Source organism: Bos grunniens, chromosome 5 (genome assembly GCF_055505025.1).
Source record: "Bos grunniens cultivar Pamir isolate PY7600 chromosome 5, Bosgru_T2T1.0, whole genome shotgun sequence".
NCBI lineage: Eukaryota > Metazoa > Chordata > Mammalia > Artiodactyla > Bovidae > Bos > Bos grunniens.
In genome coordinates, this window is record NC_141169.1 from 28650672 (window position 1) to 28772567 (window position 121896).

Genomic DNA, 121896 nt, shown 5'->3' on the forward strand with positions numbered 1-121896 from the left:
GTTTGAGTGTGTTGGTTCTCTTAGCCTAGGAGCCCTGGCTAGAACACCAGCTCAAGGAATTCTACCCATCCTTCAGACAGAGCTCAAAGCCCTCCTCCTCCAGGAAGCCTTTCCCCTTCCTGGGTGTGCTGTTCCTGCTTCCCCAGACAGACCATAAACCCCGCCTCTTCCACTGCCCTCCTCATGTTCAGAATGTACTAACTTTGGGACACCCAGCTCTGATTTTGCCATCTGAAGCTGGATTATCTTTATTCCTATCATTTTATATTCTGGCAAATCCATGGGTCCAGCCATCATTTATTCATCCTGGAACATATTTTGAATGTGTTTGTGCCAGGCACCAGGCTAGACTTTGGGAATGGTTCAGATGCAGTTCTTAGTTCTTTGCCCAACCGGAGTTCAAAGGCCAGGAGGGAAGTCCATGTTCTCCTTGCCAAACTAGTCACACCAACACTGCCTCCGGTTTCATGATTCCAGACACGCACACACACACACACATTCCCCAAACAAGACTATGAGACTGTCAGGTTGTCACACACAAACCCAGACCTGGGCTCTGTCTTGTCTTCTCCCCCTGGTTCATCCATTCCCTTCCTCAGGCCGAGTGCCCACCCTTCCAGGGCCTGAGCTCACACTTGCCATGCTCTCTGCTCAGGAAGATGCCCTGGAGTTTCCACTCCTCTCTCCCCCAATTTTGATCACTCTGTGGTATGGGAATTGACACTATAGTCTGAGTGTGTGTGTGCCTTCCTGCTATTTTAAGACCCCAGCACTTTTCAAAAACCTGGTGGAGATTATAGCCAAAGCTAGAGGTGGGGGAGGGGAGGATAAGCAACCTGAGCCCCAGGCGGCTGGGTGTCTGTGAGCCCGGTTAGCCTGGAGCCAGCTGCAGAGGCTCCGCTGTGGACTGCTGGCTGCCTGGCCCGATCTGGCCCAGCCCGACCCGTCCTCTACCTTCTCTTTGTTATGTCGAGGCCTCATCCATCCCCAGGAGTTGCTTTGGAGTTTGCACACCAGGCAGCATGTAAAATTGTTTGTGCTTCTGGAAACACACTCACACACACACACACACACACACAGGCACGCACGCGCAGAGAAGCCTTGAAATTCTTCTTGGAACAATTCCAGGGATTTATTTATGAAATTCCCAGGGGGTGGGAGAGACAGAAGTCTGGACTTTGCAGACTGAGTGCTGTGCCTGTCATCTCATCAACATAACCAGCGGCTCTGGTGTGCTCTTACTAAGAGCCCGCTGCGAGCCTGGGCCAGGTTGGGTGGGGGCAGGGAGCATGCACAGGTGCCCTGTTCTCAAGGCAGCAGGGATGCCCTGCCCACCATTCCCTCAAGAGGGAAAAACAAGCATGATATTGACATATTTTGGCCGTGGTCCCTGCCTCTGCTCTCTCTTCCACCACCCCGTTTCCTCACTTTCTGGCTCTCTTTCTTCCTGAGCCTGCAGCTTCTCTCCCACTTGTGCACTTCCCTATGGAGTCCGTCTGCCCTGTGGTTGGACATCTGAGTCCTCTAAAGACAGGCTTCGTAGCTGGTTTCTCCACAGGTGAGAAGCTGGGAGCTGCCTGTCGAGTGTTCCCATCCCCACATCATTCTTCTCTGATCCCTGGCAGTTTGGCAGGGTCTAGGCACAGGCATGGCAGGGTCTGCCAGCTTCTGGAGAAAACTGGGGTGTCCAGGCCTCCTAGGATGGCTTCCAAGTTGTTCCCCCTGGACATGCCATGGGAGTTTCAGAGAGAAACTGGATGGAGGCAGATGGTCAGGCTGATAAGAGTTGGGGAGAGAGCCTTAATTCTGCTTCTAGTAGAAAAGGCTGCAGAAGCTTCCTGCTCCAGACAGGCTTCAGTAGGTCTTCCAGCCCCAGTCAAACCTTCTGATGACTGAAGCCCCAGTCAGTATTATAGCTGCAATCTCATGAAAAACCCTGGGCTGGAACCACCAGTAAGCCACTCCCAAATTCTAGAGCCACAGACATTATGTGAGATACGTGTTTATTACTGTTGAAAGCTGCTACAGTGTGGGGTAAACAGCAATTGATAACTAGTATATGACTTACAAGTTTGCATGATATATACCCCTCCTTTGACCCTTAGACCACATCTGCTACAACTCTCTCCCTTGTTCATTCAGCGCCAGCCACAATTTTTACCTAGTTGGTTTTACCAAGTGATCTCTAAAATCACTTATAAGCCTGAGGGTTTAGAATACAGATGATAGAGAATAAACTAAGAAAAGAAATCATCTGTGTTTAAGAAATAGACTCACAGACAAAGAAAACAAACTTAAGGTATAGTTTGTTTGTATCATATATATTAAAACACTGTACAGTGCAGGGAGCTATATTTAATATCCTGTAATAAGTCATGAAATTAAAAGACGCTTACTCCTTGGAAGGAAAGCTATGAACAACCTAGATAGCATAGTCAAAAGCAGAGACATTACTTTGCCAACAAAGGTCCGTCTAGTCAAGGCTATGGTTTTTCCAGTGGTCATGTATGGATGTGAGAGTTGGACTATGAAGAAAGCTGAGCGCCGAAGAATTGATGCTTTTGAACTGTGGTGTTGGAGAAGACTCTTGAGAGTCCCTTGGACTGCAAGGAGATTCAACCAGTCCATTCTGAAGAAGATCAGCCCTGGGATTTCTTTGGAAGGAATGATGCTAAAGCTGAAACTCCAATACTTTGGCCACCTCATGCGAAGAGTTGACTCATTGGAAAAGACTGATGCTGGGAGGGATTGGGGGCAGGAGGAGAAGGGGATGACAGAGGATGAGATGGCTGGATGGCATCACTGACTCGATGGACGTGAGTCTGTGTGAACTCCGGGAGTTGGTGATGGACAGGGAGGCCTGGCGTGCTGCGATTCATGGGGTTGCAAAGAGTCAGACATGACTGAGCGACTGAACTGAACTGACCTGAATAACTTTTAATGGAAAAGAACCTGAAAAGGAAAATGTATAATTGAATCACTTTGCCATACACCTGAAACATAAATCAATGATACTTCAATTTTAAATGTTTTTCTAATAATAAAAAAAGATAGGTTTGAAGTCTCTGCCATTCGGCTGGCCCACCACCTGAGAGGAACCTGACAGAGTGTGAGGTTCTCTTGCCACCCACCCTTAACTCTGTAGAGGTGGGAACAGGTGGGTCTAAATGTGTCTTTAGTTTTTGGTGCAAACTCTGCCTTTCGGGGGAAAGTTATAGGATCAATATCTGTGCAATGACTGATCTAATGCAAATGTTGTGGTTTTACTTCAAGACCTTAAAGGTAATCTCCCAGGTAAAACTATGGGATGGTCTGACAGAGATGAGACAGAAGGACACACAGAAGGCCACCACACTTACTGCAGGGATTGCAGGACTTTTAAAAATCAAAGACCACTACCCAGAAAATAATTAAATGAGGGGAGAAATAATTAAATATATTAAGTAAAAAAGGGACACCGGAAGAACAACAGGAATGATGTCCTTTAGGAATAACAGAACCTCCCCTTCTTTAAGGAGCCCAGACTCCGAGCTCTGAAGTTTAGGCTCCCCACTCTCTTTAAGAGAAAAAAAAAAATTCCCAAAAGTCCCAGCAGCCTCACAGACTTCCGGAAGTTTCTCCCTCCATTGGGAAGTCCCAGCCTGGTTATGCAGCATGAGCTGGGGTGGAGAGACGTGCCTTCCAGCAGCCTCTCCCAGCTGAGGCAAGCAGGTGTGGGCAGGCTCACTCCTGGGAAGACTCTTGTGAGTGGGCGGGCCCACTCCTGGCTGGGAGGAGGGCAGCGTCATCAGCCTGCCAGGGCCTGTGTGCCTGTGTGTATATGTGTGTATGCGTGTGTGTGTTGACACAGTGCTAAAGGCACAGAAACACACCCCCCACGCATGCCAACCACACACACCCCTAAAGCTATAGTAAGCAACCATAACCTGTCTCTCCAGGCTTATGGACAAATGGACCCAGGTGAAGATGTGAAGGTCCAGATTGATTTCCTTAAAAGTAAAAAGGGCCATGGGCTCTGGGTTCAGACAGATCTGAGTTCAAATCCCAGCTCTGCTATTTACTAGATGTGTGATTTGGGGCCCATCATTTAACCTCTCTGACCTTTGGGTTCCTCATCTGTATTATGGGAATAATGAGTTTTATCTTAAAAATTTTGGTGAGGATAGAATGAAGCCATCCTTTATCACCTGCCAAAGGCTGAAGACAGGAGAGTTATGACTTCCAAGAGGTCTTTGATGCAGACACTGAAGTCAGACTGCCAGTTTTTAAACCTCACCATGCTAGTCTCTTAAAAGACGGGCTTGTTCCTTGGAAGAAAAGCTACGACAAACCTAGACAGCATATTAAAAAGCAGAGACATTACTTTGCCATTTGCCAACAAAGGTCTGTCTACTCAAAGCTATGGTCTTTCTAGTAATGTACGAATTTGAGAGTTGGACCAGAAAGGAGGCTGAGTACCGAAGAACTGATGCTTTTGAAATGTGGTGTTGGAGAAGACTCTTGAGAGCCCCTTGGACTGCAAGGAGATCAAACCAGTCAATCCTAAAGGAAATCAACCCTGAATATTCATTGGAAGGACTGATGCTGAAGCTGAAGCTCCAATACTTTGGCCACCTGATGTGAAGAACCAACTCATTAGAAAAGACCCTGATATTGGGAAAGATTGAAGGCAGGAGGAGAAGGGGACAACAGAGGATGAGATGGTTGGATAGCATCACCAACTCAATGGACATGAGTTTGAGCAAGCTCTGGGAGATAATGGAGGGCAGGGAAGCCTGGCGTGCTGCAGTTCATGAGGTTGCAAAGAGTCAGACACGACTGAGTGACTGAACAACAACAATGCTGGTCTCCTCACCTGTAACACAGGTAAAAGAAGGGCCCTACCCTGCAGGTTTGTCCTGAGGATCAGACAGGTCAATACATATACAGCAGCACATTTAATGGTGTCCAGCCACGAGAAGTCCTCCATACATGTCAGATATTGTTCCATAGATTGCCTAGCACTGAGCCTGTGCTCACACCTCACCACAGAGCCCCTGTCCCAGCTTGCCTTGCCTGTGGCTTCTGATCAGTTTTTCTTACAGTAAAATCTGGTTTTTCCTCAAACTGGTCCTTCCCAGGCGTGCCGTTGTCATGGGAACCTACAGGGGCCGCCTGGGTTTGGGGGAGGAAAGGGTTGTGGATGAAAGCCAAAGAATCCCACCGCTGCTGTTGCAGCCACTACAGCAGTAGGCTGGCCACCATTCTAGCCCCCCAAAAAAGATCCTGACAGTGCCAGAGGGTAAGGTTTATAGGGGCTTACTCCCGCCCTGACTTGCCACAGGTCACATGGGTGAAATCCCATGATTCAACATGCTCCACCGTCACATCTCCATCCCATTGTCCGGAGTGGATTCTGATACTAAACACAAGTGTTTCTTTCTGAGGCTGAACAAAGGCACAGCTTAGAATAGGGATTTATAATTGATATATTATTACTCCGCCTTCAAGACAAACTACAGGACTCCAGAGTAGGTATAATTAACATCTGTAGATCTGTAGATCTTGGAGCTTCTGTAGATCTGTAATTACTTTACAGATGGGATAACTGGTGAGTCCTCAGAACACCTAAGTAATTTGCCTGAATCATTTAGCCAGTAAAAATTTGGAACTCGCACCTGGAACCCAAGTCTTTTGAGCTTTGCTATTGCCCAGAAGTGACTGGGACTGGAGGGGAGTTTGCCCCAGAGAGCAGGGGAGGAGGGAGGAGGACCAAGAGCTGGTCCCACAGCCCAGTGCTTGCCGCCTGCCTCTCCTCTGGGAGGTGATTCAGAGAGGACAAAAACCCTCTCTCCTATCCCACTAAAATTCCACTCAACAATTAAGACAGCCTTTTTTTTTTTTTTTTGTCCTAAGAATTTCTATGTTTGGACCTCATAATTCCACTCCTGGGAATTATCCCAAGCATATCCGTATACTTCTTGACCCTACAATTCCATTTGTAGGAATTTATCCTAAAGAAATATTGTATTCAGATACCTGCATAATGATTTGAAAATTAGGAATGTCATCACAGCTTCAGCTGAAATAGTAAAATATTGGTAACAAATGAAAGCTATGACAAACCCAGATAGCTCATCAATAAGCATGGCTTTGCCAACAAAGGACCCTATAGTCAGAGCTATGGTTTTTCCAGCAGTCATGTACAGATGTAAGAGTTGGGCCATAAAGAAGGCTGAGTGCTGAAAAATTAATGCTTTCAAACTGTAGTGCTGGAGAAGATGCTTGAGAGTCCCTTGGACTGCAAGAAGATCAAACCAGTCAATCCTAAAGGAAATCAACCCTGAATATTCATTGGAAGGACTGTTTTTGAAGCTGAAGCTCCAATACTTTGGCCACCTGATGTAAAGAGCTGACTCATTGGAAAAGACCCTGAGGCTGGGAAAGACTGAGGGCAAAAGGAGAAGACGGGAGTGGAAGATGAGATAGTTAGATAGCATCACCTACTCAATGGACATGAATTTGAGCAAACTTCAGGAGATAGTGGATGACAAAGGAGCCTGGCGTGCTACAATCTATGAGGTTGCAAAGAGTCAGACATGACTTAGTGACTGAACAGCAACAATAATAAATGTTCAAAAAGAATTGTTTGTGTAAGGTACATCTGTATAAAGGATTGCAGAAAATTTAAAGATGTTTATGATCTACAGTTAAAATGGGGAAAAGAAGGTTATAAAATATGCAGTATAGTATAATCTAATATTACTTTTTAATTATTATAAAAAAGATCTGGAACGATATTTAGCAAAATGTTTACAAGAGTTATCTCTGGGTGGTTAAAATACAAATATTTTCCTCTTGACTATACTATCAACACGTTCAAAGATGACTATATATTATTTTTATAACTAAAACAATCATTTTATAACTTTAAATGGAATAAAACCTATAAAAATATCAAATCACTATGTTGTACACCTAAAATTAGTATAACATGGTAAATCAATTATGCTTCAACTAAAAAAAATCAATGTAAGCTGATTTGAAGTAGCAGTTCCACAAAGATACATATTGCAGCATGATTTGCGACAGAAAAAAACAGGAAATATATATATTTTTGGAATGCCTTAATAACTACATTATTTTGGCATGGCTTAATAAATTAATGGCTTAATAAATTACTTAAGACCACCACTGTTCTTATAGAAATAACTTACTTAATAAAGTAGCATTTCCACAAAGATACATATTGCAGCATGATTTACGACAGACAAAAACAGAAAATATATATATTTTTGGAATTAAAATGATTATGAATTCTATATAGAATTATTTAAATGTTTACGATAAAAGTAAATAATACTGGCCACAAAATAGAATATGCCTCACGATTATAATCATTTAAAGTATGTATGCAAATATTTGCTTCAGTTTGGTAGGATGAGATAAAGTGTAATTTTTTCCCTTTCTTTCAGGAATACAAAAATACGATACTTTGCCTTTTCAATTAAAAAGAAAATACCCATGGGATGATATGGTGCTAAGCACTAGGCCCTATTTCTGAGACTGTTCTAGAGAAATGGTTGCAGAGAGTTCTGACATCCCTTCCTCAGTCATTCATCCTTTGAATGTAAAAATAATATTATCATCATTATTTCTTGATTACCTACCATATGTGTACATACCTCATTTCTAACTTTCACAATAACTCTGTAAGATAGATATATTACTTCGGACTTCGTTGATTCTAAATAATAGAAATTCAAGCTATTTAAGAAAAAAGAATTTTTTTCTTTAGTTTCTCCCAGATTCAGTGCAGCTGGCCTCAAGCTGTGCCTGGAAGCAGGAGTCAAATGGACAAGACTCTCCATTTCCACCCTCTTCCCCTCCCGCTTTTGCTTCATCTGTGCCTGTGGTTCCATCTTCCTTGATGTAGACCACCGTTCTTTGTGTCCCATCCACAAGGAACATATGACTTCAAGAGAAGTCATCAGGTCTATATTCTCAGGGGAGATTCTGGTATGACGCTGTATGGGTCCCAACGCCTCATTCAGGAGGTAGGGACTGATGATCCAGGTTGGGTCAGGTGTCAACCTCTGGTCCAAAAATCTGTGGGGAGGGGATTTGGTCATGTTGTACAAACCTGGCTGCAAGGGACCACCACTGTTCTTATAGAAATGGGGAAGAAAGTGTGGTACCCGAAAAAGTGGGTGAGGAGAGGTGGAGTGAGCCAGGTAGTTGAAAAGAAAAATCTGTATATGCTAGGTATCCTTCTTCTTTATACAGATGAGGACACATAGGCTCAGAGAGGTTAGTTGACATGCTCAAGGTCATACATAAAGATTGAAAACAACAGAGCTGGAATTTGAAACCCAGGTCTGCCTCTCTCTGCAGTCCACTTCATCACACCACCATACCCATTTGCTGACAAATGCAAGTAGTCAGACCAAGAGTGTCTTAGACGGAGGGGAGAGCATGTGCAAAGGCCCACAGACAAAGGAAACTATGGGTCTAAGGAGTTGAAGTCCAGTGTTACTGGAAGGTGAAGTTGGAGGAAAGCTATGGAAAGAGACATGGCCAGAATTGTGTGCTGGGTCAGATCGAGCAATAGGGGCCTGTTAATAAGGAGCTTAGACTTTAACCTGAAGGCAGCGACATTCAGCAGAGAGCATTATGGAGTGTCCATTTGTATTTTAGAGAAAGTTCTCCAGTTTCGGTGTAAAGTATGAGCTGGAGGGGCTAGATGGATGCAGGAGAGCAGGTGGATGACCCACTAAACTAGAGGAGAAAAGGGGACAGAAAGAGGTGGATGGAATTGGTAAGATAATTGGGAGGTAGGATGGACAAGAATTTGTGTTTCATTGATGGGAAGGGTGGTAGGGAGATGATGGTGGTGATGGGAGAAGGTGGTCATGAGTGAATCTGTTTGCTTGGATTGTAATACCATTTTCTGAACATTAGGGGCAGAGCAGGTTTGGGGTGACAGATAAGGAGTTATGTTTTGAACATGATGAATTTGAGACGTCTGGGAGACATCCAAGGAGCTGTTCGAAAACAGCTGGATCTTGAGGTCTAGAGCACAGGGTGGAGGTGGGGGCTGGAGACACAGATTTGAAAGTCATCACTGGAGAGCCTTAGAGGTGTCATGAGCTCATACAGGGGGCATGTGTTCACGAAGAAGAGGATCTCAGACAGAATGCCGGGAACACCAGCATTTCCAAGAGAGATAAAGAGACGTCTTCAAAGACATCTGAAAAGGAGCCACCAGAGAAGCTGGAGAGAGATCAGCAACTTGTGGCAGGAAAAGCCAAGAGGCGGGAGCAGTCAGTGGTCAAATGTTGCTGAGAGGTCGAGTTAAAAAAGGAAAGACTGATAAGGGTGCACTGGATTTTGCAACAAGGAGGCCAGTGGTGACCTCCAGGAGCAGAGCCAGAAGGTGGTGGGCTGAGGAATGAGTGGGAGCTGTGGAAGCAGAGACTTCACCAACAAATGTGACCATGAAGGGAAGGGAGAGAAATTGGGGTGGTTGGAAGGGAGGTAAAGGTGAGAGTACTTTGTTTGCAGCAAGTTCACACCCCGGTGGGAAGGACTCCATAGAGAAGGGCAAGTCAAGGATTCATTTTGAAAAGTAAGGGTGAGGACCTGAGAGGGGACCTAAGGAGGGAGATATTCGGATGCAGCAAGTTTATGGGTTTGGTGTCTGCAGTTGAGAGCATCCTGGTGCTTCCATTTTCTATGAAAGAAAAGGCAAAATCGATGGAGATCTGAGAGTTGCAACCCTCTCATTTACACAACTGTGATATGTCCATTTTTGTGTTTTCACCTCAATACCATGGAATCAAATTCTCAAATTAAAAAAAAAATCAAACTTTTATTGAAATGGGAGGAAAGTGCAAATCCAGTAGAATTGTGGAAAGGCCAGTTTGAATGAGTGAATATTGGCTTAAAAAAAAAGAAAGAATTTTATTCATTTCAGGTACATACAGTAACACAAAATATTGCCTAGTAGTTGGGAAAGAATCATTTGCAATTAGCATAGAAATTGTTTGGAATGTAAATTAGTTTTTCTGAAGTACTTGACTGTGCTTAAAAACAGTACTTTAGTATTTTAAGAATTCCCCTTGTGGGGTGAAACCACTTTATATCTATTTTAAAACCTTGTTAAGTCTGCTTAAATGTAGTTAATTTTTTTTTTCTGGAAAAGATACCAGCTACATCAGAAAACAGTTTCTGGCAAAGGTAAGATTGTGCAACTGTGCACCGCACAGCACTTTCCAAAGGCCATTTCCACCAGAGAGCAGATCTGATTGCCGGAGATTGTTACTAAGGGAACGGTGGGCGTGAATATAAATTTCATTTCACAAAAGACCTAACCAAAGTATTGATCCAAAAGGAGCAGCCAGTAAGTACAGGATGAAGAATCTTTTTCTCATTGAAATAAGTACACATAAATATCCATTCACATGTACCTATATATGTATATGGCTTATACATGTATACACATATATCTGCAATCACATTTCAAATCTCCCTGGAAATCTCTCCTCTTAAGCTGTTTCCCACATGAGGAGGCTGGGGAGATTTGAGAGCCCGCCAGGGCCTGGGGAGAGGGACTGCCTTTGATCTTAGTTCTCTGACTAGGGATTGATCCCATGCCCCCTGCAATGGAAGCAAGGGGTCCTAACCACTGGACCACCAGGGAAGTCCCAGCAAGAGGTATTGACCCCAAGCTAGCCTGTAGCTCTGCAGAGCCAAAGCTGTGAACACTACTGGCAAGGGCAGAGCACTCTCAATGCTATTATTATTAATTATTGAACAGCAGTTTTGGCCAGGCCCCTTATCCAACATGATCACGATTCCTCAAGAGTATTTCCATTTCAAGATGAGGAAACCTAGTATTATGTGCTGTTTCATGTCCAAGTCACGAACTCCTGAACTGCTGAGTCAAGACTCAGACTCTGTGGTTTTGTCTTCTCCCCGTGTATGTGTGGGCCTCAGGTTAATCACACAGTAGCTTGTTATTATCACTGGCCTGTGCAAGGCAGCAAGTCTTCTCTCAGATTGTATCTTCCACCTCTTTTTCCAATCCCCTTTTCAATCTCCGTCCACCTTGCTCCCTCTCCGCACAAGCATTCTAGTGAGCTTGTGTCCTTAAGTACATGCATATCCTTGTTAAGAACGCAGTACTGTTTTGAATATGTATGAATTCTATTATTATTGTGTGTGTGTGTTAAGAACACTTGACATAAGCTCTCCCCTCTTAGTGTATTTTTAAGATTACAATACTGTATTGTTAACCAGAGGCTCTCTGCTGTACAGTAGATCTCTAGGTCTTGTTCTTTTTGCGTAAATGAAACGTTGTACCCTTCTAATGACTGCCACCCCATTTCTACCTCAGCCATTCTACATGCCTATTTTGTTTTCATTTTGCTGCGCTGGGTCTTAGTTGCGGCATGTGGGATCTTTAGTTGTGACATGTGGGATCTAGTTCCCTAACCAGGAATTGAACCCTGGCCCCCTGCATAGGGAGCCCGGAGTCTTAGCCACTGGACAACCAGGGAAGTCCTGAGTCTAACTATTTTAGGGCCCTCATATAAGCGGTGTTCTGTAGTATTTGTCCTTCTGTGTCTGGCTTATTTCACTTAGCATGCGGTCCTCTGTGTTCACCTACATTGTTGCACATGGCAGGATTTCCTTCTTTTTAAATATTAATATTAAAATGAATTAATGGCTGGATAATATTCCTTTGTATGTATATACTACGTTTTCTTTGTTCATTTATCTGTCAACGGACATTTAGTTTGCTTCATGCCTTGGCTATTGTGAGTAATGCTGCAATGAACACGGAAGTGCAGAGGTCTCTTTGGAATTCTGATTTCAATTCCTTTGGATACATACCTAGAAGTGAGATTGCAGGATCACAGGATAGTTCTATTATGCATTCTAAATTTATATAAAAGGCACTGTGATTTGGCCCTCATTGTCTTCCGCCAATCAGTTCTATATTTTAAAGATCTATCCATATTGCTGTATGTTATGTATATCTGGTTCCATCTGATGAATGACATAATACCCTGAACTATTTGATCCCTGCATCAGGAAGATCCCCTGGAGGAGTGCATGACAACCCACTCCAGTATTCTTGCCTGGAGAATCCCATGGACAGAGGAGCCTGGCGGGCTACAGTCCATAGGGTTGCACAGAGTTGGACACGACTGAAGCGACTTAGCACGTACGCATTCATCCACAACATTTTACTTATCTGTTCCTCCAAGAATGGACACCGAGGTTGGCTCCAGCTCCCCGCTATCATAAGCACCACAGTGTTAAACATCCTTGTGCATGTCCCCTGTGGGCTTGTATGAGAATTTCTCTGAGATATGGACCCAAAGATGGTATCTCGAGATCAAATCAAATGGACACACCCACTTTCATTAAGCAATGCTGAAAAGGCTACACCAGTTTAGACTTCTCCAAGAAGTGAATAAGAATTCTTATTTCCCCATCTCCTTGCTAATACTTGACATTACTCACTTTTCTAATTTTGCCATTTTGGTAGATATTAATTTTATGTCATTTGAATATGCATTTCTCTGACCACTAGTGAGTTTTAGCATTTTTTTTTTTAAATTTTGGGTTTCCTTTTCTGTGAATAAACTCTCCAAGTATTTTGCCCATTTTTTAAATTGACTTTTGTTGATTTGCAGGAGTTTCTCATATACTGTAGATATCATTCTCATATCTTGTAGAGTTTTTCAAGGATTGTAAATATCTCTTTTGGTCTGCCATTTATTTATTAGTTCTATTAATTCACTGATGTTAAATTGATGGTGTATCTCTGAAAATGTACTGATGTCATCGTATCTGTATAGTTCTTCATTTTGTAGTTTGTCTTTTAAGAGTCTTGTTTAAATCTTTCCCCATACCTGGGTCACAGGGATGTCCTCTTACATTTTCTTTTATTAGCCTCATGGTTTTGCCTTTCACATTTTGGCCCTTAATCCATTTGGAGTCCATCTTTGTCTTCACTAATATTTCAACAGCTTTATTGAGATATAACTCATATACCATACAATTCACCCATTTAAAGTGGCTTTTAGTATATTCACAGAATTGCGTAACAGTTATCATAATTAATTTAGAAGATTTTCATCACTCCCCCTGGGAAAAAACCCAGTATACCCTTTAGTTATCATCTTCACCAAATTTTGATGACATCTTTATCACATATCAGTTCTCAAGTGTATATGGATCTTTTCTGAGCCCTTAATTATGTTCCACTTGTCCATTTGTCTGTGTCTGTCCATCGTCTGGTACTATACTATTTCTATTACTATGGCTTGTCATGTTTTATTTTCTGCTACGGCAAGTCTCCACTCTTCACACTATTTTAAAACTGGCTTGGCCAAATTCATATATTGTTTGACCTAGGCACTTCACTTTTTAGAATTTATCCTATGGGTATGTTTGAATGAAGCAAAATGATACACAAACAAATTTAGTCATTGCGGCTTTGTTTGCTGTAGCCCTAAACTGGAAACAACCAAAACTTCCAATATGGGGGACTGGTTTAATTATGGCACATTCAAACAGCAGAATACTATGCTGTTTTTAAAAACCAGAAGATGAAGGAGAAGAGGAAAAAGAAGGAGAAGAAGGAGAAAAATGAAGAAAGAATCTTAAAGCTCTCTGCTGGATATGGAAAGATCTCCAAGGCATATTATTAAGTGAAAAAAAAACAAGGCGTTGCATAGTGTATATAATGTTACTTTTGTATAAAGATGGGAAAGGACAAGGATCCATATTCAAATTCACTTAAATCCATATAAAGAAACTTTGGAGAGACAGAAGCATAAGAAACTAAAACCAGTCATTTCTTTGGGGTTCAAGGAACTTGGGCAGATGGGCAACAAGGATGAGAAGGAGACACTTCACTGTCTGCCTTTTGACACTTTTGTTTCCTAACAATGTGAATATATAACCTATGCAAAAAGTAACCTAAAATAAGGGAATACTGACTTAGCTCTTCATGAGTTTATATTCTTCCATATACAATTTAGAATACATTTATTGAATTACTAAAAAAAAAATTCCAACTAGAATCTGGACTTGGATAAAACCCTTGGCACCACACTGCTCCTCCCCTCACGGGTCAGAATTACACTGACAGCTTTCAGGGCCTGAAGCCAAGAGAAAGCCCTGGTCAGGTGTAAGCAGGAGTGGAAACAATTCCGAATTCAGGAGAAAGACCTCAAGTTGTAGATGGCTGTTGGTTTTCTTTTAAACACTGGCCATTTAGAGATATATTTCACCCCTTTACTTTGGCCTAACTGTTGTATCAATAAATGCTCTCTCTAGGGGAAAAGGAAGAAGTATGGAGTACAAATCTTTAAAACACCCTTGTCTGTGATCCATGACTACTTGCGTTAGTGAGGACAAAGCCTCATCAACCGCCTGGTGGCAGGTCATCTTAACTGCAGGCTGAGCACTTGAGAAAAGGGCCTTTGTTGAGCTGAGCTTACAAAGCCAAGCCCAGGAAGGGCAGTCGGACCCACTTTGCAAACTTGTTTGTTTTTTTTTCTAAACATCAGTCCAGCTTCTTGTCCCGAAGGATCATAGATTCCAAATTAGTAGAGTCAAAATTAATGAGATTTTCCAGTAATGAGCCCGAGACTAAAATGATGGAAAATCCACTAATTATCGACTAAGCGGCCACCTAAGCACGACTTGGATCCAGGCCTCTGGGGGGAGGAGGAGAAGGGAAGAGTGAAGGTCGTAGATGCAACCTGATCCTGACAGTCCTTCCTTCCTGCTGCCACTGCCCTTTCCCCTGGACTTGGGGGCCTTGCAGCACCCAGAGCTTCCTGCCTCTGAGCTCCTACCGCCTCCCCGCAATCCACGCCCCCCAGGTCAAACGAGGCCCTGCTTCTAAGGGCTCTGTGAGGCGAAATTCCTGGAAACTGCAGATCAGGGCCCACAGTGGAGGTGGGGGGCCTGTTTTCGCCCCAGTTCTGGGAAGCAGTGGGGGAGGAGTACTGGAAGAAGGAGGAAGGGTAGAAAAGGCAGACGGAAATGCCCAGTATACCCAGGCCCCGTCAATTTCCTTTTCTCATCTCTTTATCAGTGTTTGTTGACTGAGCTTCTTATCAACAGGAAACGCCTGCCTAAGGGGACGAGGCAGGTCCAGGGGGACTGGGCGCCAGGGGTCAGGAACTCTGGGTGGTATGGTGTTGCTGTCCAACCTGCCTGACGGAGCGACCTCATGACTCCCAGGACCCAGCAAGTCTCCCAGGCTCCTTGCCTTGGCATCTGGTGAATCCTTAGGTGTCCACAGTAAGACAGTACAGCAGACAGGCCCTGATCACAGCCTAGGTGGGGCTTCAGCCCTAGCCCTCTGTGACATGAGAATTGCCCTCGTACTTAAAACCCACCAACCCCCCTCTTTCCTAGCTGAGAGGCCAAGGGACCTGCCAAGGTCAATAGTCAAGGTCTTAGTAAGTCACCCCAACTGGCCCTTCTATTCTGTTTGCCTTGTGCCTGTTCTGGGCATCTAGGCCCGGGACAATTAGGTGCTTGGCAGAGACTTCTAGAGGAAGGAGAGGAAGGGGACTCTGGCACTGAGTGACCTCCTACTACGTGCCAGATGTTTTATAAACACTGATCATCAGACTAGCTTACTGGTCTCCCAGATGGGGTTCCCAGGAGAGGGACAGAAAGAGGGTCAGATTTCACAGGAGGCTAAGATCAAACCTTACTGCTGAAAATAAATGCCCAAGAGGGATAGCTGGGCCAAGCCAAGCTTTATGGTGGCTGAGAGGAACAGGTTTATCTAGATGTCTTCCTTCAAACTGGCATAAGACTAAATCGAGGGTATGGGAACTGGCTGTTCTGGTAGAAGAGGCGGGAGCAGTTTGTGCAGAACAGAGCATGAGCCAGCCACCTTGCTTCCCGTTCCTTGCCTCTGCCTATCGGCTGCCCTTGAACAGCTCCACATTGCTTTGGGTGGTGGTGGTAACAAAGGAAATGCCAGTGTGCCTTTTGCCCTGCCCCCGTGTCTCCCCGGACAACCCCAGTCTGCCCCCCACCCTGCCGCTGGCTCCTGCAGTTGGGGATCTAGGTCAGTAAGAGTGGGTGGGTGAGAAAGAACAGAGAAGAGACTCATCCAGACGTGACACCCCGCAGGGCAGCAGTGACAACACTTTAACCTGAAAGCTGCCTGAAAATAGACTGTGTGTCTATGACATTATGCAAATCGTATGCAAAGTCAAGAAGCCCTCTGTCTCTATTTCTAGCAAACTGAATGTGGTCCTGGTGGAAGCAGCTCGTTCCAAGAGTCGCCCACCCACAGTGACGACTGCATAGTCAGCATCCGTCCCCTCTCTGGACCTGCACCCCTCCACGCCACCCCCAGGGCTGAATAGACATGGAGATTTGCTACCTCTTGGTCTGTTAATCTTGATGTGAGTGAAGCTCTGGAGGAAGACGATCCAGCCTCTGTGAGGGCAGATGTAGGCAGGGCTGAGGGAGAATGGGGACTTCGAGAGTAGGGAGAACTGCGTACCACAAGGGCTTGGCAAAGGAAGTCGTGGTCATCAAAGCACATGCTCCAGGAAACAAGCAAGCTTCACTCTCATTTGGGCATGTGATAGACACTCATCACCCCTGAGGGAGCATCCTTACCACTTAGATGATCCCGTCTCTCTTTATATAGGTAAGGAAATTAGAGCCTGGGGTTCCCCCAGGAAAGCAGGACAAAACAGAAAAAGTTGATGGATTTTCTTCTTTCAAAGGCAGGCAGATTCCCTGAGGCTCTACATGGAGGCAGTGGCTTGGATGCCATGACCTTCTAACCCTGGAGGGCAATGGGCCAGTTCTTCTTTCCCAGATCGCAGCCTGTCTTGTGATTTCTTTTCCGCAGTGTACTCACTGCATTTCTGCCCATAGTCAACGTTATGCGGACATCACGTGGGATGTAAGGATCAGGGTCTGGCAGAGACAGGAGGGGAAAAGAACACTCATTTTCTCCTTTTCCCAAAGCTGGTTTAAAAGGTCCTCTGGGAAAGAGGGCATTGTCTTTTGTGGGGGAGTCCATGGACAAAGGCTTCTGGAGTCAGTAGCAGGCTCCAGGCACGAGCCACCTTGCAGGCTGCTAGGAGGAGGGGAAGTCCTCCGTGGTAAAAGGGAGGTCATCCTTGGTAAGGGTACCCCAGTTCTGTGATTCCCTAAGGGAGCCTCTACTGCAAAGGCACAGATTTCCTAGGATGGGCAGTCAAATATAAGAGTCACCTCTTGGCTTCTTCCAGTACCTGCCTCCCCTATGGCATGTCCCCACCCTCAATTTCGGGGGTGGGGGGAGGTGCTTTCTGAAGCCTCCCTGGACGCCAAGGTAGGTCCGAAGGATGGCGGTCACTTTCCCATCCTGGGGATGAGGAGTGACTCCTGGCAAGGTAGGGGTGGGCATTTAAAGAGGGAATTGAGAACAACGGATTCAGGCGGGCGTGTCCAAGCTGCCTCTGAGTGAGGACGCAGCTCCTTTCTAGATGTGGTTTTCGGGGGACAGTCCCTACAGAACAGAAGCATGGGTAAGCGCACGCACTCTGCCGCCTGGGAGCGGCCTAAGAAGATCCCAGGCAGGGAAGGGCTCGCGGCGCTAAGCGCGGGGTGGGGCGGGAGGCGGCTGCTGGGTCGCCCTTTGGCCAGCAGAGGGCGTGCGGAGGCGCCGCGAGAGGGCTTCTCCCAGCCGGCGGTGGGAATTGAGATTTGGGCGGCAGCTTGACGTCCAAGCAGCCTCCTCCACCAACTGTGACTTCTCTCTGAAGGGCAGAGCCCAGGCAGGATACTCTGGGACCATCTCCTTCTGCATCCCCTGTTGTTCCCTCGGCGAACCAGAGGGAACCAGAGGCACCGACCTGGGAAGACTTAGCCAGAGCTCTGGACTCAACCATGCTTTATTGAGGACCTACTATGTGCTAAGCGGCTTCCCTGATAGCTCACTTGGTAAAGAATCTGCCTCCAATGCAGGAGACCCCAGTTCGGTTCCTGGGTCGGGAAGATCTGCTGGAGAAGGGACAGGCTACCCACTCCAGTATTCTTGGGCTTCTTGGTCTGGTAAAGAATCCGCCTGCAATGCGGGAGACCTGGTTCCTTTCCTGGGATGGTAAAATCTTCCTGGAGAAGGGAATGGCTACCCACTCCAGTATTCTGGCCTGGAGAATTCCATGGACTGCAGAGTCCATGGGGTCACAAACAGTAGGACATGACTGAGCGACTTTCACTCACTCATGTGCTAAGCAGGAGTTAAGCACTCCCACAAACAGTACCTCCAGGCTAAGAGACCAATATTGGGCCTGGAACACCATCCTGAACTCAGCAGCATTATGCAGACTTCTTTCACCAATGTCTCCTACTCTGGCCATAGCTGTTCTCCCAACTCTGGCCCCTTCTCTCAACCCTCCCCCATCACTTGGCCTCCTGCCTCAGACTTTATCTTCTTAGGGATTTTCCACCCTTTGGGGAGCTGCTGCCTTCAGTCTCTGGCTTGGAGCCTAAGGAGACTTTTTGCCCCCCAAATCCAGTAGAGATAAAATCCTTCAGGGGGATTCCTGGTCTAGGTGGGTTCCAGTGACCCAGAAGACATGACTCTGCCAGGAAGCAAAGTGCCCTGCGATGTTGTGGGAACCTGGCAGGTTCATGCAGCTTTCTGTTTCACCCAGTTTCACTTCCTGCTTCTCCTCTGGGCCTTGCACAATGCTGGGAGGCAGCCTGGGAAAGTGCTGCTCTGATGGTGGAAGGAACGCTCGAGAAGCTGACCAGGGAGGCTGTGCTGGGGCATTTCCAGTAGGAGGGGAGGAGGCTGTCTCCTTCACCTCCTGTAGAGAACTGAGGGTCCTTCTCCATGCCATCCCAGGGCCGAGGGATGCAAGACCAGGTCTTTCCAAGTTTGGGGCTGTCGTGTTCCCTAACCTGAGCCCCGCGCCTCACCTCCCAACCCTTAGGCCCTACCTCCAACCCAACTGCCCTCCAGGCCATCCACCCACTGAGGGCTCGGGTAACCTCCTCAGCGCATGGACATACGCCCTGGAACATCAAAAATTTGATATTTCCAAATGGTGAACTTTCCATGTGTTTCTCTACAGCCATCAGGTTCTTCCTAGACACATATACTCTGGGGTCTGGCCAAACATGTGGGACTAGGAAGGCCACACAGGGGCCCGTGGGGGAAGAATCTGGGTGCTGGAGGCTTGTTGGTTAGAGCCAGATTTCTTCTGAGCCTTGGATGCCCCGCAGGAAGCTCCCTCGGACCCTCTCAGCCCTGGGGAGAGAAGGTGAAGCCACAGAGCAGGTGAGTGGCTGATTCGCCTGCCAGACGACCCAGGGTTGTCTGAGCCCAAGGATGGCCAGAGGCATCGGTTAAGACAGGAACTGGAGCTTGCAGAATTAGACTAGGAAACATTTCAGATACTCTTGGCCTCAAATAAAGTTATTTTCAAATTTCCATCTTGCAAATTGCCAGGGGCTGGGGCATAAGGAGTACAAGACACTGATGAACAGAGTTCTGACACAGGCTGAAATTTCAAAGAACTTTAGAGCTGAAAAAACTTCTAAGGACATCAGGACAAAACCTTTCGATATAGAGATGAAGAAACAAAGGTCCTGGTTCAGGGAGGGCCTCCTTTTTGTCGCATAGAGCAAGCACCCAGACCAGACTCTGGGACTTCTGACTCCCAGATGGGCCTTTCCCCAGCCATGCTTGGCCCCAACATCCTCTAGTTTATTCTGGAAGTCCTGGGCCTTGCCCATCTGCCCTGCCACTTCTCCACTGGCCACACCCACAGCAAGACTCCTTGGGTTTCATGTCACAATAAGTCAGCTAGGAAGGGGTGGGGGAGGGGCTGAGGATCAGGCTCCACCTCTGCGGGGCGGAGGCTGCGGGGGCTGGGGGGGTGGGTCATGTCTAGAAGACAGGGGCCCAAGGTGGCCTAGAGCTGAAATACAAACCCACAAAGAAAAGCTGATGGGCCCTGGGTGTCTGGGGCTTGGGCCAGAGGCTGAAGCCTGGCAGGGCAGGGTGTCTGCTGAAGGCTGGACAGGGCTCTGAGCCACGCTGGCAGCTCCAGTGGGGCAGTGGGGTTGATGGAGGGCAGGGGGTAAAGTGCAGGTCCAGGCTCTGGGCCCAGGAGGGTTCCCTGGATTGACCACTGTGGCTCTGGGATCTCTTGCATCCTGTCCTGAGGGTGGTAGGGGGTGCGTCCAGGGCATGTCAGGTAGGGAGGGAGCCAGGCGGCAGAGAGCCTGCTGCCTGGAGCAGGCCAGACGGTGGGGGATCGGGTTTCAGCCCAGCTGTATTTTTGGCTGGATGGGCTGGGGGCCGAGTCGGACAGGCACAGCTGCCCATAGAGGGGCACCCCCCTCCTCAGCATACACACTCACAGAATGGCTACCCAGGCAGGCTGCCATCCACCAGCCACCCCACAAACACTGCAGGCAGAGGGGAGTCAGGCTTCAGCCCCATGGCTAGGGAATAACTTTGGGCTTCTGGAGACCATTGCTGAGTTTCTGTAGTGTCTTCTTGATCCGCAGCGCAGTGAGGCGGGCAGAGGGGTTGGGGTACCAGCACTCCCGCATCATCTGAGCCAGGCCTGAGAGGACCTGGGTGGGGGGAGAGTGAAGGAGAGGAGAGGAAGCAGAGACATGGGTCAGGGACCGTGGAAAGGAAGAGACAAGGAGGATGCCCAAGTGAACAGAAAAGTCGAGAAGAGGGAAACGAGAGTGTCGAAAAGGAGAGGAGAGACAGCAGTGGTGAAAGGGAGATAGTGGGAACAGGGCAAGGATGAGAAAAGAAAGACAAAAATGGGAGAGAAAGGGAGTGGAGTGAGAAGGGGATAGAGAAAGGTAGGCAGGACGGAAAGAGAGATGTAACTCAGGCCGTCACGGACACCCTCCGGTGAGTACCCCCACCCTCGCTCCACCAAGACCCAAGAGAGGGGAGAGCTCAGGCCTTGGGACTCTCACATCCCCGCTCTGAGGCCAGACCTCACTGCAGAAGGCAGTGGCTCCCACCACCTCCACCAACCCTGGCCTGCTCCAGTGGACACTGGGAGATTGGGTGGTGGGTGCTGCCCTCAAAATGCCTGTGTCCAGGAAGCTCAGTGGTCGCAGAGTGAGCCAGCCTCACCTCTGCCTTGGAACTCAAGCCAGTTCCTGGCAGGGACTGTATGTGTGTGTGCATAGGAGTGGCTTTTTGTGGCTCTGTAATGTTGTGCAGAAATGTACATGGGTCTGTGTATATATACATGTATACACATATCAGTGTTCAGTCATTCATTCCATAAACATTGCTTGAGTACCTAGTGCGTGCCAGGCACTGTGACAGGGAACAAGGAGAAAAGTGCCAAGAGAGACAAAAGGTCTTTTTCTCTGTCATCATGGGGCCAACATGCATGTGTGTGTACTTGTGAGTGTGTGCATGTGTGTGTACTTGTGAGTGTGTGCATGTGTGTGTACCTGTGTGTGCATGTGCGTGTACCTATGAGCGTGTGCGTGTGCGTGTACCTATGAGCGTGTGCGTGCGTGTGCATGTGCGTGTCCCTGTATGTACATGTGTGTGTTTGTACAGAAGTGTGTATATGCCTATATTTGCCTATATATACGTATGTGTGCATTCTATATAAAGTATGTGGAGTGCTTTGAGAAAAAAGAACAACAACAGTAACTTCACAGCAAAAAATAGCAGAGAACCTCTGTCTTTGCAGGCAAGGTGAAATGTTCTAAAAAAATCCCAGAATAACCAGAGGGTCTCTGGAGGTCCACAGGCAGGAATGTGGGAGGGAGTACCCAGAGAGGTCCCCTGGGATCTGTCCCCTAGAGCCTACCCAGGGGAAGCAGAGGCCAGACACGAGTTCCTCAGCCCAGAAACCCCAGTGCTGAGCCACCACCGCACACCATCCCAGCACCCCCAGGGGCCTCACCGGATCTGCAGCCAGCCGGTTGGGGATGGTAGGGGTCTGCTGGTCAACACACACCACCTTCTTCATGTCCTCAAAGCTGGGGTCATTGGGCACCACATCATAGAAGGGTGGCCGGTAGTCCTCCACAATGCCTGGGGATGAAGGACAACGGGACAGTCACTTGGGACCGCAAACAGGTCCCATACCACCCAGAAGTGAGCTTTGCCCACACTCAGTCCCAGGGTCCAGGAAGCCAGCTGCCTGCCCATGCTACCTCTGAGAGGGACACCATAATATAATAAATATATTTATAAACAATAATTACTGCCATTTATCTTACACTTACCAAATATGCCAGGCATTGTGCTATAAACACTTTACATGCATTATCCTGTTAGTCTTCACAGCAACCTGACCACCCATTTTACAGATGAAGAAACTGATGCTCAGAGAAGTTAAGCCCAAGGTTACACAGCTTGTAATGGCAGAGTTGAGAATTAAACACATTGCATTCGTAGGACAGACCTTGTTCCAGTCTTTCCACAGCTGCCTCTAACCCAGGGTCTGGGTACTGCTTCCAGGCCCCAACTATCAGAGATGCCCCAAAATATCTAATGTTTACCAAGCAATTACTATGTGGCAGGCACTGTCCTAACAGCATGGCATTAGATCCTCACAAAACAACCCTATCAGATGAGGAAGACTATTAGCTCCACTTTATAAGCAATGAAGGGGCTCCCAAGTCACACTAGTGGTAAAGAACACATCTGCCAATGCAGGAGACATTAAGAGACTTGGGTTCGATCCCTGGGTCAGGATGATCTCCTGGAGAAGGGCACGGCAACCCACTCCAGTATTCTTGCCTGGAGAATCCCATGGACAGAGGAGCCTGGCGGGCTACAGTCCATGGAGTTGCAAAGAGTCGGACAGGACTGAAGCGACTTAGCACACACACACACAATGAAATTCAGGCCAGATTCAGGCCCGAGAGGTTAAGAAGCTTGTCTAAAATCACACAGATACTAAGTGACAGAGCTAGGAGTTAAGCCTAGGAAGTCTTACCAAAGCCCATGCTCTTGATCTCCAAGCTACACTTAAGGGAGGGAGGCAGACTGCTGGGTGAGGATGTAGAATGAGGAGAAGGGGAAGAAAACACATCTTCTAAGGGAAGGAGATTTACCCAGGTCCAGATCATATCCACCCAGTCTCAGGGGTGGCACAGGCCTCTGCTGACCCTCCCAGCCAGCAGCACCCCTCCCCTCATCATCCCAAGTGTGCCATCCTGAGCAGGATCTTTCTGAAAATGATGCTGGTGAAGCGGCAGTCACTGGGCCAGAAGAGGCCAGACCCCAGAAAAGCACCTTAGGCCCCACCCTTCTTCCAGCCCGAGGCTGGGGGCTGCAGCCGCACAGAACAGCCACAGCCTCGGGAGAGCCCGAGCCAGCTGTGCTCCCCGTGGCGGGCGTCCAGGCCGGCCCCTGTGCTGCTTGAGCCCTAATCAGTGCTGCGCAGAGGCCTGAGCGTGTCTAATGGGCCTTTAATCAGCGCCGGGGCTGACACCAGATTACAGTGTTTATAATGCGCCGCGAATCTGTGTGGAGCTGACAGAGCTTCCCTCCTCCCCAGGAGTCTGCAATCAGCCTCCTCTTCAGCCCAGGCTGCTCCAGCCTTCCTTTCCTGCCTGTGGCTGGCTCCAAGGGGCCTCAGTTGCTTCCAGGTGCCCCCTTTACCAGCCCAACCTCTGGAGTTTGTGTCTGAAGCTGAGCCCAGGAAGAGGGTGGTCCCCAACCTGTCAAGACTCCTGGCAGCCCCTCTCCGTGGACAGCCTCCACAAAGACTGACCAGCCTCCCTACCTGGTCCCATCCACCCCAGGACTGGGAGGGCACCAGCCACAGGGCAGGCCCTCTATATGGGACCATGAAGAATGAGGTCCCTGTGCCTGCTCCCCTCCAAATTTCAGTTCTCTGTAGCACCCATGGTAATAATGAGGCAATAGGGACTTCCTTGGTGGTCCAATGGTTAAGACTCCACTCCCAGGGCAGGGGGCACTGGTTTGATCTCTGGTCAGGGAACTAAGATACTGCATGCCGCACAGTACAGCCATTAATAATAATAGTAGTAAGGCATCAATAAGCAGGAAGTGCAGGCACTATCACATCCCGAATTTCTGTGGAAACAAGGACCAAGGGGTGGAAGTAGCACAGTAATAAAGAGCACTGGTCCTGAGAGTCAAATTGCCTGGTTTCAGACCTCCGTGCTGCCTCTAGCCAGTTGTAATTCTGTGCCTCAGTCCCCTCATCTGTAAAATGGGGGTGTTGCTGTGTCAAGTATTTGTCATTACAACAACAATTGCCACCAATATTTACTGAACTCCACAACAGTTCCAGATACTGCCTGATTACCTTATTTGGATTATCTCAACAACTGGAAATTATTTTTCTTCTCATTTTACAAATGAGGAAACTGAGGCACAGAAAAGTAAAGTACTTTGCACATGGCAAAAATCAGGAACTGAGTCTGATTTCCCACCCTTGCTCTTAACCACTAAAGCATACCACCTCCCTGCCAACACAGGACAATTCAATAAGATAATACATGTATACAGCATGGCATCTGGCACGTACTGAAACTCAATAAACATTAGCTGCTATTAATACTTCTGTTATTATCAATTACCCAAGATTTCACAGCCAGAATCAGACTCAGAGGAACCTGAAAAGGTCACTCAGCTGAACCAGCTGGTGAGTGACAGTAAAGGGAATTTGGAAGGTCTGACCACAAGCCCCTCAGGCCATGGGCACCAGCTGGTGGCAGGAAGCCCCGTCTCCCACCTGTCTGCCTGGGTATCCACCTGCCCTGTTCCCCTGCTCCACCCTGTGCAGTGGGGTGCCGGAGGCTCACCATTGACAATGGTCCGGCGGGTGATCTCCCACAGCACCAGGCCAAAGGCCCAGATGTCCGTCCACTTGTAGGATTCGAAGCAGTCGGTTCGGATCTGCTCTTCCAGCACCTCAGGGGCCATGTACCGCTTGGTGCCCACTCGCGGGTTGTTGCCAATGTCCAGGTAATCGCTACCCTGAGAGTGCATCACAGCCAGGCCTGTGGGCACCAGGCCTGTCACTGCTGCTGCTCACCCAGGCCCACAGATAGGGCGGCCCTGGGGAGGCTGGAATCCCAGCGTGAGGTGAGAGGGCGACAGACGGCAGGACACAGAGGGGCTGGCAACTGGAGCCCGCCCTGAGCTGGGCTGGGAGCCAGCAGCCACGGGAGAATAACTGTCCCTGTCATACTTGGCCTGCGTGGTGCTCTCTAGGCGTAGGAATCCGGTGAGATGCGAGTAGGCAAGGCAGGCATATATTTCAGAACTGAACCCCAACGCACGGTGACAGCGAGCGCTGTGGTCAGCAAAGCCGGGATGAGAACCCAGGTTGCTGGCTCCCTGCCCCTTTCTCCCCACACCTGGAGCCTGGCTGAAGTGGTGGAAGGAGTCTGGGCTTGAAAATAGTGTTCAAGCCGCTGGTGGGGTGTGGGGTTCTTGTGGAGGTGAGACGAGAACACACACACACACGTCTGCAAGTTTTAAAATGCCAATCAGTGTACACACACACACACACACACACACACACACACAGGAGGTGAGATGAGAACATACATACGTCTGTAAGTTTTAAAGCGCCAGTGTGTAGACACCCCCCCCCACACCTCCACACACACCCACCCACACCCCTGTGAGTTTTAACGCGCCAATCAGGCCACTGAAGCCAGGCATCCAAACAGGCGAAGGCAGAACCGCGTGGAGAGGAAGGGCGCACGGACTCCACCCCCTGCCAAGGGCCCGCCCCTCCGCGCTCACCCAGGTCGGCGATGCAGCACTGCAGGTTGCTCTTGACCAGCACGTTGCGGCTCTTGAGGTCGCGGTGGGCGATGGCCGGTTTGCCCTGCGTGCCGAAGATCTCCACGTGCAGGTGCGCCAGGCCGCAGGCCGCGGACACGGCTAGCTTCAGGGCCAGCTGAGGCTCCAGCGTCTGCCTCTGCAGAAAGTCGTAGAGCGAGCCGTGCTCGTGGTAGTGCGTGATGAGCCACAGCTGCGTGCTCGAGTTGCGGGAAGTCATGTCCGAGGCGATAAAGCCTGTGGGCAGAGGATCAGGTGGCTCACCGCCGGGCTAGGGATGAAGGAGGCTGGACCAGTCAGGGTCGGGGCTGGGGAGACAGGCTGGAGAGGTCAGGGCAAAGCTGGGAATGGGGTGGAGGCTGGTCTGGCTTAGGGCAGAGAGGAAGCTGGAGTCAGAAGCTGGGGCCGAGCCCCGCTGGGAGCCCTTCAAGGTTAGGTCAGTGTTCAGAGGCGGGGTCGTGGGGCAAGGCGATGAGAACCCCGGGTCTGGCCCAGCGCTCCCCGCCCCATCCCCGCTTGCCTAGGATGTTGTCGTGTCTGAGCAGCACTGTGTTGTAGATCTCAGTCTCCCGGAACCAGGACTGTTCGTCTCTGGAGGAGAAGATCTTGACTGCTACGCTCTCACCATGCCACAGGCCCCGCCACACCTCACCATAGCGGCCCTTTCCTGATCCAGCAACCAGGGAGGAGGGAGGGGGGATCACATACTGGACACACAGAGCCCTTGGCCACAGTCACCCTCAGAAGAGGCCCCCCTCACATTGCTGCCCTGGCTCCGACTGCAGAACCTCGGAAGATTCTGTTTAACTGAATTCAGACCCACACACCTCTGGCAGGCTACCTCCATTTGCCTCTTGCTCCACCCCAGCTCCTGGCCAAGGATCAGGCACTGCCTCATCTCCAACCCCCTCCCTGACTGGCAGAATTCCTGTTCTGACCCGGGCCTGGCCCCACCTGTGACTCCCTCACCCCTCTAAGCTCACTGGGAGCGCTTGGTCCCCATCCCCTGAGCTCACCCACTGCTCACCCACACACTCCACCAGGGCGACCTGTCGAGCCACTGTCCTCTGCACCAGGAACGGGAGCCCTGAGCCACTGCCCGTGGTACAGTCACTGTCCAGGAGGTCCTGGGAGTACCGAGAGGCCGCTGAGGGGCAGCCCCCACCCACCAAACCCGTTTCTCCCTCCTCAACCTGGGCCCCACTGCCTCATCTCACCACACTTCTCACTCACAAACCCCTCCCGCCCAGTGCCCAGCCAAATCTCTGAGTGCCCGCCACGTGCCTTTCTCAGCCACCTGCCACTCTGTGCCCCCTCTGACTCTGTGGCTCCTGTCTACCCCCCACCACCCGGTGTCCCAGGTCCCCCAGGCCCACACCCCCAACATGCTGTCCCCCTGCTCAGATGGCTTCAGGATGAGGCTGGACTCGCCCAGCTCACTGTTCGCGCCCCGCTGCTTCTCCTTCCTCCGCCGGACATGCCACAGGCCCAGGGCACCCAGGGCCACAAGCACTAGAAAGGCCAGCACGGGGCCCAGGATCAAAGGCAGCTGGCCATCTCCTTGAGGCTGCTCCGGAGGAGTCTGGGTGGCTGGCGGAAGAGGGATACTGAGGCCCAGCTTCCACCAGGCCGGATGCCCCCCACCTTGCCTCTGCCAGTCAGACCCCGGGGGCCCTGCCTCCCCCACCCTCCAGACCAGAGCATGAGAGGCAAGCAGGGCAGGGAGGGCAGAGTCAGAGAAGCCGGGGAGGGGTTTCCGGGGCAGCCAGACATACCTTCTAGCGTCAGGGACACGTTGTGGTTGCATAGGGGGCTGTAGCAGCAGTAGTGGTTGACGAACTCCGTGGGGCGTGCCCTACAGACCTCTGGGTGCATGTTCCCGCAGCCCCGGTATTCCCGGAGGTGTCCATCCTCCCACACCAGCACAACTGTACACCAGGACCCCTGGCAGGTAGGCCCCTTGCAGTGTGGGTTCTCACACGTGCAGGTCACCAGCGGGCCCCGAGAGGGTTTCAAGGGGTCACCTGAGGGACACACTGGAAGCTCAGCCACTCTGGGCCCAGCTCTCCAAGAGGAGCCTAACCCCAAAGTCTGCCCAACCGCCCCCTCCCTTCTGAGCTCTCAAACCAGCCCTTTGAGGTCCCAGTCCTTTAGTTCCATCCTCAGCCTTCCCTCCAGTGACTTATCTCCACCAGGGGCAGCTGCCACCTTGAGAACCAGGCTTCTCTCCCCTCCCTGATCCTTGGACCTCCCCTCCCAGTTCCAGGCCCAGCAGGCCCCCCAGCCCCAGTGCTAAGAGCTCTCCCAGGCCTCCTCTGCCAACAGCCCCACTGTCTGAATCCCCATACACATGTTCCCACCCTGGAGTCTGAAAGAGCTCCAGCCTCTTGGTTTGGATCAAGAGGCTAGTACAAGAGGGTTGGCGTAGCTGAGAGCTCAGTCTCACTGAGCCCTGTCTCCCCAGTGCCTCTCCTCCCAGCTCCTCAGACTCAGCCCAACAAGAGCTGAGCCCAGACAACCCTTTCTTTATCCCCTCAGGCCTCTGTTTCCTACCTGCTTCCCCAGTACTCACCCTGGGTCAGGCCCAAGGCTATCAGTAGCATCAGAAGCCTTCTCCTGGGAAGGTTCAAGGTCATGATCCCTGGAGAGGAGAAGGGGTGCAATAACATCTATGAAATGTGATTCCCCTCAGTGTTTTCAGCCACTGACTGTGGGTCCCTCCCACCCAGAGGAAATTGCTGGGAGTTTTTTTTTTTTTGTAGGGGGGGAGGCAGGGAGGCCTCCTCCCTGCGTCTGGCTTTGGGGCGGGGCCTGCAGGGGAAGTCCTGGTTCACTTCCCCATGGAAACCATCCTGTTAGGGGTAAAGGGTGGGGAGCCATGTTTAAGTGACCGAGAGCTTGGGGGACTCCCAGCTGTCCTGCCACTGAGTACAGACTGGAGGGCGCAGAGGGCATGGGGCTGGGGTAGAAGGAGCATCTCTTCAGCAGTCCCCCACCCCTGTCTGTCCCTGTCCCTTGCCCACCCCTTCCCAGCCTCCACCCCTGTCCACCCCTTTCCCAGTGCCCCCCCGACTCAGGCCTGGCTGCCTCAAACATAAACAGGCTCCTGTCTTCACTTCCTGCCATTCAGGGTCCCGCCAAGCTGGGAACAGGAATCAAGATTGTTTAGATTGGGGTCTGGATAGAACAGGCAGGAGTCACGCACATCAGGGAGCTCAGGACATGGTCTCAGGGCAGGCTGGAGTCGCTACAGGGTCTGCAGGAGCCACCTGGGGCTGGGACACCCCCGTGACGGAATCCTCGTACACCCTGTGAATCACAGAGCCCAGTTCCTTATTTCAGAGAAGATGGGGATCAAGGCTCAGCCAGGAGAGCAGGCTTGTCCAAGGTCAATTGGGGTTCAGTGGCAGTGCTAGGAGTACAACCCAGGTGTCCAGACTCCCAGTCCAGTGCTGCTTCTACTCCATATCCCAATCTGGGGTGACAGCCCATGTCTGAGCTTGTGGGGTTCTATCAGCCATACCAAGCCTGGACAGTGCCAGGCCGCACTGTCTCTAAGGAACCTCCCTGCACCCTCATTAGACTATAAGATGTCCTCTCTGAGCCACTCCCCTGCTTCTCTCTGTCCTTGAGGTCCTGGGAAAGAGTGGGGGTAGGGCCAGTGATGTGGAAGGGAAGTGAAACATACTTAGACATTGAATGTTTGACCTTCTGTGGTTGGTTAAGATTGAATTTTTTCAAAAGTTTGGTGGGGATTATTAGGGGAGTAATTCTGGTCTATGATAGTCCCATCTCAAGTCCCAGACCAGCTAGTGCTTCAGAAGTGACCCCCATCTTCATCTCTCAAAGGCTTAGAATGAAAAGATTAGGGCTGAGGCTGCAAAAAAAGGACTGAGGTCAGACAGCAAGAAGAACTTTCTGAATGGTGGCAAGTAGCAGGTGTGTGCCTGGGGAATGTCCAGGTAGGGGCAGCAGACATGAGGGAAGAGAACTGTCTTCTGGCGTAACATGGTAAGGCTGGAGGGCTGGGCATAGGGCCATATAGGCTGCAGAAGGCCCCTAGTCTAAGAATGATGCCAAATGAAGATCCATGATGCTGAGACTCTGAGGGCAGGATGACTGGGGGGTGGGGGGTGCTTCATGGGCCTCACTGGCTGGTGGCAGCTCTGGTCTTCCTGCCTGGGCTTCCTCTGCCCCAGAGGCCCAGGGCTGGGGGAGGAAACGGAGCCCTGGTCTGCTGCAGCTGTGTCCCCAGCCTCTGCCTGACCTTCTGTCTCATGCCCCTCCCGCAATACAGTGGGGACTCTGGCAAGCACTCTGCAGTGGGACTGGTGGCTGGAGAAGGAACCCCAGACAAGCTGGCTTTGCCCACTGGGGTAAGGGTGGGAATCCATCCTTGGCAGTCTTTGCTCAGAAAGCAGCTAAAGGAGAGGGGATGAAGCAAGAAGGAAAACGTGGGTAACAATAAGGATGATAGCCAGCATCCTTCTAGAATCCTCTCCCCATGCTTTCCCTTCTCTGTGCTCCGGTGCACCCTCTCACTACACTATTAAGCAGCAGAATCATCTCAAGTGCTTCATTAGAAATGCACTCTCTTTGGTCTCACTCCTGCTCCAGATTCTGGTTCAGTCCATTGGGACCAGTAAGAAATATGCATTTAAAAAAATTTCCCCAGGGAATTCAGATCAGTTTGTGTGGGTACCACACTTTGAACTGGGTCCTATTCAACTCCATGCTGGAGTGGAGTACAGAGGGCAGGGATTCTAATTCCCATTCAGGGACCTCTCCCCCACCTGCTTCTACTGGGGAAGGGACAGAAAAGGCTAAACACTGGAGCCGAGGACTTGGAGATGCTGCAGAGAGAGGGTGAGGTATAGGCTTTGTTCAGGCCATCTCCAGCCTCTGGGGCCCAAGAACAGTGCAGGGAAGGCTTGGCAGCATTTGCAGAATCTGCCTCTGGTCTAAAACTGGGAATGCAGTGAAGGAAAGCTGTGACTGTCCAATTTTTTACTGGGCTCAGAGTAAGATTCAGTACAGGAGGATGCTGATCATCAGTCCCAACTCAGAGCTGACCCGGCATAATGCGCCCTGACACCTGACTCCAGAACAGACAGACTCCTGGGGGCTGGTAGACTCCTTTCCCACCTAACAAAACTTCTTGAATGATCTCCTGCTGACAGAAGCATCACAGTCTTTAGCCAGAAATCACAAATGCTAGACTAATTTAAAACATTAACTTAACCACTGTGAAATTCTTAGTAATGAGTTAGCCTTCTCTGAGTACTGCTTATGTGCTAAGTACTGAACTTTGATGGATGATCTCATTTAATCCTCACGACAATCTAATAGGGAAACGGAAGCTGGGGGATGTTAGGTTTCTTGCCCAGAATCACCATGTGCGTCTTGATCAACTTAAATTGCTGGTAATACATCCTCACTTGGTCATTTAATTTCTGCAGTTGTTTGGTGTTAGATAGGTCCCTCAAGGAGGAAAAAGAGCAAGTGGGGGTTGCATTAACCGACTGCAGTTGTCATCACCTGGCACCCAATATGCGTTTGTCTAGAAATAATCTATGTGCTATAGCCTTAGTCTTAGGTGGGGAGAACCAGAGTAGGGGTGTGCTCAGAAAGTGGAGGTCAGTTTCCTTCTCCCCAGCACACCTGGGGGATTGATTTAATGAGCTCCCATGAGTAGCAGTTTCTCAGCACAGCAGTACTGTCCTGGGGCTGCAAGTGCCTTGCTCTGTGTACATCAACAGGTCTTATCCACACAGCAGAGACCAGACTGAACTGCTCATTCTGGGTGGCCCCTTACCATCACAAAGCACTTTCCTCTGCATCACTTCATTAACCCTTCACAGTACTGGACTGGGATGTAGCATCAAGTAGGGAGTTTAGGATCTCAGACAGAATGCAAAGGCAGCACAGTGTAGCACAGGGGTCAGGTTGTCGTCTCTGGATCATATAGACCCAGGTTCAAATCCTGCTTCTACCACTTAGGGCTATGAGAGTGAGGGCAAGTTCCTTAACCTTTCCGAAGCTTCAGATCCCCTATAAAATATGAGAAAAATAACAGTGCTCATTTCAAGACTTTCCTGGTGGTCCAGCGGTTAAGGATCTGCCTTGCAATGGAGGGGACACAGATTCAATCCCTGGTCCGGGAACTAAGATCCCACACGCCTCTGAACAACTAAGTCCACTCACCACAACTACTGGGCCCATGGGCTCTAGAGCCCACCACAACGAGTTCACATGCCTCAACGAAAAGATCCCATGTGCCACAATTAAGACCCAACATAGGCAAATAAATAATAAAAAAATTATAATAGTGCTCATTTCATAGGTATAAGTGTACTACGTGGTACACCATGAGCACTTAACAAAAGTTACTAAAAACCCAACCATCCATGGAGCTTTGGACAAATGACTCACATCTGATTCTCTTTCCTCTTCTATAGGATGGACATAATAACACCTCTTGTCCTAGGTTGCGGCCAGGATTACTTGACAAAAATGTATTATACCTAAGTGTCCACATAGTAAGTACTCAATAAATAGAGGCTGTTTTTTAACTACCTGATGGGATGAAAAGACAAATAAACAGTCAGGGGTCAGGGATGTCAGACAGACGCTGACTTAGCCAGAAGCTGCCCATATAGAGAGGGTGAGAGCTATTGTCCACTATCTCCCTGTCCTTAGAAAAGAAAAGAGAGGGTGGGTGACCAGTTCAGAGATGGTCATAACAGCACTGGCCTCCAGGGCAGACTGAGAATCTGGGGTCCCAGACTGGAGGAAGAGTGGGATCACCTTTGACCTGGATCCTGAAAGAAGTCCATGGCATGGGGGCTATGCGACCATACAGGGTTGGAGGTGAGGTTTGGGGGAAGGGGCCAGAGTGTCAGATTCCTGTAGCAAGACCTGCAAGGGCTGCTCTGGGAAAGATGGGCTTCAAGGAGAGGCTCAACAGCGCTGGAAGTGGACACCCACCCCCAGGTCAAGCCAGGAGCCTGGAAGGACATGTGACCCCCTTCTCCCTAAGTGAAGCAGGGTGGGTATCTTTCTGCCCATTTTATGGATGAGGATAGGAAAACAGCGAAGCTAAGTGGCCCCAGGAACAAAGTTTTCTGAATCCCAGTTCAGGTTCGATCCAATCCGCTGCAGTCTTAGGTGGGGTGATGGGCAGATGTTCGCGGAGGGCGAGGGGCAGCTAGCCCTACGAGGAGCTGGGACTGACCCTACGGCCACCTCTCTGAGGGTCTCTCTGGGATCTGCCGTGGCAAAGGGCCCATTGGGGTAGGGGTCAGCTGCCCCCCTCACTGGACTTCGACTCACCTCTGGGCCTGCCTTGCGGTCGGCGGGGCGCGGACGTGCAGCGGGCGGCCTCCTCCCCTCCCCGGCGGCGGCCGCGGTCACACGACGGGCGCTGGACAGCGGGCCGGGGTCCGAGGTCCGGGCGCGGCCCCAGGCGGGGCTGGGGCCGGGGAGGGGCTCGCTCCGCGCGGCTGGCGCTGCGGCCTCCGGGGACTGGGAAAGGGGCCGGAGCAAAAATGTTTCTTATTCCAGCGTCTTCCTGCCTGGCCCGGCTCCACCACTCCCTCCTAATAAACCGTTTCCTATTGCCCAGCTAGCCGACGGCCGCCGGCTCGCCCCTATCCAGGGCTCAGGGCCGGACCCTCCCTTGCGCGCAGCAGCAGACCCCCTAGGGCGGCCTCCCCCTCGGCTGCCCCTGCCCCAGGATCAAGGCCGCGCCCCCGCCTCCAGCCTCCCACATCCGCCTCCCCGAGGGGGCGGGCCTTGGCCTTGGGCTGCAGGGGGTCTCGTGGGGTCCAGGCCCAGAGCCATCGGGGCCACAGCCGGGACGCGAGGCACCCTCCGTCGACCGGCCGGGGGAGGGGTGGAGGTGGAGGCTCCTCTCCCACCTGGAGCCGCTGAGGGATGCCGGGGAACCCCTGACGAGAAGCGGGCACCGAGGGAAGGACATGCGGGGTGGGCAGATGGAGAGAAGTTACCTGTCTTCCCACCCACAACTCCGGATCCTCCGCCTGCCTACGAGGCTCAGCGGCAAGGGCAGACGTTGGGGCTAGCAGCCTGAAATATTTTGGCTCCGCCCTCTGCCCCCCTCCCTCTGAGATTCCCTACATCGTCCAACTCCTTCAGCCTCCTCCCGGGGGCCCCTTCACCCCGTCTTGTTCCCTCCCCTCTTCCGCAGCCTCTATCTGCGCAGCGCTCAGTGCAGGGCAAACAGGCCCAGAAGCAGCAGCTGTGGGTCAGTGGTGACGGGTCTGAGTCCTTCTGGCAGCGCAGCTCAGTGACAGGGCCGCTTCTTCCCACCATGGGCGGCCGGAATGGAGTGAGAGGCCTTGGACTGCCCCCTTCGAGGCTGGCCCTTCACCCCACCAAATGGACCTCTAGATGTGGGGAGCCCCAGCTCCCTGGGGACATTGCTGGGACAAGGTGGAAAAGATGCGTTGGGGAGGGGAGTAGAATGGTTTCTCCCAGAGAGAGAAGCAAACCCTTCCTCCTAATGGCCTTCCCAGGGATCAGAGCAGTGACACTGTTGTCTTGCTTTGCTCCAACCACTGTGAGCACCTTGAAGGCAGCACTCCGCTTTAGCCCTGTGCTATGCTTAGTTGCTCAGTCATGTCTGATTCTTTGCCACCCCCTAGACTGCAGCCCACCAGCCTCCTCTGTCCATGGGGATTCTCCAGGCAAAAAATAATGGAGTGGGCTGCATGCCCTCCTCCAGGGAATCTTCCCAACCCAGGGATGGAACCCAGGTCTCCAGTATTGCCGGCAGATTTTTTAGTGTCTGAGCTACCAGGGAAGCCCACTTTATCCCTAGCCTCTAGATTATCCACAAAGACTCTGAAATCTGAATCCGGACTAGTTGTGTAACCCTAGACAAGTGACACATCTCCTAATTCTAACCCTCAGTCTCCCATCTGCTAAATGGGCATAATAAACAGTTCTGGTCTCATAGGGTGGCTGGGAGAATGAAGGGACATGATGCTTATCTTGGCTCACAGCAAGGACACTAGCTGACTCAGACTGACACAGGCTGGCTAAGCCCTCCATCAGAGAGTATAATTAAGATAATGAATGAAAGGCTGGGGAGAAGATGGCCTCAGAGCTAGGTGGAAAGACATGGGTGTTAGAAGCAGAACAGACTTCTAAGGTGTCTTGCTCTAATATGGGGATTCTGTAAGATGGGCCAGGACATCTCCTCCAGCCACCCCCTCCACACACACACCCTTTGACAGGAATAGAGGCTGGGGGAGACAATGACTAAAGGCTCAGACAGGCATCAATTGTTGACTGACCTCACTTCCTCCGCTGAAACCCTCCCCAGCCCCCACCCACAGCAGCTTCACAGCTTGTGAGCATTGTGAATTCCAGAACCAAGGCACACCCAGACTTCAGTGTCAGGGCAGAACTGTGTCCTGCAGCCAATAGGAAGTACTATGGGATTACAGTATCTACTCTTTCAGATTATAGTAGCTGCTTCGGCACTCTATTAGCTAGAGAACTGGGAGTGTGGCTGGTGTCCATCCTTCATACCCACTCTCACCCATGCCTTGCTATGGCTTCTGGTAAACCCTTTTCAATCCCAACCCAGCGATATCTGTCCTGGGAGATAGAAGTGGGGGCTCCCCCAAGGAAAACATTCAGTCTGAAACACACACTGAGAACAGAAACATGGAGATGAACAAGAACTGAGCACTGCTGGGGAGAGTCGGGGGGGTGGGGCGCTTTATCTAGGAAGAGCTCATGAGACAGATAAAAGGAGAGTAGGGTTTGGAGGAGGAAGTCAGGGTCCGATGGGGGGTGGGGGGAATGGCTGTTCCTCAGTGCTGGAGTCTCCCTGCCTCTTCAGAGCATGGAGCCTTCTGGACTTTGTGTTCTTTGGGGCTTCTGGGGGACTCTGTGCTTCCCCTCCCTGGGGAATACATCAGAGGAGGGATGCAGAGTTGGAAAAAGCGCTGGAGACTCAACCCAATGAGGAAAGGGAAAAGGAATTACAGACTGTGTCCAAGTCTACAAGAATTAATTACTCAAAAGGACCAGCTGTTCCTTATATTCAGTGAGGACAGAACAAAAGGAAACAGGCCTGAAGGGCTAAGACTTATATTTAGACATTTAGAAGGATTTCCCAGCAGTGTGTAAAGCTGAGGCCCAGAGATCCTAGGAAGGGTAGGTGGGGGTGACCTCTCAAGGAGATTCTCACCTATGGAAGGCAGGAGATGTGGGCCTGGCATGAAGGCAGGGGATTGAACAGCCTGAACTTTCAGGATCAGCTGAGTACTGAGTTCAAGCATTGCTTCTGACACTAGGGCAGGGCCAACTTTGTGGGTGTCTAACCTTTGCATCTTTCATGCAAAGATGGGCTCAATAAAGGACAGAAATGGTAGGGACCTAACAGAAGCAGAAGATATTAAGAAGAGGTGGCAAGAATACACAGAAGAACTATACAAAAAAGATCTTCACAACCCAGATAATCACAATGGTGTGATCACTCACCTAGAGCCAGACATCCTGGAATGTGAAGTCAAGTGGGCCTTAGAAAGCATCACTATGAACAAAGCTAGTGGAGGTGATGGAATTCCAGCTGAGCTATTTCAAATCCTGAAAGATGATGCTGTGAAAGTGCTGCACTCAATATGCCAGCAAATCTGGAAAACTCAGCAGTGGCCACAGGACTGGAAAAGGTCAGTTTTCATTCCAATCCCAAAGAAAGGCAATGCCAAAGAAGGCTCAAACTACCGCACAATTGCACTCCATCTCCCATGCTAGTAAAGTAATACTCAAAATTCTCCAAGCCAGGCTTCAGCAATATGTGAACCGTGAACTTCCAGATGTTCAAGCTGGTTTTAGGAAAGGCAGAGGAACCAGAGACCAAATTGCCAACATCCGCTGGATCATCAAAAAAGCAAGAGAGTTCCAGAAAAACATCTATTTCTGCTTTATTGACTATGCCAAAGCCTTTGACTGTGGATCACAATAAACTGTGGAAAATTCTGAAAGAGATGGGAATACCAGACCACCTGACCTTCCTCTTGAGAAATCTGTATGCAGGTCAGGAAGCAACAGTTAGAACTGGACATGGAACAACAGACTGGTTCCAAATAGGAAAAGGAGTATGTCAAGGCTGTATATTGTCACCCTATTTATTTAACTTATATGCAGAGTACATCATGAGAAACGCTGGGCTGGAAGAAGCACAAGCTGGAAACAAGGTTGCCGGGAGAAATATCAATAACCTCAGATATGCAGATGACACCACCCTTATGGCAGAAAGTGAAGAGGAACTAAAAAGCCTCTTGATGAAAGTGAAAGTGAAGAGTGAAAAAGTTGGCTTAAAGCTCAACATTCAGAAAACGAAGATCATGGCATCTGGTCCCATCACTTCATGGGAAATAGATGGGGAAACAGTGGAAAGAGTGTCAGACTTTATTTTTTTGGGCTCCAAAATCACTGCAGATGGTGACTGCAGCCATGAAATGAAAAGATGCTTACTCCTTGGAAGAAAAGTTATGACCAACCTAGATAGCATATTCAAAAGCAGAGACATTACTTTGCCAACTAAGGTCCGTCTAGTCAAGGCTATGGTTTTTCCTGTGATCATGTATGGATGTGAGAGTTGGACTGTGATGAAGGCTGAGGGCTGAAGAATTGATGCTTTTGAACTGTGGTGTTGGAGAAGACTCCTGAGAGTCCCTTGGACTGCAAGGAGATTCAACCAGTCTATTCTGAAGATCAGCCCTGGGATTTCTTTGGAAGGAATGATGCTAAAGCTGAAACTCCAGTACTTTGGCCACCTCATGCGAAGAGTTGACTCATTGGAAGACACTCTGATGCTGGGAGGGATTGGGAGCAGGAGGAGAAGGGGATGACAGAGGATGAGATGGCTGGATGGCATCACTGACTCAATGGACGTGAGTCTATGTGAACTCCGGGAGTTGGTGATGGACAGGGAGGCCTGGCATGCTGCAATTCAGAGTCGCAAAGAGTCGGACACGACTGAGCGACTGAACTGAACTGAACCTGTGCAGACCCACAGCGCCCTACACTGGGTTTAATGCGCTGCTGTTGCCATCTTAGAATTCTTACTCATGTTTGAACAGAAAGCCTAGAATTTTCATTTTGTACTGGGCCCTACAAAGTATGTAGCCAGTTCTGCACCAGGATGAGTAGGAAAGAAAAGCCAGGCGTAGGAGGTAGGGGTGGGTGGGTGAGTGGGGGTTAGCAAAGGGTAAGGTGGGTTTGGTTTCATTTTAATTGTAGAGTGGGAAATTAAAGTCAGACAACCTAAGGATTTTTCAAATGTGAGAGACATGGAAACATTAGAACAGGGTACCAGAGAAGGAAGAACTGTGGGTCTCTTCACAGAAGTGGGGTGATCCCTGTGGATTCCATTTATCCACCTGCTCAGCACATAGGAGAGAGTCTCAGCTCTGTGGGCTTCAGGGAGAGGATGTTCCTCTTTGGGTCTCCTCCGCTGAGGCCAGAGGCACCATGGAGTCCTGGCAAGAGCGGTAACCCTGGGGGAGTGGGGCCTCAGTGCCAGCCTGACTTGGACTGGATACCCCCAAAGGCTTTTCCCAGCTGTGTGCTGTTTTCTTTGATTCTAAGTTTCAGAAAACCGCCCGCTCCCGGGATCTGACACCACAGCTCAGGTGAAAAGGCAGTTTGGCCAGTGCTAAGTTTGATGAGGGTGGGGCGGCCAGAGCTCTGCCCAGCACCTCAGGAAGAGGCTGGCAGACAGGGACCACAGTTTGTCACTGAGTCACCTTCCTCTTCCTCTCCAGCTCCTCCAGGATGTCCTCAGGATGGCTTTGCCCACCCAGAGCCAGAACCCCAAAGATGACTCATCTCAGGAGAGAATCTCTTAAGAAACGAGAGCACATCAGGGCAGGAGTTTGTGACAAGATGGTGCCCGCACAATGCTAGAGGGACTGGGCTCTGTTAAGAGGCTGCCCCTGCACCATCTCTTGACAGTCCAGCCACCTGTGGATTGCCCCTTCCCATGAGCCTCCTTGAGGATGACTCTCCTCCACCCAACTGCCCATGTTGGAGGACAGCATCCAGCCTCAGAGTTGGAGGCCCTGTGTGTGAGCCTCAGGTTCCATATCTGTATGAAGGGGATGCAAACTTTGTCTCTACCACATTCTCCAAATAAAAACAAAAGACCCAGGACTTCCCTGGTGGTCCAGTGGCTAAGACTCCATTCTCCCAATGAAAGAGGCCTAGGTTCAATCCTTGGTCAGGGAACTAGATCCCACGTGGTGCAACTAAGATCCAGGGCAGGCAAATTAATTAATTAAAAAAAAAAAAAAAGGCCTGTAAGCTTCATTTTCCAGATGTAAAACCCTCACAGACACCTAGTTTTGAGAGAGAGGAGCTGAGCTGTGGGGCAAGATAAACAGCATGAACAGAGAATCAGGAGGTTGGAGGCTTGGCTGTGTGGCAGGGAGGTGAATTTCCTTACCTGTTCAAATACCAGGGCTAAAAGTTGCCTCTTGTATGAATAGCACTCTGAGGAGTTGTTGTATAGATGAGTGTAGAGCCACTGCACAGGACTTTGAGGGATGAGGCAGCCATTCTGAAAATAACTCAGGAAATCCCAAATAAGCACCAAGTAAATATGTTTTCTTTTTTAATTCTGCAGAAGAGTTTACCATGAGAAGCGACTCTCATCCCCAGGCTCTCCTGCTGGGGCCAAACCCTTCCCAAAGCTGTGTAGTTCTCTGACATTTACTTCGATCACTCTAAATAATATGCATACGCTTTGTATCTCTAGATTTTTTTTCAAGTTTATTGAGGTATAACTGACAAATACAGTTGTAAGATATTTAAAGTATAAACATTGTAAATCAACTATACTTCAATGTTTTAAAAGATGCAAGATTTTTTAAAAGATATTTAAAGTGTACATCATGATGATGTGATATACATACTCATTGTGAAAGGATTCTTCCCATCTAGTTAATCAACACATCCATCACCTCACATATTTATCTTTTATTTATTTCTTTTTTTGGTGAGAAGTTTTTTAGGTAAGTAAAATTTAAGTTCTATTCTCTCGGCTAATTTCAATTATCCAACACAGTATTAGGAACTACAGTTGTCACTGAGGGAAGGGTTCCTGTGCCCACTGTGCAGAAAACCCAACTCTGACAGTGGGAGTTTGCAGAAAAGTAAGGAATTATTGCAAGGCACCAAGCGAGGGACTGGAAGACAAGCCTCCCACTTGGTCTTTGAGTTAGGGGTTTTTTAAGGGGAAGAACAAAGAGGCTGGGATTAATCATCGTCTTGTGCCAGTTCTGTGACATTTCTTAATCGTAGTATTGAGATTCAGCATATCTCTGGTTTATGATTCTCTGGCCAGGTGGTTCATGGCTTTGGGGTTTGTTAGTTCATCTTGCCCTGTAGAAACAACCTGAGTTTGTACATTAATGATGGTATTTATATTAGCAGTTTTAGTCATGAACGATGTTATCAGCAACAGCAATTTTAGTCATCTGACTGGTTGATTGGTGTTCAGTTATCACAGGATTGTGGTCAGAGGGGACAAGAAAGGGAGCATTTTGGATAAAGAGATTGATCATAAACTTGGTAAGGGAACTCTGTTTTAGGGGGCCTCGGTGTCACAGTTGCCATGTTATACATTAGATCCTCAGACCTTATTCACCTTAGAGCTGAAAGTATGTATCCTTTATCAACCTCTCTCCATTTCTCCGCCCCTCCACTCTCAGTTTTTATGAGTTTGACTTGCTTTTAGATTCCACGTGTAAGGCATCCCATGCAGTATTTGTCTCTCTGCTATCTCTAGATTTTAAAGCTTCAGAATTAGGTCACTTAGGTTCTCTTCCTTCTAATTATTGGTAATATGTTATTCTTTTTGTAAATTTAACAATATACCTTTGTCCTTGGTCGCTCAGTCCTGTCTGACTCTTTGCAACCCCATGGACTGCAGCTCACCAGGCTCCTCTGTCCATGGAGATTCTCCAGGCAAGAATACTGAGAGGTTGCCATGCCCTCCTCCAGGGATCAAACCTAAGTCTCCCACATTAGAGGTGGATTTTTTACCATCTGAGCCACAAGGGAAGCCCAATATACCTTTAGTTCCTGTTCTATTTGTATCACACAGTGTCTCTTGACTCTTCAATACGTCAGGAGAGTGAAGCTCCAATTTTGCCACAGTAAAGGAAGATGTGGGGACTTCTCTGGTGGTCCAATGGTTAAGACTCCGTGCTTCCATCGCAGAGGATGTGGTATCGATCCCTAGTCGGTGATCTCACATGCTCCATGGCGTGGCAAAGAAAAAAAGGGGAAGATGGGTCCACTGATTTTGGTTTGGGAGGATGTTCCATCGAGACTCAGGACATGAAGATACCCCGCAGGTCTGGTTGAGCGTTTTGTATGCCACAGGAGTTCCCAGATCATCGAGGCTTTTGCCCACTCTAAACAGAAGCAGGGCCTGAGTTTGCTGGAGTGAGGGTGGGCAGAGTTGCCCAGCAAGGGGAAATGGGCCTGCCAGGCTCTTGAGTGGTATTAAGGGGATCCTTGCTGCCAGAAGAGAGAGTCTGAGGGGCTAAGGGAACCATTCCCAATGGGGAGGGCTTGGTATTTGTACAAGGAGGGGGGTCTCTAGGAGAAGGGGGAGTCCTCTTTGTACAAGGAGGCTGGGAGAGAGATTGTTTGAAAGAGACGCCGAGTGGCTGGGTGAGGCCAGAGGCCAGCGGGACTTCCTTCAGCTCCCGCCACTCGGGTGGGTGGGACCGGATTGTTGGAGCGGGACACAGGAATCTGCCTTTGTTTCCAGCTGGAGGGGAAATGCCACAAATCCTGCCCCTTTCCTACCCCTTCCAGCATCCGTGCCCAGACGCTGCCCTTCCCAGCGCCAGGGAGCCTGGCACTGAGGGTTCCCAGCGACCTCTTGTCTCCAGGACTCCCTCATCTGCAGGTTCTGCCCCTTGTTCCCCAGGGCAGATCCCAGATGTAGGACGAACGGGAGGGGCGTAGCCAAGACTGGTGTGGAGGAAATAACCATACAGCTGGATTTAGGCTTCATCTGCCCACCTCTTTCCTTCCCCTGAGAGGACCATGGATTTCACAGTTGAGGAAGGTACCCAGGTCTGTGGGGAGGACTTGAGGGTCAGGCTGGGACCTCCCTCGACCCCCCAACTCCCGCTCCCCACAGTTAGACAGACTCTGCAGCCTCCACCACAGTCACACAGGCCAAGTGTGGAGCCAGGTGGCTGGGGGACCACAAAGCGTTGGGGAGCAGTGGGGATCAGAAGGGGAGGGGTGGGCCAGGAACCTCAGGGAGTAGGGGGACCCTGCCTTTATTTTTTCCTTTGCCAGTGAGCAGATGTGTTTGTGCAGCTGTGTGATGGGGTGTTTATGTGTGCTTGTGTGGGTGGCTTCTCGGGTGTGACTAGGAGGTTGTGGACCAATGGGCCTGTGTATATTTCCATGCCTGTGTGCCCACAGGCCCCCGTGGGCCCCGGGTGACTGTGTGTCCACATGCGACATTGCCTGTGTGACTTCGAGTGATGCAGAGTCTATCCAGCCCCATGCCTTGCATGCAAATATTCCCTTCAGGTGTGGTGTCTTCCTTAAACTTGGGAAGCCATGGGCCCTCTGAGGCAGAGAGAGCATGACTGGCTGGTGACTGGTGGGGTGGATGATACATAGAAGATGTTTTCAACCATTTGGAAAATAGGACAGCTGGAGAGGAGGGAATCCTGTCCAGGTGCCCCAGGTGGGGAAAAGCGGGACAGAAACCAATGAGCCCCAACTGGTCTCTCTGTCCTCCCCACATATATGCACTCCCTTGCCTTCTCTTGACCTAAAAGGGGTCTCCTAGGCCGTTTTCTGAAATAACCAGGGACACTGCCACTCCTGGAACCAGGGCAGCCCCTGAAAAAAAGAGGGAGATGATAACAGCCCCTCTGAGCATCCCAGAGAAGGGTCAGATACAACTTAGCAACAGAATAACCATCCCAGGCCTTGGTGGAACCTATACACATTCATTGAACCTGTATGGGTCAGGCCCAGAGCCAGGGGTGAGGAAGACAGATTGGTTTCTGCCTTTGCAGGACTGAGGGGAGAGTTTCCCAGGAGTCCCCACAAGCCTGGCTGACATCCCAGTGAGGACAGTCAACCTGCAGTCCTCTCTGGAGGAGCCAGTCTGCCATGCTGGTGGGCCATGCCTGCTGCAGTGTTGGGAATGGGCTTAGGCTGCAGAGCTGCCTGTGGGAGAGCAGGTCTGAGAAGGTCATCTAGGAGAAGTGTGTATTCTCATTCAAGGGCCACCAGAATAGTATCCAAGACTCGCAGGGGAGGCCATGGGGTTCCAAGGACACATCCACTGGCCCCCTCCACAGAACTGCCCCCTTGGCCACTTCCTTACCCATTGCCGCCCAGCGCAGTAACAAAAGCTGCTGTTTACCAGGTGCTGACTGTGAGCCAGGCCATGCTCTAAGCCTGGCATGCCTCCCGCTGTTTAGGCTGCACAGCAACCCTGGGAAGTAGCGATTGGATATTATCACCACTGGATGTTACAAAGGAGGAGACCAAGGCTGGAGAGGACCTGGTCACAGAGATAAGAGGCCGGGCCAGGAGTCAAACCCAGGTCTGCGGGTTGCAGCAGGGCAGCTCTGATGTGGCCTGTGTTCTTTATCGCCAGGGGCCTTGTCCTGGGCTCCTTGGCCTCTGCTGGCGGGGACTCAGTTGGGAAGCGTCAGGAGCCCGGCTAAGGTGTGGAGAAGCTGGGATGCTAGTGGAGGGGTTGACTCAGGGCGGCAGAGGTAGAGTGGCCCACTAGGCTTCTTTTCTCGCTGGTGACCTGAAGGGCTGTCAGGAGCTGCTAGAGGATTAGAGAGAAATGGCTTGACCTGGGACTCTGGCTTTCTAAGGCCCACTGGACTTCACATTCCAGGATGTCTGGCTCTAGGTCAGTGATCACACCATCGTGATTATCTGCGTCGTGAAGATCTTTTTTGTACAGTTCTTCTGTGTATTCTTGCCACCTCTTCTTAATATCTTTTGCTTCTGTTAGGTCCATACCATTTCTGTCCTTTATCGAGCCCATCTTTGCATGAAATGTTCCCTTGGTATCTCTAATTTTCTTGAAGAGATCTCTAGTCTTTCCCATTCTGTTGTTTTCCTCTATTTCTTTGCATTGATCGCTGAGGAAGGCTTTCTTATCTCTTCTTACTATTCTTTGGAACTCTGCATTCAGATGCTTATATCTTTCCTTTTCTCCTTTGCTTTTCGCTTCTCTTCTTTTCACAGCTATTTGTAAGGTGGAGATAGTGGAGGTGATGGAATTCCAGCTGAGCTATTTCAAATCCTGAAAGATGATGCTGTGAAAGTGCTGCACTCAATATGCCAGCAAATTTGGAAAACTCAGCAGTGGCCACAGGACTGGAAAAGGTCAGTTTTCATTCCAATCCCAAAGAAAGGCAATGCCAAAGAAGGCTCAAACTACCACACAATTGCACTCATTTCACACACTAGTAAAGTAATGCTCAAAATTCTCCAAGCCAGGCTTCAGCAATACGTGAACCGTGAACTTCCAGATGTTCAAGCTGGTTTTAGAAAAGGCAGAGGAACCAGAGATCAAATTGCCAACATCCACTGGATCATGGAAAAAGCAAGAGAGTTCCAGAAAAACATCTATTTCTGCTTTATTGATATGCCAAAGCCTTTGACTGTGTGGATCACAATAAACTGTGGAAAATTCTGAAAAAGATGAGAATACCAGACCACCCGACCTGCCTCTTGAGAAATCTGTATGCAGGTCAGGAAGCAACAGTTAGAACTGGACATGGAACAACAGACTGGTTCCAAATAGGAAAAGGAATATGTCAAGGCTGTATATTGTCCCCTGCTTATTTAACTTCTACGTAGAGTACATCATGAGAAACGCTGGGCTGGAAGAAACACAAGCTGGAATCAAGATTGCCGGGAGAAATATCAATAACCTCAGATATGCAGATGACACCACCCTTATGGCAGAAAGTGAAGAGGAACTAAAAAGCCTCTTGATGAAAGTGAAAGAAGAGAGTGAAAAAGTTGGTCTAAAGCTCAACATTCAGAAAATGAAGATCATGGCATCTGGTCCCATCACTTCATGGGAAATAGATGGGGAAACAGTGGAAAGAGTGTCAGACTTTATTTTTGGGGGCTCCAAAATCACAGCAGATGGTGACTGCAGCCATGAAATTAAAAGACACTTACTCCTTGGAAGGAAAGTTATGACCAAACTAGATAGCATATTCAAAAGCAGAGACATTACTTTGCCAACTAAGGTCCGTCTAGTCAAGGCTATGGTTTTTCCTGTGGTCATGTATGGATGTGAGAGTTGGTCTGTGAAGAAGGCTGAACACCGAAGAACTGATGCTTTTGAACTGTGGTGTTGGAGAAGACTCTTGAGAGTCCCTTGGACTGCAAGGAGATCCAACCAATCCATTCTGAAGGAGATCAGCCCTGGGATTTCTTTGGAAGGAATGATGCTAAAGCTGAAACTCCAGTACTTTGGCCACCTCATGCGAAGAGTTGACTCACTGCAAAAGACTCTGATGCTGGGAGGGATTGGGGGCAGGAGGAGAAGGGGATGACAGAGGATGAGATGGCTGGATGGCATCACTGACTCGATGGACATGAGTCTGAGTGAACTCCGGGAGTTGGTAATGGACAGGGGGGCTTGGCATGCTGCAATTCATGGGGTCGCAAAGAGTCGGACACGACTGAACGACTGAACTGAACTGAACTGGGACTCTGGCTGCCCTGGAGATGGCCAGGGATGGACAGGTGGGTATTCTTCAAGGTGGAAAGGCTCCCTCTGCTGGAAAATGTTATATGACCTGTGGCCCAGGTATGACTGCCTGCCCATGGAACCTCCCAGCCCAGATCTACCCCAGGCCAGCCAGCTGGGAGCAAGAGCCACGGTGGGTAGTTCTCTGGCCCCGAGGATGCCACGGTCACCCCTGCACATTCGTAAAACTCAAGCCAGTTAGAAGTGGGAGGGAGAGTCTCAAGAGAGCCAGGGAGCCTGGGCTGTGGGTGGGGGTGTGTGCTGCAGTGGAAGGGACATGGGATCCAGAGCCCACAGACTTGAACTCCAAGTACCACTTAGCCACTTACCAGCTGGTGACCTTGGGCAGGAGCTTAACCTTCACATTGCCTCCATTTTCTCAGCTGTGAAAGAGGAAGGTTGCAAGAATTAGGCCAGGCACAGGCTTTCCAGGTTGCACTAGTGGTAAAGAACCTACCTGCCAATGCAGGTGCCATAAGAGACTCCTGGGTGAGGAAGATCCCCAGAAGAGAAAATTTTGCAACCTACTCCAGTGTTCTTGCCTTGAGAATCCTGTGGACAGAGGAGCCTGGTGGGCTGCAGTTCATGGGGTTGCAAAGCATCAGACACGACTAAAGCAACTTGGCACATGGTACAGACAGCTGCGTTTGCTCATCGAATTCTCACAACAGCCCCACATGCTAATGTTACCTCCACTCTACATATGAGAGTCTTGAGGCCTAGAAAGCTCCTATAACTTAGCAGAGCCCAAAGGCGAGCTCCTAGGCTGAAGCATGTAACCCCCATGCTGTCCCAAGCCTGTCATGTGGTTCTTTCCCTGGCTGCAATGTCCAGTGCCAGGGACGGCTTCTTGGGCTTTGATTTCAGCAGTGGCTGAGGAGGAAAGAACTCTAGCTCCATTCTGGAGGTTTGGAAGCAACTCAATCAAACTCGGTTCTCCAAGACCCTTCCATAGCACTTCAGCTCTTGGCAGCACTTTACAGTATACAGATCCTCTTTACCTTTATTAGCTAATGCATCTTTCTAATAATCCTGTTTGCCCCCAATTAACAGATGAGAAAAAGAGGGGTAAGAGAAACTTAAGTATCTTATTCAGGATCACACAGGTAGGAAATGGCAAAATTAGCCTCAAATCCACTCTGGTCCACCACAGTTTCTAGGAGAAATCACAATCTAACCCTAATAGTTGCTGTCACCTCAGCATGGGTGTGTGTTTTCCTCTGTTTAAAGAACAAATTTGTTTTATTTGTTTTAAATTGAGGTATTCACATGTACACCCATGGCTGATTTATGTCAATGTATGGCAAAAACCACTACAATATTTATAAAGTAATTAGCCTCCAATTAAAATTAATTAAAAAAATAAATTGAGGTATAACTGACTACAATATTATATAAATTTCAGTTGTATAAATAGTGATTTACGATTTTAAAGGTTATATTCCATTTATAGTTATTATAAAGTATTGGCTATATTCCCTGTGCTATACAGTGTTTCCTTGTAGTTTTATTTGATACATGGTAGTTTGTACCTCGGAGAAGGCAATGGAACCCTACTCCAGTGTTCTTGCCTGGAGAATCCCAGGGATGGGAAGCCTGATGGGCTGCCGTCTATGGGGTCGCACAGAGTCGGACACGACTGAAGCGACTTAGCAGCAGCAGCAGTTTGTACCTCTTAATTGCCTAACCTCATCTTTCCCCTCGCACTTGCCTCTTCCCTTGGGTTACCACCAGTTTATCCTCTTTATCTGTGAGTCTATTTCTTATTTGTTATGCTCACTAATTTATGTTTTATTTTTTTATTTTTCACGCAGCATTTGTCTTTCTCTGACTTATTTCACTTAGCATAATGCCCTCCAAGTCCATTCATGTTGTTGCAAATGCCAAAATTTTATTCTTTTTTATAGTGGTGCTCCCTTGTGTGCGTATGTATATATGCATAACATAGTTTTATTCATTCATCTTTTGATGGACACAAGAGCAGATTCATTTTTAAGTCTTGCAAAATTTGGTAATACATGACTAAAAAGTCAAAACATTTTGTGCAGAAGAATTGCAAATAATTTATGTAGATATTCCACCCCCAAGAGAAGGGAGTATAATTCTCCACTCCTTAAGTGTGGGCTTCCGATAATGACAGTATAATATAGAAAGGCGGGCAGAGTAACAGCACAGTGGAGAAACCTGAAACAGCGCCTCAGCCAGGTGGTCAAGTCATGTTTATAATAGGATATGTACCCTGGACGTATGTAAAGAGAATGGCACATAACCTCTGTGGTCTTCTTCCCAAAAACCCACAACCCGGTCTATTCAGAAAAACATCAGACAAATCCCAGTTAAGGGACCACCTACAAAATACTGACCTCAAAACTGTCGTTATCGGAAACAAGGAAAATCTGAGAAACTGTCACAGTCTTTGGCTAAATGGAAGGAATCCTAGACAGACAAAGGATGTTAGGAAAAAACTAAGGAAACCTGAATTAAGAATTCAATTTAGTTCAGTTCAGTAGCTCAGTCGTGTCTGACTCTTTGTGACCCCATGAATCGCAGCACACCAGGCCTCCCTGTCCATCACCAACTCCCGGAGTTCACATAGACGCACGTCCATCGAGTCAGTGATGCCATCCAGCCATCTCATCCTCTGTCGTCCCCTTCTCCTCCTGCCCCCAATCCTTTCCAGCATCAGAGTGTCTTCCAATGAGTCAACTCTTCGCATGAGGTGGCCAAAGTACTGGAGTTTCAGCTTTAGCATCATTCCTTCCAAAGAAATCCCAGGGCTGATCTCCTTCAGAATGGACTGGTTGGATCTCCTTGCAGTCCAAGGGACTCTCAAGAGTCTTCTCCAACACCACAGTTCAAAAGCATCAATTCTTCGGTGCTCAGCCTTCTTCACAGTCCAACTCTCACATCCATACATGACCACAGGAAAAACCATAGCCTTGACTAGAAGGACCTTTGTTGGCAAAGTAATGTCTCTGCTTTTGAATATGCTATCTAGTTTGGTCATAACTTTCCTTCTAAGGAGTAAGTGTCTTTTAATTTCATGGCTGCAGTCACCATCTGCAGTGATTTTGGAGCCCCCCAAAATAAAGTCTGACACTCTTTTCACTGTTTCCCCATCTATTTCCCATGAAGTGATGGGACCAGATGCCATAATCTTAGTTTTCTGAATGTTGAGCTTTAAAACAACTTTTTCACTCTCCTCTTTCAAGAGGCTTTTTAGTTCCTCTTCACTTTCTGCCATAAGGGTGGTGTTATCTGCATAATGGACTTTACTAATAGTAATGTATTAATATTCACCCATTAATTAACAAATATACTATACTTGTGTCAATAAAAAAAGATACTGGGTGTGAGGTATATGGAAACCTTCTGGACAATCTTCATAATTTTTCTGTAAATCTAAAACTGCTAGAAAAAAATTAACTTTACTTTTTAAAGAAGCTTGAAGTTTCAAAAAAAAAAATACTCAGTGAAAAGTCTCCCTTCTACCCTTGATCATCTGCTCAGTTTTCTTCCCCTCCAAACCACCATGCCTCCTTCCAGGAGGGTTCCAGTGAGGCAGCATGGTTTGGTGTTAAGAGTCTGGCCCCCACAACTGGAATAACTGGCCCTCAGTCTTGATCTATGTTGGTTTCTAGCTGTGTGACCCTGGCAGTTCCTTACCCTCTCTGTGCCTTGTGCCCTCAAAGCTAAAATCCTCATAAAATTATTGGGAGTGTTAAATGTATTAATGTATATAATAAGCATGTTATAAGTGTTTGCTTTTATTATTGCATATAAGTAAGCAAATATATTTATGCAACAAATATGCTAATAAAAATATCCAAAACTTGCAAATAAGGCACATCAAAAAGAACTAAGTGCCCTTTCAGAGTTATTTGAGATCACTGGCTAATAACCCCACCTATGGGTCAGCCGGGGAAAGTAACTGCTATATGATTTGCTATTGATTGATTAGTGTTCAGACTCTATAAAGAGGTTAACTTGTAGAAGATTGATGAATAGCAATTTTTTTTGCCTGGTAGGAAAAGAAAAAGTTATGGTTTTATTGCCAAGTAGGAATTAATTTCTTTGTATCTAACTTTGCAATCTTATTCAAGTTCTTTTTCCTCCTGAATGTCAATAATAATTTTTCATTTCTTCCTTTTTTCTAAATTTATTTTTGTAGTATTATTTGTTTGGCTGTCCCAGCACATGGAATCTTGTTCCCTGACCAGGGATCAAACCTGGGCCTCTTGTGTTGGGAATGTAGATTCTTAACCACTCGACCACAAGGGAAGTCCTCATTTCTTCCTTTGATCCATCCTGCTGGTTTACTCATTAAGTAGTTAAATAAATCTTGGTTCTCACTACATATCTGCATTAGCCAAGTTTACCCTGGTGCAAATTTTGCTTTGACAAATAGTACCATGCCATATACACGGTCCTACCCTTTGGTTTTTTTCACTTAATACATCTTGAAGGTAGTTTCACATCAGAATATAAAGAGCTTCCTTCTCCTGTTTTGCCACTGTATAGAATACATCATATGGTTATGCAGCATTTATACTCAGAATCAATTTAGCCAGCCTCCTATTGATGAACATTTAGGTTTTTTCCACTCTTTTATTGTTGCAAACAATGCTGTATGAATAACCCTGTACACAGCCAGAGATAGTCAGAAGTGGATGGGAAGGCTGAAGGGCCTCTAGAGGGCAAAGGAGCCTAAGGGAGGGGCCTGGTTACCTGCTCCCAGCCCAGCCTAGCCGGTCTTCCCCTGGCTCTGTGTCAATCCGGCCTCCTCCTGTCTCTTCCTCTCCATCCTGAGCTCCTGGTATCTCCAGACAGGAAGGGACAGCCTTCGGTTCCCTGAAGACCTGAGCTCTGGCTTCCACTGAAAGCCAGCGGAGGGTGCCTTGGAGAGGAGGATCTTGGGGGCTCGGGGCCTGGGGCTGGTACTATCCCTGGGCTGGAGCCACTGAGGGCACATGCTCAACACACCCTGAGGGCTCTGGTAGGGGATGAAGACCCGGGGGCCGGGAACTTCCTGAGGGGGCTGGGGAGCTGGGGGAGGGGGCGGGGCAGTGCCTAGCAGCTCTGGAACAGACTTCCTTCGGGTTCCCAGTGCAGGGGGGTGGTCAGGGCACAGGGTATGGCAGGCGGTGGTGAGGAAAGGACTGGCCAGGCTGGTCGTGATGGTCACAAGTTGGTCCAGGACACCCCCTTCCTGAGGAGACTGGACAAAGGGGAGGGTCAAGGTGGCCTGCAGTCGCTCTAGGAGAGACGGGGCGGCCTGAGCCTGGGCCACGAGCCCGGGCAAGGCTGGCCACTCAGGCTGATAATGCTGGCTGAGCTGCTCCACTTGGGGCCGCCGCAGCAGCTGCCGGATCCTCTGCACCGTGTCGAAGCTGTCTGTCAGAAATGCCCACTCCAGGGCGGTCTTTCCCCTGACGGGATCCACTGCTGTCAGGTCAGCACCTGGGGGGTGGGGGGCACAGGAGTGTCATGCGGTGGGACAGGGAATTGCTGACTTGCAGAAGGACAGATTCTTCAGTGGTAGGACTGATTTGGGTTAGATGCAAAACCATAGTGTCTCATCCTGTTGCAGCTGGAAGCTGAGGATCCTCAGTGGCTACAGCCCAGGGTCAGTACCAGCCCCAGATTCAACCTCTGGTTTAGGACTGATGAAGAAATTGGAGTCCAGCGAGGGGAAAAGATTTCAGAGAGACCTACTGGGGGGATCTCCAAACCTGGTGTAGAACAGAGACCCCCTGAGCTAAGGCACTGACCAGAGGGATGGTGTACAGGTTGCCCAGAATGGGGGGGTCAAGCTGCACCCCCTGGAGCAGGTAGGGGGGATCCTGCTAGTTCCCACTCCTGGTTCCTCCCTTCACCACCACACGCCCCTAATCCTGGGAAGCAGGGAGTGGCTGTCACTTTGAAACAAAGGAGGGGGTGCAGACCTTCTCAGCCCAAACCCAGTCTGATGCAATGGGGAAGGGAAAAGCTGGAGGCTGGGGATCCCCAGAGTGAACAACAGAGGGTAGACCCACCTCATGGAGTAATGAGGGTCTGAGACTCCACAGACCATGTGGACTTCACCCCAGAACAACTCTACACTGCCCCTACGTCTCAACTGCCCATCACTGCATCCCTGGAACCCTGGCTCCTCAGAGCTGGAAACCCAAAGAAGGCCATCGTTCTCGTTACACTGGGTAGGCTCACAGAGGAAAGCTGTTTGCCCACAGTCACTCAGCTGGTGGCAGAGCTGGGATGAGAACTCGAGAATCTGGTTCCAGACTCCAGCTTTTTTTTTTGGTATTAGGTTATCTAGCTGGTCCAGTTATCCTCCCAAGCTTTCTTTTCTGGGACCATCATTCACAGTGTAAACAGAGCTCTCAATAGCTAGACGCTTTGTCAGAAGCCCCAGCACACTCCCCCCAACTCCAGGAGGTCAGCCTGGATTGACCTTCCTTCTCCATCTCTCTCATTGCAACTATGACAGCACGCAGTGCTGGTGGGGAGGGATGGGGGAGGGACTCGAGGCCACTGATCCTGATCCAGACCCCATGCACCTGCCATGAGGAGGGCAGCAACACATTCCGAGCGATCCCGCATGGCGGCCTTCATCAGCGCGGTCAGTCCCCGCTGGTCCCGGCGCTCCAGGTCAAGGCCTGCATAGTAGTTGATCAGGTGACTCACCAGAGACACGTGGCCTACAAGGCACCAAGGGCTGAGCTTAGCTACTCAAGAAAGAGATGACAAAGCCCCAAACCCACCCTCCACCCAACAAGGCAGAGTCTGTGGTGGGAGTACGTCATTGCAGACAGTGTGGGGCTATGGTCGGGTCTGGAGCAGGGGTACTGATTAAGGATGTGGTTAGCAGCCTCTCACCTGCTTGGGCAGCCAGCATGAGGGCTGTGTCCCCTTCTTTGTCCTGCTGGTTCACATCCAGGAAAGGACAGCGGCTGAGCAGGGCCACCACACTTTGGAAACCATGGTAGCAGGCGACCATGAGACCTGTCTGGAGGAGGGGCAGCTCAGCCCCTGTGGTTTCCTCCAGGAGCTCCTTGGGGGCCCTGTGTCCTCTAACCCACAACTGTCTCAGAGATGTCCTAGGCCCTGGGGAGACCCACTCTTACCCACTCCCTCCTGAGGACCCAGGCGATGGGTGCTGACCCTGAAGCTCACAGCACCCTCACTGCCCTGCAAAGCCCTCTGGGGTGGCTCACCCTCCCGTTGCCATCCACCTGGGTGGCTTCCTCTGGGGAGACCCCATCATCCAGCATGGCTTGCAGCTGGGCAGGGTCATTGCGGACACAGGCCCAGTACAGGGCCCCCAGTGTGCAGCTTGGGGTAGAGGCCTCACTGTCCAGGCAGGATGGGGCCTCAGACGCGTCCAGCCCTCCCTTCTGCCAGGTCGGCTCCTGGTCTTCCATCTTGGAGCCAAGAAGGTGATTGGCTCCTTCTCACACAGTTTGCATCTGTAACACAGGATGAGGGGAACAGTGTCTCCCTGGACCCCAGGAGGGATCCCAGCAGTTGTGACTGCCCAACTGGCCCTGGGGAGAGCTTTTCCTTGCTGGAGTCTTCCATCCCATCCATCTAGGAGAGAGGACAACCCCCTGGCAGAGAGTTGCAAGAGTCTTAAGAGGACAGAAGTCCTTCACTATTAAATGAGGATCCTAGTGAGATTCAAGGAGAGGGGTGGTCTTCTCTTTCCCATGGGACCTTACCTGGGTTCTCAGGGTCCCTAGCAGGCAGTCACTGCTGGGGCCCAGCCTGGCGCCCACAGCATCCCCCAGACTCCTAGGAGCACACTCACCGAGTCTCTGGAGTGTCTCGAGGTGGACTATCCGCCCCAGGAAGCAACGCTGGTAACAGATGGCTCGACTTAACCGGAAAAGCTGCCTTAAACACCTCGGAGCTGAGCTGGATCAAGCCGGGTTAGTTGAGGGGAGGCGGGGCGGGGGGGGGGGGGGGGCCCGGCGCTCTCCTGTCCACGATGACAGAGACCCGCCCTCAAAGCCTGCCCAGAGTGGGCGGGGCCCGAGTCAGGGCAGCTCCGCCCCCGCGGAGGCGATTCTGGGAGTAAGCACCCCATCTCCTCCGACGCACTCAACTTGCGCCTTCAGGGGAGACTGGCTGTCTCAGAAACCGATCCTTCGATGGTGGAAGGGCTACGACGTCCCCAAACTCACTCTCAAAAGCTGAAGTCCCTTTTTCCTTGGTGGAGCGGGGTCTTGGTGAGGGGGTGGTGTTGGAAGAGGGTGATAGTGATGACATCTCACTAAACAGGAGCTGGAGCAGAGATGGGGGTTCCAGGGGTCACTCGGATCTATTTTTTGAGGTTCTGGAGAAATTAAAGTATAAAGAACTGCTAATTAAGGGTACAAAAATTATGATATAGAAAGTTTACTGGATTAGTTTGTTATGGTAAATTAAATATGAAATGTTTAAATTGTGTTGATATCTAAATGAATTCATTTGATTATGTAGGCTGTTTATTTTATAGTTATTTATTAAATTAATAATGAAGTATTGTTAAACCATTCTTTAAGTTAAATTACTATTAAATATCAAGTTTAATGAATTGGTTTTGGGCCTCGGGTGTAGAAAATGGAGCAAGTCATATTCCTCTGCTTATATCAGTCCAATTATAAGACTGTGTAAGATCTCTCTCTTGTTTTACTTTACTTTATTTGGTTTATGTCTTTCATCCCTGATCCCCAGAGCCCATTCTCCTTTCCTTCACCAATTGACACAAATACCCTTGAAAATGTACATTTCATTGAAAGGTAGTGTTGATTTGTGTACGTTTTAACTAACACCTTGCTTCCCTTGTGGCTCAGCTGGTAAAGAATCTGCCTGCAATGCAGGAGACCTGGGTTCGAGCCCTGGGTTGGGAAGATCCCCTGGAGAAGGGACAGGCTACCCACTCCAATATTCTGGCCTGGAGAATTCCATGGACTGTATAGTCCGTGGGGTCGCAAAGTGTCGGTCCGACAGGGCTGAGCGACTTTCACTTTCACTTTAACTGACACTTTGGATTGTGCTAAGCTCATTGTGTTTCTTCTCTTCACTCAGCGCTCTGTTTTCAGATTCTGTCCTTGTTGCAGTCCTTGCAGTGTATCGGTCAGGAGTGCCTTTGGTTGTAAGTAATCAAAAACTAACCTCAGCAGTGTGGTGGCTGCCACAGACTGATTGTTCAACATCCATCCAAAACTACAGATGCTGGAAAGCTAAAATGACACCCCCCAGATTCTTGTGAGCTAGGAATCTATGATTTATGTTCTGCTCTTGTGTGAGACATAAATTTGGAATACAGCTAAGTAGCATGGGACATCCGTTTTGCTGTCACAGATCATGATAGATGCTGGGGGATTCTGGTGAGTAGCTTCCTGATTCATCAGCTTCCTGTAGTAATGACTGTTGTTTTCCCCATCACAGGCAGAGGTCATGTGCCTCTCGAAGCTGGGAGTTGTTCCTGGACCTAAAGCCTGCTTCTCCATTTAAACTAGCCAGATTTATTTCTATTGTCTGTAATTGAACAGACACTCTGACACATGTGGCTTAAACAAATAGAGATTTATTCTTCATACGAGATAAAAAGTTCAGGGATAAGAAACTGTTGGTGTTGATTTAGTAACTTAAGATGTCAAGGTCTGGGATTCCCTGGTAGCTCAGTGGTAAAGAATACACCTACCAATGCAGGAGACACAGGTTCGATCCCTGATCCAGGAGGATCCCACATGCTGAGGTGTGCCGAAACTATTGAGCCTATGCTTTACAACCTTGGAACTCCAACTACTGAACCCATGTACCTAGAGCCTGTGCTCTGCAACAAGAGATTGTACCGCAATGAGAAGCCTGCAAACCACGACTAGAGAGTAGCCTCTGCTTGCCGCAACTAGAGACAAAGTCTGTGTAGTAACAAAGACCCAGCACAGCCAATAGATAAAGAAAGAAAATTATATATATTTATATAAAGATGTCAAGGTCTTCTCTAGGAGTCTCTTGACTTTCCCTCATGGTCACAAGATGGCTGCTGTACCTATAGCCATCACAGAAAAATGTGGTGAATGCACAATATGGATTTTGTGGAGCAGCTGCAAGAAATCTAGTAGATTATTTGTTAGACATCACTGATAGATAATACAGTTCCTATCCATAACCCCCCATTCTCTCTAGTCACCTTTTAGTTAGGTAAGGCAAAGTAACACCATTTTGGCTAATGAAATGCAAGCAGCACTCTGATGGGTGAGGATCCTGGAAAAATCTTCGTGCTCTTGATAAAATATGTGCGGTGTACCTTTTAACCTTTCTCTCTTCCCTCATGTCCCTGCTGCATAGAATTCTGTAGCGTGCCTCCATCACATTTTACGTATCTGCTCTTCCAGTGTTGAATACATATGTTGCCCCCGACTTCACGCCACTGCAGATAATGCTGCCGCGAGCATCCTTGTACATCTCTAGCTGTAGACCTGAAAAAGAGCTTCTCTGAGACTGCTAGATCATAGGACATACACGTACTTATTGACCAGGTCCTGTCAGATTGCCCCCTATTTTGCAGTGTACCCACCAACAGTGCATTGAAGTATCCCAAATCTTTACCGACCCTTGTACTTATTTGGCCTTCTAATTTAAATATATATATATATATTTATTAATTTGGCTGCACCGGGTCTTAGTTGTGGCACACGGGATCTTTAGTTGCGGCATGCAGACTCTTAGTTGCCAAATGTTGCCCGCCCAGGGATCAAACCCAGACCCCTTTTATTGGGAGCACAGAGTCTTAGCCATTGGACCACCAGGGAAGTCCCCTTCGACTTCTAATTTTTGTCAATCTGGTAGTACAGAACTATAAAGGGATATGGCTATTTTACGTTGGATTTTTCTGATTATTAACAAGTTGAGCATCTCTCTATATACCTGGTGGTCATTCTTGTTTCCCCTCCTGGGAATCACCTGTTGATAGTGTTGGTCCGGTGTTCCATTGGATTTTCCTGTCTTTTTCTTATTGAATTTTTAAGAATTCCTTTTAATATTCCAGATAATAAACCCATTGTTAGATGGGTTTTGGGTGTGGCAACTGTATATAAAGCTTTCTGTTAGCTTTATCTGTTGTGAACTTTATTGATAGAAATCCTAAATTTTGATGTGGTTAAATTCATAAAAATTTCTCCTTATGCTTGGTGCTTTCGAGTCTTGCTTGAGAAGAATTTCCCATTCCAAGATCACAAGGATCTTCATTTCTTTGATTAATCTTTCAGTTTTTTTATTATTTAGTCTTTAATCCATCTGGGATTTACTTTTGTATATGGTATGAGGAAGACTGTTATGAACTGAATTGGGTCCCCCTAAAATTCATATGTTGAAGCCTTGACCCCTTACTGTGACTATATTTGGAGATAGGGACATAATGGAGGTAATTAAGATTAAATGAGGTCATAGGGTAAGGCCCCCATCCAATAGGGGCCTGCCGTCCTTTTATTTTTTTAATTAAAAAAAATGTTTGGCTGCGCTGGGTCTTCGTTGTGGTGCACGGGGTTTCTCTAGTTCCGGCGCCTGTGGCCTCTGTTGCAGCACAGGGGTTTCTCCTCGCTGTGCGCAGGGCTAGTTGCCCTGTGGCACGTGCAATCTTAGCTCCCTGACCAAGGATCAAATCCACGTCCCCTGCATTGTAAGGCGGGTTCTCAACCACTGGCCCACCAGGGAAGCCCTGGGACTGCTATCCTTTTAAGAAAAGGAAGAAAAAAGAAAAGGAGGAAAGGAAGAGACATCAGAGCACATCCCCTCTTTCTTTGTCTCCTTCTTCCTCCCCCTGCCATGCCAGCCCCTGTGTAAGGACAGTGGAAAGGCCATGAGAAGATCCAGTGAGAAGACAGCCATCTACAAGCTGTCTACAAGAGAGACCTCTTACAGGAGACCAACCCTGCTGACATCTTGATCTTGGACTTCCAGCCTCCAGAACTGTGAGAAAATTCATTTCTATGGTTTAAGCCTCCTATTCTGTGGTCCTTTGTCATGGCAGCTCAAACAGACTAATATAAAATCCGGCCTTTTCTCCAACTAGTGAATAACCCCATCTCTTAAGCAATTCTCTTCCCCTGATTTGTAGCATCATCTTTACCATCTATAAACTTTGAGTTCTCTTTAATGTTTCATGTTGTGTTTAAGTTCTCTTTTATCATTTTATTAGAGCCTTCCTCTGCTCATGCAACACTGATTTTCCTACATCAGTTTTGCAGTGTGTTTGACTACCTAACGGGGTGAGCTCTCCATCTTTCATTTCTTTTTCAAAATTGATTTTTATCTTTTCATATAAAATTACAGATCAGTTTGCTGAATTCTTTAGAAAAGAATTTGCCAGCATTTTGATAGGAATTGCGTTGAATTTATAGATTAATTTGAAGACAGTTGACTGCTTCACAATGTTAAATTTTCTCCTCCACAGAACATAGTATATTTATTCATTTTCCAGGTTTTCCTTTATGTCCTCCAATAGTATTAATTTTTTTTTTCTCCAGCACAGTCTTATACATTCACTGTTAGGTGGATTCCTAGATTCTTTCTAGTTTTTCTTGCTATCATAATTAAAGTCTCATGTTTTTGTTTTGCTTATTGTTGATGTAGATGCAACTTTTTCTTAGGCCTCAAGTATGCTGAATCAGATTAAGCACAACCCCCAGTTAGTGACATATTCTCCCTATTGATGCCTGTATAGTCTGCTTTTATTTTATTCAGTTCAGTTCAGTTCAGTCTCTCAGTCATGTCCGACTCTTTGCAATCCCTTGAATCGCAGCACGCCAGGCCTCCCTGTCCATCACCAACTCCCAGAGTTCACTCAAACTCATGTCCATCGAGTCGGTGATGCCATCCAGCCATCTCATCCTCTGTTGTCCCCTTCTCCTCCTGCCGCCAGTCCCTCCCAGCATCAGGGTCTTTTCCAATGAGTCAACTCTTCGCATGAGGTGGCCAAAGTATTGGAGCTTCAGCTTTAGCATCATTCCTTCCAAAGAACACCCAGAACTGATCTCCTTTAGAATGGACTGGTTGGATCTCCTTGCAGTCCAAGGGACTCTCAAGAGTCTTCTCCAACACCACAGTTAGTTAATTATTTTTAATAAAGCAATAAGCACACAGAATAACATCTCCAAGCAAAAGCTAGAACTTGACATCACACAACATGATTTCCTCAATTACCCTCTGCCTCTCCCCACTCAAGGCAGCTATAATCCTGAATTTCATATCAATTATTTTGTTGCTTTCCTTGATATATTGTTTTATTGCATCTTTAGATATTCCTTCAGAGTATATACATTGCGTATATTACACATGTATAATTCTAGTATTTTAGTTTACAGGATGTAAATGCTGTGGTAGTCATTTGCTGTCTGCTTTTATCATTGAATAACATCTGCTAAGACTCACTCATACTGTTGCGTGGTGCTACAGTCCATTCATCTTGGTTGCTATGTAATACTCTACTGTCTGAATATACCACAGCTAGCTATCCTACTGCCTTATCAATGGATATTGGGGGTGTTTCCAAGTTTCTGCTACTAAAAATTGTGCTTGAGTTTGCCTAACTTAACAACTGTCCTCAGACTAAAGTACATTCCTTGCTCTGTTTCCCTAAGTTTCTACCTTCTCTTAGATTTCAACCTAATAAATTCTTGCTCTCTGGCCAATTCTTCTGGCTTTTAAATAATTTGCACTTGTATTTTAACTAGCATTTTTACTGTTTTACTCAGAAAGATTAGCCCCGAGTCCAGCCAGTCATATTATTGGAAATAGAATTTCCTCTAATCCTAATTAAAAAATCAGTCTAATAGGAAAATCGGAAAAAGACATGGTAATTAATTCATAGAAGAAATACAAATGGCCAAAATAAATATATGAAAAGATGCTTCATTTCACAAGTAAGCAGGAAAAGGCAAATTAAAACAATAATGAAATATTACTTTGGACCATCATTTCAGCAAAAATTAAACGTTAATAATATTAAATGCTTACACTGCTGGAAGAATGTAAATTCGTGTAGTATTTTTGGAAAGTATTATGACAGTGTCTGTCAAAATAACAAATGTACGTACACATTAACCCAGCACTTTGGGAAAGTGCCTTCCCAAAACAGCACTTGCATATGTGAACAAAGATATATGGGATATACTTTGCAGCATTATTTCTATTGAAAATGTCACTCAGTCATGTCCAACTCTTTGTGACCCCATGAACTGAAGCTTGCCAGGTTCTTCTGTCCATGGGGTTTCCCAGGAAAGAAAACTGGAGTGGGTAGCCATTCCCTTCTCCAGATCTTCCTGACCCAGGGATTGAACCAGGTCTCTTGCATTGCAGGCAGATTATTCATATTAATTTTTAAAAATTTAGAAACAACTTTTAAATGTTCATCAGTAGAAGAAGGGCTTGAAAAAATATGCACATGCAAATTTTGCCTTCATTAAAAAATAATAGGATACATCCATATGGACTGCTGTGAAAATATCTCTTAGATGTGTTAATTAAGAAGAAAAAGCCAAGGTAATATGTATGTGGTATGTGTGTGCATGCACATCACAGTTGGCTGCTTACATGTATGTAAAGGCCTGAAACAGTAGTTCTCAACATTGGCTGCACAGTGTAATTACTTGGGGACTTTTAAAAATAGTGATACCTGGAACCACCCCAGAGATTCTGAAGTAATTGGTCTGGGGCACAGCTTGGACAATGGGATTTAAAAAATCTCCCCATGTGATCCTAGTGTGCAGCCAAAGTTGAGAACTGCTGTAAAGAATGGAGCTCATTAAAATGTTGGTGGTAAGGAACATCCCTGGTGGTCCAGTGGTTAAGACTCCACGCTTCCAGTGCAGGGAGGGTGGGTTTGATCCCTGGTCAAGGAACATGCCACACAATCAAAAAAAAAAAAAAATGCTGGCAATAATTAAGGAGGGGGATAGAAATGAAGTGAAAGGGGACCTTCATATTTTGTTTTTTAATGTTTGAATCTTCCACCAGGATAATTATTTCTTGATAACAAAAAGGGGAAAGAAAAGAAGCAGAAGTATTTCCTCCTCTTCTTCCCCAGCCTCTCCTGTATAGAGTTCATCATTCCTCAGTGCTCTGTTCTTCATGCACTCATGCATTCATTCATTCGGTAACTATTCACTGGAGCCTGCTTTGTGTCAGGCACACACTAGTTATCACACTAGTTATCGTTAATCTTGTACTTGGCTGTTTCCTGCACCTGGGTCCCCTCTGTCTCCTGCATGTGGCACAGTGTCTACCACTCCGAAAATTCATTCACCACATTCATGTGAATTTCCTGAGTCTCTCCTTTGATCTGAAGCCCTCAGCACCCCTCAGGAGTGACTGTAGAGGGCTAGGAGCCTTTAACCTGTTTTGAGAGTCCCATAGCTAAAACATCTAGCTAGGTGAAAGGGGCTTTCACATTTTGCTTTTTCAATTCTCTTCCTTCCTAGAGAAAGTCTTAGCAGTCCAGTACACTCCACCCCTAGCCTCTTCAAAGGTCCTGTTTCTGCAAGGCCACTCTCAGCCAACAGGTGGCAGCCCTGTGCAGGAATTGGGAGAGCACACCCACCCCAAAAGAATGGAGGCTATAGCAGAGGGTTCTGGGGTCAGGCACAGGGGCAGGTCTTGGCAGGACAGGTGCACAGAGGGAGAGGGGTGGGGTTCCATTTTTGGCACAAAGTTCAAAGGACAAGAGAATTATTTTTGTAGGTCAACATTAACCAACTGTTCTGGGTACCCAAGTTTGTGAGGTTTCTTTCCCCTTCCATCTGCAGCAGTGCCCCGTTTGGAGGTGTCCTCTCCAGGCTTTGTCCTCAGGAGGACTCTCTGTCCCTCCCCAACCCCTGCTCAGCACCCCAGCCTGGGTCTTGACTCTTCCTGCCTGTATATGTCTTTGCTGATAGAGATGATTATGGCGGTTGGAGAATGGAGGTTGCTGGTTAATGTGTAAAATAAGGGTAAACACCCTGGGTGATACAGGGACCCTCTGTCAGGTACATTTCCTTCTGGAGTCTTCATGTGGCAGACTTAAGGATTAACAGTGAAGGAACTGTCCAGGTTATCCTGCTATTATCTCTGAGCTGCTGAGGTCTGACAAGAGTTTGCCAGAATGCTCTTTTCTTGCCACTCCGGTTTCTCTTTAGCCTGGCTCTCTTCACTGCCTTCTGCATGTCTGTCTTCTGTCTGGCTTCACTTTTTATCCATCCTTTCAGCTTTTGATCTTTCTCATCTTATTGTCTGAGTCCTTCTTTTTATCTTTCTAACTCTCTCTCTTAAGTCCTGATAATATACATTGTTTAGAACACAAGCTTGATTCTCTATCTCGCTCTCTGACTGTCATGCCATATCTCCAGCCATCTAATCCTCTGAGCTGGGGTTTTCAGGAGTCTTGACTTGTGGAATTCAATCAGGAAAAAAAAAAAAATGGGGGAGGTTTAGGGAGAGTGCAGTCGCAAATTTGCAGAGAAAGAGCTCAGCAAACTCTTGGGTCCGGTCTGGAACACAGATCAGTCACCTGTTGGGAGTCAAATGTCTTGTCAGCTCCTCCTCTTCCTTTTTTCCAGAATCTTTCTCCAGCACGAGCCCCTCTACTCCCACCCTACATGCCTAGTGGCAGGTACAGCTAGGGCCAGAGGTCAGTAGGGAAATGGGCCAACCCCGCTTAAGGACTAGACATGGAATGGGACTCAGCAGGCTGGGGCGGAGAATGGAGGAGGTGGCCTCTGACCCCAGCTCTGGCCCCTTCTGGGGGTCCTGTGTGACCTGCCATAGGTCATGGCCCCTCCTCCCCAACCACAATCTACATCACAAAACCCACAGCTCATAACTCACTGCCAACCAGGGAAGTCTGGGATTGATTTAGGGCCCCCCTCTGATCAGTTCACCCTCACTAGACTGTGGCCCCTGGGGTGGGGGTGGGGATGAGGGTCATGGGTGAAGTTCAGGCAGGGGTATCCTGGCCCAGGACTACATCATACCTGTTGCACTGTTAGTGGATTTGTTGGGGGAGGGATCCAGGCACAGGAATTCAAGTTTCTCACCCACCAGCCCATCCTCGCTGGCTCAGCCCAGGGCGATACTGAGGGAGCAGTGTCCATGGCTTATTAGGTTTGCAGGGTTGGCATCCTCAGGATTCAGGTCCCTGGCATCTTACAAAGCAAAGAGAGCATCCTCACCCACCAAGGGATTAGTTAGCTGAGTCCTAAATAAGCCCCTCCACCCATCACCACAAAGTTCATGTATACTGCTGGGCTCAGGGCAAATCTTCCCAGCCTAGGGTTCCACAGTCCACCATCAATTACATGTATGTTTCACCTGGCGGGGCATTTCATGTTGTTAATTTCCACCCATCCACAATACATTTCTGGAGATAATCACTAAAGAATCTCCTCCACTTGGAATGTTGCCAACTTTTTTGACCATCATCCACAGTAAACATGGGCTTCCCTGGTGACTCAGATGGTAAAAAATCTGCCTGCCAATGCAGGAGACCTGGATCAGGAAGATCCCCTGGAGAAGGAAATGGCAACCCACTCCAGTATTCTTGCTTGGAGAATCCCATGGACAAGAGCTTGGTGAGCTACAGTCTATGGGGTTGCAAAGAGACACGACTGAGCAAACAACACACAGCAAATACATCTACCTCTGGCCCTAGGACACATGAATATGCATACAGCTAAAAGCAAAGTGTGGGACTTCCCTGGTGGTCCAGTGGTTAGGTCCAGGCAGCTGCCAAAGCAGTGGACCCGAGTTCAATCCCTGGTCTGGAAAGATCCCCCATGCTGTGGAGCAACTAAGTCTGTGAGCCACAGCTCCTGAAGTCTGTGTGCTCTAGAGCCCATGTGCTGCGATGACTGAAGCCCATGCACCTACAGCCCACGTTCCGCAACAAGAGAAACCACCGAGATGAGAAGCCTGTTCACTGCGACGAAGAGGAGCCCCCCACTCTTTGAAAACTAAAGCAAGCCTGTGCGCAGCAATGATGACCCAGTGCACCCATCAATACATAAACAATTAAATAAATAAAAGCAAAGTGTAATAAACCGTGTGCTGCACTGTGATGTTTTCTACTCCATTTTATTTTGCTGTAAGAAACATTTAAAAAAATACTTTTATGAACCACTAAAGGGCTGACAGTTTACAAGTAACTTCTTACATTTTTTACACCTTCGCAAGCTGTAACGCCCATTTTACAAACAGGAAGATCTGAATCATCTTCATAAAAGCCGGTGAGGTCGTCAGGCAGGGTTCTCTCATTGACCCACTTTATAGGTGAAGAAACACAGACTCTGAGAGGTTCATGGACCTGCTTGAGATCACCCAGCTGGTGAGTGACAGAGATGGCCTTCCAAGACAGGTCTTCCCTGGGCAGGGTGGGTTTGTGGTCCCCCACACACTGTGGCATCCCTCTGCAACCCTCCCCGTTGATATCTTTGTCTCTTTCCAGTTTGAAGGCCATCTCTTCCAAGGGGAAGGTGGAGGGACAGAACAGCTGAGTAATTCTGTTTTCCATGTCATCTGTTAACCCTGCACCATCTGCCAAATCTACTCTCAGCCCCGACCCGCTCTCTCTGAGTGGCTGGAGTGGGGGAGGAGGCGTTTTCCTGGGGTCTGGACTGAGAATACCCACAGAAAACTCATTTTTCTGCTCAGAACCAACAGCAGTGGCCTAGAATTACAGGGCGTGTCAGGGAGTGGAGCGAGAGGGGAGAAAGGATTTTCTGACATCAGAGGGATACAATAGCAGTCCCCTGCCCCCTACTCTCAGGGGCTTGTCTTCACGCCCCTCACACCTTCACCTTGGTGAGGCTCTGGAACTGTGGGGAGGGTGAGTTGACCACAGCAACCAGAGCCCTGCCAGACGCTCTCGGGGTGAAGGCAAAGTAAGTCCATCTTACAGGGAGCTGAGGCAGATTTATGAGGCCTCGGGTGTGGCCGGCTGTTACTCAGCCTCTGACTTTTTAATTCCCCAGCCTCCTCACCCACCCCGCCTCCTCCCCAAGAAGGCCTTTGTGCAGGACAATGAGGAATCTATAAATTCCGGGGGACAGGGACGTGGGGGAGGGGAGCACCGGTCACTTCGGCTCAGTGTAGACAGCAAAGGGGGGGCCTTCACGGACCTGCCGCGTCTCAACTGTTCCACACAGGCCCAGAGAGAACGGTGGGGCCAAGCCTTACCACTGCCTTTGACAGACAACAAGCTGAGCCTCCCAGGCGGAGGATGTCTCTAGTCCCTGCTTCGTTCACTCCGTCTTTGGGTTTGGGTGTCAATACATCACTGAATTTATTTATTCTCCCTCTCTTCCTCATCCCCTAGTCATTCCCTCACCCAGGCATTATTCACTCAACACTCGCTGAATACTCAGTGTCCAGGTCAAGGATGGGGGGCACAACGGGCAGACCCTGGCTGGCCTGGAGGAGCACACAGCAGAGAGCTGTGGCTCAGAGGCCAAAGTGGAGCTCTAACCTTTTCAGGCTGGCAACCTTCACCCTCCTCTCTTTCCTCGGCAGGTCCTCTGCAGTGATGTACTTCCATCGGCATTTTTTTTTTTTTTAATAGAAGCATAGTTGATTTACAATGTTGTGTTAGTTTCAGGTATACAGCAAAGCAATTCAGTTACATATGTATCTTTATTTTTTTTCAGATTCTTTTCCCTTATAGGTTAGAGCATTTTTAATGTAATCCTGCCAAGGGCTCTGGGAGTTAGGGATTATGTAAGTGTCCCAGGATACTTTGCTAATGTGGCCCTGAGAAGGTAAGTGGTTGCCCTCTGGCAGGGAACAGCACACCAGGACCCAGGCCCTTACATCCACATCACAGCTGCACCTCTGGGTGCTGTCAGGACCCAGAGCAAGGGCATGGGCTGTGGCCTAAATGTCCTCTTCTACTCGCCCAAACTAGCCCTGGGCCACCATACTGCCCCTTCTTCGGTTTTCTGTTCTGTTCTGTTCTGTTCCACCTTTATGCAGTAGTTACTAAATGCCCCAGGCTCAACCGTGTATTTACTCACCTCACCCATCCATTGTATGATAATAATTAATGAATCCAATGCTTATGACGCATGTGTATGTTTGTTGAACAATCACACATCCTGTGTGTCCTGTTGTGTGTCTACTTGTAAACTGGGGCTATTTGTATGTACTTCGTTATACAAGTTAATCAAGCTGTGTGAAGCACTTAATGCCTAGCACATAGTAAGTGTTCAGTAAATGTGGTTGCTAAGATTTCTGTTACTGGAAACCACAGGCTGGCCCACATGAATGAGGCATTTGGGTGAACACAGGGGTTTGCAGCAGGTCCCTCTCAAAGAGTAGCACCTGAGAGGTGAGCAGATGGCCCAGAGTCCAGTTCATTTCCCAGGGACTCCCGCATTCCTGAAATGAATGGAGATGTTGCCCACTTTCTAGGTTTGTGCTGGGTGTCAGGCTAGCAGACAAGAAGAAACATCCCCAAATTCATGGAGCTGGCCTTCTGGTAGATGAAACAGACCACAAACCAAGTGAATGAAGAAGACAGTCACAGAAAGTGCTAAGTCCTGTGGAAGATACAGATAAGGTCAAGTGACACAGTACATCGGCAGATGGCGCGTGGGGCTGCTTCAGGATTGAGGTCAGGGCTGATGCGGAAGTGACATCCCTGTGAAGAACCTGGGCAGAGCGTTCGGGGCAAAGGGATCCTCATGGCCAAGGCCAGAGATGGGGGAAAAGCTTGTCAAGTTCAAGGAGCAGAAAGGCAGCCAGTGGGAGCAAAGCCCAGGCAATACAGGGAATGATGGAGGAGAGGTCAGCACAGGCAGGGGCCAGGGTGAGAAGTTGGGGCTCTCTTCCAAGGGAAGCCATGGAGGTTGTTTAGCAGGAGTGACATGCTCTAATTTGTTGTCTGATTTGTATTTTTAATGGGCCCCTGGCAGCTGGGTGAGCTGACTGTTGAGGAGCCAAGAGAGCAGACAGGAGCTTGCTTCTGCAGTTGTGCAAGGAAGTAGGAGTAATAGGGGCTTGCACTCTGGAGAGAGTGGCAAGCAGGGGCTGATCCAAGATACATCTTAGAGAGAATTCCCTGCTGGTCCAGTGGTTGGGGCTCTGTGCTCTCACTGCCAACGGCCAGGTTCAGTTCCTGCTTGGAGAACTAAAACCCCACAAACCCAGCAGTGTGGCAAGATACTATCTTGGAGGTAGAAAAAAAATTGCTAGTGGACTGGACAAGGGACGGACGGGAGAAAAATTCGGGGAGGAGACAAAGAGCTAGAGAAGCCGGGTTTGCAAACCTGTCGGCCCTGGATCTTGAGAGCCCTTCTGCTCTCTCTGGCTCTGCCCCACAGAGGTCGTTTGCACTCCTTCACACAGTCGTCTGCCCTAAAGCAGGGGCAGTCCACACTCGCTAGCTCTTTCCATCTCTCGGTGAGAAAAATGCCCCATACCTTCCTCCAGAGTCAACACCTGCCAAAGTGAAGCTTGGATTTCAGACCATTCACTCCTGGCCATTGTTGAGACCACAACCCACACAAGCGCACAGCTCCCCTCTCCCCAGCCTGGACCACTGGCCCGGCCTGAAACATCCTCTGATCTCAGACCTACAGGCGACGGGCTTGTAAGGACACCGGCCTTAGACGACTCAGGGCAGGAGAGGGAAGGGAGGTCTTGGTCTTTCCTAAGGGAATCTCCCGGCCCCGCTCCCGGGGGAAGGAAGTCCCCTCCTGGACCTGCGCCCCCGACTCCGCTCCCCGCCGCGGAGGCCGCTGCCCCTCCCGCCTGCGAAAGCTCGAGAAGCCGATCTTCCGGCCTCGGGCTACGGGCGGGGGAGGGCCGAGCGGTAATTGCTGCCATCTGCTCCCTCCTCCCCTCCCCTGCCCCCAGCCTGGGGGAGGGGCTGAGGCGTGCCAAACACCCCCTCTTACGCGCACACCCAGCAGCCGGGAGTTCAGGGGTGACCCGCGAACGCGCCTTCGGGCGAATGCAGGGGGGCCACGAGAGCGCCCCCACCCTCCTTTCTGGCAGCGGACGAGGGATGCGCTCCTGGAATCATCCACTGTTCAGGTTCTGTTCCTCTGGGATAGGGACTTAGGAAGCATCCTGGGAGCTGTCCTACCTCAACTCACTATCGCAGGCTCTGGTCCGTGGTTGAGGCTTGTTTTGGATACTGACGCGTCCATCTCTCAACTGCAGGGCTGTGACTGGTGTTGGGGGGAGGGGAGGGTGTGGAACTCTAGGCTGGTTCTGGAAGCAAGGCGGCTGGAGACCGAACTTGGCTCTCAGACTCCTCCTTCCGGCTGGGCTCAAATTCTCGAAGGGGTGCTCCTCAAGGGTGGCTCATCCTGAATAGGTTCCTCCTCTGTGAAATGAGGATACCCCAGTATCTACTTGGGTGATTCCACCCAGGGCAACTTGCTAGACCAGGAGCGTCAGGCCTGCCCCTGGGCATGGAGAGGCCCTTGGCAGGGGAGTGATGACAGGGGAAGCTGTGTGACCCTGTGGAAGGTGCTGTGACCCTGAGGAGGGGACCCTGGGGAGGTGCTGGGGACCCTGAGGAGGTAGGGACTCTGCTGGGGAAGAGGGAGGGTGGGCTAGGGACTGGAGGCTGGGGAACAGCTTATGGGAGCAGCCTTACTGGTTTCACACCCATCTCCTGGGGTCTCTGCAACTTCAGGTCATTTAGCTATTGTTCACCTGACCTCTATCCCTGTACTGATGACAGCTCTGAGCACTGGGGATGCTCACAGGGCACAGTACCTCCATTGCCCTGGCACAGGGAGCCACTGCCCAAATGCTTATACATCTTCACACCCACCCTCAGGGTCTAAACAACCACACAGGTGCAGAAGCACATGTAATGGTCCTGAGTGAGATTTGTTCAGTCAATAAGTCATGTCTGATGCTTTGAGACCCCATGGACTGCAGCACACCAGGTTTCCCTGTTCTTCATTATCTCCTGGAGTTTGCTCAATCTCATGTCTGTTAAGTCAGTGATGCCATCCAGTCATCTCATCCTCTGTCGTCCCCTTCGCCTCCTGCCTTCAGTCTTTCCCAGCATCAGGGCCTTTTCAAATGAGTCAGTTCTTCACGTCAGGTGGCCAAAGTGTTGGAGTTTCAGCTTCAGCATCAGTGCTTCCAATGAATATTCAGGGTTGATTTCCTTTAGGATTGACTGGGTTGATTTCCTTTAGGATTGACTGGGTTGATTTCCTTGCTGACCAAGTTACTGTCAAGAGTCTTCTCCAGTTCAGTTCAGTTCAGTTGCTCAATCGTGTCCAACTCTTTGCAACCCCATTAATTGCAGCACGCCAGGCCTCCCTGTCCATCACCAACTCCCGGAGTTCACCCAAACTCATGTCCATCCAGTTGGTGATGCCATCCAGCCATCTCATCCTCTGTTGTCCCCTTCTCCTCCTGCCCCCAATCCCTCCCAGCATCAGGGTCTTTTCCAATGAGTCAACTCTTCGCATGAGGTGGCCAAAGTACTGGAGTTTCAGCTTTAGCATCATTCCTTCCAAAGAACACCCAGGACTGATCTCCTTTAGAATGGACTGGTTGGATCTCCTTGCAGTCCAAGGGACTCTCAAGAGTCTTCTCCAACACCACAGTTCAAAAGCATCAATTCTTCGGCGCTCAGCTTTCTTCACAACCATACATGACTACTGGAAAAACCATAGCCTTGACTAGATGGACCTTTGTTGGCAAAGTAATGTCTCTGCTTTTCAATGCTATCTAGTTTGGTCATAACTTTCCTTCCAAGGAATAAGCGTCTTTTAATTTCATGGCTGCAATCACCATCTGCAGTGATTTTGGAGCCCCAAAAAATAAAGTCTGACACTGTTTCCACTGTTTCCCCATCTATTTCCCATGAAGTGATGGGACCAGATGCCATGATCTTAGTTTTCTGTATATTGAGCTTTAAGCCAACTTTTTCACTCTCCTCTTTCACTTTCATCAAGAGGCTTTTTATAGTTCCTCTTCACTTTCTGCCATAAGGGTGGTGTCATCTGTATATCTGAAGTTATTGATATTTCTCCTGACAATCTTGATTCCAGTTTGTGCTTCTTCCAGCCCAGCGTTTCTCATGATGTACTCTGCATATAAGTTAAATAAGCAGGGTGACAATATACAGCCTTGACGTACTCCTTTTCCTATTTGGAACCAGTCTGTTGTTCCATGTCCAGTTCTAACTGTTGCTTCCTGACCTGCATATAGGTTTCTCAAGAGGCAGGTCAGGTGGTCTGGTATTCCCATCTCTTTCAGAATTTTCCACAGTTTATTGTGATCCACACAGTCAAAGGCTTTGGCATAATCAATAAAGCAGAAATATATGTTTTTCTGGGACTCTCTTGCTTTTTCATGATCCAGTGGATGTTGGCAATTTGATCTCTGGTTCCTCTGCATTTTTTAAAACCAGCTTGAACATCTGGAAGTTCACGGTTCACATATTGCTGAAGCCTGGCTTGGAGAATTTTGAGCATTACTTTACTAGTGTGTGAGATGAGTGCAATTGTGCGGTAGTTTGAGCCTTCTTTGGCATTGCCTTTCTTTGGGATTGGAATGAAAACTGACCTTTTCCAGTCCTGTGGCCACTGCTGAGTTTTCCAGATTTGCTGGCGTATTGAGTGCAGCACTTTCACAGCATCATCTTTCAGGATTTGAAATAGCTCCACTGGAATTCCATCACCTCCACTAGCTTTGTTCGTAGTGATGCTTCCTAAGGCCCACTTGACTTCACGTTCCAGGATGTCTGGCTCTAGGTCAGTGATCACACCATTGTGTGATCGTCTTCTCCAGCACCACAGTTCAAAGCATCAGTTCTTCAGTGCTCAGCCTTTTTTACAGTCCAACTCTCACATCTGTACATGACCACTGGAAAAACCGTAGCTTTGACTAGACGGACCTTTGTTGGTAAAGTAATGTCTCTGCTTTTTAATACACTAAGTTTGTCATAGCTTTTCTTCTAAGGAGCAAAAGTCTTTTAATTTCATGGCTGCGGTCACCGTCCACAGTGATTTTGGAGCCCAAGAAAAAAAATCTGTCACTGTTTCCATTTTTTCCCTGTTTGCCCTAAAATGATGAGACCAGATGACATGATCTTAGTTTTTTGAATGTTGAGTTTTAAGCTAGCTTTTTCACTCTCCTCTTTCGCCCTCATCAAGAAACTCTTTAGTCCCTCTTCATTTTCTACCATTAGAGTGGTATTATCTGCATATCTGAGGTTGTTGATATTTCTCCCAGCAATCTTGATTCCAGTTTGTGATTCAGCCTGGCATTTCATATGATGTACTGTGCATATAAGTTGAATAAGCGGGGTGACCATATACAGCCTTGACATACTCCTTTCCCAATTTTGAACCAGTATGTTATTTCATGTCCAGTTCTAACTGTTGCTTCTTGACGTGCATATAGGTTTCTCAGGAGGCAGGTAAGGTGATCTGGTATTTCCATTTCTTTAAGAATTTTCCACAGTTTGTTGTGATCCACACAGTCAAAGCCTTTCGTGTAGTCAATGAAGCAGAGGTAGCTGTTTTTCTGACATTCTCTTGCTTTTTCTATGGACCCAACAGATGTTGGCAATTTGATCTTTGGTTCTTCTGCCTTCTAAACCCAGCGTGTACATCTGGAAGTTCTCGGTTCATATACCGATGAAGCCTAGCTTGAAGGATTTTGAGCATTACCTAGCTAGTATGTGAAATGAGCACAACTGTAGGGTAGTTTAAACATTCTTTGGTATTGCCTTTCTTTGGGAATGGGATGAAAACCGACTGTTTCCAGTCCTGTGGCCACTGCTGAGTTTTCCGAATTTGCTGGTGTATTGAATGGAGCACTTTAACAGCATCATCTTTTAGAATTTGAAATAGCTCAGTTGGAATTCCATCCCTTCCACTAGCTCTGTTCGTAGTAAGGCCCACTTGACTTGGCACTCCAGGATGTCTGGCTCTAGGTGAGTGACCACACCATCGTGGTTATCCAGGTCATTGAGACATTTTTTGTGTAGTTTTTCTGTGTATTCTTGCCACCTCTTCTTAATCTTTTCTGCTTCTGTTGGGTCCATACCGTTTCTGTCCTTTATGTGCCCATCTTTGCACGAAATGTTCCCTTGGTATCTCTGATTTTCTTGAAGAGATCTCTAGTCTTTCCCATTCTATTGTTTCCCTCTATTTATTTGCATTGTTCACTTAGGAAGGCTTTCTTATCTCTCCTTACTATTCTCTGGAACTCTGCATTCAGTTGGGTATATCTTTCCATTTCCCCTTTGCCTTTCGCTTCTCTTCTTTTCTCAACTATTTGTAAGACTTCCTTAGACAACCATTTTGCCTTCTTGCATTTCTTTTTCTTTGGGATGGTTTTGGTGAGATTAGGCTCCTAGCTACACCAAGCCCATACCCACCTACTCTTGTCAAGGTCCCCAGGTGGCACAGGTATCCTTCCTGCTGAGAACCCAGGACCTCACTGTGGAGTCCTATCCTTGTACCAAGGCCACAGACATGGAGCCCAGGACCAAGGTCACCTCCAGAATTGACTGAGCCCCTTTGTAACCATTACCAAAAGCCCCCCAATCATCACCAGCAAGCTTCCTGACTCCATATTAGACAAAAATGGTCACCTTGGTATCCACCCTATAGCACCCTAAGTGAAGTCACTCAGTCATGCCCAACTCTTTGTGACCCCATGGATAGTAGCCTGCACCAAGCTCCTCCGGCCATGGGATTTTCAAGGCAAGAGTATTGGAGTGGGTTGCCATTTCCTTCTCCAGGGAATCTTCCCAACCCAGGAATCGAACCCAGGTCTCTCATATTGTAGACAGACGCTTTACCGTCTGAGCCACCAGGAAAGTAGATTAGGATAGCACCCTAATCACCCTCCTAATGCCACCCTTCCAGCAGGAATTTTTTTGTCTTGAGGCTAAACAAATTGGCTACTAACTCATGAGAAGTGTTGCCTCTCCCTTGAGCTGGCCCACTGTTCTAGGAGTGTCCAGTCGGCTTTCTCTCTTCTGTCGGGAGATCAGCCTGCTGTGCTTTCCATGCCCACATCATCTCTACTCTTTGTTCTTAATAAACTCACTCCTTTCTGAAATGCTCTGTGTTTGGAAATTGTTTTTCATCCCGTGCTCAGACTGCATGACACACAAATTCAGCACAGAATCCCTGCCACCTCCCCTCCTGCAACCTTGCCATGTCCAACAAACTTGTGTTTGCCACTGAGGCCAGCTCTACAGGGGTGGAGTTGCAACTTCCTCCTCCCAACCATCTCTACCTCTGGCCTGATGGCCTGATTCCTCAACACAGGTGAGTCCTGGGGATGCCCAGCAGGCCTGCTTCTAGCCCTCAAGAGGCTCTCACCGCAGAGTGGGGATGCAATGTGAGTTGTTCCAGCATCCTCAGGAGCATTGGACAACCCGACGGTCCTGCCTGCTAGAGGCGTTAGGAGGATGACTTCTGGGTTGGGGCTGGAAGGAAAAAGAAAATTTCTTGGGGCAGGAAGAACAGCACGTGCTAAGACTCGGGAGTATGGAGGTAGTGATGTAGCAGGAGTGTTGGAGGGGAGGAACTGACAGGGATAAGGAGCAGAGAGGTATGTGAAAGGAGGCTGAAGAGGTATATACCTTAGACTTGGGTTTGTTGTAGCAATTTCACGTGTCAGCACAGGGAGGGACAGACAGGAACATAAGATGCTAGAAGAAGTGAAACTGACAGTAAGATTAAAAGGTGGGCTTGCTGGTGGCTCATACGGTAAAGAATCTGCCTGCAATGCAGGAGACCTGGGTTTGATCCCTGGGTCAGGAAGATCCTCTGGAGAAGGGAATGTCTACCAACTCCAGTATTCTTGCCTGAAGAATTCCATGGACAGAGGAGCCTGGAGGTCTACAGTCCACGGGGTCACAAAGAGTCAGACAGGACTGAGTGACTAACACTTTCACTTTTTTTCAAGATTAAAAGGTGGGTACTAACCCAGTGATTAAAAAGGCCATTCATTCATCTGGGCCTCAGACCTAGAAGACAATAGGGACTGGTGGGACTGTGGCTCTCATGTGAGCCCCAGGGATTCCCTTCTGAAGACCATAGTTGCTACTCACCTCTGGCCAGTTGTTGCCATGCCGGCTTCTGAGCTTAGTGTTGTCAGCTATTTTCAAGAAAAATTAGAAATGTAGAGTTTTACAGGTTATTTCCTGGTTTATAAATATTGACAACTCTTTTAAAACTTTAAAATGGTGTGTGTGTCTAAAACACATGTAGCACAGATATATCTGAGGATGCAAACAGTGACAGCTACGGAGATGCTGGAGAGCTGTTGGAAGTTTTATAAAAGGGAAATGATCTTTATAACAGGCCTGAGTTTTAGGCCCACTCAGGGGCATTATGGAGGAAAGTCCTAGCCAGTGGGGCAGTTGCAAGTGTTAGAACCAGAAGACCTGAGGCCTGAACACAAGCAGCTGACCTGGAAAGGAGGGAAGGCGCTGGGAACACCATATGGGTCTTCAGGAATTAGCCTCCCCTTTAAGACATTGCAAAAACATCATATAGTGGGTGGGGAGGCCTCTCTGGAGTGGGATGCCCCAGAAAATCCCCAAGGTTGCACTTGGGTAGGCAGGCCACTTGGAAGAACTGGGTAAGACATTCCAAACAGCCCCATGAGGAAGGGGCTGTGTTGGGGGAGGGGCTCAGGAATCCGCCTGGCCTTCAGGAAGACCCCAGCCACTCCTAATGGGAACCACACGTGGGGTGAGCTGAAATCCTGGATTGCCTGTGACGTCTGGCTTTGGAATCGGACACTTGGCTCAGGTCACTCCTGACCCGCTCAAGTCTGAGGCCTCCCTGGCTCCCTTCCTAATCGCTGCCAGACACATTCTGCCCTGCACCCAGCTCTGGGGCCTGCCTGGGTCCTGGAGAGGAGGTGCTTCCCAGTACCGCCTCCTTCCCCAACTTCCTGCTGGGAGAGAACCTAAGCTCTGGAGAAGTATGGATTCTCAGATCAGAATCCTAGGTTTCCTGCTGGGCCAAGGGTTGATGCTCTTAGAATATCAGAATCAGAAGTCCTTTCCATTGTCCCCCAAAACAATGTGTCCCGAACTTCACACCCCTCCTGGAGCCCTGAGCTGCTACTGGCCTTGTAGAAACTGGTGCCCTCGACCTTCATCTTGCCCCTGTAGCATCTATGAGGCTCTCTGGCTCCCACAGGGATAATTTCCTGCAGGACCTCACACACCCGGGGCAGGGAGCAGTCCAAAGGGCAGGGCAAGAGCCTTGTGAGCAAGTGGTTTGCTCCTGAGGATTCCCTGTAAAAGCAGGTTAGGGGAACAGGTGTCTCCTAGCATACTTCCTTATGCTCTCTCGTCCCCCTAACTCAAACACCTCCTGGCCCAGGGACTGGAACTGTGTCACAAGATGTCTTAACACAACATAACAGGTGTAGGAAAACTCCAAGTCCTTATTCGAGTGGGTCGCTCCAGCCTTTTGGCCATGGCTGTCATCATACCTGCTAAACCCTCTTCATAACTCTCTACCAATGGTGTGTATGTGTGTGGGGGTGGGGGTGAGGGGTTCACTTCCTGCTCAACTGCAGGACCCTCTCAGTGGTCCCCTACAGGCCCAGCCCCCTTCCTCCTGGGTCTCCTCCTTGAGAAGTTCCAGGCAGCCTGCTCAGGATCAGGCCAGGGGCCCAGGAGCTTGGACAGGCTGCATTCCTGGGGGAAGGGGAGAGGAGAGCAGGATTGCACAGAACCCCCTCCTCCCTTCCAACACAGACCCCAGGCTGCCCAGCCTGGAGCTCTCTTCTCCAGCCTGCTGAAGATGGCCAGAGCAGTGCCAGAAAAGCTCCTGGCAAAGGCAGCAATGCCAGGAACCTAGGAGCTTCTCCTGGGCTCTGCTGAGGAGGAAGCCATCTGTACTTGCAGCTATTCCACCCCTGAGGGAACCTAAGGTTTTCCAGCATTATAATGACCCACAGCGGGCACTGGTAAGAGGCCCATGGGGCCAGACGGAGGGAATGCAGGGCAGAGGGATACGGCAACTCTTTGGCATAACTTAGCACCACACTCCTGCAAGGCAGTTCCATCTCCAGGGCGCAAGAACTTAGGGACTTGCAGAGAGAAATCAGGCCCAGCAGAATGGGAATCAGACAGCAGTTGTAGGAGATGATAAAGAGTGCTGGGGAGGAACAAGGAACCTCCTCCGGAACTGTATAGGTTCGGGTAGTCCCTCCAACCCAATCCACCCCCATCCCCCAGCCAGGTTTCGGGAAGCTCTCCCAATGAATATTTAATAGCTCAGCGCTGGGCCTGATTGAATTTTAATGCTGGCGACCCCGAGAGCTCCAGCCGAGTTCAGGCAATTAGTCAGGAGCCATTAACTGCTGACGGAGCTGATTTATGGGCGGGACTGGTGGTGGGTGGTGGGGGAGCCCAAGCTGCGAGGAGGTCCTGGATTGGGCGGACAAAATCTCTGGGGTCAGCCAATCCTTACGGCTGTCTTGGCTTGGTTTGCATCTCATTTGCATAGCACTCCCACTAGGCAAACCTGTGAGGAAACCCAAGGGTAGGGGCCTCTGTCTGAGAGCTGGACCCAGGCTTGGCCCTTTTCCTGAGGCCTCACTGGCATTTATGTCAAGGAAAACCACGTTGTGTTTTGCACGTGGAATTTCATTATTCAAAGGATCTCTCCCCCACACACCCATATCTTGGTAAGGCCCAGTTCTGGGGGAAAATTCCAAAGGAGGAGCAGAGGGGTAGAGAGCAGGGCTGACCTGGGCACTCTGGGCAAAGCTGAGGGGCCTGGGGACCTAACAAAGAACTCTGGGTTAAAACAGACAGGAGTCCTGTGACTCTATGCGTTCCATGGCTCTCCCACCTCCCTGAGCCACCGCCCCTGCCAGTTCCGGGTACCCGCTTTGCTTCTCAGAAGGAGGTTCTGCACTGATGCAGATGAGAGTTGTGGGTTTTCATAGGACTGAATTATGCCTCCGAGGCCTGGGAATGAATTCAAGGGGCTCTTGGAGGAGATGACCCTCCTCCCCTCGCTACTCCTCATCCCCCTGACCTGTGTGAATGAGCTGGGACTCAGCCTGGAGTGCTCTATTGAACTATGCCCGACCCCTTAAATCGCAGGTCAAGGATTTAGCTGGCCTGTCGGCTGCCACTCTGGCAGGTGGCCTCCTCCTCACCAGCCCCCACCCCTGTCTGAGCCTTCAACCACTGAGGATGTGGTGGAGAGTGGAATCCTTCTCCTGGGGTCCAGGCCTTATCTGAGCTGGAGTGATCTATACTGAGGGACGGGCAATGGAAGGGAATGGAAAGAGCTCTGGGCTGAGAAGCCAGTCCCTACAGGGAGGCTTGTAGAGAAGCTGGCAGGGAGATGGGGGGTCATTAGTCAAGGATGGCTTCCTGGAAGAGGGAGGGCAGAGTAGTGCCTGGGAGGAAGGGAGGGACGGGTCAAAGAAAGAGAAAAGGAGAGGAAATCTACTGCAGGGGAACACCCTGTTGGAATCCGGAGAAGGTGAAATGTAAGCTCAAAACTGTCCATCCCCGTCAGCAGTAGCTCAGTAGGAGCCTGCCTGCCTAGGCAGGTGAGGCTGAGTGTGAAGAGAAAATGAAAATTCCTATCACTACAGTGTGCCAGGCACTATGCTGAGCACTTTAAATATATTGTTTCATCCAATCTTTATAGCATTCTCAGTAGGAGGGTGAAAAAACTGGCTTGAAACTCAACCTTTAAAAAAAAACTAAGATTATGGCATCCAATCCCATCACTTTAGGGCAAATAGAAGGGGGGAAAGTGGAAGCAGTGACAGACTTTATTTTCTTGGGCTCCAAAATTACTGTGGACAGCCATGAAATTAAAAGACACTCCTTGGAAGGAAAGCTATGACAAACCTAGACAGCGTGTTAAAAAGCAGACATCATGTTGCTGACAAAGGTCTGTCTAGTCAAAGCTATGTTTTTTCCAGGAGTTGTGTGCAGATATGAGAGTTGGACCATAAAGAAGGCTGAGTGCCCAAGAACTGATGCTTTCCAATTGTGGGGAGTGGTGCTGCAGAAGATCCTTGAGAGTCCCTTGGACTGCAAGATCAAACCAGTAAGGCCTAAAGGAAATCAATCCTGAATACTCATTGGAAGGACTGATGCTGAAGCTGAAGTTCCAATACTTTGGTCACCTGATGTGAAGAGCCAACGCACTGGAAAAGACCCTGATGCTGGGAAAGATTGAAGGCAAAAGGAGAAAGGGGTGGCAGAGGATGAGATGGTTAGATAGCGTCACCGATTCAATGGACATGAATTTGAGCAAACTCCAGGAGATAGTGGAGGACAGAGGAGCCTGTCTCACTGCAGTCATTGGTGTCCGAAAGAGTCAGACACGACTTAACGACTGAACAAGTTTTCTTAGAACTCCCAATTTACACATGAGGACTCTGAAGCTCCAAGAGAAGGGGTAACTTGCCCATGATCACATAGCTACTTGTTGGCAGAGTCTTTGCTCTTGTCCACCACTGCATTCTGCTTAGAGGCATCTCAAAGTCAACTTATAACTCTTTTTTATACTCTCCAAATCTACTTCTTATCCCATTTTTTTTTTTGCTGTGCTGCACAAGATCCTAGTTCCCTGACAGTGGATAGAACCCGGGCCCCCTGCAGTGGAAGCACAGACTGTTAAACATTGGACTGCCAGGGAAGTCCCCTCCCATGTTCCTTAACTTCCCTCTACCAGCTTCCCTCTAACTGGTGAACAGATACTGCAGGTAATCTTTGCCAAAATCCTGAGAAAGAATCCCATCTACACTGTCACCCAAGCCTGAGTCCTTGGTGTAATCAATGATTTACAATTCTGGGAACTACTTCCTAAAGATTTCTGAATTCCGTTCCCTTGGTTCAGGCCCAGGTAATTCTCAGGCCAGGTGAGGTAAGACAGGAGCCCTTATTGAGCCCTTACTATGTGCCAGGCCCCGTGCTAAGAGCATTCCTGCATTTTCTCTTAATTAATCCTCACCAGAAGTCTGAGAGTGGGTCCTTTGATTGCTAGATCACCATGTTACAACGAGGTGAAGAAAGTCAGGAAATGGTCCAAAGAAACCCCCAGTTGTACTGGGCTCACTAGGATGTTGGGGTGGGGAGGAGACCCCACCAGATGACACAGAGCTCCAAAATCTCTTGCCCTTTTCAGCTGTTCATAGAAGTTCACAGTTTCCTAGACTGGCTCTGTGTCCTGACCTCAGGGTGCTTCTCCCTGCTTTGACAGAGGAGTTGGGCTTCAAGTGACAGAAGACCCAACTTAAATATGCCCTAACCAGTAGGATGCTTGTTTATTTTGTTGCAAAGCAAGACTTAATATATGGGGCTGTTGGCTAATTCAGTGACACAGCAATGTTGTCAAGGAGCTACGTTTCCTTCCTTCCTTGTTTGTTTCTTTTTTCATTCTTTACTTCTTTTATTAACTCTACTGAAATTACATGCAGTAGAATGCACATGGCAACCCACTCCAGTGTTCTTGCCTGGAGAATCCCAGGGACGCTGGAGCCTGGTGGGCTGCCGTCTATGGGGTCACACAGAGTCATACACGACTGAAGCGACTTAGCAGCAGCAGCAGCAGAATGCACATTGTAAAAATACAGTTTGATGAGTTTTGACAAATATATACCTGGTAGCCACCATTCCAATCAAGATATAGAACACTGATATCATGCCAGAAAGTTCTCTTGTGTCTACCTGTAGTCCCTTCCTCCCTTATCCTCATAGGTAACCCTTGATCTGATTTCTACCTTCATAGATCAGTCTGATATGTTCTAGACCTTCCTATGAAGGGAATCATATTATATATACTCTTCTGTGTCTGACCCTTTTGCTTCCGACAGTGTTTTGGAGATTCATCCATTGGGTTGTATGTGTCACAGTTTATTTTTATTGCTGAGCAGGATTCCATTCTCTGAATACTGTATTGCATTCTTTTTTCTCTGCCATTTTCATCATGTTGGTTTATGTCCTTGTACCCTAACTTTTCTTAAAATCACAAGATGGCTCTGCAATACTAGATACCACGTACAGACAACAATATTCAGAGTACAAGAAAAGCTGTTTCTCCTTTGGCTTCTGAGAAGTCTTTCCAGAATTCTCCCAAAGAACATCATTCTCTCATGCATCATAGGCCAAAATCATGTAAGTCATAGTACATGTCCAGCCTTGTTAAAAATTAATTAATTTGTTTGGCTGCCTTGGGTCTTAATTGCAGCACATGGGATCTTTCATTGTGGTGCAAGGGTAACTTAGTTGCCCCAGGGAATGTGCGATCTAGTTCCTCAACCAAGGATTGAACGCATGTCCCCTGCATTGGAAGGTGGATTCCTTTTTTATTTTTATTTATTTATGTATTTTGGCTGTGCTGGGTCTTTGATGCTGCATGGGCTTTTCTCTAGCGGTGGTGAGTGGGGGCTACTCTCTAGGTGCAGTGCTCAGGCTTCTAACTGCTGTAGCTTCTCTTGTTATGGAGCACAGGCTTGAGGCACACAGGCTAGTAGTTTTGGTACACAGGCTTGGTTGTTCTCTGGCATCTTCCTCGACCTGGGATTGAACCTGTGTCTCCTGCATTAGCAGGCAGATTCTTACCACTGAGCCAGCAGGGAAGCCCAGAAGGTGGATTCTTAACCATTAAATCACCAGGGAATTCCTTACATGTCCGTTCTTAAACCAAACACTGGCAGAGAATAGAATTCCCACAGGTGTCTCAGACTAATCCAGACTCACCCCTGGGGCTGGGGAGGGGCTTGGCCTCCCCTAAAGAACCTGGCAGCCCAGTCCCTGAGAAAATACCAAGGCTCTGTTAGCAAGAAATGGGGGGCAATGTTTGTTGGTCAATGATCAGTAGTCTCTGCTTTATCTGATTCTTCAGTGTTAACAATTCAGGTTTTGTTCAGGGATCCACCTCTCAAGAATGTAACCCATTTCCAACAAAGGAGTAAACCCAGATGGAGTAAATCCTGATATGTCTGTGTCAGTCCTAGTAATCCTGCCCACCCCCACCCCACGCGCCAACCCAGCCAGAGATTGGTTTAAGTATGAGAACCGTGGAAGACACTGATTGTAGCCACCTAACATCCATTCTTCTGTCTTATTCCTCAATAATAAAGAGCTGCATTTTATTTAGGGTGACACAGTGCTCTGCTGAAAAAATGTTTTTAGTTTTTCTTGTAGCTACATACGGCGTGTGACCAAGTTCTGACCAATACGATGTAAATAGAAATGCTGGTGGAACATCTGAGAAGGTTGCTTACGAGAGCTGATTCTGCTGAGGAACAACCTCTGGTCCTTCATTTTTGCTACTTTTGGTCTACAACATGGATCCAACATGGCCTACAACATGGAACTCCAGCAGCTATTTTGGAACATGAAGTGGATTTGAGAATGAAATCATATGAGATACACTGGGCCTCAGTGATACTGAAACTATAGAGCCAGAACACCAGCACCGTCTATTTTCAGACTTTTTCAATTTATTTATTTTAGGTAGAAGTGGATGTATTCAGATTCAGAGAGAAGCACACTCACAGACAGAGCATGGGCCATCGTAGGGTGAGTGCAGCCAGACTTCTTTTATATGAGAAAGAATAAACTTCAATATTGTTTGAATCACTCTGAATTTTGCCAACATCTACAACTGATGAACATAGGCAATAACGATTTCTGGTTAAAGAGACGAGAGGGAAAATCCTCTGGATGTCTCTGGGAGAAGTTTCTTTGTTCTCAAAAGGAGGTACCTGAGAGGAATAGTTGAGCCCATGAGGGATGATTAGAACTACATTCGGGCATTTTGTGACTTGAGGGGAGCCATCTGGGGACACAACAGAGATGGTGAGGGTGTTGGATATGAAGATGGAAGGAAGGTCCCTGAAGAAGGTGCTGAGTCTCTGAATTAATCAACTCTGGAGTTACCATTTCTCATTCTTATGTAAAATATTGTGTTTGATCAATTCAGAAATGCACATTTGGTCACATTGTGACATTTCTGAAATCAGTATGCACCCTACTATCAGCACCGCCTTAACCCGCTGCCAGCCAGGTAGCAGTTGTGCTTTACAGCTGGACACGTGTCCTTGCTGCACACATACACATTTTGGTGACTTTCCTGCTGTCATGATTGGACAATCGCAACCCAATGATGTTTCAGTCCATAAACCATATAAGGACTCTCTGGGTTCTGACTGATATCTAGAAATTTTTATCAACTATCTGTCAAGATCATCTGCCAGCATCAAGACTTCCAGAATGAATATTGGTGGCTTAAAAGGAAGCCTCAAGGTTAACAGCGGATATGGTAGATAACCTGCAAAACAGTCCCCAATGGTCATCACCTCCTGCTAGTCACACCCCTGTGTAGCTCCTTCCCACAACGTTCTGGTTTGGTCTTTGTGACCAGTTAGCGTAGGGCAGAAATCAGGACACTATGTCACTTTCGATGCTTCTGAACTGTGGTGTTGGAGAAGACTCCTGAGAGTCCCTTGGACTGCAAGGAGATCCAACCAGTCCATTCTGAAGGAGATCAGCCCTGGGATTTCTTTGGAAGGAATGATGCTAAAGCTGAAACTCCAGTACTTTGGCCATCTCATGCAAAGAGTTGACTCATTGGAAAAGACTCTGATGCTGGGAGGGATTGGGGGCAGGAGGAAGAGGGGACGACAGAGGATGAGATGGCTGGATGGCATTACTGACTTGATGGACGTGAGTCTGAGTGAACTCTGGGAGATGGTGATGGACAGGGAGGCCTGGCGTGCTGCAATTCATGGGGTCACAAAGAGTCGGACACGACGGAGTGACTGAACTGAACTGAATTGATGTCACTTTCAGTATTAGGATATAAAAAGGCTGTGGCTTCTGTCTTGGGTGACTGACTGAGCAGGAAGTAGATTCTGCTGCCCACAGCTTGAGGGCTAGCTTGTAAGACTCTGCGCCAGAAACATCCAGCTAAACCACTCCCAGATTCCTGACCAATAAAAATAACATAATAAATGTTTGTCTCTTTTAACTGCTGAGATTTGGGGTAATTTTTTTTTTTTTTACAGAGCAATGAACAATTAATTCAGTGGAGCAGTCTTTTAAGAAATATTGTCTCACCAGTCCTTTAATCTACCCTGATGAGGAGTCCATGTGGAAAAACACTGGCAGCTCAGAGTTGAAAAGTGATTCCAAGAATCAGACTCTGGATGTAATCAACTGAAAGAAATTCATAAGTAATTTGTTTCACCCATGTTTTCCTTGTTCAATAGGTGCAAAAGTAATTTATGTTTAAAAGTAGGGACTTCCCTGGTGGTCCAGTGATTAAGAATGTGCCTTCCAATGTAGGGGAAGCAGGTTTGATCCCTGGTCAGGGAACTAAGATCCCGCACGTCACGGGACAGGCCCGAGCATCACATCTAGAGAAATCCCATGCACAGCAGCAAAGAATAAAAAAAAGTCAAAAGGAAAAAAAAAAGTGTATTTCCACGTAAGTTCAAAAGGACATTTTAAGTAAATGTAAAATAAAAATTCTAAGTGATAAGAAATCATAGTGTGTGAGTATGTGTGTGTCAGTCATTCAGTCGTGTCCGACTGTTTGCGACCCCATGGACGATAGCTCCCCAGGCTCCTCTGTCCATCCATGGAATTCTCCAGGCAAGAATACTGGAGTGGGTAGCCAGCCCCTCCTCAGAACATCTTCCTGTCTCAGGGATTGAACCTGCGTCTCCCACACCACAGGCAGATTGTTTACTGTCTGAGCAACCTGGGAGTGAAAGTGGCTCAGTCGTGTCTGACTCTGCGACTCCATGGACTACACAGTCCATGGAATTCTCCAGGCCAGAGTATCGGAGTGGGTGGCCTTTCCCTTCTCTAGGGGATCGAACCCAGGTCTCCCACATTGCAGGCGGAGGATTCTTTACCAGCTGAGCTGCTAGGGAGCAACCCGGGAAGCCCTAAGAAATTATTATGTCAGTTTAATTGGCAGTGCTTTTTCTTTCTAATGGTACATAAAGTAACAGTGCTTCTTAATATCAGTGGCATCTAAATTGGATGAAATATGATCACGTGTTTTGCTTACTGTACAAGCCATTGTGAGGCCAGTTTTCTGGGACTTGCAGTTGAGGATTCTAACTCAGCTGTGTAGGACAGGGTTGAGGAGGAAGTGAGTGAGGAGCAGGAGAGAACAGTGTGTGAGGGAGACTAGGAGGAGGCTGGGCAGGGGTCTGTGGTCAACAGCTCTAAAGTATTTACGGGAAACCCATGTTGCTCACTGTTTTAAGTCCTAAGCCTCCAGTGCGTTATTAAGGTCCTAGCAATTGCTGGCTACGTTGGAAATACTTGCATTTCCCAAACAAAAGTAAAGACATGTGACCTGACACAGGAATTTTCCTATATTTAAAATTTTTTAACCCACCAGTACCCCCCCTCCCCCACCCAAAGCCATGCTTTTAGTTTTACAGCTTTAGGGCTCATACAAGGGCAAGTGGAAACATGCCAGACAGAGGCTTCCCTGGGACATAGGTTGCCCCTCATCTCCCAGAGCAGCGGCCAGTTGTTGGGAAAATGTCCAGGAGCCAGAATCTCAACTAGGCAAGAGAGGGGACTGGGGCTAGGGATCCAGATAGCTTTAGAGTTAGGTGTGAATCGCGATTCCTACATCCTTGACGACTCAATCGTTTGTTTCATGAACATCTCATCCTTCCTTGGGAAAGTCGCGTGAGGACTGGGCATCTATCATCAACCCACTTTACAGATTGGAAAGCTGAGGGGAGAGGGTTAGTTTACAGGGTGAAGGACAAACCAAGATTTGAATTCAGGCAGTCTAGCTCCAGAGCCTGTGCCTGTCTCAGTCACTGCCTTAGGGCACTTTAGATCTGCGGGAAATTTAGCAATCGCTGATCCAAACCCTTGATTTTACAGTTGAGGAAGCAGCGGTTTCACAGGGGGTGCAAGCCTTGCCCAAGATCCACCATGAAGCGTGGCTGGGCGAGACCCGGGCTGGGGCGCTCTGGATTAGAGCTGGTAAAAGAAGGGGGCGAAGGAGGGGGCTGTAGGCACCCGGAAGCACTGCCCCTCCCCACCTCGCCTCCAGTGCAAAGCACCCCATCTTTCCATTTTGGGAACGGGTTTTACTTGGTGGGAGGAGAGGTGGGGGTGGCCTCGGAAAGCCACTCGGCCTCCTTCATTCTCGGGATTCCCTGAGGGAGCCATTGTCCGGGAGGAATGTTCGGCCGGCAGCCCCGAGGGGGGCGGGGCCTCTCTGCGTGCCCCAGACAAGCCTGCTTTGTGCTCTCCACGCAGGGCCCCTTCTGGCCTTCCCAGTATTTTTCAGGGCTTCCAGGCCGGGTCGCTAAAGGAGGAAGCTATTGGAAAATGCCTGGGCCTTGGGAGAGGCACTGGGCCCTAAAAAGCCAGTCTAGGAGGGCTGCCTGGAGGAGATGTGAGGGCATCACCCAGAGACCTGGGGGTAGTGGCTCCTCAAAACTGAAAATTTGCATTCCCAGCATCTTATTACTAGAATTTGATCCTGATCGGACACACGCACAAAGGTGAGTGTTACAAGTCAGTTCATCCCGCTTTTATTTCCGGGGGAGAAAAAAATCGACAACAGATGAAATTGTTAAATTAATTCTTGCATGTCCAGATGATGGAATATTAAACTGTCATTAAAATTATGTGATATAAACAACAAGGATTAATCATATAGCACAGGGAACTATATTCAGTATCTTGTAATAAACTATAATGGAAAAGAATCAGAAACAATAATATAGATATATACATATATATGTATTGCAGAGTCACTTTGCTGTACACCTGAAACTATCACAATGTTGTACATCAACCATACTTCAATAAAAAATTATGTGATATAAATATATGTACAGACAGGAAAAAATACTCAAAATACTTGTTATTGAGAAAAGCAGTTTATAAAATAGTGTCAATCTCTCTCTATATATACATATCTAGAAAAATAATCTGCCTTATTCCAAAATCTTACTAGTGGTTTTCTCTGAGTGGTAGGATTAAAGAGTGTTTGATTTTGAAAACAAATTTTTGTTTTGTGCTTCTCTGTATTTTCTAATTCTAAAAGATACTGTAAAAAGATGTTTTGTGTAACTAAAGTAGTGTGTGTATGTTTGTGTGTGTGTGTGATAACTGCCTGCTGCTTAGGCTGGGTTCCCCCCACAGGAGAAGTTTCTCCAGTTCTCAAGGGTAGGCAGGGACAGCTGTTCAAGCGTCAGAAAAAATGAACAGTGAGCATCAGACAGGCAATGTGTCTGAGCCCAGTAATAATAGCAGCAACTTGCTTAGCACTTCACACAGTGCTTCCACACGCACGATCTTATTTGAATGCTACCACAGCCCTCTCAGGACACATCCTTCACCTTTTACAGGTGAGGAGCCAGGCTCCAGCCGCTGAGAGCACCTCCTCAAGTGGGGGAGCTAGGATTGAATCCAGGGTCTCAGATCTCCAGTCACCACATCCCACTGCCTCCCCATGCATGTCCACTTCAGCATCTGCATTTGTTCCTCCACCTGTCCCTCTCCTTCTCTGACTGTGAGTTTCTCTGGTGCACTTAAGAGTGTTATTCAAGTCTCTGTTCCCAGGACTTAATACATGGTAGGCATCAGTACATGCTATGGAATGAACAAATGAATGAACAAACAAACATTCAAACCTGGAGCCCTGGTGAAGTAAGTCTTAGTAGTTCCCAAACCAGTTCTTTGTAGCCTGTGTCTCTTTATACTTGCTGTTCCGTATTTATTTCCTTTTTGTTCTTTAATACTTGCAAAGCCTTTTGGAAAATGGCTGACAGGGAGTGTGTGGGAACAGCTCTTCGTCTGGATCTGAACCAAAGCTTTAAAAAGGCTCCCACTACCCACTACGCAACAGTAACTGGAGGCAGCCACCCTAGAGGCCAAGGGCACAGAGGAGAAGCCCTGGGTGAGCTCTCCTCCCTGCCTGGGGGGAGGGTTTCTATCCAGGACCAGTGCTTGGAAGGGATGGGGCTCCTCTCTTTGAGTACAGACCCTTCCAGACCCCAGACCCAGAGTGGTGGACGTTCCTTCGTTGGAGAGAGGGCTGTGGTTACAGAGGCTGGGCCAATCAGGGAAGGCATCCTGGAGGAGAGACCTGGGAGGCTGGTTTAGTAAGGGGAGAGGCCAGGGCAGAGGGGAGAAAAGCAGGGAACATGCCTGAGCAGTTGGGCGCTGGATGATTTAAGTACAACCAGATGTGCTGGGAATCTCCTGTCAGGCCCAGCCCCAGTGAGGGCAGTGTGGGGGTGGGGGAGATCTCTGGGCCACTTGGATTTCCAGTTCCCCATTCTGCCCTGGATCTGTAAGCTTTAAGGAAGGGAGAAGCCAGTGGAGTTCCAGAGGAGCTGGCATGTGAGAGAGTGAGCCAGGCAGGCTTGGGTGGAGTCTTATGCCTTTGGATAGGGTATAGGAAGGGAAGGGTTCTTCCAGGAAGCAGGGTATTTATTGGGCTCAATCCCTGGAACCTAGAAAAAAGGATTAGGAGAGCCCTGGGGTAGGAGTTACCAACTCTGCTGGGAGTAGGGGATAGCTAGGGAAACTTTACAGAAGAGGACATATATAAGTTGGGGTTCTGCAGGATGAATAGGAGTTGCCCAAGCAGAATAGGTGAAATGATACTCCAAGGAGGAAGACTGTGGTTTTAAAATGGTGTGGGTGCTTAGCGAGAGGTTCTGTGGGGGTATATCATAGGGGTAACGTGGTGGGATGACAGTTCAGTTTGGGGTGCTGGCCCAAAGGCCAGGATGGGGGTGGGATGGGTACGCTATTGCTCACAGACCAAATGGCAAAGCCAGAGGAGGTATGAGGATTTTGGAAGTGGGTCCCTGGGTCCCGGGCCTCAGGAGGAAAGGAGGGGACTGATAGCCAGCGCCAGCTCCTCCCCCAAGTCTTAAGTGGTCTGGCACAGAGCTGTGTCTGCTCAGAGGAAAGGGTGCTTTTTCTTATTCTCATGGAAGCTCTTAAGAGCCCTTGGCTAGCTGTGAGGTGGGGATTGGACCCAGACACAGACTGTAGCTCACTAGGAAGGCAAAGTTGGTATAAGCACACAAAGAGTAAGTGAGGGCATGAGCAGGGTTGGGGAGGCACTGGGAACTGGGCCTTGAAGTCTGAACAGCCAGAAAGAGAAGGGTTACGGCTCCACTTGTAGGGGAGTAGCCTGAGCCTAGGGTGAGTGGGGGGTGTGGTAGCTAGCGGGTGTGGTATGCTCTGGGCACACACCCTAGTCCCCCAGCCTGGACACATTTCCTTCCTTTCTTGCTTCTTAGTGACTCCTGAGTGGCCGATCCAGAAGACTACAAAGAGAGGTCTCTCCGCCCTGCCCTTTCCTCTTCCTCTCTTCCATTTCTTTCTCCCTTCCTCCCCCTACCCCCATCCTTCCCCAGGCTCTTTTCTTTCCTTCCTTCTCACCCCACCTGCTCCTCCCTCCCTCTCTGGCTTCTGCATCTTCCCTAACTTTCTTCTTTCTCCCTTCAAAACCCTTCATGCTGATTCTCCCTGGGCCAGCAGGGGTTGTTTTCCTTGATGTTTTCGGAAAGGCCTTGCAAGTCTCTGGGCCAGGAAGATCACATAGACACACCTCTGCACACATACCCATGTCCCACACCCACACGCACATGTGCACTCACACGCACACGTGCACAGGCACTCGGCAGCATGCCCAAGCATAGTATCTGCCTCCTCCTTGGATGTCACATGAGCAAAAGAGCTGGGAAAGAATGGAGGGCTCTCTGCAGAGGCCAAGCAGAGCATTACCGTCAACACTACCACTATCATTATCCAATCCATCGCCAGGCACTTGACCTACCCAGGGATGATCACAAGACCAGCCAGAACTCTGTCCTCAGCAGGGGGCTCTTAGGGCACAGATCCCTCGACCTCGACTGGGGACAGTCAGGAGTCCTCAGAGAACAGACCCTCCCCCAAGGCCCCGCCCAGGAGGGCAGACATGATGAAGGGCCATTTGCCAGGATTGAGTATTTGTCAGCCCAGGAGGCTGGATGATGTATTAACAGGACTTTAATGAGCTTGGGGAGGAGGAGCCACACTTCACTGCCTGAGCCTGGTGCACAGAGGAGTGACCAGATCAACCTCACCCCCATCTACTAACATAAGTCAACCTATGGCTGTTTGCCCATCAGAAACAATTCAGCGCCTCCAAGTTGCAGCCCTTTCCCCCGTCAAGTCTGGTAAAGGCCTCTCGGTATGCTATCTTACTGGGAAGGCCTTCCTGAGGTCTAACCTCATTTTTCATACCAGCTCTGGAGGAATGGGGGAGGGGTGTATGTGAAGGAGAACCCCATCCCTGCTCCAGGGGAGCACCTTATCAACTCCTTCCTCCACCCTCACTCCTGTCATCCACCCCACCCTGGAGCCTGGAGGAGCATGGCCTCCACTGCCCTCGCAATGCCAGGCTTGGCCTCCCAGTGCTGCTGGCACAGCTCATGTGGACATTCCCCTTATGTCAGGGAACATTCCTGCCCCTGACCCTTGGGGACCCTGACAGATAGGGTGGAAAGAGTACAGTCGATTCTAGATCCAACTTTGCTGTGTGACCCCAAGCATGTCTCTTCTCTCTGGTCCTCAGATACCTCATCAGTAAAGAAATTCTCAACAAATTCCTTCTCCCTCTGTTGTCTCGGGATTGTCCCTTCAACTTGGGGTTCAGTTTTCCTACAGCAGCTATGGCTCCATTTCTTCTGCCTTTCCGATTTTGAAGCCAGAGTTTTCAAATGCCCCACCATTCTGACCCTGTGCCAAGGTGTGGTCCTAGGGATGTAGAATAGAGAGGAAGAGAGAGTTCTGGGGTCCGAGAAGATCCTGATTTTGATGAATTCCAGAAACTGCCTGGGTTCTAGTCTTGCTTTCTTCTGTGGGTTGGGAAAAATATAGGAGCCTCCTGGTTTCCCTTAAGGGTACTTAACTCTGGGAGATCAAAACCCAGAGCTACCAGAGAGGGCTGGTGAGACCCCAGAGGAACCACCACTAGCAGAAGGGAAGGGGAGAGTTTAGAATTCTACAAAACACTGAGGACAGAGCACTACCGGGCAGCTCACCTTGTCCAGCTAGTGCTCAGTCAGAGAGGGTGAGCAGCGCCGGAAAGAAACAAAAACATCTCAGAAGACACGACCCGCAGCACTGCCCTTGAGTGGGAGCACAGGCGATCTTGGGACCCGAGGTGCTCAGCATCTCCTAAAGGAGGAAATGTATCTGGAATTTCCAACCTAAGCTTGGATCTCTCTCCTAGAACCTCCTGGGGCAAAGTGGGTTCTGCGGGCTGCTCGGTCTGCAGGTTTCCTTTCCTGTCTGGATCGCTGCTGAAGCCTGGAGTCACTGTGTCTGCCAGAATTCTATCCTTGGAGCTGCTGCCCCGGGAGAAGGATGTGCCAGTGGGACGCTAGGTGTTGCCGGCACAGAGTGGACGCTCGCAATGTTTGAATGAATGCACTCATCAATGAACGCCTTTGGACAACTCTTAAGCAGATCACAGGTGCGGGATTCATCCTACTTGGCTCAGTGTGGCTGCCGTCTTCTGGGGAAAGCCCTCCAGTGAAGCTCACAGTTTAGACATCACATCCCACCCTCCATTGCCCACCTCCTGGGCTCTCGGTCTTTCCCCCGAACCCACCCCACTTGGAGTCCGCGCAGAGCAGTGGACTTGCTGAGCTGCGTGTATGCCACCCACTCTGTGCATCCGGGCTGGCAAAGCCAACAGTTCACCTGGGGCAGGTGGGAGGGTGGGAATGAAAGAGTGAGTCCACCAGGCTTTGGCCGAGAGGCCGAGGCAGTCCAGGCAGTGGGGGTCGAAGGCAGCTAGCGGACGGGGCGGGCCGGGCCTGCTGTTTTCCCCTTTGCCCTTCGACCCAGGAAGCCGCTCACACCCGGCGGACACGCTCGGCCGCCCTACTGCTCAGTCCCGGCCTCCCCCTTCGGGGACCGCTCCCCACCCGGCCCGGCCTCCACCCCCACCCCAACTTCCCGCTCCAGCGGCCCAGGAGAGGCGGGGGCGGGCCTGAGAGTGGCGCAAGGACACTCCACACCAAGGGTCATTTGCTCTTTTTTCCCCCTCTGTGGCTAATTTATTTTAGAGCTAGGGGAGGAGAGGGGCGGGGCCAGGCCGGGCTGGTGGAGGGGAGGGGCCCGGCGAGCTTAGGGGAGATGGGGGCGGGGCGGGGGCGAGGAGGGGAGGGCGGGGAAGTGGCCGGGGGTGGAGAGGGCCGGGGAAGGGGCGGGAGTTGGGGGAAGGGAGGGGCACTAGGGGAGGGGAGGAGCAGGGAAAGGGGAGGGGAGCAAAGGCCTGCGAGGGAGGGCGCTGGGGGCGGGCGAGGGGAGGAGGGGGTGGGGGTGGGGGTCCTGCCTGCGGGGGGAGCCGGGGCGGCCCCTTGTCCGGCCACCCCCACTGCCCAGTCCTGCTCCCGCCCGCGGCGGCCGCAGCAGCCGCAGCAGTAGCGGCTCCAGGATGGTGAGCGCCGCTGCCCCCCAGCCCCGGCCTGTCGCCCCCGGCCCGCGCCCCGGCCCCGGGGCCGGACGCCCCCTCAGGCCGCGCACACTCACCTAGGACCCGGCCGGGATGCCGAGGTACGAGGCCGCGGGCCTGGCGGGGGCAGGCACGGGAGCGCGCGGGCGGGCCGAGGTCAGGGGGTGGTGACCGTTCGGTCGGGGTGTCCGGAGCTTTGTCCGCGGGCGCGGGGCAGTGCGAGGGCCGGAGAGGGCGGGGGCTGCGGGTCGCGGGGTTCGACGAGGCGGGGGTCGAAGGGCAAGGCCAGCGAGAGACCCGGGCGGGTGCGTGGGATCTGAGGGTCACTTCCCGGGGGGAGGGGGCGGGCAGGGAAGGGGCACTCCTCTCAGCCGCCGACGGGCACCCTCTTCGCCGCCCCCTTTGGTGCGGAGGCTGCAGCAGTAGCGAGCGGCAGGCTCTGGGGGGAGCCTGCGGGATTGGGGGGTGGGGACCCAGAATTTGCGGGTTCGGGTCCCAGAAGGATCCAGTGTCCGGAGCCCGAAGGCCGGCCGGAGGCCCCTCCCACTCCGTCAGGTCTTTGTCCAGCGGCCCCTGTGTGTGAGGGAGGGGGGTGGGGACTGGGTTCCAGGCCCGGAGATTCCCCAGCATCGTGACGGGGCAGTGACAGGAGACTGAGGCCACTTGGGGCCCTGCGTCTCTCACGCCCACCCGCTGCCTTTCTTCTCTTCTGGCCCGGGAGAGCAAAGCCCCCATCTCCGAGTCAGGGAAGCCGCACTTACCTTTACCCCTGGGCTACAGGCTGCTAGGGAGACCCTCTAAGCTCCCGGCTCTCTCTCTAGAGCCCTTTAAACTTCCCCACTCCGAGAGCCCTCTCTTGATCTAAACAGAGATTCCCTTACTAAGGACCCCGCTCTGTAGAGGGTCCTCCGCTAGGGTTGGGCACACAGTAGGTGCGCAGGAAATGTAGGCCTCCTCCTCGGGCCCCTCCCGTCCCGGTGGCCTCTTGGGCGGAGAAGGCCTGGGAAGGGGTCTGCGCGGGGGCGAGTGTAAGCGGCCTGGAGCCTGCGCCCAGCGGCAGCCAGGAGCCCGGAGCGGAGGGGTGGGTGGGCTGTTAAAGGGACGGTCACTAAATCAGGATTAGGCCGTGGGGCTGTCAGGCTGCTAGGCCCTGTCTCCATGGATACCTAATTTGGAGGAGAATAGAGGACGGAAGAATGTTTGCGTTGTCTTCCGCCAGGGCTGCAGAGGCTAAGCGGACTCCAGCCCTCGGTTTGGCAGCAAGGAATGGGGAGCCAGTTCGAACCCCACTCTGGGCTGCGGCGGGGCGGGAGAACTTTTCGGTCTGGGGGCCCAGAGCCTTCCCTGAGGAGTTGCTGGAGTGGGCCAGGTGGTGCGGTGGTCCAGTGAACTCTGACCGTGCACAGGGAGCCCCAGACCCTCCCCGAGTCCAACCTGAACCCCGGTGCATCCTCCTGGGAACGGCCGGGCTGGGGTTCCTCAGAGCCCCCCTCCCGGAGCTCCTAGCCGGGCGCAAACACCGTCCTCCGCTGCTCCGTAGGCGGGGAGGACTGATGCGCTGGGCAGCTCGAGGTTGAGCGCGGCGGCACCTAGGCGCGCGCGGGTACCCGGCGGCTGCCCGAGCCGCGGGGCAGGGGGCGGGGCGGACTTCCTGGGGTGGGCGAGAAAGGGGCGGGGCTTGCCTGCCGGCCTCGCTCCGCCGGGTGACAGGCCTCGTAAATCCCCCTCTCCCATGTTTAACGCCATTTCATTTATTTCCACTCGATTCCTTGGGAGTCCGCAGCAACCACGGCTGTAAGGAGCGACCCTTGTGCCCTCCCAGTAATGTCTTCTTGAGGAAAGTTATCTTGGGCCAAAGGGAATTAGCTCTGTGGGGACAGTGGAGTGGCTCCTGGGGGAGGCCCAGTGACCTCCACTTTTCAGGGGGACCCCCATCTCCTCAGGGGATGAGGAGGTCTGAGAGACACATGGATGAGTTTGGTCTCCGAGGGCCTGCGGGGTGTAGGCCCTTTTCTGGCCATGGTGTAAGGGTGGGGTGGGCTGAGAATGAGGTGAGTGGACAAGTCCAGTGCTCCGCCTGGAACGGGGCAGGAGAGGGCCCCGATCCGAGTGTAGTGTTCTCAGAGCCTTGCTCTCGGTCATCCATGGCCGCAGCTTTTTATGGAGCAAAAATCCCCTCCCCTCCCCTGCCTGGGCTGCCGCTTTATTGCAGAGACCTCAGACTCTCCACGCAATTTCACGCCTCTCTGCCTTTGCTCTTGCTGTTCCCTCAGCCAAATGCCTTCCCATTGTCCCTGTCTCTCCACAGCCTCCTCATTCTTCAAGGCCCGACTCGGATGCCACACTTCCCCCATGTAGCCTCCCCCAGAGCCCCCAGCTCTAGGCACTCACTCCTCCCTGCATGTTCTCCTAGCCCTGCACCTGTGCCTCCCTTCAGCCTCGGAGGCTGTGTTGGCACTAGGCTTTGCCTCCAGGAGGCCAGGGGTGGGGCGTATACTTCCCTGCACCCCATCCCCACTGGGCTTGGCACTTTGTAGGTGCTCCATAAATATTTGTTGGTTGAATAAAAGGGTTTTCGCCAGGGCAGCCTGCAAACCATGGCCTTCCAGGCAAATAGCTCTGTGCTCCTGGGTGGGTGGAGGTCCCTGGGTGGGTCTCTTCCTCCTCCTCCTGGCTAACCCTCCCCCACCCCCCAAGTCCGGGAGGACTTTGCCCCTTGCTTTCCCCACAGACCAGCATTCTTTCTCTGCCATTATCATCCTGTTAAACAGAGAGGCCAGTCAGGATCCATATGGATCACATTAACAATTGCTTATTATCTGGGCCAGAACTGCCCCCACTCTCCACCCCCGGCTCCTACTGCTGCAGTTGCTGGACCCTTAGGAACCCAGCTTCCCCCTCCCCCGCCATTGGTCAGCCAGGGATTGCAGGGGACAAGCTGATCTCCCTTACCCTCCCTGTGCATTCTATTTAATTTACTTCTTCTTGACTTGGCTGGCTCCTCTACCCGATTTAATGAAAACTAGTTTCCCCATGGGAGCATGGCTCAGTGAAGTTCCAGGGTTGCTGAGGAGAGGGGTGGACCTGAGTTCAGATACACCTGTGGTCCAGAACACCAAGAGCTTCTGCTTTCCAGTGAACAGAGGCTGTGGGCTGCAGTAGGCCCCACAGGACTGACCATGGGGTATGCTGGTGTGTTCTGCCATCTCGCCCTGGGCTGGCCCTGCTCCCTTTTGGGAGCTGGCAGGCTAGCAAGGAAGATGAAGGCAGGAGAGACCCTGCCAGACTGTGTGGGTCCCCACCTTGTGTTTCAGTCGAAGAATCAAGAAATTCAAGAGTGGCTGCTGAGTTAGCCTTGAAGGAGGAGTGGAGTTTCTGTTTAAATGCATATAGCCCAAGAAGGAATGGAAGGGATCTTCAAGATTACCAGGCCCCACCCCAACCAGGCCTGGGTTCACAACTTTTTTTGATTTACAGACCCCCTCAGAAGGACCAACAAAAGCCATCCCCAGAAAAATCCACTTTTATCAATTGACACCAGACTTTGCATTCTGCTTTAAAGGCTCTTGGACCCCCTGAGCCCCTTGGGGTCTGTGCCTCAAGAACCCCTTGCCCTAGTCCAGACGCCCCTGAAGGGCTGAGAGCAGAGTGAGGCCTAGAGCCCAGCATTCTTGCCCTTCACTCTGTGCTTTCTCCATGGCAGGAGGACAGGATGAGCCAAGAGACCAGGGGTATCGGATAGAACTGTTGGGCCCACCTTTGAGTGGAAAAGGTTCACCCTGCCTGGGTCAGGCTATGGGCCAGTCATCTCATCTCTGAGTGTGTCACCTGGAGTGAGGAGGTCCAGGGGTTATTTTGTTTCAGAACCCACTCATCCCAAGGATGAGTGACAGGAGAGTCTAGCTCTTCTCTGAGCATTCTCTTAAGTGTCTTGATGAATCATAGCTAACACATAGAACTTATGTGTATATCTCTTATTCTATATCTCATCTGTGAACTGCAACTAATTATGGCACCCTCCTCATAAGCATTTTTGTGACAGTTAAATGAGGCAGGAGCTATGGGCCTGTGAGGGTCTGGTCAGAAATGCAGTGCTCAGGGTTATACAGATCTTCCTTGACTTATGATAGGGTTATGTCCTGATAAATGCATTGTAAGTTGAAAATATTTTTAGGTCAAAAACACATTTAATACATCTAACCTACTGAACAGGCTTCCCTGGTAGCTCAGATGGTAAAGAATCCACCTGCAACATGGGAGACCTGGATTCAGTCCCTGGGTTTGGAAGATCCCTTGGAGGAGGGCATGACAACCCTCCTTGCCTGGAGAATCCCATGGACAGAGGAGCTTAGTGGGCTACAGTCCATGATGTCTCGAAGAATTGGACACGACTGAGCGACAGCACAGCACAGCACAGCACAACCTACTGAACATCATGGCTTAGCCTCGCCTACCTTACAGGTGATCAGGAATACTTACGTTAGCCTAAAGTTGGGCAAAATCATCTAACACAAAATGTATTTTATTATAGTGTTCAGTATCTCATGTTAGTTATTGAAGACTGTACTGAAAGCGAAAAACAGAATGGCTTAATGGGTGCAAAATGGTTGTGAGTGTATCACTTGTTTACACTTGAGATGGCATGAATGACTGGGAGCTGCACCTCATTGCCATTGTCTGGCATCACAGGAGAGGATCCTACTGTGTATTACTAATCTGGGAAAATATCAACATCCACAATTCAAAGTATAGTTTCTACTGGATGAATATCACAGCATTGTAAAGTCAAAAAGTTTTAAGTCAAACCATCATGGGTTGGGACTGTCTTTGATTACTACTGATGTTGACATTTTCCTGCTTGAGCCAGTCAAGAAGGGACTGCAATGGAGCCACCCAGGTGCCTTGCTCTCTTTTCCTTTAGTACTGAGGAGGCATGGGCAGTCAGCCTTTGCAGTTCACCTTGGGGACTGGTGGTGGGGTGGACAGTTCTCAGTGAATGGGCGCATTAGTCAGTGGCTTCAATCCAGCCTCCATAGGCTCCATCCCCAATTTCTGATGATCATTCTTGCCTCCCACCCAAGAACCCAACCCCTGGGCTGCAGTGATCCTGCCAGTCGTGTCCAACTCTTTGCGACCCCATGGGCTGCGGCACGCCAGGCTTCCCCATCCATCACCGGCTCCCAGAGCTTGCTCAAACTCATGTCCATCAAGTCAGTGATGCCATCCAACTATCTCATCCTCTGTCGTCCCCTTCTCCTCCTGCCTTCAGTCTTTGCCAGCATCAGGGTCTTTCCCAATGAGTCAGTTCTTCGGGTGACCAGAGTATTGAAGTTTGAGCTTCAGCATCAGTCCTTCCAGTGAATATTCAGGACTGATTTCCCTTAGGATTGACTGGTTTGATCTCCTTGCTGTCCAAAGGACTCTCAAGAGTCTTCTCCAACAGCACAGTTCAAAAGCATCAATTCTTCGGTGCTCAGCCTTCTTTATGGCCCAAGTCTCACATTCATACGTGGCTATTGGCAAAACTATAGCTTTGACCAAACCCTGCCACTAAACAGGTCTAATTGCCTGGACAAGTCACATACTCTGTGTCTCAACATCTTCATTTGCAGAAGGGGAATAAGAACACTGGTGAGTGAGTTTGTAGGTAATAGAGGCCTTGGTTTCACATAGTGTGCTCTTTGCCTCTGAAGTACATGCTTACCTCTGGTGACCTTTTCAGTGACTCGGAACCCATGCAGGGAACCTCCTCCCAGCGTAGGAGGAAGGAGAAAGAGAGGACATGTATGTGAAAGTTCTGGCCCAGGGCAGGGCTTGCCCTGGCCATCTTTGAAGTTCTCTCCAAAGCTGAGTCCAGGCAGTAGGGGGCTCAGGAGTGGGTGAGAGGAGAAGCAGCTTGGCTGCTACCTCTGGAGTCCCTTCAGCTCCCCTCGCTGTCTGGGAGACCCAGGCCACCTGACCCCAGCCCGGTGCTGGGATTAATCAATCGCAGATGGAGGGGAAGATATGACAAAGAGACTACATTTTACTCTAACAAACCTGTGTCAAACACCTGCTGGGTCCTGGCACTGTGCCAGGTCCTGGGTGTGTATCAGCCAGACTCCCAAGGGTGCCCAGCCAGGGCCAGGATTCCTGGGCCCCTGAGACTCCACACACACTCGCCGTGCACCTGAGTGGGGCTATCATGCCTCAAATCTCCCAGAGCTCTCCTCCGCTTCCTGTGTGGCCTGGGAGGAGCAGAGCACGTCTGCAGGCAGCCCTGACCCTGTTCGCTTTGCTGCAGGCCTCTGCATGAAGCCCGGCCACACTCACCATACACTCTGCAGGGCCCTGAGCCAGGCCTGAATACTTTATCCGGGTAGCCATTCATCCAAGACTTCTCTGGTGGCTCAGACGGTAAAGAACCTGCCTGCAATGTGGGAGACTCATGTTTGATCCCTGGGTCAGGAAGATCCCCTGGAGAAGGGAATGTTAACCCACTCCAGTATTCTTGCCTGGAGAATTCCACGGACAGAGGAGCCTGGTGGGCTACGGTCGGTCTATGGGGTTGCAAAGAGTTGGACACGACTGAGTGACTGTCACTCACTCACTCAGTCTTTCATCCAGTGAGCTCTATTTTTAACGTGATCCCACTTTCAAGGAGGTTACAAGACAGTCAGGGACCAATGGACAGGCCAAAGGACAGGCTGAGCTTTGAGAGCCATGCTCCTGGTTTTCCCTGCATAGAAGGGAGCGTGGTTGAGCTGGGAGCGGCGGACGGGCCTCAGGATGGGCTGAGGGGAGACTTGGGCAAGAGACCGGTTCCTTCACGGCAGGGCCTTGCATCATCAGCAGACTCCCAGAGAGACTTCTTTTCTCCAGGGGGGCCTTTCATAGGTGACAGAGGTACTAATTTAGTGAGAATTAAAATGGCAACCCATTCCAGTGTTCTTGCCTGGAGAATCCCAGGGATGGTGGAGGCTGGTGGGCTGCCGTCTATGGGGTTGCACAGACTCGGATACAACTGAAGTGACTTAGCAGCAGCAGCAGCAAGAAACTGGGAGAGTCCACCTGCTGCTGGCTGGCCTACTGGGCTCTTGGATGCTTGAGAGTCTGAGGTGTTTGTTGTTCTTTCAGGCCAGCAGGGGAAAGAAACTAGTGAGATTTGGGTTATACTGAAAAATGACACCTCCCCACCTCATCATGTTCTTCCACACCAACCCGGTCTGCCCAAAGGTTTCTGTCAGGGCAGAGGGGCTCCAGGGAACTCTGGCCATCAGGGGTATCACCCCTCCCATCCATCTCCTCAGAGGGACAGTAGCCACTGGTGGCCAATGACACTCATCCCTCTAGGAAGGGGCTCCTTCTCGAAGTGGACTTTGTCTTATGTGTGATGGCCGTTCTCCCATCTCTGTCTTCCACACTATAGCCCTCTTCAGGCCAGAGTCTCGGGGCCTGAACCCCTTGTTGGGAGAGTAGAAACTGTCTTATAGGGGTAGGGTGGCCAGGAGTTCAGTTTTTGGACTTGCTAGGTTTGCAGTGTCTATTAGACATGTAAGTGGGGATGACCCAGAAAAACTGCAAAGGAGCCCATCAACCTGCCCGGAAGTGCCCCTCCCAATAGACAGTCTCTCATGTTGAATGCCTCTACTGATGGTGAGCTCATCACTTTTAGAGAATCCACATGTTATCAGACAGCTAACATTAAGCCCCAAATCTTTGATGGCAAATTCAACTCATTTGAGGATGGTGGGAAGGGGGACAGGAGGGGAGGGGCTGCACAGAGCTGCCACCCAGAGGTGGCTTAGGTATTCAGAAATATTTGATCCCCAGAAGTCTCTCTCCCTCCAAGTAAACACTCCCCATTCCCTAGTCATGGTCTGCTGCAGCTCGCTGCCTACTTCTCTGATCCCTCTCCTTAGGGCTGTAACCAGGGTCTGGGGTTTCAGACCTGCAAGGACTTATTGGTGCCAAAGTAAAGTATGGATAAAGTGTGGGTTTGTGGCTGAATCTGGGGGGGCGATCAAGGGAAGAGGGGCTAAAGAGGGGCAGGGGAGGCTGATGAGGGTGGTGGGAATCAACATACTGTTTCCATAGCTGTTAGATGAGAATAACATCGGCTGCTCAAGTGAGAGGCAGAGCAGCCTCTGCAGATAGACTGCCCTGGAGAGTGGCACCAAGTCCTAGCTTGGTGACCTCGACAAATTAACTGTGCCTCAGTTTCCTCCTCTGGGAATTGTTGTGAGGATTACAGCAGCTAGTGTGCTTCCAGCAGTGCTTGGCTCTTGTCTTGGGATCTCAAACGCACAGACAGGAGTTGCCGTGGTTGTCTGGTCTTTGCCTAGCACCATTCCCCCCACCCCAACTCTTCTTTCTCTCTCTGTTCCTGTGGCCCTGCAGGTGTCGGGGCCACCCCCTTGAGGACAGCCCTGCCCACTCACACCCAGGTAGACCGGCCAGGCTGCATAGCTGGAGTTACTCAGCTTGGCTCCCCCAGGGCTGGGAAGGGAGAAGGAGCAGGCAGAGGCAGCCACTGGGGAATCCAGGGTGGGCTGCCTGGGCCTGCCCCCTTACCACTGCTGGCCAGGCGGTGGGGGCATCTGCTCTCACCGACCCCTATGCAGGAGTGGGGAGGCTATATATGGGGCCCCCAAAGGTGGGGTCACCCAGACTTTAAACTTAAGCTTTTTGGAGATCACGTGCCACCCAAACTGACTCAAGTCAACTTTGGATCCTAAACCAGGCTGTGGGGAGGAGGTGGGGTTTGACAGGGGGCCCTTTGTCTGCTGGGCTGAGACCCGTGGTCCACGATCCTTGAGAAGTTCATAAATGGAGCTGTATTCTAATGTTATTAGTTCCCTTTGTAGTTCCATGTTTTTAAAATTTCTACCCCCTACAGCTTTATTACGGTATAGTAGACAAAGTAGTCCCATGTATCATTTTTTAAAAATTGAGGTGTAATCGACATAGATCACTGTATTAGTTTCAAGTATACAGCATAATGATTTGATGTGTGTGTATATGAAGAAATGGTCACCACAGTAAGTCTAGCTAACATATGTCACCGTACGTAGTTAAACCTTTTTTTCTCTGTGTATTTTTATCTTATGCATTGACAAGTAATTTCGAGAATAGGCCATGGGTTTACTAGGCTGCACAAGGGGCCTATGACTGAAAACTGGTCAAGAGGCCTGCCTAGGGACAAGAGAAGTATGGCTCAGGATGAAGTTGGGTCTGGCACGGAGGGCTCTCAAGAGGGACCTGAAGGGGCATGTGGCTTATCTAGGCAGTTTCTAAGTAGCACAAAGGGCAGAAGAGACAGCAGGGCCTTTGGGCTCCCCTCTTTATTGGCAGAGGAGGAGCAGGTGAGAGGTGCCCCAGGACACAGGGCAGCAGGGCCAGGGGTGAGGCTAGGACATCCAGGGAAGCTCTGGTCTGGGACTCAGTCCCCCGCCCCCACAGTCACACCGAGAGTGGGGAGCCAAGGGGCCTCACACCGCAGGGCTGTAGCCGCGCCCCCGGGGAGGGGCCCAGCTGGGAGGCTGCACTTCTCTCCAAGGGGTCGCTTGTTCCACTCCTTTTGCTGCCAGAGGTCCTCCCCAACCCCGCCTTTTCCAGGTGGAAGTACTTGGCCAGCCCCCTTGGGATCCAAGTCCGAGGAGCGCCTGCTGTGTCGCCCCCATCCCTGGCCCTCTTCCAGGTGGTCTTGGAAGCACAACTCTTCTTCCATTGCCTTCACACCGGCCTGGGTCATGCTGGGACATGCTGGGTCCTCTGTTTCACAGTGGAGGAAACAGAGGTTTAGACCCCTACCCCCCATCTCAGAGGCTGACCCACTCCCCCCATCATCTGAGCCCTGAAGGAGGTGAGACTGTGACTTACAGATGGACTCCTGGGCTCAGAGACCTCCCCTAGTCCCAGGTCAGTCCAGATACCTGCATAACTCAAGTCACTAGTGAGACCAGGATGCATTTGAGGGTCCCTGGAAGCAGCCAGTGACGGTGAGAAAAGGAGAAGGAAGGGAAGGAGTGTGTTCTGCTGTCCAGGGGGCTTGCACCATAATCCCTTCCTAGCAGTCTGTTGGGGGTACTCAATGACATCATGAAGACCAAGACCATGGCCCAGGATGCAATGACCTCTGGAAGAGAACAGCCTGACCCTTCAGCCCTGGAAAACACATACATAGGGTGGGCCCTCCTTCCCTTTCTGTCCTGCCCCAGGGCCCAGGAGTTGAAGTCCACCTTAACCTGCTCCAGAGCATCTCAAGTAGTGAGAAGGGCATGTGGTGGGGTGGACTGTGCTGTCCTTAAAGCAGTTAACAGCCCCAAAGATTCGCTTTCTTTGGCCTCCATGAAAACTCTATTTGCTCAATACGGTGCCTCACACAGACCTGGGAAGAAGCCCATCGGCTTTGCTGACCTTCACTGAGGGGCGAGCAACTGATACCCTGGAACCTCCCAGAGCTGTAGGTGGTTTAAAAGAGGATGCCTATTAACCAGAACGATTTTCTGTTGCTGAAGTTTCAGGCAGCCTAAGTGAAGCAAACAAAATTGAGGCAGGTAGAGACACTCTGGGTTTTCTTTAGAGGAAGGGGCAAGGGTGATAACTGGGCCAGTTCTCCCTACCTGGTGTCCAGGGAGATGAACTGGGGACAGGAAACCAGTGTCCCCTGCCCCATGTTTCTGGATATCTCCCAGCCCGGGGAAGGGGTGAGATTATGTGGCTGGAAGGAAAGGGCTCTGAGCATCTCCCGGCAGCTCCAGCCGTCAGGAGGGTAAGAGAAAACATGATGGAGGCGCTGTCGCAAAGAAAGGGGCGGGCAGCAGAGTAGAGCTGGAAAAGTGATCAGCAGCTCTGTGATGAGGCTGAAATCAGCCCCAGTGGCCCCGGGGCTGCTCAGGAGAGAAAAAGAGCTGTCATTCATGGAGGGCAGACCTGAGGAGCTCCCCCAAAGGCAGCCAGATCCCAGGGAGTACAGGGTGGTCCCCAAGCCCTGGGGACAGATGCCCTTCATTGGAGCTGGGAGTAGGACTCAGTCTGCTACTCAGATAAAGCACTGGCTGCCCCCGTGTCTCTGGTCCTGCACCCCAGGACCTTCTGCAGGAGTGAGGCAAGCCTGGGAGCCATGCCCAACCTTCTAGGGGAGTAGATGGGCTGTTTGATCAGTGAGTGTGTAAATTGGGATTTTATGGATCGCTTATTCACTGCTGGAGCTGGGGCCCCCAAATTCCTCTGTGCCCCAGAATGCTTAATTTAGTCCTGAGCTTTCCCCTGGGAGAGGACGGAGGACAGCTCCCCACAGGCCCCATCCCCTCCTGCTGTGTCTCCTCCCAAGGCCCCAGGCTTTGTCATTGCAGGTTGAGCGGTTCAAATGTGCTAATACACTCCCTGGGGGTCGCTGGACAGTGGGACTTACCCTTCAGTGCCGTGATTGGCCAGAGAGACCATGGGAGGGAGGTTCATGGCAGCAGCTGGGAATGTGTGTATGTGTGTGTGTGTGTGTGTGTGCACTCACACATGCTTGCTGTGCGCCTGTTTGAGGGGAGGGGTTTGAGGGGTGTCCATCCTGCTCAGACCACTGGGCAGAGACAAAGGATCTTCATCTAACCTGCAACAAGGATTAAGTCCAGAACAAGCCACATGCCTACCTGGTCAAGCTGGTTAGGGAGCCCACCTGTCTGTCTTTACATCCTCTTATTACATCTTGACGTGGTGGGACTTACTCAGTGTGCACTGAGTGGGTGGATGGATGAGTGACCACAAGATGGACTGCGTTTTTAACGGGTTGTGTGTGCTCAAATAATTAGCATCTACAGATTCCTAAATCTCCCCCTAGGATTCCTAAGTATCCCCCCTTCCCCTCACTGCTGACACAAGCCGGGCCTGAAGGACTGACCAGGCCTTGGGGGACACAGCTGTGACCCCCCGACTCTGTTGCCACTGGAGAGTGCTTTCCCTGTGGTCAGGTTTTCCCCTGCCGGCCCCCATCTGTCCATGGCATTTGATGAGGATGAGGATGGTGGGGGAGGGGGATGGGTGTCGAGCCGCTGATGGGGGAGGGAAGGAGGCACAGCCCGAAGGGCCAGATGACAGACTGCCCTGTCCTTCCGTCCTCTCTTCCTCCTCAGCCAGCCCCTCCTCTCCCGGTGGCAGGCGGGACAGGCTGGGCTGGCAAGGAGTGCTTGGTCTGGTCAGTTGTCTGCCCTTCCTCCCTGGCTCCTGGGGAGGCTGGAGTCCTGAGCAACAGAGTCCCAAGTCCTAGGGATGTCTTACCTGGAGACCCTAAGAAAATGAGACTCCATTCAAGTTCAAGAGAAGCCCGCGGAGGCTCCAGCTATCGCGGGAAGCACCCCAGCTGCAGAACCGATCCTGGCTGGGATGAAAGCAGTGCTGTCCCGAGGAACTTTCTGGACGCTCGTGGGTACCACCACCCCATGTGACTAGTGAGTGCTTGGGGTGTGGTGAGTACTATTGAAGAACTGAATTTTTAATTGCATTTCATTTTAATAATATATTTTGATTTTTAAATAATAGCAAGAATAAATGATTTCATTTAATTAATATATTTTAATGAATTTACATTTAAATAGTTCCCCATGGCTAACGGCTGTGATGTGGACTGCACAGGATTAGAGGCTGTGTTCAGAGATGGAAGCCAGGCTCCTGGGTGCAGAGCCCTTCCTGCCTGTGTGGACCTTAGGCAGGGTTCTTCCCAGTGTGCAGTGCCCTCTCCCCAGTCTGTCAGAGATCTCAACCCCAGGGCGGATCATGTGCTCCTGTGGGTAGCTGAATGACCCTTAGGAGGTCCTGGCCAATGAGAGGGCCCAGTACCCAGGGACAGACCAACAGCCCAGAAATAGAAAGGAGTGGCTTCTAGAGCTCTAGACTTTGAGGCATCTTAGAACTTCCTTGGGGGTGTCAGTCCTAGAAGGCTTCCTGGAAGAGGGAGTGGGGAGCAGGCTGGGGGTTGTGCCTCAGAGCCTAGCCATGTGTTTGGTGCCCAGACACCTTGGCCAAGGCTGGGAGAGGAAGGGGCTGGCAGCATGGACTGAGAGTCCCAGCTTCCCTGCTTACTAGTTGTTGTGACCTTGGAGAATCACTCCCCCTTCTCTGAGCCTTCATTTTGTCTTCTGTAAAATGGGGAGAATGCGCCTATCTAGCAGGGAAGCTGTGAGGATAAAACTGAATGGCAGTTATTAAAAATTCTTTGCAAACACTAAAAGGCTGGTAGAGAGGGAAGGTTTACCCTCAAGGGTGCTGGGCCCCTGGCCTGGCCTCTCAAGATCACAACAGATGGTCATAGCTTGTCTGTGGCCCTGACCGCGGACACAGGCAGGGATTTCTGCACTCTCCCCTCCCCCCAGCGCATGTGCACACACACAACCCAGATGGGGGCCACTTGGCTGGCCTCCTGCTGTTTGGCATTTGACATATGAGGAGTCCAGGGCCAGAGCACACCCCCCCCAACCCCAGCCAGCCCCATCCCAGAGAGGAGCCAGACTGGCGGGGAGGCCTTACTACCTCAAGGAAGCAGGATCCCAAGGGCCCTGATCTCTTTACCATGTGTCCGGTGGCCTTTGATGGGAATTCCATTGCCCCTTTTGTCCCCTCTCAGAGGCGTGGCTGGGGAAAGAGAGAAGGAGGATTTTTTTGCGGGGGAGGAAAAGCCAGGTGGGGTCCCTGGGGGCTGGGCTGAGTGCCCTTCAGCTCCAGTCAGATCAGGGCTGGGTATTTTCTCTGGTTTTCACAGACACAAATTCCCCTGTCTGCTCCTGAATAAGTTCCCTGGCTTTGCCTCTTGCCACTCTGAATAGCTGGTGTGAGCTCAAATTTAGTCACCTGGATTTTTTTTCTTTATTTGGACACAGAGGTACTTTTAAGCCTCTTTGGTCATTTATCCATCCATCCATTCATTTATCCATCCATCCATCCATCTACCCATCCATCCATCTATTTATCCAGGCATCCATTCATTCATTTATCTAGGCATTTATCCATCCAGGCATCCGTTCATCCACTATACAGAGTCTATTAAGAACTTACTGTGTGCTTGGCACTGACCTAGGTTCTTGGGAAATGAAGTGAACAAAGCCAAGTACCTGCTTTCATGCAACTTTCCAGTGGGTAAAAGACGATAAAGCAACAAGTAGGTCAGATTATGATGAGTACTACAGAGAACATCAAGTTGGGGGGTCTGGGTCTGCTGTGATGACAGCTAAGCAGAGCCCTGGAGTGAGGGAGGGTGAGTCGTGTGGAGATCTGGGGAAATAGTATCGAGAGCACCAAGCGCAGCAAGGCCAGGGCCTCTGAGTGGGAGCAAAGCCAGTGTGGAGGGAGCAGTGAGGAAGCCACTGTGTTTGGAGGGGAGGCCCCAGGGACAGTGGCAGGAGGGGAGGACTGGAGGTGAAGGGAAGAGGATGGGAAGGATGAGGTTGGCCACTGGAAGGACTCTGACTTTTACTCTCTGTGACGTAGGAGACTCTGGAAGTTTCCAGGTGGAAGAATGACATGCTCAGACATGTTTTCAAAGGTCCTGTGGCTGCGTGTTGAGACTGGAGAGTGGGGGACAAGGGTGGGCGTGGGAGGGGAGATGGCAGGCTGCTGCCATCCTCTGGGTGAGAGGTAGTTGTGGTTTGGAGAGATTTGGAAGCCAGGGCCAGTCTGATCTGCTGGTCTGAGGTGTGAAAGAGAGGGGTTAGAGACAGCCCCACAGTTTCTGACCTGAGCACTTAGAAACGATGAGGCTGCCATTTCCTGAGATGGGGAAGACTTGGGGTGAGGGAGTGAGAAACTCAGAAGTTTGATTGGGACATATCAGTTGTGCCCATTTAAGTGGGAGGGTCAGAGAGAAGTTTGACTATGCCAGTAGGGTGTGTGTGAGGGAAAACTAGGCTGGAGCCAGTGGTCAAGGCCATGAGCCTGGATGGGGTCTCCAAGAAATTAATGTGGAGAGAAGGATCCAAGACAACCCTGGGCTCAGCAAGGCTCAAAAGGGAGGGGGTGAAAGGAGGGCATGAAAGAAATAAAGGAGGAGAGGGGGTGGGGCACCCAGTGAAGAAGCTTCAGAAAGGAAGGGTGATCAGCTAAGTCCAGTGCCGCTGAGCTGAGGACTGGCCCTCAGACTGTCAGATTTAACAACACGCACGCAGGAAGCTGGAGTGCTGGGTATGAAAACTGGTTGGAAGGGGTTCAAGTAAGAATGGGAAGGGAGGAATCAGAAATTGTAGTATAGGTATCTTTTAAATTGTTTTTTATTTTGGTACAAAGCAAGCAGAGAGCAATAGGATGTAGTTGGAAGAGGATCAAGAGATTCTTTTGAGCTCCCTTGACCCCGAGATGGGAGAAGGAGCGGCCTGTTTGTGGGCTGAAGAGGGTGAGCGGTAGAGGGGGAGATTGATCACGCAGAAGAGGGGAGACTGGAGGGAACCCAGTCCAAGCTTTGAAAAGGGATGGGATCCAGGAGCAAGAGGAAGAACAATCTCTGTTCTTGTTGCCAGGAGGGACTTTCTCTGGCTCCCCCAAAAGGCAAGGGGTCAGTTAGGACTGGAGTGGCCAAGGAGGATGCATGAAAGAGGAAGGGACTGCCGTAGGCCCTGAAAGATGGAAAAGTGATAGTTGGCAGAGGGAGGCTTTCCAGTGGGTGGCCTTGGGTAAGCAAGGCAATGTAGGCCAGAATGAGCAAGCAGGGCTGTTTTCCAGGTTTCTTTTGGCTCCAACCATTGCGACCTCCTGGCATGCATCCCCTTCCTCATCTCCCTAGGCCGTCCTGTCTCCCTTTCCCAGCTTCAAGTTCTCCACCATTCTCCAGCCAAGAAGCAAATTTAGGAACTGGGAAGAGAGTGTTCAAATCTGCTGACTGGACTCCCGCTCCCCTGGGATCTGCTCCTCAACTGATATCCTTGCCTTCCCACAGCCTGTGGGGGTAGAAACCAATGGCCAGAAGGAGGAGGCCCTCTTTCTGAGCTTGGGCAAGTGGGACCAAACCCTGGGACTCAGTTTTATATTTTCTTGGGTGGGGTGTTGGGCTTCCCTGGTGGCTCGGCCTACAGTGTGGGAGACCTGGGTTTGATGCCTGGGTTGGGAAGATCCCCTGGAGGAGGTCATGGCTACCCACTCCAGTGTTCTTGGCCTGGAAAATCCCATGGACAGAGGACCCTGGGGGGCTACAGTCCATGCGGTTAAGTTACAAAGAGTCGGACACGACTGAGCGACAGCACAGTGGGTGGGGTGTTTGCGGCAAGCGATGACAGGGACGTGCTGGCACTCCCTGCTCAGCCCAGCGGCCGAGGACACACCCCAGTGCTCTCTGCCTGCAGAGACCCATTTTAGGTGCTGCTGATCCCCCGCCACCGCCAAAAATAGGCTCCACTGCTTCCAGAATTGATTCTTTTCTTTCTTGCTCTTTAGACTTTTCCCTCTCTTTCTTTTTAAGGTTTTTTTTTTTGTTTTTTTTTTTTTTTGGTATGTGAACTGCTTTTAAAGTCTTTACTGAATTTGTTACAGTATTATTTCTGTTTTATGTTTTGGTTTTTTGACCCTGGGGCATGTGGGATCTTAGTTCCCCAAAAGGGATGGAACGCACACCCGCTGCATTGAAAGCGGAGTCTTAACTACTGGGAAATCCCTCCCCTTCTTTCTTTCTCTTCCTTCCCTTCTTTCCTTCTTCCTTTTCCTTTCTCTTCATCCATCTTTCTTTCCTTCTTCCTTTTCTTTTCTCTTCCTTTCTATGGACATGATCATGCTCACCTTATCTTCCCTGTTAGATGATAGAATCACAAGGAAGGGTCACAGTCGGATCCATTTTGCCCCTCTGACAGCTGCTGCTCAGTGGCCAGCACTCTGAGGGTATTAATATGTGGAGGTGTTTTCTGGCTGGATGCGAGCAAGACAGTGAACCTGCAGAAAACGGGCTCCAGCCCCTGGGCCGCAGAGTTCTGTAGCTGCCTTTCAGGCCTCCTTTGGTTCATCCCCTAAGCACTTCTTGAGCCCTACCTTGTGTCCAAGGCAGGGTGCTGGGGGCCCAGCTGTGCTGAGGCTGCACTCTGACCAGACTTGGGGAACAGCTTCCTGAGGTGGGCACAAGAGCCAAGGCAGGCAACCCGTCCTGTCCTCCAGAGTCCCCTGCGTGTCCTCCCTGTCCTCTCCTCTTGCAGTAACGGGGTTGGCACAAGGTGGGTCAGGGCCCAGTGGATGGGGAAACAGTCCCTTTCAAGCTCTGCCGGCAGCTAGAGAACCATTGCACCCCCCCACCCCCCCACCCACCACCACCCAGGGCACCAGTTGTGAGCAGGAGACAAAAAGCCAGGACAAAAGGCCTGTGGGAGCCGTGGCGAGTAGATTAATGAGATTTCCATACGAGGCCCAACAATAGGATTCTCCACTCCAGCCCCTTTGTCCCAGGCTGAGGTAATGGAGCCCGAGGAGCTGGCCCAGGAAGGCGACATCCACACAGGCCCTTGTCCTCACACGCCTGGAGCCCCAGCACAGCTGCCCCTCCTTCCGGCCCTGCCCCCAGCCCCGTGGCTGAGGGAACTCTGAACCGAAGAGAAGAGGTGTTACAGGTCTTCTGAGGGAGCTGGAGGGGTGTATTGGCATCCCTTCCATCTCAGCCTGTATAAAAGTTCCTGGCGAGAGAAAGTTTGCTGTCTACCATCTATACGGTCTCACTTGACAGCTGAAGAAAAGTGAGGCTTGGCGAGGTTAGGTGTCTTGCCAGTGGTCACACAGGGGCCGCTCAGGGTATCTGCTGCCTCTTGAGGCCACAGTGGGGGCGGAGGAGCGTTTGAGGCCTGTGTGAGGGAGAAACACACTCCTCCTGCAGGTGCCCCTTTCTCTTACACACCTCTACCTTGGTGCTCCCCTTCTGACACCAGATGTGAGGGTTTTCCACACACCAGCCCGTTCTGGGACAGCAGCAGGGTGTCCCACACATTTAACTCAGTCCTGACACAACTGGCCTTGTGGTAGCGGCAGATCCCAAGGGGTAAGGGGGGCCCCACAAAACTGCCCCCTTCAGGCGCCAGTCACACATCCAGACTGTTACCTGTGCTTCTGACTGATGGGCATAAATCAGAGGTTCCTATGACCCTCTTCTCGGATTGATGAATTTGCTAGAATGGCTCACAGATCTCATGAAACCAGTTTACTTACTAGATTATCAGCTTAAGTCAGAAGCAGCCAGATGGAAGAGATGTACAGGGCAGGCATGTGGGAAGATGCCCAGAGCCTCTATGCCCTCTCCCAGCGGCCACCCAACCACTCCTCCCCAGAAGTTCTCCCAACCCCATCTAGTGACTAAACCATTGGCCACTGGTGATTGAGCTCAACCTCCAGCCCCTCTCCTTTTCCCAGGAGGTGGGGGGTAGTGTGTCTGTATTGGGGGCTGAAGGGTCCAACCCTCTAATCATGGCTAGTTCCTCTTGCCATCAGCCTTCATCCTTAGGTTTCCTAGGAGCTTTCCAAAAACCCTCATTAATATAAACTCAAGTGTGGTTGAAGGGGGCTTTTATAAATAACAAGACACTCATTTCATTTTTATTGCTCTGAAGCTATTTCAGGAACTGAGGACAAGAGACCAAATATTATTATGAAGGATGCTCCTGTCACGCTTATGCTTAGGAAATTCCAAGGGTTTGGAGAGCTGTGAGCCAGGAGGAGTGGATGAAGACTAAATATATATTTCTTTTCAAAAAGTATTTATTTTTGGCTCTGCTGGGTCTTTACTGTTGCATGGGCTGTTCTCTAGTCCAGTGAGCAGGGGCCGCCTTCCAGCTGCAATGCACAGGCCTCTCACTGTGGAGGCTTCTCTTGTTGCAGAGCACAGGCCCTAGAGCTTGCAGGTTTCAGTTGCTGCAGCACGCAAGCTCAGTAGTTGTGGCTCGAGGGTTCCAGAGCACAGGCCCAATAGTTGCGACAAGCAGGCCTCGGTGCTCTGCGGCATGTGGGACCCCCCGGATCAGGGACTGAACCCGTGTCAATCCCTGATTGGCAGGTGGATTCTTTACCACTGAGCCACCAGGGAAACCCTAAATATGTATTTCTTATTGTAAATCACACTACCACAACCTGTGTCAGGCCTGATGCAGTGTCCTTGGCCTGGTCCAAAGGGATGGGAGAGGCCCATGAGGGCTGAGATCAGTGCACTGAGTGCCTTGGCCATTTGTAAAGGCCCAGACACTCCCTCTTTGATCCTGGAAGACTTCTTGCAAATGAGGGGAGGGTTTATAGAATTCTTTCCTCCTCTTTCATCCAGCAATCCTTTCTGTTACTATTTATTGGTCACCTATGTCTGGGGAGGCCTTACAAATAGCTGTGAAAAGAAGAGAAGCGAAAAGCAAAGGAGAAAAGGAAAGATATAAGCATCTGAATGCAGAGTTCCAAAGAATAGCAAGAAGAGATAAGAAAGCCTTCCTCAGTGATCAATGGAAAGAAGTAGAGGAAAATAACAGAATGGGAAAGACTAGAGATCTCTTCAAGAAAATTAGAGATACCAAGGAAACATTTCATGCAAAGATGGGCTCGATAAAGGACAGAAACGGTATGGACCTAACAGAAGCAGAAGATATTAAGAAGAGGTGGCAAGAATACACAGAAGAACTGTACAAAAAAGATCTTCATGACGCAGATAATCACGATGGTGTGATCACTCACCTAGAGCCAGACATTCTAGAATGTGAAGTGGGCCTTAGAAAGCATCACTATGAGCAAAGCTAGTGGAGGTGATGGAATTCTAGTTGAGCTATTTCAAATCCTGAAAGATGATGCTGTGAAAGTGCTGCACTCAATATGCCAGCAAATCTGGAAAACTCAGCAGTGGCCACAGGACTGGAAAAGGTCAGTTTTCATTCCAATCCCAAAGAAAGGCAATGCCAAAGAAGGCTCAAACTACCGCACAATTGCACTCATCTCACACACTAGTAAAGTAATGCTCAAAATTCTCCAAGCCAGGCTTCAGCAATACGTGAACCGTGAACTTCCAGATGTTCAAGCTGGTTTTAGAAAAGGCAGAGGAACCAGAGTTCAAATTGCCAACATCCACTGGATCATTGAAAAAGCAAGAGAGTTCCAGAAAAACATCTATTTCTGCTTTATTGATATGCCAAAGCCTTTGACTGTGTGGATCACAATAAACTGTGGAAAATTCTGAAAGAGATGGGAATACCAGACCACCTGACCTGCCTTTTGAGAAACCTGTATGCAGGTCAGGAAGCAACAGTTAGAACCGGACATGGAACAACAGACTGGTTCCAAATAGGAAAAGGAGTACGTCAAGGCTGTATATTGTCACCCTGCTTATTTAACTTATATGCAGAGTACATGAGAAACGCTGAGCTGGAAGGAGCACAAGCTGGAATCAAGATTGCCGGGAGAAATATCAATAACCTCAGATATGCAGATGACACCACCCTTATGGCAGAAAGTGAAGAGGAACTAAAAAGCCTCTTGATGAAAGTGAAAGAGGAGAGTGAAAAAGTTGGCTTAAAGCTCAACATTCAGAAAACAAAGATCATGGCATTCGGTCCCATCACTTCATGGGAGATAGATGGGTAAAGAGTGGAAACAGTGTCAGACTTTATTTTTTTGGGCCCCAAAATCACTGCAGATGGTGACTGCAGCCATGAAATTAAAAGACGCTTACTCCTTGGAAGATAAGTTATGACCAGCCTAGATAGCATATTGAAAAGCAGAGACATTACTTTGCCAACAAAGGTCTGTCTAGTCAAGGCTATGGTTTTTCCTGTGGTCATGTATGGATGTGAGAGTTAGACTGTGAAGAAGGCTGAGCGCTAAAGAATTGATGCTTTTGAACTGTGGTGTTGGAGAAGACTCTTGAGAGTCCCTTGGACTGCAAGGAGATCCAACCAGTCCATTCTGAAGGAGATCAGCCCTGGAATTTCTTTGGAGGCAATGATGCTGAAGCTGAAACTACAGTACTTTGGCCACCTTATGCAACGAGTTGACTCCTTGGAAAAGACTCTGATGCTGGGAGGGACTGGGGGCAGAAGGGGACGACAAACGATGAGATGGCTGGATGGCATCACTGACTTGATGGACATGAGTTTGAGTGAACTCTGGGAGTTTGTGATGGACAGGGAGGCCTGGCGTGCTGCGATTCATGGGGTTGCAAAGTTAGACACGACTGAGTGACTGAACTGAACTGATGAGTTAGGACTGGACTCTGTGTGGAGTCGCGCAGAGTTTCAGCCTTCAGGGGTCCACAGACAAAAAGTTGAAGTGACATTTTCTCCACAGAGCCCCAGCCACCCCCAGTGAAGGCAGAAGACTCAAATAAGGAACTGTCTGCACAGCCTAGGGGTGTGGATGCTCATCAGATGACGAGTGTGCTGGGAAGGGACAGCTCTCCTTGGGCTGCTTTGCAGTGAGAGGATGCACATTCTCCTGCCTGTGGGGGCACTGGTGACTGGGGCTCCTCCAGGAGAAGATTGCAGGTTTGAAGTGTAAACGTGCAGCTCTTTGAGGTGTAGCCACATTTCCGGGCAAACACAGAAATGTTTCCATAGGGCCAAGGTAATGGGCCTTGGAGGCTGGGCCGTGTCACGGCCTCAGGCTCTTCTTTGGCTGTGAGTACCAAGGACTGGACCAGGGAGCCAGTGCAACCAAGAAGTATGGGCCTGGAGTCTGTACTTACACTGCTGGGGTCTGAATCCTGCTCCCCTTGGTACAAGCCGGGTGACCTTAGGATGTATCAATCTCTCTGTACCTCAGTCGCTTCACCTGCCAAATGGGGATTGAGACAATAGTATTTCTCATGAGGCTCTTGTGAGGGCTATGCCAGATAGAGCATAAAGCAGAGTGGGGGCTGGCTCTCCCCCAGTGGGGAAGCAGCATAAGGACCAGTCTGTATATTAGAGCTAGAAGGAACCTCCCTCGCAGAGCATTCTCCACATTCCCCCAACCTCAAGGGGAAGTGACTTGTTCAGATTCACTCAGCAAGGTTGGGCCACTGCTCAGGTTTCTAACTGTAATATTTATCATACTACTTTGTACCTGACTCAGGATTCTGTATTTATTTGGCCACGTCAGATCTGGGCTCTCCAGCTGTGGTGGTTGGGCTCAGTAGTTGCACTGTGTGGGCTTAGTTGCCCCAAGGGATGTGGGATCTTAGTTCCCTGACCAGGGATCGAACCCTTGTCCCCTGCATTGCTAGGCAGATTCTTTAATCACTGGCCCATCAGAGAAATCCATATTTATCTTTTTAAATCCTCATAGTCACTGTGCAGGGCAAATGTTATGCTGTTTTTTAACAGATGGAGAAATTGAGCTTCAGTGACATCCGGCAGTCGGCCCAGCCTAACACTGTAAGGGTCAGAGCCTCATTTCAAATCCAGTTCTCTGATTTGAAACCCACATTTTCCCTCAAGTCCCTGGGGCGTGTCTTAATGTCTAGCTCAGCTGATACAGGGACTGGAGTATGCCCTATGAACCTGGGGAGGAGGTGGGGTGCCTCTTCAGGGAAGATCCCTCCTGCTCCCGTGGGAAGCAGACAACAGAAAGGCCCCCTCTGTGAGGAGAGGGCTGTAATTGGCCTGAGGGCTGGGACAGGGAGATAGCATGCTCTGGCTGCTCTCACTGCAGATAGTATCATGCAGGTAGATGGTGATGCTTCGGGGAAGAATGGAGGAGGAGGACAAGAGAGATGGGCTGGTAGTCAGTGGAGGGCTTAGGGTCAAGGAAGTTTTTTTGAAGCTGGGAAAAAATTAAGCTTGCTGTGGGGGCAGAGCCAGGGCATGGTAGTGGGGAAGGACAGTCAATTAATGGAGCAAGGTCCCAGCCTAGGCTGGAGAGGTTGAGCTGAGCTTGAGAGACCTCTCAGGCCTCCTAGTCTCTAAAATGGATGCAGATATAGATAAATGTGAAAACAGAAGGCCCGAGGTGATGGAGACGTGCCCCCAGCTACAATGGAAGGGAACTGCCTGGGAGCAGGCCTGTGTCTGAGCAGATTGAGGGTAGAGATCAAGTGGGTAGGATGAGCTGCAGGGGCTGGGAAACCTCAGAACGGGCTGAGTGCAGAGCAGATGAGATAGACCGGTGTGGAACTGGCAGGACAGGTTTAGAGGGCCAGAGGTAGTGGGTTTCTGGAGTCCACAAGGGCTGAGGTGGGAGAGATTCAGTGTAGACCACGGTCTGGAGAGTGCAGACCTGAGTGAAGACCACTGCCAGCCAGGGCAGGAGCTGGTGAGAGGGGCTGGGAAGATACCCCATGATGCCAGTGAGGAGGAGCAGCAGATCTGGCAGGTGGTGAAGGAAATGCATGTGAACAAGCCCAGACCCAGAATCTTCTTTGCTGTGTCTGTGTCTGTCCTGGGAGGGACCACCTTTCCTTCCAGCATGCCCAGTTAACAAGTTCAGGGAGAGTGCTCTCTCTTTTCTCTATGTTAAGGAGCCAAAGCATACATAATAATGAACAAAACAACAACAACATAAAACAGGTTTTGGGCCCATGTCGTAGCACAATCTGTACAATTCTGATGTCACCACATATGACTCTGCAACAGGAACCACTTGAAATTTCTGATGTCCCAGGAAATTATCTCCTTTGACATCAGGTAAAGCCTCCATTCTTTGGAGGCCCCTCAGCAGGAGCTGCGCACATGCCTTCCTAACACCTCCCCCTCAGTTCTGCTGTCTCTGCTCGCTCTCTTGCCACTGGTGGCCAGGAGCACCTCTCAGATGGAGGTGAAACAACTCTTAAGAATTCCCCTTTTGGGACATCCCTGGTGGTCCAGTGGTTAAGACTGGGCGCTTCCAATGCAAGGGATGTGGGCTGGATCCCTGATTGGGCAACTAAGATCCCACATGCTGTGCAGTGCAGCCAAAACAAAAGACCTCTTTTAAAGCTCTACTATCTATGGCTCACGCCTTCCCTAGGGCGTGGGGATGAGGGTAAACGGTTTTATTTTCAAAGATTGACGTCAGGTCAGTCGTAAGAGGTGGTGCAGTCAAGCTACTACAAGTAAGGGCAATTGCCTGAGAAGCAATCTGATAATTTTCAAACTCTTCTTGTACCACTGCCCCCACATATACCCACTGCCAGGGTTCTGGTGACCCAGCAGTTCTTGGTACTCCCCCGAGGCTTGCAGTGTATGGTTATATAGGTTATGCCCTGCACGTAAGTCCTACTTCTCAAGGGGCACAGGTATCATCATAGACACAGATTTGTTTTGACTATCACAGTTTCTCAGAAGGTGGCAGTAAGGCATCTTGAGGTGGGGAAGAGGACATATGAGCTATTCTAGCCCTAGCTTCCTCAATGCACTGTGCTCCGAGTCTTTGAATTGCTGGAATCCTCTAGCCTGTCAGGTCAACTTGGCCTCTCACCCTTTAAGTCCCAGTAAAGACACCCCTCCCTGGCGAGGCCATCTTGACTAGGCACAATACGTTCCCCCGAGCCCTAGAACTCTGGACACACACCTCTGGTTTTCCACCTCATAAAGGATGTCATCTCTTCTGGCTGAAACATCATATTCACTTTTCAATCTGCTCTCATGCCTAGCACAGCTTTTAGTATGTGCTCAGTAAAATTCTGTTGAAGCAAGAATATTGACCTGTAAGCTTATCAAAATCTTAGGACTGAGAAATAATCATTAGCAAAAACTGTCTGGAATGTCATGTGCCCATTTAGTCTTTGAGCTGTTATTCTCAGATCAAGCAAACGAATTGGAGCCATACAGCTGGAGAGTGCCATTCCCCAGGCCTTGAATACCTTTTACCAGTTTGGCCCATGCCTGGACTGGTGCTGAGGGACAGTGTATGAAATAAATACTTCTGCAGTATTTATATCATGACCACCTAAGAGGCCATTTCCTGAGGTCCATGAAAAAAAGTTCTATGATCTCTATGCCAGGAATATTTTGCTTGTTTTGAGTATGATAGTGTGTTTTACTTTGCAGAATTATTTGGTTCCTGGGAAGTGCAGATAAACTTGTGACCAACTTTGTTTTGTAATATTCACTTTTATTTATTTGGCTGTGCTGGGTCTTAGTTGTGACACACAGGATCTTCATTGCCACAAATGGGATCTTTTGTTGAAGCATGCGATCTCTTAGGTGGGATATGTGAGACTTAGTTCCCTGACCAGGGACTGAACTCGGACCCCCTGCATTGCGAGTCTTAGCCACTGTACCAGTAGGGAAATCCCATTTCTACGATGGGCACTAACTTTGTCCCATCTTCTCCAGAAGACATTTATGTTTATTCGAAACAACCTTTTTGTATTGTGCTGAAACATTCTGGGAACGAGGCAGGTGGCAGCACCTGCTCTGGGTATGCAACCATCACGAGCAGAGTTGGGTCTGGAACCCAGGTGCTCTGACTCCATCAGGTAGATACAAGAAACCACGTGGAAAGGAAGTGATGCTTCTGGGTCAGCCTCTGGGGTTTCCCAGGGACAGTGAGACTCTGCCACAGACACCATCCTGCACTACAGTAGGTCTGAGAGGACCGTGTGTCCTCGAGTGCATGGCTGGAGGCACCAGGACAAAACAATAGTCACTGCCTAGGTGAGGTTGCTGCTGCTAAGTCGCTTCAGTCGTGTCGGACTCTGTGCGACCCCATAGACGGCAGCCCACCGGCTCCCCCATCCCTGGGATTCTCCAGGCAAGTACACTGGAATGGGTTGCCATTTCCTTCTCCACTAGGTGAGGTTAGGACCCAAAAAACCATCATTTTCAGATGCATCTTGGTTCTGAGTAAAGTATTTTCAGACAACTTTAATTGTGGGACAAGACAAATACGGTGATTTTGGTGCCTGAAGATGGCCCGGGTAGGGTGGAAAGCTGTGGGTGGATGCGGGAAAACCAGCCTGTCCCAAGCTATGGTTTAAGAAGGTCCGCCTGCGGCTGGCAGTCGGTGGGTCCTTAGAGGCTCTTCAGGATCTCACTAGCCGCTTCTCTTGCCTGCAGCTCTGTCGAAGATGCACTGGACACCGGAACACGCCCAGCCCCTCAACCAGTGGCCAGAGCAGCACCTGGACGTCTCCTCCACCACCCCGTCGCCGGCCCACAAGTTGGAGTTGCCCCCTGGGGGTCGCCAGCGCTGCCACTATGCTTGGGCACACGACGACATCTCTGCCCTCACTGCCTCCAACCTCCTCAAGCGCTACGCCGAGAAGTACTCGGGGGTCCTGGACTCGCCCTACGAGCGCCCCACCCTGGGCGGCTACGGCGAAGCCGCCTTCCTCAACGGCGCCAAGGGGGACCCCGAACCCTGGCCGGGACCAGAGACTCCTTACCCCTTGGCCTCGCTCCACGAGGGCCTCCCGGGAACCAAGTCGGGCGGTGGGGGCGGCTCCGGGGGTCTCGGCGGTTCCCCGGTTTTAGCCGGAAACCTGCCTGAACCCCTCTACGCCGGCAACGCGTGCGGGGGCCCGTCGGCGGCGCAGGAGTACGCGGCGGGCTACGGAGCAGGGTACCTGGCGCCGGGTTACTGCACGCAGACAGGCGCCGCGCTGCCCCCGCCGCCCCCGGCCGCGCTCCTGCAGCCCCCGCCCCCGCCGGGCTACGGCCCCTCTGGGTCTCTGTACAACTACCCCGCAGGGGGCTACGCCGCGCAGCCGGGTTACGGGGCCCTCCCGCCGCCGCCCGCTCCGCCCCCGGCCCCCTACCTGACCTCCGGTCTGGCGGCGCCCACGCCTCTGCCCACGCCCGCCCCACCCCGGCCATCACCCGCCTCCTACGGTTTCCAGGGGGTAGCGGAGGCCGGGGTGTCGCTGAAGCGCAAGGCTACAGACGAGGGAGCCGAAGGCCGCTACCGCAAGTACGCCTTCGAGCCCGCCAAAGCCCCGGCGGCCGACGGCACCTCCTACCCCGCCGCGGACAACGGCGAGTGTCGGGGCAATGGGTTCCGGGTGAAGCCGCCAGGAGCGGCGGAGGAGGCGTCAGGCAAGTACGCTGGTGGCGTCCCTCTCAAAGTCCTGGGCTCCCCCGTCTACGGCCCGCAGCTTGAGCCCTTTGAGAAGTTTTCAGAGCGGGCCCCGGCGCCGGCTCCCCGCGGAGGCTTCGCGGTGCCGTCAGGAGAGCCTCCTAAAGGTGTGGACCAGGGAGCTCTGGAGCTGGCGACCAGCAAGATGGTGGACTGCGGACCGCCGGTGCAGTGGGCGGACGTGGCGGGCCAGGGCGCGCTCAAGGCGGCGCTGGAGGAGGAGCTGGTGTGGCCATTGCTGAGGCCGCCCACCTACCCCGGCAGCCCGCGTCCGCCGCGGACCGTGCTGCTCTTCGGACCGCGGGGCGCTGGCAAAGCGCTGCTGGGCCGCTGCCTGGCGACGCAACTGGGCGCCACACTACTGCGCCTGCGCGGAGGTACGCTGGTCGCGCCGGGCGCTGCCGAAGGCGCGCGCCTCCTTCAGGCCGCCTTCGCGGCTGCGCGCTGCCGCCCGCCCGCGGTACTCCTCATCAGCGAGCTGGACGCGCTGCTGTCAGTCCGGGACGACGGCACGGCCGCCGCAGGCGCGCTGCAGGCGCCGCTCCTGGCCTGTCTGGACGGCGGCTGCGGTGCGGGAGCCGACGGCGTGCTGGTCGTGGGCACCACTTCGCGGCCCGCGGCTCTGGACGAGGCAACCCGCCGGCGCTTCGCTCTCCGCTTCTATGTGACGCTGCCCGACGGCCCGGCCCGCGGGCAGATCCTGCAGCGGGCGCTGGCCCAGCAGGGCTGCGCGCTGAGCGAGCGGGAGCTGGCCGCCTTGGTGCAGGGCACCCAGGGCTTCTCTGGGGGCGAGCTGGGGCAGCTGTGCCAGCAGGCGGCGGCCGGGGCAGGCCTGCCGGGTTTGCAGCGCCCCATCTCCTATAAGGACATGGAGGCAGCGCTGGCCAAGGTGGGCCCTAGGGCCTCACCCAAGGACCTGGACTCGTTCGTGGAGTGGGACAAAATGTACGGTCTCGGACATTGATGGCGCACCAGGAGGCCCAGGGAGCTGCCGCCCACTCCCGGCCCCTCTGTTTGTGAAGGGTCTTCTTTAACCCCACCGGGCTGGGGCGTGCCGGAGTGAGGGGTGTGGGGTGGGGGAGTGGAGGGGGCTGCCGGTGGTCTTTTTTTTTTTTTTTTTCCCGTGGGAAGGAAAATGCTTGTGCTAGGCAGAGAGATGCCATATGCGCTGTGTACTCAGGTTTTTTCCTATTTATTGTGGACGGGAAGCTCGCCATCTCTGCCCCGCGGAAGACTGGCCCCGGGGCCTAAGGAACTCCTGCTCTCTCGCCACAATCCTTTTGTCTCCTCGCTGTCTGAATGGCTCCCTCTCCTTTCCCCTCGTCTCCCTTTCTCTGCTTCTGGTAGTTTTCTTTCTCCGTCGCTTTGTCACTAACCATACACCCTTCTCGCTCCCCGCCCTGTCTCTCCATCACCTTCAGTGCTTCCGTTTCTATCCCTTGCTCTCTAGCCTCTCTGTGTCTTGGTCCCTCTCCCTGCCTTCTGTCTCTCACATTCAAAGACTGCAGTGTCCCTTTGCGGAAGATCCGGAGGTTAAGGGGCTGAGGAGGAGGGGGTTCCCTTCACCCCTTATCCCTCATCCAGCTGAAACCTTCGGTCTGTGGGAGTCAAGCAAAAAAGAAAAACACCCAAAGAAGGGGGTTTTGTTGTTTTTGAGGAGGAAAATTCCAGAAATGTAGCTTGTTTAATATTTTAGGCCTCTTATTTTTGTAAGATGTGTAGAATTTGCTGTTTTTCTTTTGACGACTCAGGAAGAAACTGACCTCAGAAAGAATGTTAGATTTTGGCTGCTTTCCTGTGTGTGTTCCCCCCACCCCCAGCCCTTCAACCCCTTCAGCCCTAGGGAAGCAGATTCTCAGAAGACTCAGAAAGTGAGACCTGAGGGGAAGGGGAGAGGAAGACCGAGAGGCCACACTCCAACCCCTGCGCTTCTTGGGACAGAAGCAGAATGTATTGCAGGGGCCTCCTCCTCAGGGCCAAGGTTGTAGACAGAGGTGATGAGGACTGAGTTGTGGCATTTGGAAGGAGGCAGGTCTTGCTCCCTTCCTGCTACTCTTCCTGTAGGCCCCACCCCTCAGCTGAGTGGGGTGTTTTGTGTGCGGGGTTGGTTACCCAGAGTTGGGATGCCCTTGCCCACCGCCTGCCGCAGACCTAGCAGGTAGGCTGAGAGGGCCCAAATGGGAAGGTGAGCCGGGTGGAAATTCCCCAGAGAGGTCATCCCACCTGGTCCCTGTCTAGGCAGAGGTCTCCTGTAACTTATGCTAAGAAGATTTCCTCCAGAGGGAAGGTAGTCTGGCCATAGGTCTGATTGGGCACAGAGTTCACTGCAGACTCAGCCTCCATGGTCTGCTGGGAGGCTCTGAGGAGGGGTGAGTGAGTGTGTGTCCATTGCAGGAGAAGGTTCTTAGGGGACTCTTACCTCTCCTGTTCTCTTAGGGTCCTAGGTCTAGAACTCCAGGGGCTATGAGAGGGTGAAGGAGATGGGCAGCTGTGTTCCCCTGAATAAACATTGGACTTTTATTCTCAGTCCCACCCAAACTCTCCACCAGAGGCCCAGGCTTAGGCACCCTTCCTTGTGAGAACTGTATTCTTTTCCCACCAGCTTTCCTGTGATGGGGCTTTGGGGTATTTTGCCCCCCCCAACTCTGTTGAGGAGCCCATTTAACAACTCTGACCTTTGGTCCAGAGGTGGGGGAACAAGCCACCACCCCACTTCTGTCTCCCACTACCCTAGCCTCCCTTGTTTCTCACCACCTTGACAGCTCCTCCAGTGTCTCCCACCTCCCACTTCCAGCTGGAAGGAAGTCCAAGGGGATGTTTCAGGTGCCAAGGTGCTGAGGGTCTGTGCTGGCCTAGGAGTGCTAACAGGAAAGCGGCTCTGTTTTCTCTTCTCCCTCCCCGCCTTGGTCCCTGACCTTCCTTCTGCTCCTTGGAGCTGGCTGGCTGAAGGGCTACGGTGCCTCAAAAGCAGTGGGTGCAGGGTCTTGGCTGTGAAAAGCCCATAGGGGGAGCAGCGAGTGAGCAGGTTCTCTCAGGTGTGTGTATGTATAAGGGGGGTGGGTGGGTGGAGGGCACTGGGGAGGGGGTTTGGGATCTCAGCCATCCCTTCAAGAGGTAGACAGCTCTTGGGGTTGGGGGGGGAGCTCACTGACTGAGGCCCACGGCCCCCACCGCCTCCTCTACTGGCCTTGGGGAGCTTTGCACAGGGAGACAGCCCCCAGTCTACTAGCACTACCTCATGGCACTGGGGCGAGTGGGAGAAGGGCAGGTCCAGCTCTGGCAATGTGGGGGGGGGGGCATACCAAAGAATCCAGGGGCAGGGATGGGGGGAGGGCAGGCTGGCTCTCTTCTTCCTTTACCCACGTTGGGGTTGGGGTCCTCCCCTCCAGCTGTAACCATTTCTACCTCATGTTGATGCGTGTTGTACATGGATGTATTTATCTCCTGTTTGATGACGCTCTGCAGTTCGGTCTGTCTACCTCAGAAGAGACTGTATTTTAAAAGAAAGTATGACACAGTATTAAAGCGATGACACGTGGTTTCCAGAGGATTTCTTGGGGGCAGCAGGATGTGGGGAGCCCTCTGGGAAATGCTTGAGCTTCCAGGTCTGCTGGTGCCACAGATGTGGCTGTGTGGGTGTGTTGGTTTCTTCAGCAAAACATGACCATTCCTGTTACTGTGAGTGCCTGTGAGTGCCTACCACACAAGTGAGGCCACCGGGGGAAAAACCTCTTGATCGGGAAGGTCTGCCTGCAATTCTGAGCTCCTAGAGGCTCAGTGTTGGGGCTGACTTAACAGCCTCTGAAGCATGAGTGATGAAGAAGGGCTTATGTGTTTGCTAAGTGAGT

The 121896-nt window shown here is 50.2% G+C and overlaps 4 protein-coding genes and 1 long non-coding RNA gene across 12 annotated transcripts; 1 reads left to right on the top strand and 4 right to left on the bottom strand.

Annotated features, from left to right (window-relative positions):
* Positions 1-19438: 19438 nt before the first annotated feature.
* On the bottom strand, positions 19439-33882 carry ACVRL1 (activin A receptor like type 1). 4 transcript variants are annotated; one of them, XM_086399357.1, is made up of 11 exons: positions 33829-33882; positions 33152-33343; positions 28392-28460; positions 27595-27843; positions 27198-27409; positions 26847-26946; positions 26340-26486; positions 25781-26056; positions 24829-25026; positions 21948-22078; positions 19439-20628 (listed from the first exon to the last, which is right to left on the bottom strand). In XM_086399357.1, the coding sequence occupies exons 3-11, from the start codon at positions 28453-28455 to the stop codon at positions 20494-20496; spliced, it is 1512 nt and encodes a 503-aa protein (XP_086255483.1). In that variant the 5' UTR covers positions 28456-28460; positions 33152-33343; positions 33829-33882; the 3' UTR covers positions 19439-20493. The 4 variants fall into 4 exon arrangements, with proteins under 4 accessions (XP_086255483.1, XP_086255485.1, XP_086255486.1 ...); XM_086399359.1 differs by lacking the exon at positions 33829-33882 and adding an exon at positions 32573-32640 and having other exon boundaries at positions 33152-33345; XM_086399360.1 differs by lacking the exon at positions 24829-25026.
* Positions 33883-50222: 16340 nt separating this feature from the next.
* ANKRD33 (ankyrin repeat domain 33) lies at positions 50223-53628 on the bottom strand. 4 transcript variants are annotated; one of them, XM_086399364.1, is made up of 5 exons: positions 53452-53628; positions 52859-53110; positions 52521-52650; positions 52202-52342; positions 50223-51104 (listed from the first exon to the last, which is right to left on the bottom strand). In XM_086399364.1, the coding sequence occupies exons 2-5, from the start codon at positions 53063-53065 to the stop codon at positions 50389-50391; spliced, it is 1194 nt and encodes a 397-aa protein (XP_086255490.1). In that variant the 5' UTR covers positions 53066-53110; positions 53452-53628; the 3' UTR covers positions 50223-50388. The 4 variants fall into 4 exon arrangements, with proteins under 4 accessions (XP_086255490.1, XP_086255491.1, XP_086255492.1 ...); XM_086399365.1 differs by having other exon boundaries at positions 52877-53110; positions 53452-53594; XM_086399366.1 differs by lacking the exon at positions 52859-53110 and having other exon boundaries at positions 53452-53591.
* Positions 53629-60603: 6975 nt separating this feature from the next.
* On the bottom strand, positions 60604-92014 carry LOC147371573 (uncharacterized). The gene is made up of 3 exons (XM_086399368.1): positions 91207-92014; positions 62636-62806; positions 60604-62172 (listed from the first exon to the last, which is right to left on the bottom strand). Exons 1-2 carry the CDS (start codon positions 91862-91864, stop codon positions 62721-62723), a joined length of 744 nt encoding a protein of 247 aa, XP_086255494.1. The 5' UTR covers positions 91865-92014; the 3' UTR covers positions 60604-62172; positions 62636-62720.
* Positions 65270-67986, bottom strand: LOC147371574 (uncharacterized). Its single transcript, XR_015163639.1, has 3 exons — positions 67744-67986; positions 66923-67094; positions 65270-66193 (listed from the first exon to the last, which is right to left on the bottom strand). It is a non-coding gene; the product is annotated as an uncharacterized LOC147371574 (long non-coding RNA).
* Positions 91100-121587, top strand: FIGNL2 (fidgetin like 2). 2 transcript variants are annotated; one of them, XM_086399362.1, is made up of 3 exons: positions 91101-91230; positions 95342-95590; positions 117031-121587. In XM_086399362.1, the coding sequence occupies exon 3, from the start codon at positions 117042-117044 to the stop codon at positions 119010-119012; it is 1971 nt and encodes a 656-aa protein (XP_086255488.1). In that variant the 5' UTR covers positions 91101-91230; positions 95342-95590; positions 117031-117041; the 3' UTR covers positions 119013-121587. The 2 variants fall into 2 exon arrangements, with proteins under 2 accessions (XP_086255489.1, XP_086255488.1); XM_086399363.1 differs by lacking the exon at positions 95342-95590 and having other exon boundaries at positions 91100-91230.
* The last annotated feature ends 309 nt before the right edge of the window (positions 121588-121896 follow it).

Excerpts from the sequence above, each read along its gene's own strand:
- ACVRL1 (XM_086399357.1), bottom strand. The coding sequence starts at position 28,455 with ATGACCTTGAACCTTCCCAGGAGAAGGCTTCTGATGCTACTGATAGCC. Across the intron at positions 26,057-26,339 it reads CAGACACGACAACATCCTAG|GCTTTATCGCCTCGGACATG; the intron begins GCAAGCGGGGAT and ends CTCTGCCCACAG. Across the intron at positions 20,629-21,947 it reads ACCGGCTGGCTGCAGATCCG|GTCCTCTCAGGCCTGGCTCA; the intron begins GTGAGGCCCCTG and ends CCCCCCACCCAG.
- FIGNL2 (XM_086399363.1), top strand. The coding sequence starts at position 117,042 with ATGCACTGGACACCGGAACACGCCCAGCCCCTCAACCAGTGGCCAGAG.
- ANKRD33 (XM_086399364.1), bottom strand. The coding sequence starts at position 53,065 with ATGGAAGACCAGGAGCCGACCTGGCAGAAGGGAGGGCTGGACGCGTCT. Across the intron at positions 52,651-52,858 it reads AGGTGGATGGCAACGGGAGG|ACAGGTCTCATGGTCGCCTG; the intron begins GTGAGCCACCCC and ends CCCCTCCTCCAG. Across the intron at positions 52,343-52,520 it reads CATGCTGGCTGCCCAAGCAG|GCCACGTGTCTCTGGTGAGT; the intron begins GTGAGAGGCTGC and ends GGTGCCTTGTAG.
- LOC147371573 (XM_086399368.1), bottom strand. The coding sequence starts at position 91,864 with ATGGGGGCTTTGCTCTCCCGGGCCAGAAGAGAAGAAAGGCAGCGGGTG. Across the intron at positions 62,807-91,206 it reads GCATCCCGGCCGGGTCCTAG|ATGCCAGGGACCTGAATCCT; the intron begins GTGAGTGTGCGC and ends TTGCTTTGTAAG.